Source organism: Panthera onca, chromosome A2 (assembly GCF_046562875.1).
Source record: "Panthera onca isolate mPanOnc1 chromosome A2, mPanOnc1 haplotype 2, whole genome shotgun sequence".
NCBI lineage: Eukaryota > Metazoa > Chordata > Mammalia > Carnivora > Felidae > Panthera > Panthera onca.
In genome coordinates, this window is record NC_138340.1 from 8,956,939 (window position 1) to 9,086,746 (window position 129,808).

The 129,808-nt window shown below is 57.3% G+C and overlaps 15 protein-coding genes and 2 non-coding genes across 49 annotated transcripts in view; 7 read left to right on the plus strand and 10 right to left on the minus strand.

Annotated features, from left to right (window-relative positions):
- Positions 1-16,553: 16,553 nt before the first annotated feature.
- MAN2B1 (mannosidase alpha class 2B member 1) lies at positions 16,554-32,054 on the minus strand. Of its 2 annotated transcripts, none has more exons than XM_060630328.3 (24): positions 31,831-32,054; positions 31,018-31,120; positions 30,666-30,839; positions 30,111-30,304; positions 29,291-29,423; positions 28,886-29,031; positions 27,855-27,971; positions 25,150-25,232; positions 24,931-25,051; positions 24,772-24,850; positions 24,474-24,583; positions 24,087-24,194; positions 23,651-23,767; positions 22,445-22,618; positions 21,246-21,343; positions 21,034-21,151; positions 19,462-19,580; positions 19,270-19,371; positions 19,003-19,090; positions 18,737-18,817; positions 18,100-18,327; positions 17,474-17,626; positions 17,263-17,365; positions 16,554-16,758 (listed from the first exon to the last, which is right to left on the minus strand). In XM_060630328.3, exons 1-24 carry the CDS (start codon positions 31,990-31,992, stop codon positions 16,649-16,651), a joined length of 3,021 nt encoding a protein of 1,006 aa, XP_060486311.2. In that variant the 5' UTR covers positions 31,993-32,054; the 3' UTR covers positions 16,554-16,648. The 2 variants fall into 2 exon arrangements, with proteins under 2 accessions (XP_060486311.2, XP_060486310.2); XM_060630327.3 differs by having other exon boundaries at positions 25,150-25,235.
- An 862-nt stretch (positions 32,055-32,916) lies between these two features.
- Positions 32,917-34,359, minus strand: WDR83OS (WD repeat domain 83 opposite strand). The gene is made up of 4 exons (XM_060630353.2): positions 34,230-34,359; positions 34,009-34,114; positions 33,395-33,492; positions 32,917-33,298 (listed from the first exon to the last, which is right to left on the minus strand). Exons 1-4 carry the CDS (start codon positions 34,277-34,279, stop codon positions 33,232-33,234), a joined length of 321 nt encoding a protein of 106 aa, XP_060486336.1. The 5' UTR covers positions 34,280-34,359; the 3' UTR covers positions 32,917-33,231.
- A 123-nt stretch (positions 34,360-34,482) lies between these two features.
- Positions 34,483-38,408, plus strand: WDR83 (WD repeat domain 83). The gene is made up of 9 exons (XM_060630348.3): positions 34,483-34,767; positions 34,845-34,965; positions 35,048-35,153; positions 35,427-35,475; positions 35,549-35,675; positions 36,598-36,665; positions 36,761-36,869; positions 36,946-37,060; positions 38,097-38,408. The coding sequence occupies exons 1-9, from the start codon at positions 34,665-34,667 to the stop codon at positions 38,244-38,246; spliced, it is 948 nt and encodes a 315-aa protein (XP_060486331.1). The 5' UTR covers positions 34,483-34,664; the 3' UTR covers positions 38,247-38,408.
- DHPS (deoxyhypusine synthase) lies at positions 38,288-42,097 on the minus strand. Of its 4 annotated transcripts, none has more exons than XM_060630344.2 (9): positions 41,891-42,097; positions 41,150-41,314; positions 40,591-40,712; positions 40,413-40,509; positions 40,246-40,332; positions 39,609-39,714; positions 39,426-39,529; positions 38,568-38,693; positions 38,288-38,483 (listed from the first exon to the last, which is right to left on the minus strand). In XM_060630344.2, exons 1-9 carry the CDS (start codon positions 42,095-42,097, stop codon positions 38,388-38,390), a joined length of 1,110 nt encoding a protein of 369 aa, XP_060486327.1. In that variant the 3' UTR covers positions 38,288-38,387. The 4 variants fall into 4 exon arrangements, with proteins under 4 accessions (XP_060486327.1, XP_060486326.1, XP_078299480.1 ...); XM_060630343.2 differs by having other exon boundaries at positions 38,288-38,496; XM_078443354.1 differs by having other exon boundaries at positions 38,568-38,622; positions 39,404-39,529.
- Positions 42,098-42,255: 158 nt separating this feature from the next.
- GNG14 (G protein subunit gamma 14) lies at positions 42,256-45,904 on the plus strand. Of its 3 annotated transcripts, XM_060630354.2 has the most exons (4): positions 42,751-43,343; positions 43,665-43,830; positions 45,551-45,643; positions 45,725-45,904. In XM_060630354.2, exons 2-4 carry the CDS (start codon positions 43,756-43,758, stop codon positions 45,848-45,850), a joined length of 294 nt encoding a protein of 97 aa, XP_060486337.1. In that variant the 5' UTR covers positions 42,751-43,343; positions 43,665-43,755; the 3' UTR covers positions 45,851-45,904. The 3 variants fall into 3 exon arrangements, with proteins under 3 accessions (XP_060486341.1, XP_060486337.1, XP_060486338.1); XM_060630358.3 differs by lacking the exons at positions 42,751-43,343; positions 43,665-43,830 and adding an exon at positions 42,256-42,738; XM_060630355.2 differs by lacking the exon at positions 43,665-43,830.
- Positions 45,905-46,293: 389 nt separating this feature from the next.
- On the minus strand, positions 46,294-52,218 carry FBXW9 (F-box and WD repeat domain containing 9). 5 transcript variants are annotated; one of them, XM_060630340.3, is made up of 10 exons: positions 51,711-52,214; positions 50,414-50,553; positions 50,209-50,337; positions 48,665-48,804; positions 48,487-48,578; positions 47,518-47,666; positions 47,315-47,428; positions 47,094-47,183; positions 46,914-46,979; positions 46,657-46,840 (listed from the first exon to the last, which is right to left on the minus strand). In XM_060630340.3, exons 1-10 carry the CDS (start codon positions 52,117-52,119, stop codon positions 46,766-46,768), a joined length of 1,404 nt encoding a protein of 467 aa, XP_060486323.2. In that variant the 5' UTR covers positions 52,120-52,214; the 3' UTR covers positions 46,657-46,765. The 5 variants fall into 5 exon arrangements, with proteins under 5 accessions (XP_078299476.2, XP_078299477.2, XP_078299478.1 ...); XM_060630341.3 differs by having other exon boundaries at positions 48,665-48,777; positions 51,711-52,212; XM_078443350.2 differs by having other exon boundaries at positions 46,294-46,979; positions 51,711-52,218.
- A 1,413-nt stretch (positions 52,219-53,631) lies between these two features.
- On the minus strand, positions 53,632-69,950 carry TNPO2 (transportin 2). Of its 6 annotated transcripts, none has more exons than XM_060630336.3 (25): positions 69,866-69,950; positions 68,261-68,372; positions 67,568-67,643; positions 67,336-67,485; positions 64,304-64,410; positions 64,084-64,217; positions 63,908-63,989; positions 63,711-63,833; positions 63,494-63,612; positions 62,354-62,414; positions 62,086-62,251; positions 61,728-61,880; positions 60,166-60,391; positions 59,790-59,961; positions 59,253-59,339; positions 59,066-59,173; positions 58,821-58,979; positions 57,932-58,019; positions 57,647-57,745; positions 56,978-57,073; positions 56,608-56,683; positions 56,222-56,321; positions 56,069-56,143; positions 55,836-55,937; positions 53,632-55,726 (listed from the first exon to the last, which is right to left on the minus strand). In XM_060630336.3, the coding sequence occupies exons 2-25, from the start codon at positions 68,357-68,359 to the stop codon at positions 55,646-55,648; spliced, it is 2,739 nt and encodes a 912-aa protein (XP_060486319.1). In that variant the 5' UTR covers positions 68,360-68,372; positions 69,866-69,950; the 3' UTR covers positions 53,632-55,645. The 6 variants fall into 6 exon arrangements, with proteins under 6 accessions (XP_060486319.1, XP_060486317.1, XP_060486316.1 ...); XM_060630334.3 differs by having other exon boundaries at positions 55,810-55,937; XM_060630333.3 differs by having other exon boundaries at positions 55,810-55,937; positions 56,608-56,713.
- On the minus strand, positions 57,816-57,891 carry LOC132679999 (small nucleolar RNA ZL2). The gene has a single exon (XR_009610476.1). It is a non-coding gene; the product is annotated as a small nucleolar RNA ZL2 (small nucleolar RNA).
- LOC132679988 (small nucleolar RNA SNORD41) lies at positions 60,041-60,110 on the minus strand. Its single transcript, XR_009610465.2, has one exon. It is a non-coding gene; the product is annotated as a small nucleolar RNA SNORD41 (small nucleolar RNA).
- Positions 69,951-75,104: 5,154 nt separating the features above from the next.
- TRIR (telomerase RNA component interacting RNase) lies at positions 75,105-78,584 on the minus strand. Its single transcript, XM_060630349.3, has 3 exons — positions 78,162-78,584; positions 75,890-75,967; positions 75,105-75,558 (listed from the first exon to the last, which is right to left on the minus strand). The coding sequence occupies exons 1-3, from the start codon at positions 78,510-78,512 to the stop codon at positions 75,451-75,453; spliced, it is 537 nt and encodes a 178-aa protein (XP_060486332.1). The 5' UTR covers positions 78,513-78,584; the 3' UTR covers positions 75,105-75,450.
- Positions 78,585-79,984: 1,400 nt separating this feature from the next.
- Positions 79,985-86,471, plus strand: GET3 (guided entry of tail-anchored proteins factor 3, ATPase). Its single transcript, XM_060630347.2, has 7 exons — positions 79,985-80,175; positions 81,016-81,163; positions 84,422-84,570; positions 84,658-84,808; positions 85,318-85,425; positions 85,515-85,712; positions 86,121-86,471. Exons 1-7 carry the CDS (start codon positions 80,015-80,017, stop codon positions 86,250-86,252), a joined length of 1,047 nt encoding a protein of 348 aa, XP_060486330.1. The 5' UTR covers positions 79,985-80,014; the 3' UTR covers positions 86,253-86,471.
- Positions 86,472-89,329: 2,858 nt separating this feature from the next.
- On the plus strand, positions 89,330-94,786 carry BEST2 (bestrophin 2). 5 transcript variants are annotated; one of them, XM_078443345.2, is made up of 10 exons: positions 89,330-89,496; positions 90,288-90,535; positions 90,665-90,759; positions 91,489-91,722; positions 91,821-91,975; positions 92,553-92,630; positions 92,806-92,958; positions 93,053-93,133; positions 93,326-93,480; positions 93,961-94,786. In XM_078443345.2, exons 2-10 carry the CDS (start codon positions 90,384-90,386, stop codon positions 94,379-94,381), a joined length of 1,524 nt encoding a protein of 507 aa, XP_078299471.1. In that variant the 5' UTR covers positions 89,330-89,496; positions 90,288-90,383; the 3' UTR covers positions 94,382-94,786. The 5 variants fall into 5 exon arrangements, with proteins under 5 accessions (XP_078299471.1, XP_078299472.1, XP_078299473.1 ...); XM_078443346.2 differs by lacking the exon at positions 89,330-89,496 and adding an exon at positions 89,504-89,621; XM_078443344.2 differs by lacking the exon at positions 89,330-89,496 and adding an exon at positions 89,650-89,975.
- A 1,379-nt stretch (positions 94,787-96,165) lies between these two features.
- HOOK2 (hook microtubule tethering protein 2) lies at positions 96,166-107,352 on the minus strand. Of its 11 annotated transcripts, none has more exons than XM_060630365.3 (22): positions 107,171-107,350; positions 106,554-106,639; positions 106,412-106,484; positions 105,423-105,473; positions 105,184-105,316; positions 104,997-105,064; positions 104,583-104,645; positions 104,182-104,262; positions 103,934-104,094; positions 103,705-103,845; positions 102,278-102,479; positions 101,881-101,991; positions 101,685-101,772; positions 101,274-101,343; positions 100,424-100,585; positions 100,236-100,323; positions 100,002-100,036; positions 97,419-97,501; positions 97,229-97,329; positions 96,889-96,999; positions 96,705-96,776; positions 96,166-96,621 (listed from the first exon to the last, which is right to left on the minus strand). In XM_060630365.3, exons 1-22 carry the CDS (start codon positions 107,213-107,215, stop codon positions 96,472-96,474), a joined length of 2,175 nt encoding a protein of 724 aa, XP_060486348.1. In that variant the 5' UTR covers positions 107,216-107,350; the 3' UTR covers positions 96,166-96,471. The 11 variants fall into 11 exon arrangements, 7 of the variants coding, with proteins under 7 accessions (XP_060486348.1, XP_060486347.1, XP_060486349.1 ...); XM_060630364.3 differs by having other exon boundaries at positions 97,229-97,332; XM_060630366.3 differs by having other exon boundaries at positions 97,229-97,332; positions 100,424-100,561; positions 107,171-107,349.
- A 10,821-nt stretch (positions 107,353-118,173) lies between these two features.
- JUNB (JunB proto-oncogene, AP-1 transcription factor subunit) lies at positions 118,174-120,041 on the plus strand. The gene has a single exon (XM_060630374.3). It carries the CDS (start codon positions 118,479-118,481, stop codon positions 119,520-119,522), a length of 1,044 nt encoding a protein of 347 aa, XP_060486357.1. The 5' UTR covers positions 118,174-118,478; the 3' UTR covers positions 119,523-120,041.
- Positions 120,042-122,187: 2,146 nt separating this feature from the next.
- PRDX2 (peroxiredoxin 2) lies at positions 122,188-125,053 on the minus strand. Its single transcript, XM_060630389.3, has 6 exons — positions 124,923-125,053; positions 124,337-124,448; positions 124,095-124,248; positions 123,351-123,473; positions 123,077-123,207; positions 122,188-122,514 (listed from the first exon to the last, which is right to left on the minus strand). The coding sequence occupies exons 2-6, from the start codon at positions 124,437-124,439 to the stop codon at positions 122,429-122,431; spliced, it is 597 nt and encodes a 198-aa protein (XP_060486372.1). The 5' UTR covers positions 124,440-124,448; positions 124,923-125,053; the 3' UTR covers positions 122,188-122,428.
- A 113-nt stretch (positions 125,054-125,166) lies between these two features.
- On the plus strand, positions 125,167-127,513 carry THSD8 (thrombospondin type 1 domain containing 8). 3 transcript variants are annotated; one of them, XM_060630381.3, is made up of 3 exons: positions 125,167-125,405; positions 126,483-126,688; positions 127,336-127,424. In XM_060630381.3, the coding sequence occupies exons 1-2, from the start codon at positions 125,255-125,257 to the stop codon at positions 126,680-126,682; spliced, it is 351 nt and encodes a 116-aa protein (XP_060486364.1). In that variant the 5' UTR covers positions 125,167-125,254; the 3' UTR covers positions 126,683-126,688; positions 127,336-127,424. The 3 variants fall into 3 exon arrangements, with proteins under 3 accessions (XP_060486364.1, XP_060486363.1, XP_060486362.1); XM_060630380.3 differs by having other exon boundaries at positions 125,169-125,405; positions 127,422-127,513; XM_060630379.3 differs by having other exon boundaries at positions 125,173-125,405; positions 127,354-127,464.
- The window catches only part of RNASEH2A (ribonuclease H2 subunit A), a 5,251-nt gene continuing 2,818 nt past the window's right edge, over positions 127,376-129,808 (plus strand). The window contains exons 1-4 of one of the 2 annotated variants that reach the window (XM_060630378.3): positions 127,376-127,846; positions 128,035-128,106; positions 128,232-128,358; positions 128,451-128,538. In XM_060630378.3, coding sequence (XP_060486361.1) covers positions 127,720-127,846; positions 128,035-128,106; positions 128,232-128,358; positions 128,451-128,538 — 414 coding nt within the window. In that variant the 5' untranslated portion in view covers positions 127,376-127,719. The remainder of the gene's footprint in view (positions 127,847-128,034; positions 128,107-128,231; positions 128,359-128,450; positions 128,539-129,808) is intronic. The other variant, XM_060630377.3, reaches the window with a different exon arrangement.

Genomic DNA, 129,808 nt, shown 5'->3' on the forward strand with positions numbered 1-129,808 from the left:
TGAGGCATACAAAGAAACTTGGAAACCTGGCCCACTAAAATCAAACCCTCAATCTCCAGAAACCAAGCCTAACCAAACACAGGCCTCAGACTTTAGTAGACAAAGAATTTAAAATAATACGCCTAAAGAGCTTAAAAGGAAAATAAAGTCCAAAGAACAATGGATGAAGAAATTGAGACTATCAAAGAGAAATCATTTTTGAAAATCTGGAGCCCAGGGCACCTGGGGGACTCCGTCGGTTGAGCATCCAACTTCACCCCAGTTAGAGTCCCGCATCGGGCTCACTGCTGTCAGCACGCAGCTTGCTTCAGATGCTCTGTCCCCCCTCTCTTTGTCCCCTGCTCACGCTCTCTCAAAAATAAGCCTTGGGGCGCTTGGGTGGCTCAGTCATTTAAGCATCAGACTTCAGCTCAGGTCACGATCTCACAGTTTGTGAGTTCGAGCCCCACCTCGGGCTCGCTGCTATCAGCACAGCTCCCAGAGCCTGCTTCGGATCCTCTGACCCCCCGCCCGCCCCCCCCCCCCCACCTCTGCCACTCCCCTGCTTGTACTCTGTCTCTTAAAAGTAAACATTAAAAAATAAATAAACCTTTAAGAAAAAATAAAATTCTGGAGCTGAAATCTACAAGAACTGAGTTGAAAGAATTCACCAGAGGGGTCAAAAGCAAACTTGAACAAGCAGCAGAAACAATCTGCAAAGTTGAAAACAGGTCGTTTGAAATTCGAGTCTGGGGAGCAAAGAAAAAAAGAATAAAGGAAAGTAAACTAAGCCAAGGAACTTAAGGGATACCATTAAACCAACCAATATGCACAATATGGGAGTCCCAGAAAAGAGTGGAAGAAGAGAAAGGGTCAGAGAATTTGTTTGCAGCAATAATAGTGGAATATCCTCCTTTCTCTGTCTGGTGGTCCCATTATGCATATTTGTGCACTCAGTATTCCACATTTTCCCGCGGCTCTATTCAGTTTTCTTCATTCTCCTCTGCTCTTTAGATTGCATAATCTTTATTCATCTGTAACTTCTCACTGTTGATATTCTTTAATGTGATGTCATCATCATACCCTCCCTTACTCCTTTAAATATGGTTTCCCTTAGATCTTTGAGCATATTTATAATGGGTGCCCCAAAGTCTTTGTTAAATCTATCATCTGTCTAGACCCTCTCACAGGCAGTTTCTGCTGTCCGCCTTTTTTTCTTTCTGTAAGTCCATCCTTTCCGGTTTTTTGCACGTATTCTACGTTTTCAGTTGAAAATTGGACATTCTAGGGGCGCCCGGGTGGCTCAGTCGGTTAAGCGTCCGACTTCGGCTCAGGTCATGATCTCACAGTCCGTGAGTTCGAGCCCCGCGTCGGGCTCTGTGCTGACAGCTCAGAGCCTGGAGTCTGCTTCGGATTCTGTGTCTCCCTCTCCCTCTGACCCTCCCCCGTTCATGCTCTATCTCTGTCTCAAAAATAAACATTTTTAAAAAAATTGGACATTCTAGATTATAGACTTTTCGGAGCTGCTTGTTGTTTGCGTGTTTATGTGGTCGGTGATTAGCTGACATTTTGGTGACATCTGTTTTTTTCCACATATGAGCCTCTGACGTTCCTCTTGTCACAAGAGCTTGTTGCTTCCAGTCACAATGGGATGGCTGGTTTGGGCAGGGATCTCACTGAGTCTTTCCCTGATCACACGTTACGGCAGGCTGGCTGCTTTATTGTTTTTGACACTGAGACATGAATTGCTCCAGAGTCTGATCCAATTTCACTCCTGCCCCCTTGTAGAGGTAGTTTTCGAGGCCAGGGTTTGAGGTTTGCTCTAATCCTAAGAGGGCTTTCCTATCTCGCTCTTCCCCTGGTTCTCTGGTAAACTAGCTGGCCTACTTGTTTCATATATATGTATAGATTTTTAACGTTTTTTAAATTTTTTTAATGTTTATCTTAGAGAGAGGGAGACACAGAATCCGAAGCAGGCTCCAGGCTCTGAGCTGTCAGCACAGAGCCCAACACGGGGCTCGAACTCACGAACCGTGAGATCATGACCTGAGCCAAAGTCAGACATTTAACTAACTGAGCCACCAAGATGCCCCTAATGTTTATTTTTGAAAGAGAGAGAGACAGAGTGGAGGGAGAGACAGGGCAGAGGGAGAGGGAGACACAGAATCTGAAGCAGGCTCCAGGAGCCAAGCCGTGCTCACTCTGAGGTTTTATTGAATGTTTCTTTGTTATACACCCTCATGACACTTTCCCAGAGCCTTAAAAGGATTGGGTTTTTAAAGTGACTCATCATTTATATTTGTTTTGCTGGGGAGAGGATCTCACAGAGCTTAGTCATTGCAGAATATGCTGTCATTGCAGAATAGTATTTTTTTCTTTGGATGCTGTGGTGACTGGGACATTCTTAATTTCAGTTCTGGATTTTTCATTACTAGTAGTTAGCAATACATTTTAACGTTTATTTATTTTTGAGACAGAGAGAGACAGAGCATGAATGGGGGAAGGACAGAGAGAGAGGGAGACACAGAATCGGAACCAGGCTCCAGGCTCTGAGCCATCAGCCCAGAGCCCGACGTGGGGCTTGAACTCACGGACCATGAGATCGTGACCTGAGCCGAAGTCGGACGCTCAACCGACTGAGCCACCCAGGTGCCCTGTTTCGATGGTTATTTTTACAGACAAGATTGTGTCATCTGCAAATAAAGAGTTTTGCTTCTTTCTAACCTTTGTTCCTTTAAGTTCCCTCCTTGCCTTGCATTAGCTTGGTGTTCCAGGACAGTTTTGAATAGAAGTCGTGGGAGAGAGTACTTGTTTTGTTTCCAGTCGGAGGAGGAATGCATTCAGTCTTACACCCCTAAGTACGATGCTACCTGTAGGTTTTTCATGTTTCATCAGATTGACGTTTCCTTCTAACGTTCTGTTTTGTTTTGTTTTTTGAGAGAGAAAGAGAGCGAGCAGGGGAGGGGCAGAGAGAGAGGGAGACACAAAATCCCAGGCAGGCTCCAGGCTCTGGGCTGTCAGCACAGAGCCCCACACGGGGCTCGAACTCACAAACCGCGAGATCCTGACCGGACCCAAAGTCAGACACCTAACCAACTGAGCCACCCAGGTGCCCCTGAAATTTCCTTCTAGATATCATTTGATGAGAAGCTGTAGAGTGAATGCATGTTGGATTTTTCTCATTTTCTTTTCCTCTGGGGATTATTATATACTTTAGTCTTTTAATATCTTACGTTGGTTTTCAGATGTTAAATCCACACTTGCCTTCTTGGAAAAGCTTCACTTAGCTATACTGTATAAACCTTTTATGTATTGCCACATTTCATTTCTCAGTATGTTACGAGATTTTATGTTTGCGAAGGTCATTAATCTAATTGTTTCCCACCCCCCCTTTTTTTCAGTCTACCCAAATCTGCTTGTGTATCAGTGTTTTCCCCCTCCAGCCTTTACTGCGGTATAATTGACAAATAAAATTATAAGATATTTAAAACATACATCGTGGTGATGGGTGGCTCAGCTAGTCGAGCATCCAACTTGATTTCAGATCATGATCTCAGGGGTCATAGAATCGAGCCCGTGTTGGGCTCTATGTTGAAATGTGCAGCCGGCTTAAGAGTCTCTCTCTCTCTCTCTCTCTCTCTCTCTCTCTCTCTCTCTGCCTGTTCCTCTCCCCGACTTGTGCTCATGCGCTCTCTAAATTAACTAATTAATTAATATTCATGGTGATTTGACACAAGTATACAGTGTGAAAGAGTTCCTGCCGTTTTTTTTCTTGTGATATCTTTGTCTAGATTTGATAAAATTATTTCTAATGTAGTTCCTCCTGTTTCATCAGTTTGGTACTGGTATTATTTCTTCTTTAAAGTATGTTCGAACTGGACGCCTGGGTGGCTCAGTGGGTTAAACCTCCCGGCTCAGGTCGTGATCTCACAGTTTGTGAGTTCGAGCCCCGCGTCGGGCTCTGTGCTGACAGCTCAGAGCCTGGAGCCTGTTTCCGATTCTGTCTCCCTCTGCCCCTCCCCCGCTTGTGCGTGTGATCTCTCTCTCTCAAAAATAAATACACGTTTAAAAATTTAAGAAAAAAAAGTATGTTAGAATTCCAGCTGTAAAGCTATCTGGACCACAGCTCTTCTTTGTGTGAAGATGTTTTAACTACTAGTTGAACTTCTTAGCTTAATAGAGTCCTGTTCAGATTTTCAGTGTTTCTTCTTGAGTTGATTTAGTAGGTGTGAATGTTGCTAGGAATTGTCCATTTCAAATAAATTATCCAATCTGTTGTCGTAAAGAGGTTTACATGATTCCTTTATAGCTTTAAATTTTTTTTTAACGTTTATTCATTTTTTGATAGAGCGTGAGTGGGGGAGGGCAGAGAGAGAGGGAGACGCAGAATCTGAAACAGGCTCCAGGCTCTGAGCTGTCAGCACAGAGCCCGACTCGGGGCTCAAACTCAAGGACCGTGAGATCATGACCTGAGCCGAAGTCGGACACTCAACCAGCTGAGCCACCCAGGTGCCCGGATTCCTTTATAGCTTAAAAAAAAAAAAAAAAGTAAAAAAATCTCAGGTATGTTTGTAGATTTGGGTGGGTGAGGGGCAGAGTTTGGGGCTTTTTGTTTTTGTTTTTTTGGAGCATGTATATTTGTTTCCTTGGTTTTCTATTTTTGTAATTTGTGTCTTCTTTATTTCTTGGTTAGTGCTGCTTTGATTTTTACAATTTTCTTTATCCTGTCAGAGAATAAATTTTGGTTTTGTGCATTTTTTTTATTGGTTTTCTCTACTTCATTGATTTCTGTTATTTTCAGTATTACTTTTGATACTCTTTTCCTTAGTTGAAATTTAGATTGTTGATTTTAGGTCTTCCTTCCTTTCTAATGTATTTAAAAGTATGAATTTGACCCTAAAGTTTTTGTGTGCGTTCCATAAATGTTGATATTCTATTTTCATAATCATTTACTTCAAGATGCTTTTTTCAGTATTTTTATTACATCACTGATTAATTCCTTTTTTGTGGTTTGAACCATTTGATTTCTTCTAGGATCCAAAGCAATTTTTTTTAAAGAATTTTTTTTATGTTTATTTATTTTTGAGAGAGAGAGAGAGAGAGAGAACACAAGCAGGGGAGGGGCAGAGAGAGAGGGAGACAGAGAATTTGAAGCAGGCTCCAGGCTCTGAGCTGTCAGCACCGAGCCCGATGCGGGGCTTGAACCCATGAACCGTGGGGTCATGACCTGAACTGAAGTCGCACACAACCGACTGAGCCACCCAGGCACCCCCAAAGCAATTTTTTAAGGTTAAATTCTTTCATTTCCATATAGTTAACATCTTTTCCCATGAAAATGACATTAGTTTAGTAGGAACTTATGTCCTGCTCTCATCAATGCCATGCAGCCAAAGATTACCAGGAACACAGTTACAGTAGAACATAGCTGAGTTACTGATACGTTGTAATGGTGGAGACCATACACCATGAGGAACCGTGATGCATCTCAGTAGAGGCTGGTAGGATGGATGGACTTACTATCTCTGATTTGGGCTTACGTTAGTTGGTTGGCGGAGGGGGAGGGAATTCCAAGAATTGGAACTTTGATTAATGATATCAGAAAGTCAGTGTAAGGGGCGCCTGGGTGGCTCAGTCAGTTAAGCGTCCGACTTCAACTCAGGTCACGATCTCGCGGTCCGTGAGTTCGAGCCCCACGTCGGGCTCTGGGCTGATGGCTCAGAGCCTGGAGCCTGCTTCCGATTCTGTGTCTCCCTCTCTCTCTGCCCCTCCCCCGTTCATGCTCTGTGTCTCTCTGTCTCAAAAATAAATAAACGTTAAAAAAATTTTTTTTTAAAAAAGTCAATGTAATTCTGTGATTGGGTATCTTAAATTTTTTTTTCAACGTTTTTTATTTATTTTTGAGACAGAGAGACACAGAGCATGAACGGGGGAGGGGCAGAGAGAGAGGGAGACACAGAATCGGAAACAGGCTCCAGGCTCCGAGCCATCAGCCCAGAGCCTGACGCGGGGCTCGAACTCATGGACCGTGAGATCGTGACCTGGCTGAAGTCGGACGCTTAACCGACTGCGCCACCCAGGCGCCCCTGTGATTGGGTATCTTAATCAGTAGATATAGAAAGAACAAATGTAATGGGGTTAAAAGAAGCAATAGTCAGGGCGCCTGGGTGGCTCAGTCGGCTGGGTGTCCGACTTTGGCTCAGGTCATGATCCCACGGCTTGTGGGTTTGAGCCCCGCATGGGGCTCTGTGCTGACAGCTCAGAGCCTGGAGCCTCCTTCGGATTCTGCGTCTCCCTCTCTCTCTGCCCCTCCCCTCCTCGCACTCTGTCTCTTCTCTCTCTCTCTCTCAAACATAAAATAAACGTTAAAATTAAAAAAAAAAAAACAATAGTCAATCGTCTGTGTCAGAACAGTGATACATGTGGTCATTGTTGTGGCTGGGGCAGTTTTCTTGTGTAATTCAGTTACAGACATGACAGCGGCCTCGTGTTGGTCTTGTTCCATCACAGAGAGTGAACCTGTGGGATTTGGGTTGTAAGATAGTTTATGCTCAACAGCAGAACAGTATAGCCTTGTCACAGCAGGCCAGCAACTAGCAACACCAAGGCCTCTCAGGCACCATTTCCATCGTTTTGTGGAAACGAGCACCCACAGATTAATACCGTAAAACTTGAGCAAATTCTGTAAAGTAATTCTGTTTCCTGTCTTTTAAAAAAGCAAGGGGTTGCGGTACATTTTAGCAAGCTTCCAGTGGTCACAAAAGCTAGTAAAAGATAAAAGACTGACTTCAGACCCTTGCCAGTTGGCTCAGAGATTGTGGTCTCAACGAAGTTCTAATTTTGAAGCATCTCTCCTGTGCCGGGTGTTGTAAATCAGGTAAACTTTCTGCCAAAGGGCCAGGTCCCAGACCCGTTCATCTGGGCAGTCTCTGATCCCTGTCGAAGCTCCTCGGTTCTGCCATTGTTCCACTCAAGCAGCCCATGACTATTATGTAAACACACAGTTAAACTTGATTTACAAGAGATGTAATTGCTCGGTGCATTGTCTTTCTCTGTGAGTCAGACCCGGGACAAAGAGGGAGCAGCAAACTATTCGAGCAGTGTCAGCAACATGGTGGCTGGGAAGCTCAAGTTCTTGCTCCCCCACAGAAACATTGGCAGGGAGGAAGCAGGAAGTGAACCAGAGTTCCAGCAGAGCTCTGGAAAGTCGAGGTTTACAGCAACCAAATGAATACCTACTCAAGAAAAAGCCACGTTCAAATGGGGGGGAAAGTGTTGTGCCTTTTCACTTACCCCTTCCTGACTCTCTCCCCAGCACATCGGTGGCCTTGGTCTTGAAGCCGTGGCAGCTTGGTTCCCAGCTCCTCCGTTGAACCCAAGGGAGCAGAGAAGACCTTATTTGCAAATTATTGTGGGTCTGTTCTAACCTTTCTGGAGGATCTTGAAGGATTGACACAAGGTACTTGTCTCTTTGTTTCTTTCTTTCTCTCTCTCTCTCTTTCTTTCTTTTTTCTTCCTTCCTTCCTTCCTTCCTTCCTTCCTTTCTCTTTCTTTTCTTTCTTTCTTTCTTTTCTTTCTTTATGTTTATTTATTCTTGAGAGAGAGAGAGAGAGTGCGAACAGGGGAGGGGCAGAGAGAGAGGGAGACACAGAACCTGAAGCAGGCTCCGGGCTCTGAGCTGTCAGCACAGAGCCCGACGCGGGGCTTGCACTCACAAACTGCGAGATGATGACCTGAGCTAAAGTCAGATGCTTAACTGACTGAGCCACCCAGGCACCCCAGTACTTGTCTTTTTCACCTAACTAGAAACTCAGGTGGAACAAGTGAACTGATGGCTTATAAAAGCTACAAGGTGAATACAGACAGACCCGCAGATGCCTGGTGCAAGAGAATGTACCATCTGAGGTCCGAGGAGAAGATGGGGTCAAACTCTTTGGGAAGTTAGGACATTGAAAAGCAGCTCTGTACAGGGGAGTTTGAAAGCCACGTTCATGCCCAGGTGAGGTACATACTCAGAAAAAAAGGCTAAGAAGACATTAAGCTTTTACCTCAGGTTTAGGACAAGTCTAGCCAAGTGTTGAAAGAGTGACAGAGCAGAGCCGGTCTGCAGACTTGGAGGGACTCCTGATATTCAAGGATCTCTGTCCAGGGCACCTGGCTGGCTCAGTCAGTTGAGCCTCTGACTCTTGATTTGAGCTTGGGTCGTGATCTTGCGGTTCCTGAGTTTGAGCTTCATGTCAGGCTCCAGGCTGTCAGTGCCTGGGATTCTCTCTCTCTCTCTCTGCCCCTCCCCTGCTCATGCTCTCTCTCTCTCTCTCAAATTAATAAATAAAACTTAAAAAAAAGAATCTCTGTCACAACATAAGCTAGGGGCACCCAGCTGGCTCAGTCGGTAAAGCGTGCAACTCTTGATCTTGGGGCTGTGGGTTCAAGCCCCACGTTGTGGGGAGAGATTGCTTAATAAATAAAAATTATATGTATATATGAGCATGCTAGACACAAGCTAAAGGAACAGAGACTTCAGTGATCACACAAGGAATAGGGTTTGCCAAAACAGTTTAGAAGAGTCTCAAAACTACTACATCTTTTTACAATTAAAAGAAAAAAACCCTGCGAACTCTAGAGAAGGGAAAGACTCTGATTTCCATAGTTCCCCTATGAAGGTGCTCAAATACCCAACATTTAACAAAAATTCATAGGGCATACAAAAAACCAGAAAAACACAGCCCACTCAGAGAAATTGACAGAAACTGTCCCTGGAGGAACAAATGTCAGACTTAACTAGACAAGGAGATTTTTTTTTGAGAGAGAGGGAGCGTGAGCAGGGGAGGGGCAAAGGGGGAGAGAGAGAATCTTAAGCAGGCTTCACACTCAGCACAGAGCCCGACGCAGAGCTCCGTCCCAAACTCAACCAACTGAGCCACCCAAGGGCCCCAAAGAGATTTAAAAAAAAAATTTTTTAATGTTTATTTATTTTTGAGAGAGAGAGAAAGAGCAGGGGAGGGGCAGAGAGAGAGAGAGAGGAAGACACAGAACCTGAAGCAGGCTCCAGGCTCTAAGCTGCCAGCACAGAGCCCGATGTGGGACTCGAACCCACCAACAGTGAGATCATGACCCGAGGTCTGACCCAGCCGACTGAGCCACCCAGGCATCCCGAAGATTTTTAAAAAATAAAGAACAGAAAAGCAATAGGCCATAGAGAAATAAAGAATAGAAATCAATGACACAAAAGGTGGTTCTTTGAAAAAATAAAAAAAAAATTAGCATTTCGCTCAGTTGGCTAAGAGAAAAAGAAGGTGCAAATTACTACAATAAATAAAAAGTGACATCACCACCAAGTTTACAGATAAAAAGGATTATTAGAGAAAATTGTGAATAGTTGTACACAAACCGGATAACCTAGATGAAATGGACAAGTTCCTAGAAGCACACAATATACCCAAACTGAATCATGAAAAAATGGAAAATCTAAATAGACTTAATAACTAGTACTGAAACTGAATCGTTAGTCAAAAACCTTCCAACAAAGAAAGGGCCAGGACCAGATGGCTTCACTGGTGAATTCAAAGCCAGGCAAAGACAAGAAAAGAAAACTACAGGCCAATATCCCTGATGAATGTTGGTGCAAAAATACTAAAGGAAAATTAGCAAACCAAATTCAGCACATTAAAAGTATTATACACCATGACCAAGTGGGTCATGAGTGCACTTAAACGTGAATGCAAGGATGGCTCAACATCAGAGAATCAGTGTAATATACCACATTAGCAGAATGAAGGGGAAAAAACATGAGCATCTCAATGCAGCAAAGACAGTTAACATGATTTAAAAAAAAAAAAAAAGGGCACGATCTTACATGTGAGAAACCCTAAAGATTCCAGATACAAAAAAATAATCCAGCAAATTTTCAGGATCCAAAGCAAGCAAAACTCAGTTGTGTTTCTGTACACTAACGATGAACGATTCAAAAAGGAAAGTTTAAGAAAATGGGGCGCCTGGGTGGCGCAGTCGGTTAAGCGTCCGACTTCAGCCAGGTCACGATCTCACGGTCCATGAGTTCGAGCCCCGCGTCAGGCTCTGGGCTGATGGCTCAGAGCCTGGAGCCTGTTTCTGATTCTGTGTCTCCCTCTCTCTCTGCCCCTCCCCCGTTCATGCTATGTCTCTCTCTGTCCCAAAAATAAATAAAAAACGTTGAAAAAAAAAATTTAAAAAAAAAGAAAACAATTTCATTTACAAGCATGAAAAAGAATAAAATACAGTAAAACATTGGTTTGAGCACAATTCGTTCTGGAAACACGCTTGTAATCCAAAGCACTTGTACATCAAAGCGAATTTCAAGAACTATTGGCTCACTTGTGATCCTGTGACTTTCGGCATCATGTGTTACTCGTATTGCAAGACACCGCTCGTGCATCAAGTTAAAATATATGAGAAACGTCTGCTCATCTTGCAGAACACTCGTCGAACAAGTTACTCGCCATCCAAGATTTTATCGTACTTAGGAATAAACTTAACCAAGGAGACAAGATTCATACACTAAAAACTACCGATGTTGCCGAAAGAAAGTGAAAAAGATCACAATAAATGGAAAGACATCCTGTGTTCATGGATTGGGAGAGTTAAGGTGTTGACACCCCCCAAGTTAATCTACAGACTGAGTGCAATCCCAGCAGTGTTTTTTGCCGAAATGGGAAAAAAAAAAAAAAAAAAGATCCATTCTAAAATTCACATGGAGGGGCGCCTGGGTGGTTCAGTTGGTTAAGTGTCAGACTCTTGATCTCAGTTCAGATCTTGATCTCAGGGTCATGAGTTCAAGTCCTGCACTGGGCTCCACACTGGGCATGAAGCCTATTTTTAAAAAATAAATAAGATAGAATTCACATGGAATCTCTAGGTACCCCAAATAGACAAAACAATCTTTAAAAAGAAAAAAGTTGGGGGTGTCACACTCCCTGATTTTAAAACGTAAAGCTCCAGTAGTCAATACATTAAGGCACTGGCAAAAGGACAGATATATAGAGGGGGACTTCAAAAAATCTTCTGCAGGCAGGGGCACCTGGACGGTTCAGTCGGTTGAGTGACTGTGACTGTTGATTTTGGCTCTGGTCACCATCTCACATGGTAGGCATAGAGCCCACTTGGGAGTCTCTCTCTTTCTCTCTCTCTGTCTCCCCCTCCCCTGCTCATGTGCATTGCTCTCTCGCTCTCTAATAATAATAATAATAATAATAATAGAAGAAAAACATTCTGCGGGCATATCCAGCAACCAGAGAATTTGGGGGAAGATGCTGAGCTCAGCCATGGTCTCATGTAGGGCCTGGATGCACCCCAAGAACACCAGAGGGAGAGTTAGAAACATTTGTGCAGGCAGCCTTCTACAGCCAACCACCAGTCAGTACCACGTGTGGTCCTGGGGTGCTCTCCCTGGGCCTCCTGCTCTGCCTGGACTGTCTTCCTTCTCATAGAGGAACTAAAAATATCCGGGGAAGGGGCACCTTAACCAGTTGGTTAAGCGTCCAGCTTTAGCTCAGGTCATGATCTCATGGCTCATGAGTTCGAGCCCCATGTCGGGTTCTGGGCTGACAGCTTGGAGCCTGGAGCCTGCTTCAGATTCTGTGTCTCCCTCTCTCTGCTTCTCCCCTACTTACACTCTGTCTCTTTAAAATATAAAATATAGGGGCGCCTGGGTGGCGCAGTCGGTTAAGCGTCCGACTTCAGCCAGGTCACGATCTCGCGGTCCGTGAGTTCGAGCCCCGCGTCAGGCTCTGGGCTGATGGCTCGGAGCCTGGAGCCTGTTTCCGATTCTGTGTCTCCCTCTCTCTCTGCCCCTCCCCCGTTCATGCTCTGTCTCTCTCTGTCCCAAAAATAAAATAAAAAACGTTGAAAAAAAAATTTAAAAAAAAAAATATATATATAAAATATAAAATATAAATATATAATATATATATAATATATATATATATATATAAATATATATGTGTATATATACACATGTGTGTATACATGTATATATATATATAGTGGGACCCCAAGATGGGGGGGTGGCCAAAGGGATTTTCACCAGCCTATCTGCCCTAAGCCAGGCCCAACTTCTGGGAGGGGATTAAGAAAATTACAGGGAGCGCTTCCAATGTTTGGAACCCATTATGGGTTGAATTATGTCACCTAAAGTTCAAATATTGAAGTCCTAACCCCAAGTACCTGAGAACGTGATCTTATTTGGGAATAGGGTCATTGCACGTGTGATTAAGATGAATGGGGTCTTCGGGGTAATTCTTTATGACTAGTGACCTTATAAAAAGGGGACACTTGGACACAGGCTCCCACAAGGAGAAGATCATGAGAAGATGAGTGCATCTACAAACCAGGAAACACCTAAGATGGCCAGCAAACCCCCAGAAGCCAGGGGGAGAGGCAGGGGACACAATCTCCCTCACAGACCTCAGAACGAAACCACCCTGCCCACACTTTGAGCTCTACCTTCTACCCTCCTAAACTGTGAGATACATTTGTTTAAGGGGCCCAGTTTGGAGTGGTACTTTGTTATGGCAGCCCTAGCAAATTAATAGAGAAGCCACCCTGGGTTGCACCCTAGCTCTGGATGAGCTCCGTAGGGTACTTAGAATAACATTTCGAGAGGTGCTCCAAATGTATAGAAGCCGTGTGGGACCACAGTTACGCCCAGAGCACCTTCTCAGGCTTCCCTGGCTAGACGTGGCCCAAGCCCAGGACACAACGGAGATTCAGAGAAATTTCCAGAAAGCCCGTCCGACAGCCATGCCTCATGAAAGATGGGGGCTGTGCCCAGTGAACTCTCCTAGGGTGTCCTTAGCATGTTCACTCACGCTGGAGATTTAGAAAATTTGGAACATACTAAAATGGGCCCCATGTGGGACTGTGGCTGGTTGGGGTCCTCCTCCTAGCCCTCTCCATCCAGCCCAAGCCATTCCCAGCCTCCAAAGAGGGACTAAGAAAACTTTGGGGAGGCATTCTCTGTGACCATAGCCCAGGGTGGTCTGAGGCCTAGCTTTGGATGCCCTCTGCAAGCCTGCCAGGCTGACCAGGAATTGCAAATGTCTCCATGAGCTGAATCAGATCACCAGGGCTAACATGGGACCTGGCGACACGGGCCGATGCTTCCACTGATGGGGACTTAAAACATTAAGGGGGCACCTCCGACAACCAGGCCCTTCAAAGATCCACATTCTTCTCCAGGGAACCCTCATAGTGCATCCCTAACTGGCCCCAACACCGTGCCTCCCCTCCAGGAAGGGGAACTAGAAACGCCTGCAGGAAGTGCACGTGACAGCCAGGACCTATGGCATCACCGTGGCCAGACCCGGATGCCTCCCCCAGTCACCACTGACACGAGACAAGCTGATTCTCCACCATTGGTGTAGAAGGGATCTCTTATCCCCCGTGCAGGATGGACACCTAAGCACCCTGAAAATGTTTCCACCAACTACTGGGCCCAATCTGGGCTGGGGACCGGACCTGGGCCCCCCTCCCTGGGTGGGAGGGCCTCCCTGTCTGGCTGGCTTGTTACCATGGAGAGAAACAAAAAAAGTGTTCAGGAGGTGCATCCAAGGACCCCACACGTGACTGCTCTTCCCTGGGGTAGGGAGTTGACGGTGGCCTTCCTCCCCTCAGGCAACATTTTCAAAAGGGACAGGTAATGACTGGAATCCCACGGAGGACAGCTACCTACCAGTAGCAACCTCCTCGAGCCCCCCTTGAAGCCTCCAAAGGATTCAGCCTTCTGAAGGAGACTTAGAATGCTTTTTGGAAGGCCCACACCCCCAGGGCATCCCTACTCACACCTTTTCCACTTGCCGGAGCCAGTGCCCCACCCCAGCCCGAGGCAGAATTGGAACCGGTTCAGGCAAGTGCTTCAGATTACCAAGTGCCCGCTGGGGGACGGCCACCAGATCCAGTGAGCCCACCCCTGCATCCCTCCGGCCCGGGATGGACCCTGCCACTGCAAGGAGACCTCTAGAGATTTGAGGGAAGTGTCTCAGAACAGGCCCCACCGGGACTGCAGTTGGGCCCGAGCGTCTCCTCTTCCGAAGGCAAAGTTTCAGGATGCACAGCCAGCGACCCTGCTCCACGAGGGGTCCACGCAGGTTGGCTGGCAGCCAGGGGAGGGGAACGCTCCCAAGGGCTTCCTGGCCACGATCCCGGTCTCAGGAGGGAGAATCTAGAAGAATTCTCAGGAGGCACGCCCAACAATCAGGCACCAGGTGAGAATACGGCCCAGCCCAGGACAAACGACTGTCACCCGCAATGTCCCAAAAGGAGTCCCCACGTGCAGAGGGGACCACCGTGTGCCAGCCAGCGCATCCATGCAGTTTCTAGATGCCGCTCTCCTCTATGTGACAATCTCAGGGGGACCCATGCAGCCGGGATGACACTGCTGTCCGCCTCCTGGAACTCCGCCTTGGGTTTGATGGCCGGATCCCATCCCAGGCCCACACCGCTGAGCTCCGAGGACGATATAAAAGCAGCCGCTAGGTGGCGCGGGTCAACCAGCGCGACGGGGATGAACTTGGAACCCGCCCCCCACCCCCACTCCCACCTCCCCGGGTGCCGCTTCGTGTGGGTTCCACCCAAATTGCCTATCTTGGCCCATAGCAGGCGGAGTACCTGGTGGGCCCGGGACACCCTCCCCGCTGGTCCCTAGCCCAGCTGGCTGCTGCCTTTGGAGGGGGAGGTGGAAACATTTTCCAGTGGCATATGTGAATAAGGCCCACGTGTGACCATGGCTGGGCCTCCCTGGATGGCTAGGGCTGCTTGCCTCCCCTAGAGGGAGACCGAGAACAATGAGGGGAAGGAGGAGGGCATCCAGCAACCGGAGTGCAGTCCGGACCTCCACAGAAGGGCATAGAAAGTTTTCAGGAGGCGTTCCCAATGACCGGGACGCAAGAGTGACACCACCTGAGCCCAAGGCATCCTCCAGGAGTCTACCTGTCCAGCCAGGCCAGTTGGGGTCTTCCCTTTGTTATTTTTGGGTTTTGTTTTTGTCCTGAAAGAGAGCGAGAGTAGGGAAGGGGCAAAGGGAGCCAGAATCTTCAGCAGACTCCACACTCTGTGCAGAGCCCACGGCAGGGCTTGATCCCACGACCCCGGGATTGTGACCTGAGCCGAAATCCAGAGTTGCACCCTCAACAGACTGAGCCACCCACGTGTCCCCACGGTCTTCCCTCTAAATGGGGATGTGGATACGTTTTCAGGAGATACCACCAGGCGGGTCCAATACCAGGCCCTGTGCAGAACCACAGCCTGGCCCTGGGCACCCACCCCGAGTCTCTCTGGCCGGTCTCTCTGTGCTTGTCCCTGTCACCAGAGAAGAGCTGGAGAGGTTTACAGCGGTATAGCCAGCAATCGGGCACCATGTGGGACTGAGGGAGGACCCAGGGCAACCTCCACGGATCTCCTTGGCCAGCCAGGACAGCGCCTGCCATTGGAGGGGGATTTGGATACATTTTCAGGAGATCCCATGGCCTACCAGGCCGAGGATGTCATCCGTAGGATGCACTTCCTGGCCAGCCTTTTTCCTGCCACCAGAGGAATACTCACAAGCAAATTTGGTGGGTACCTGCTAAGATGGGACCCTACATAGGACAGCAGATGGCCCTGGGGCACAATCCCCAGACTACCCTGGCTGGCTCTGCTGCCTTTCCCTTCTGGAGGGAAACTTTAAAAAGTTTAAAAAGAGGTGCATCAAGTGACCGGACCCCAGACAGGATGGCCACTTCCTTGGGCCTCTCTCGTCCATCTCTTTATGGGGAGACTTAGAGAAAATTTTGAGGCCCATCCAGCACCCAGGCCCCATCTGGGACCTCATCCAGGCCCACAGTGCCCTCCCTGGGGGTTCCTAGCTACCCAGGCTCATGCCTGCCACCCAAGAGGGACTTAAAAACATTTTCTGGAGGTGCATCCGACTGCAGGTTGGTCTGGGATGCCCTCCTGGCCTCCATGCGCCTTTAAGGGACCTGCACAAGCCTGTCCTTACTGGAGGGAAAGTCCCTCACCTTCAAGTCTCAACCCCCAGTTTCCTCCCGAAGCCTCCTTCCTCGGTAACACACCCCAGAGCACACCAGGGTACGCCGGGCTCTCCGCCTGCTCCTGGGAGCCCTGCAGCTCTAGTCCCCCTGCCCCAGGCCCCTCTTTGGGGCCTGGCTCCAGTTCCACCCCCCTCACCAGGACCTCCTAGATTCCTTGCCCTCAGGGCCTGGCTCCCCCAAAGCCAGGTCTGGAAGCCCCCCCTACCTCCACCCGCCAGGTATGTTCGGTTCTCTGGGCCCATATCCAATGCAGCCCCCCCCCCCCCCCACAGTGGCTCCTAGGGAAAGCTGTGCCACAGCCTGAGTGGACAAAGGAGGGAAGGAGGAGTGGAAGACAGAGTGGTGGATGAGGTGGGGTGTGAATGATGTAGTCTGGAGGCAGGGTTCAGGCCGGTAAGTGACTTTCCTGCAAGGCCTCAGGTCAAGAGTCACATAATGTTTGCTGACTTTTCTAGGTCACAAATTAAATCCCCTCCAAAAAACAGCAACAGAAAACCCCCACTCAATCACACCTTGACCCAAGGCCTGGTAGTGGCATTTTAGTGGCTTTTGTTGGTGGCAGAAGCAGCAGGAGGAGGAGGGGGAGGGTCTGCCTGCTCCCAGCGTGTCTAGCCATGCTCCTCCCACTGGACCGAAGCCAGGAAGGTTCTGATTTCCATGGGCTGCAGCGTGATGGTGGCGGGGTCCAGCCGAGAGGGAGAGGGCAGGGGTGTGGGGCCTGGGGAGGAGCAAGGGAGGAGTAAGGGCCACAGATTTCCTCTGTCTCACCCCCTCCCCCTGCTCCTTCCCTGGGCCTACACATGGCCATACACTCTCAAATCTGTCCCTGGGGCGTTATTCCCAGACCTGTTTTTCAACTGCCCCCCCCCCCCCCGGCCCTGAATACCATCCCCAGATCCCCAAATCTGTCTCCAGTGCCTGGCCATCTCCATCACACCCTCCAGCCCTATTCTAAAGACCATCATGCCAACCCCACGGGTGACAGACACACCTTTCCCTTTCTAGAACTAGATACCCATGGGATTTCCCCATGAACTAGATACCCATGGGATTCCATCTCAAACCCTCAACACCCGCTGCTAGTTTGCTCGGACCCACTTAAGACCCTTAAACTGCTAACCAGGATCGGAACACTAGAGCTCTCTACACCTGGGTCCTGGCCAACATTCCCACACCTCCCCACACGGCTCCCAGCTCCCAGCCCCCCCGAGCAGGCCCGCACCCGTGTTTGGTGTCCACTTGAGCCTGGAGGCGCTGGCCCGGAGCTGGTTGGCCACCAGCGTGGTCTCCTGCAGGTAGGTGATGGTGAAGGCGGAGAAGAGGTCCTGCAGGCAGTGGATACGGGCAGGGCTGAGTAGGGACAGCGCGGGGTTTCGCCTTTCCCTCCTTTCCCTGCCTGGGTCCTGTCTCCTTCCCACCTCCGCCCGCCTCACCGTCAAATCCAAGGTCACGGGGGAGCTCAGGTTGCCAGAGTCCTCCCCTACAGCGAACTGGTGCTCCAAGCGCAACAGCAGCGTTTTCTGGTCCCAGCGGGCCAGCGTGAGCAGGTGTACGGAGGGAGGCAGCTCCCGGCGCAGCCCCGAGAACTGCGGAAAGCGGGGTGGGGCTGAGGCAGTGAGGCTAGGAGGCGGGGCTCTGACGCAAGGGGCGGGGTTTAGTCGGGGAGGGGCGATGACCCCTTAAAAAGAGACCCAGGAACAGGGCGGTGCCGAGCGGGGGGCGGGACCGAGCCGCTGAAAGGGCCGAACTGATCTGGCCGGAGACCCACTGGGATGGGGGGCGGGGCTGAAGGCAGGGCTGGACCAAACGTAGGGGGAGGAGGGCGGGAGCTGGAAGGGGAGAGGGAGGAGGCTGTGCCTGGACCCAGTCCCGGGAGAGGGGACTGAACAGGCTGGTACTGGGCGGGGCCTGCGGGGCAACGGGGCTGAGCTGAGGGGTGGGACTAGCTTATGGCCTCCCCGGGACGAGTTAGGAGCAGGCGGAGTGGGACCCACATAAGGCCGGGAAAACCCACCGCGGCTCACTGGGGTCCCCTACCAGGCGGCCCAGGGCCCCTCACCTGCTTGCGCGGGGCGACTTTCAGATGGTAGGGGGCGCCGCCACCCGGGGCCAGCACCACCTGTGGGGCCAGGACCTCCTTCTCTGCCTGCAACCGGTGCCCGGTGGCCGCGGTCCGGACCTTGTCCAGCAGCACGAGGTGGCGCCCTCGCACCCACCGCCCCAACCCGTCCTCCAGTAACGCCTCCCCTACGCCACGTCCGTCATCCTTCAGGAGCCTTCGGTGCACCTGCAGGGAGTCCACAGGACAGGGTGAGGGGTCCCTCTGGCCAACTGCTGGCCCAGGGCTCGTGGAAATTTCAAGAGAAACCGAAGAGTGGGAAGCATGGACGCAGAGAAAGGTCCGGTAGAGGGTCGCCACGGAAGTGGGGAGTCAACCTAGCAAGGGCCTGGGACAGAGGGAGGTAGGGATCTAACGGGACAGGGCAGGCAAGTCAGGGCCTGGAGGAGGTGGGGGGCTGGGTAGGGAGGGGACAAAAGGGAGGAGTAAACTTGTCACGTAGGAACAGAGGTTTCAGCTTAGTGGGAGCTACGGGGGGGGCGGGGGGGCTACACGTAGCAGAGAACGGGGACGGACACAGGCTTCAAGGTCCAGTAGGCACCAGAGTGGGAACTGGCTCAGGGCTCTGGCCACTCACCATGAGCTCCAGAGAGCCATCCCTCAGGCTGCTGCCCCCCTGGGAGCGGTCGGTCAGCACTGTCAGCTGCATGTTGCCATCCTGGTGGGGGGCGGGAGGGGAGGAGAGTGAGGGGCCCCACAGCCAGGCAGCCATGGCCCCCAGGCAGGCCCCACAGGGGATGGGGGAGACCACCGAGGACAGCTGGGAGATGCTCAGCTTGAGGGGTGACCCCCACTCTGTGGAGGGGTGCTGAGAAGTGGGGAGCAGGATGGGGGGGGGGATACCCTGATGTAAATGCGGCTGTTGACTGGATAGTAGTTTCCCGCCACTGTCTCAGTCTGGTTCAGCTTCCAGGTGGGTCGATAATCCCGCCTGGGGAGGTGGAGGGGTTCGGTCAGGCCTGGGCTCCAGCTCCCCTTCCCCGGTTCATCCATTCCTCACTCCCCCGTCATCCCCTCCCTCCCCCACTCAGAGGATCAGCAGATGCTCCCACGATCCCAGGGCCCTCCACACACCGCAGGCCACCCGTGGCTGCCCCCGGTCACCCCGACCTCCTCTCCAGGATCTCTCGGCCATTGCTGTCTGTGTAAAAGAGTCCTTTCGTCTCCAGCACCGTGTCAAAGCGACTGATGATCTCCTTCCCCCAGCCGTCACTATACCCGAGGGGATGGCGAGATTGTGAGCTCCACCGGCGCCACTCTGCCCTTGCGCCCAGGCCCCCAGTCCCAGCGGGTGCCACTCACCCCACAGGGATTGGTCCCACCGTCCACTCGAGCTCCAGGTGCCGCTGTCCTCGGTACAAGCGAACCACTTGGGAACACCAGGCTGAGAAGTTCTGGTGAACCTCCTGCACCAAGGGTGTCTGCAGGCACGTAGGGGTGGAGGGCAGGTCTAAGTATACACCTGAGCACGGGTGAGCCCTGCAAATATCCACCCCTGCTATAAACCTCACAGAGGCCTACACCCGGGTCAACCCCACCGATAGCATGGGAACCTCCCCCACCTCTCCCACCTGCCTAGGTGTGATGCCCACACTTCCTCCGTCAGATGTGACCGCGTCATTCTTGAGTGTGGCAATAGGATTGTTGCCCACCATTGCCCCATCTTCCCTCCTTAGAACAGGATTCTAGTTTGGCAAGTGGCTACCCGGACTAAAGACATTGTCTTTACATTGTCCAGTCTTCCCTGAGGCTATCGGTAGCTGTGTGACCATGGCTTGCTCCATGGAAAACCATCAACCTGGCGTAAACAACGTTCCTTGCCTCTTTCCCTCTCCCACTGGCTCAAATGCAAGTACGATGGCTGGAGCTTGAGTAGCCATCTTGGGCCAGGAGGTAGAAGCTGAATGTTGAGGAAAGTAGAGCAATGAGACAGAAGAGGTCTGGATGGGGGCGCCTGGGTGGCTCAGTCGGTTGAGCGTCTGACTTCGGCTCAGATCACGATCTCGCAGTCTGTGGGTTCAAGCCCCGTGTCGGGCTCTGTGCTGACAGCTCAGAGCCTGGAGCCTGCTTCGGATTCTGTGTCTCCCTCTCTTTCTCTCTCTCTCTCTCTGCCCCTCCCCTGCTCACACCCTGTCTCTTTCTCAAAAATAAACATTAAAAAAATATTTAAAAAAAAAGAAGAAGAAAAAGAGGTCTGGATGACTGTGAAATCACCCCACCTGCCCTGGATGGCCCAGCCAGACTTTCTGTTAGATGGAAAGAAAGCCGATCCTGTTTTAGGCACGATGAATTTTGGCAACTGTTACTACAGGCGAAACTATATCCTAACACAGCGACCCAGGTATGCGGAAGGTTCACCTCAAGGGGAAGCAGGGCAAATGTGAACCTTGCCATTACCTGCGGCATCCCTGCCCTACGAGGAAACATCAACGAGAGGTCCCACAAGGGTGGGCCCTGTCCCGGCCAGATGCACCCTCAGACATCCACCCCAAGGGAGACTCAGCCAAGCCCTATCCAAGTGTGAACTCTCAAATCCCCACCTCAGATATAATCCTCAGTGAAGCCTTCAAGCAATTCCACCGGGCCCTCCCCATTCCCGGGCCAACTGAATACACCCCACCTCCAGCTTCCAAGGCCAAGTATAATCCCGACACCCACAGCAGATGTGAAAGCCTTTGTTCTTGCTTCTAAGACAGGGCTGTTACTCAACCAGCCATGAATATCCGCCCAGTGGGGAGATCCTCAAGTATTCCCCTCAGGTCTTAGCTGTCTTTGGATATGATGGAGGTGTAAATCCTACACTCGCCCCCCACACCCGCCCAGACTCCACCCCCCTCCCCCCCACACACCCACTCCTCATCCCTGGGCACCGACCTTCACCAGGCGCGTTTGAGCCCAGCGGCTCACCATCAACGGTTTCTCTTGGTTGGGTCTGAAGATGTAGGCACCTGAGACCTGGGTGCTTAGGTTGTTGCCTACACTGGCGTTGTACCTGGACCGGGGCAGGTGAGAGTCAAGGTAGGTGACCCCAGCTTTACTTACACCCCCTCCCTGGCCTAGGGGTACCCCCCCCCCCCCCGCCTCACCAGTAGAAGGCTTGGCGAACAGGTAGCAGGAGGTTCTGGTCCAGGTTCTCCATCTCCACCAAGAGCCCTGTGTCAGGGTCAAACCTAGCCCGGATGTGCTGCAGAGAAAAGGCGGACAGACGTTAATGACCATCATCTCAGCCAAGGGCAGCGTCATCCTTCCTGGGGCTCAGGAGGTACCCTCCCTCCCTCCCTCTATCTCCTCACCTGGCCCTATTAACAAATCCTAACAGATCTACCTTCTACCTTCTCCTTAAGCTGATCACTTCTTAACCATTTCCGTGGCCTTCTGGGACTAATGCCGCTGACCCCTTCCGGGCTCACCTCCCCGTCAGTTCGCCCTGCGGCCGCCAGAGGGCGCCAGTGACACCCTAAGTACCACCCTAAGCCCGGGTCCGCTGGGACCCAGGGCTGACTTGGGCGTTTGACGGAGTAACCACAGTGCCACTACCCAAGAGACTTTTAGGGGCCAACGGAAATGTGTAAATTTTAATTTCTCTTGGAATCAGAAGAAAACTTAAATGTAATAATAAGGAGTATGTTATAACGAAGACTGGTTAATAATATTCACCTTTTATACCCACCTGGTCCTGAAATATAATTTTTAACTTTTTTTTTTTTTTAATGGAAAAAGGGACCCACAAAGGCAAAAGTGCTGGGGCCCCATGACAGTCTTAGTGCAGCCCTGTCCCTCACGTGGCTCCTTGGAAGTAAAAGCCGAAGTCTTCCCCTGGGCCCTCAAGTCCTGCACAGTCTGACCTGTCACCCAACACCCGCCCCTCCAGCCACAGAGGGTTCCTTGAACACTCGCCACCCTCCTGGCTGAGGGCTTTTGCTTCCGCTGCTCCCTGCCTGTCTGGGTCCTTCTCCGTGCCACCCCCCGCCCCTCCACTCCCAGTGGCCACGTGGCTCCCTCCCTCAAGGCTCTGACTTGCCTCATTTAATTTGCAAACCCCTACCACCGTCAGCTCTTTCGTATCTGTCAAGTGTCACACGTGATTACACTGGGTCCGCACAACAGTCCCAGGAAAGGACACTGAGGTTCAAAGGGAAGTGGTCACTCACTGGAGGACACATAACGGGAGACTGGTAACCACACCACGAACTGATGTAGTTCACCCACTGATCCACTCCATGAGGCTCGCCATGATACCTCGAATTTGTCACAGCGACAGGGAAGGGCATCCCGACAGTCTCACCTCATTTTGGATGGCCAAGACACGGGACCAGGGCCGCTGGGATCTGGGCTGGGGTTTGTGGGCGTGGGGGCGCTGGCCAGGCACCTGGCTTACTGAGTAGATGCTGAAGCCCAGGGCAGGCACCGAGGCTGGGAAAAGCAGTTCCTGACCGTCTGAGCTAGGAAGCATCACCACCTCAAGTAAGGGAAGAGGGAAACAGAGTCAAGAGACTGTGAGTAACCTATTGAGCTGTACACAGGCCGGGTCAAACTCCATCAGGAGAAGGAGCCCCAAATGGGAGGAAGAAATTAAAGCGTTGGCCAGGGAGGATGGGGTGTCAGAAATTCTGAGTTAGAGATTGCAGAGAAGATTCATAAAGTGGGGAGAAAGCATTGCTTGGAGGGTGTAGAGACTGTGGGAGAAGGAGAAGTGAGGGAGGAAGTGGAGAAAGAGATCCTTGAAGCAAGGGAAGGAGGGAAAGGCAGATTCTTGGGGGAGGAAGAGATTCGTAGGAAGAGGCGTTCCAGGATGGAGAGAATAAGCGTTCAAAAAAAAACTAAAAAAATAAAATTTGGGGCCCCTGACTAGCTCAGTCCGTAGAGCTTGCGACTCAGTCTCAGGGTTGTAAATTCAAGCCCCACGTTGGATGTAGATTACTTCAAAAAATAAAATCCCGGGGTGCCTTGGGTAGCTCAGTCAACTAAGCATCCAACTCGTGATCTCAGCTCAGGTCTTGATCTCAGGGTCATGAGTTCAAGTCACCCGTTGGGCTCCACACTGGGGCATGGAACCTACTTAAAAAATCCTTTTATGTTAACTAAAATTTAAATACAATTTGAAAAAAAATGTAAATAAAATCTTTAAAAAAAAAAAAAGTCATGAGGAGACGTTAAAAATGGGGAAGACTGCTCAGGAGGCAGGGCAGGGGGATGGGTAGGGAGACAGATGTGGCCAAGGGGAATGATGTTAAGGGGCAGAGGGGGGAGATATTCACAGAAAGAGAAAGTACCAGGCACAAGGTATTGATGGAGGGGAAGATATTCACGAGAACGAGTTACCCAAGAGAGGGAGGTGTCCATGGGAGGAGGTATCCATGAAGGCAGATAATGGGGGGAGGGGGGGAGGGGGGCGGGTAGAAATGCTCAGGGGGAGGTGTCCAAGGTAGGAGGTAACCATGGGGGGGCGGGGATGGTACTCATAGGACGAATATTCATTGAATGGGCTCACATCGCTGGGCACAACTGTGCCATTCGGGTCCCTCACGACGAAACCGTGTTTGCTGACTGGCAGCCGCACCATCCAATCTATTTTCCGTCCCAAGGGGTTATAAATAGTCACTTGGAACTGGTGTGGGAGGGTCAGAACGGGCAAGGGTTACAGCAGGCCTTCTGGAAACCCACCCACCACAGGCGGCAACTCCCTCGGGTGATCCAAGCCCCCAAGGGGTACTTTGGTCTCCGTCCCACCCCAGTTTCACTGCGCCCCACGTGATCACAGGTCGCCCCTCCAACAAAACAACTTCGCAGCCCGCGGGTGCCTCCAGAGACCCTCCGTCTGAGCCCCACCTCCTCCGGGCCCCGCCCCGCTGTCCTCAGGTTCCTGCTCTTTCCACCCGCCAGACCTGGCTCCCGGCCCCGCCCCTCCGGCCCGGAGCCCCGCTCACGTTCTTCGCTGTCTGGCTGAGCGGACAGACGCTGACGTTGAGGTTTCGGCAGTACGTGAAGTCCTCCTTGGAGCCGCTGAGCCGCGCCAGCGCGTTGCTCAGAAGAACCTGTGGGAGGGAGCGTGAGGGTGTGGGTCCGCTCTAGATGCCCACCCAGGTCTCCTCCCCATCCCCTCCCGGGCCCCGCCCACCCCGCCCTAGGCCCCGCCCAGGAGTGCTGCCAGGCCCCGCCCCATTCCTGCCCCCGCCTCTCTTGTCCCAAGCCCCGCCCCTACGAGCCCTTCTAGCCCCGCCCCCCCCACTTTGCCCACCTCTTACAGTCTCCGCCCTTCCGTTCGGTACCGGCCTTTCCCTGTCCCCGCCCCTTCCCAGGCCCAGCCCGCGCACCTCGCAGGGGTCCCAGCCGGCAGCCAGCTGTCGCGCGTAGTCGTCGGCCACGTGCTGCTTGGACGTTCCGCTGACCGCGTCGTGGTGCTGGAGCACGGCCATCGCCTCATCTGCAAGCAGATTGTGAAGCGGGTGGGGTCTCTGCAGGGCTCTCAGTCCCGACCCCAAGGACACGGGACAGGTCACGTGTGTGAGGGCCGCGTCCTTAGGAGCTTTATGAAGGGAATCGAGGGGGTGGCGAGGGTCTGGCGTCCAGCTTCGGACATGCTCCCGTCCCCTCGCCAGCCCCGACACCTACTGAGGGGTGCGCTGTCTCCCGAGCCGTAGGGTCCCACGTTGGCCGCCGGACCCGCCAGCGCCTCCAGCTGGTTGCACACCTGGGGGGCAGAGAGGGCGTGTCGTGGCCCTGGACCTGTCGGGAGCGCTGGGCGCCCGCTTGGGCTCAGCATCCACCCACCTGCAGAAAGTTGTAGCTGAGGCGCTCGTAGCGTTTGAGGGCCGGCCGGCTGGAAAAGTAGCCAGTCCAAAACTGGTGAGGGCCGTCGGCGTAGGGAAAGAAGTCATCCTGTTTCACAGACCTGCAGCGGCAGAGGTGTTGAGGGCAGGGTCAGGACCCAAAGGCCATGCCAACCCCCCCCCCCCCCGCAAGCTCCCCTTCCCCCCCCCCCCCAAATACCAGGTGAGGTTGGCCTTGTTCAGCTCCCAGAGGTAACAGGCGGGAGTGGAGTAGAGAACATTGACGCGGCTCCCGTTGGCCTGCTGCTGGGGGGAGGTGTCCGTGTGTGAGTCCTGGGGAGTCCGCACCTTCCCAGGGGGCCCACAGGTGTGCACCGACATCCTCACACACGTGTGCACGCATTCATGCGTGCGGGGGGGTTCAGATTCTCTTAACACACATTTTGAGGGCAAAACAGTGGCCAAGTGTGAAACTGAATTCTGCCAGAAGCTAAATATTACCAGCACGGAAAGAATTTCACGGATGCAAGAATAAACCTGAAATTTTTACTAAGCTTGTTTTAAAAATTCCAATTGTATTATTATTTTTTTAAATGTTTGTTTATTTTTGAGAAAGAGCGAGAGTGCGTGCATGAGCTTGAGCAGGGGAGGGGCAGAGAGAGAGGGAGACACAGAATCCGAAGCAGGCTCCAGGCTCTGAGCTGTCAGCACAGAGCCCGACGCGGGGCTCGAACTCAAGGACCGTGAGGTCATGACGGGAGCCGAAATCGGAGCCACCCAGGCGCCCCTCCAATTTTATTATTAAAAATGTTTGTGGAAAAACTAAGTGTGACATTATAGGGCGGGAATAATCCCTCAGCACTGTCAGGTTATTGCTAAATGACACCGCTGTTATAATTAAAGGAGGCACACTTTCCGCTGAGGGAGGTGGAGGGAGGCACGAGAAGGTGACCTCCGTGAAAACAAAGATGTCTGTTCTGCTTGTGCTGTGAACCCAGTGCCTGGTATACAGCAGGTGCTCACTAAACACTTGAGTGAATGAAAGGAAGTGAGTGGCACCACATGCCTTTATGTGCGTGCACATGTCTACACCTGCGCCCGTGCGCGCGCACACACACACACACACACACACACACACACACAGTATTCACTCAGCAAACAATCGCTTGATTCTTCAATATGCTCAGGATTTCAGACACAGTCTAAGAAGCAGAGGCCAGCCCCATTCTCATGGAATTCGCAGCCAAGTAGAGGAGAGGCATTGTGAACACAGTTGGTCATGATCAGCCTGGATGTGGCATCACAGGTATTTATGGGAACTGCGTGTACACAGCGGAAAGGACAAGAGCTCCACCTGGAGTTTGGTGAAGCCTTCCTGGAGGAGGAGATTTCGCAGCTTGTGTATTAAAGGAGAAGCGGAAGGTTTTATTTCTACCCCTAATAATAATAATGATAATAATAATAATAAACAACCATAATATTATTTACCCGACACTGTTCTACTAATCTGTGTAAATGAACTCCTTAAAGGGGCCCTCGGGTGGCTGAGTCGGTTGAGTGTCGACTTCAGCGCAGGTCATGATCTCACGGTTTGTGAGTTCGAGCCCCGAGCCCCGCGTTGGGCTCGTTGCTGTCAGCGCAGAGCCCGCTTCAGATCCTCTGTTCCCCAATGTTTGCCTGCCCCTCCCCTGCTTGTGCTCTCTCAAAACAAAACAAAAGACATTAAATAAACTCATTAAACCCTAACAGCCTTCTCAGGTGGGAGCCACCATTGTGCCCACTTTCTAGAGAAGAAAACTAAGGCAGAGTGCTTAGAACCTTTCTCAAGGTCCCTGAACCAAGAAGCAGCGGGCTAAAGATAGGAACTAAGGGACTCTTTCCAACAGAGTGTGGAGTGGGCAGAGAAGCAGTGAGTGGCAGGAGAAAAACCAGTGACAGCCCAGGAACATGATATTTATAGGAGAAAGTGATCAAGGTGTTCAGGTCTCCGCAGGGTCATGGGGAGGACCGAGAAACGTCTGTTGGAAGGCCCCTGGTGATGTTCCCGAGCGGTTTTGGTGAAACAGCAGTGCAGGCAGTGAGCGGAAGGTGAGGACGTGGAGACTGCCAGCAGACAACCCTGGGGATGGAACTGATAGGAAGGGACATTTCTTTCTTTTTTTGTAAACGTTAATTTTATTTATTTTGAGAGAGAGAGAGAGAGAGAGCGAGCAGGGGAGGGGCAGAGAGAGAGAATCCCAAGCAGGCTCCGCGCCATCAGCACAGAGCCTGACTCGGGGCTCCAACTCACGAACCGCGAGATCCTTCACGAACCGTGAAATCAAGAGTCAGACGCTTAAGTGACTGAGCCACCCAGGTGCCTCAGGAGGGGACGTTTCAGATGGGAAAGGCCCAAAGGTGTCTGAGCCCTGATTCCCAGAACCTGTTAGGTTACACAGCCAAAGGAAATTAAGATTGCGAGTGGAGTTAAGGTTGCTGATCAGCGGACCTTAAAATAGCTTATCCTGGAAGATCTGCCAGGCCTCGATGTAATCATGGGTCTTTAAAAATGGAAGAGGGAGGCGGGAGTGAGAGTAAGAAAGAGAAGTGATGATGCTGTGCGGCCGGCTTGCAGGATGGGGAGGCCGTGATCCAAGGAATGGGGCTGGCCTCTGGAAGCTGGACAAGGCAAGGAAACGTTCCCCCAGAGCTTCCAGAAGGCACCCAGCCCTGCTGACATCTTGATCTTAACCCAGTGAGAATTGTGTCAGACTTTCTGAGCTACAAAAGCGGAAGGTAATATATTTCTGCTGTTTTTCAGCCGCTGCATTTGTTGGTAATTTGTTATAATAGCAGTAGAAAACTAAGATAGGACCCATTGCTATGCATATGACCCAAAGGCCAGGGACACAAGCACACTCGTGCGCACGAGATGGGCACAATTACCTGGGCGTTGACCAGCTGGATGAGCCTGTCGAGGTTCCTGAACCACATGTTAGCATTCTCATATTGGAAGTCTGAGCCCATGGTCATTATGGTGTGGTTGGTGCGGAAGTGCTGGCCCTGTGGATGGAATGGAGAATTCTCAGGCCGGAGGGTCCTAAACCACCCCTGTGTTCAGCTGTCTCTTGGTATACACGTGGTCAAGAGTGTGGGTGCACACAGAGGAGGGAAGGAAGTGGGTCGTGTGGGAGTACAGGGACACATGTGAAAACAGCCACAAGCTGTTGAGTAAGTCTCTTGGGCCCAGCACACAAATGAGGGCACTGAGGCACAGTGTCATGCCGTCTCATGGCCCCGGTGAACATTTGGGGTGGCAAAGGTCATCAGCAGTCTTTTTTTTTTTTTTTAATGTTTATTTATTTTTGAGAGAGACAGACAGAATGCGAGTGGGTTAGGGGCAGAGAGAGAGGGACACACAGAATCCGAAGCAGGCTCCAGGCTCTGAGCTGTCAGCACAGAGCCCGACGAGGGGCTGGAACTCCTGAACCGTGAAATCATGACCTGCACGGAAGCCGGACGCTTCACCAACTGAGCCACCCAGGCGCCCCTTGTCAGTCTTCTAATCAGAAATGCACACAGGGGAGCCTGGGTGGCTCAGTCGGTTGAGCATCTGCCTCTTGATTTCGGTTCAGGTCATGATCCCATGGTCAGTGAGATCGAGCCCCATATCCGGCTCCATGCTGACGGCTCAGAGCCTGCTTGGGATTCTCTCTCTCTCTCTCTCTCTCTCTCTCTCTCTGCCTCCCACCCCTGCTCGTGCACACTCCCTCTCTCTCTCTCTCAAAATAAGTAAACAAACTTAAAAAAAAAAAAAAAGGAAATGCATACAAATCTGAAAGGGGAACGTGGTGATAGGGAAGGAAGTGTTCCCTCCCTCCGAGGGTTCCAAGTAGGTGTTAGGGAACGCCCACGCTGTGGAAAGTGCCCGGTGCATTACGAACACCAGCCTCATGGGTCCTGCACAGTAGGGTTACCTGGGCAGTGGCCAACTGCAGGAAGTAATTGACCAGCTCCTTGGCGTTGTACTCAGGGCTGCGCCGGTCCTCCACGATCGGCTTGTCGGCACACAGCGTGTCCCAGCACAGTTTCTCAGGTGGGTTGTAAATATTGGGGAGCACACCTGCATGCCACACCAGGCTCAGGAGGAGGCCCTGCGCCCCAGACCTGCCCTGGGGTCAAAGCCTGCCACGCCCCACCCAGGAGGCGCTTCAGAATTTGCAGGGCCCCGTGCCAAGTGCAAATGCTGGGTCCTTGTTCGTAAATTATTAAGAGCTTCAGGACAATGACAAGAGAGTATAAAAACACACCCAGGGCCCTCTGAGCACGGTCCCAGGTCCCAGGCCCCTGGGGCCAGCCCTGCCCCCACCCCAACTCCTTACTGGTAAAGAGGTCGGCCACTGGGGGCTTCAGGCTGGCGCTAGCCCGCCAAACCTGCTCCATCTCTAACTTCTCTTCCCGCACTCTCTTATCTTGATAATCCAGACGCCCGAAGAAGAAGCCATCAAAGCCCATCTGGTGGTGGGGAGGGATGAGTGGGATCAGAGGGTAGGAGGAGTAGATGCCCAGCCCTCTCATCACCCACCGCCGGACCCCTCCACATGGGAGGGGCGGGTCGGAGCACAGGGAGGAAAAGCAGGTCTGAAACCAGAAGGCCTCCAGCCCATTTTGAAGCTTGGGGAAGGACCAGATCACACCGCGGGAGAGCTTGGAGGGGTAGGTCTAACGCTAGAACAGACCTCCACCTTCCCCAGCTTGGAAAGAGGCCTGGCTCAAGGCTTTCCCCCTTATGCAGCCTGAAGGAATCAGAGCATGGAAAGGGAGCCGGGTCAAGGCAAAGATTATGAAACTGGTGGAAAAGAGGGGCAGGCCTCCACCTGTCACCTGGACTGGGGAGGAGCTGGGATCATAGCAAACGGGGGTGGGGGCTCCAGTGAGGGGTAGGTGTGGGGCCCGGAGTGGAGTCGGCCTGGGCCGAGGCAGAGCAGAGAAGCGGGGTTTTTTTTGGGGGGGGGGGGGGGAGGGTGGGCGTGTAGCAGTAATGGGATTCACAACTCACCCAAGAGGTAGGATCTCAAGGGGCCAAAGGGCCAGGGAACAGGGCCCGGTCCCTGTGAGCTTGCAGGGAAGGGTGGGGCTTGAGTGGCCAAGGGAGAAGTCAGAGCTGGTGAATGGGCAGTTCGTGAGAGGTCAGGAAATCACCTGTGCGAACAGCGAGGCCTGCTCCCGAGAGTGACCGAAGGGATCAATGTGCCAGGCCACACGGGGGCGCCCATCTTTGCCAAAGGTGTCTTCCAGGAAGCGCAGTCCCAGTGTCATCTGGTCTATAATGGCTCCATAGTGCGTGGCTGCCTCATCATTCATCACCCAGCCACCGTTGGCAAACTCCAGGCGCCCTGTGCCCGGAAAGACAAAGACAGTTGGCAGGGCCATGAATGGGGCCAGGGTTGGCAACGCAGGGGATAGGAAGACCTGCCTGTGAACCCAGGCCTGGAGGGAGAAGAGGGGTCACTCCCAGGCCAATGAAGCCAGATATGGAAGAGAGGGCATTCTGCCCGGCAGGCTCCCCTGAGGATCCCTTGGAGGTGGGGCCTTGCGGGATGCATAGGAGTTCTACAAGTAAGGGACATCCCAGGTAGGCGGAGCCACATGCACAGACAGGCTGCACACGGCATGATAAAATCTCAGAAGCTTCGGTGTGTCAGAAACAGAAGCTGAGCTGGGCTTCCTCTTTTCACTTCCTTGGGGCAGGCTCACCCTGGCGCACCAGGTCCCGCACAACTTCCTGTGTTGCATTTGTCTGCTGGTGCCACCAACGGGAGAAGAAGGCAATCTCCACATAGATGAATCGGCGGGTGGGCTCCACCAGCAGAGAAGAGATGACCGAGTCTAGGATGTACTGCACACCTGCGTGCTGGACGTCATTATGGACTGTGGACACAGGGGTCAGGCAGTCAGGGACAAACGAGCCAAGGGGGGGGGATATTCTTCAACACAGGAGCCCAAGCTGGGCATTGTCCCCACCCTAATGTCCAGGACCCAGAAAGGATTGGGAGGGCTCAAAGGGGCCATGGGAGTCCCAGGGGTAAGTCCCCCACGATCTACTCACTGCCATAAAAGTACTGGTCCACCGTCTTGAGCCAGCCCACATCATCATGTGTGTGGGCCACCAGGTGCACATTGAGCATGTCCGGATGTACCATAGGGCATGTCTGCACAGGGACCCCAAATACACACACCCTGTCAATTACCCAAGGTTAAGAGGCAAGCTGGGGTAGGGGTTTGGGGTGGGGGCGCAAGATAAGTCTCGATCTAGAGGTGAGTGCTTCAGAGAAATGGGGCTCGGCCCTTCCAGGGAGGACACACTCAGAGAAGCTCCCACTGGGCACAGTCCCTCAGGGAAGCTCTCATTCACACGGTGGGGAAATGGTAATAGCAGTAGCTAATGTCTATCAAGCATCTGCAAATACCGAGCAGCCACCCTGGGGGGTGGGGGCGATATTATCTCATTTTCAGATGAGACCACTGAGGATCAGAGTGGTTAAGTGACTTGCCCCAAGTCACGAGCCAGGAAGTCAGGGAGCCAGACTGCAACTCGGGACAGGCTGACTCCAGCGTCCCAGCTCCCAAGCAACACCCTCCCCCCCCCCCCCCCCACATACACACAATGTTCAATCACACAGTTGGGTGCGTGCAAAGTCCAGGCGAGCCAACCCACAGAAGCAGGGAGGCAGGTACAGAGAGCCCTAGTCTCAGACTACACAGCCAGACCTTTCAATGACGGAAAGCATGCCCTGAGACCACACTGTCGTATTAGCAAATCATTCACTAGGCACCCACAGAACAAACCCACCCACACCTCCCGATCCTACTCGGGCTTCACTCGAGCTTCTGTACATTTCCGCCCGCGGGCGGCGCTCACCTCATATCCCGCGGCCCGAGCGCCAGGCGCCGCCAGCAGTAACAAGAGGAAGGAGAGAGGCGGGAGCGGTGGCGGGAGCGCGCGGGACCTCGTCCCGGGCCTCGCCGCGCCCCGGCCGCCACCGCCAGCGCGGACCCCCAAAGGCCGCGCGTCGGCCCCCATGGCTCCGCAGCCGCCGCTGCCTCCACCGCCACCGCGGCCGCCTCCGGGGGGGGGTTCCCGGGCCCGGCAAAGACGGGGCAAACGCCCCGCCCCCAGGACCCGACCTGGCCAATGGTTGCTGGCGGGGGCGGAGCTAAAGTGCGGCCGGGGCCTGGCGCCTCCCTGGGCTGAGGCTGTACTTCTGGCTACCCTTGAGGAGCTAGGAGTGTAGGGAGGCGTTGGGCGTGCCCCCCCCCCCCCCCAGGGTGCTGGTTTTGCCAGAAGAGCCTTTAGTGTCTCCCTGCCTCCAAGTGGCCTCGGAGTGCCCCTTTGTCCCCGTGGATGCATCGGTCTCAGATTTTCCCATGGGTGTAATTTCGGCTAGGAGGTGGGAGTGTGTGCCCAGGATCCTAGGGTGTCCCATTGACCTTTAAGGCTGGGGTCTTGGAGGGACCTAGCTTGGCTAGGAGCAGGGGTTGATGGCGGTCCTGTTCTGTCCTACGAGGATTACGGATACGGGAACTGCCCTGAGAGTGCTGAGATTGGGAGGTATCCAGCCTAGTTGTTAAAGAAATACCCACGGTACTCAGGTGGGGAGTGACCAGTGGGGGAGGTCTCAGCCTTTCATGCTTTTCCCAGTCCCTGTCAGTCCATCCAGTTGGCTGATATTACCCAATTCGTCTGATAAGAAAATCAAAGCCCACATTCCTCAGGTCAGCAGAGCCCATGTGCTAAATTGCCAGAGAACAGGGGTCACTTCCCTGTCTCTAGCAGCTGACTTAAGTCACAAGGCTTGTGAAATAAGCAAGTGAACCACCAGAAGGCTCCAGGCTAGAGCCCCACCAAAGGCCTGATTGAGTGGAAGAGCTGGAGCCCACCCACCCCCCCGCCCCCCAACGAGGAAGATCACCCACAATGCACAGAAAAGAGAGGTCACAAAGAACAGCCAGAATGCAAAACTTTATTTAACTGGTTTCAACAACAATAAAAACAAAACGAATGGATACACCTAGAAACATGGACAGCATCTCCCACCACAGCAGGCAGGTTGGGGAAGGCAGGCAGGAGGGGTAGGCCCAGGGTATTCCCCTCTGCCCAGCAGAAGTGGAATCCCAGGGAAAGGGTCAGGTTCCCTCCAGCCAGCTGCGGGCCCTGAGACTACCGCATTCATGGAAGCCCAGGACAGCAGCTGAGGGCAGGAGGCTGGGCAGCCAGGGGCCAGGCCTGGGGGAAGGCAGACAGAGTGGTCCTAGGCTGACATCACCAGGGGGGCGTCATGGGCTGAGGGTTCTGCAGATATGACATCACCACGGCAGAGATGGACAGCCTGGGACAGGAGACAGGTGTCAGTCCAGGAGGGGTAGGCTTGGGTCCCCCACTCCCCGTTAACTCAGCAGTCCTCCTTCTCTAGGCCCAGACTCACATGAAGCTACTCATCATCTGTTTAGTGTCCTCAGAGCTCCGGGAGTTGGCAAAGCTGATGAAGGAACAGTAGACGGCGACCCAAGCGCACCACTTCAGCTAGGGAAAGGTAGGTGGGTGGGTGGGATTTGGTCAATGAAAGGCACACCAATGACCCCCCACCCCCACCCGCGGGGCATTACCAGGCACTGGTTCCAACCGACTGATTCCATCTGAAGCAGCTTGGACCTTGCCCCCAAGAGTCCCTCAGTCCCATTCCTCCTAGCCTACTCCAGGCACCCAGTGTTTGGTCCTACTCTCTCGGCGTGCGTCTCTGACCCCTCCACATACTCTCAGGCCCAAGAAGACTGGCCTCTAACACACCTCATGATGCTAAGAACCCCATCCTTTCGAGTCCCCTCCAAACCGCTTTAAAACCTGGCCCCCAACCTTAGACAGACCTCCCACGTACCCACCCAGACCCCTCGCTTCCCTCACATCCTCGCCTGGCTCAGCCCCGCCCCCCCGGCCAGGCCCCGCCCCCTCAGCGGCAGCCCCGCTGCTTTCCGAATCCGCTGCCCCGACAGGCTTCGCTGTCGGGCGGAGCTACGCCGAAGGAAACTCGGCGCCGCCCACCTTGAGCATGAGGCCGCACATGCTGAAGATCATGCCGAGCAGGTTCATGTAGTCTGGCGTCGGGTCGTCCAAGGCCGGGTTACACTCGCTCGGCGGGGGCTTGTACCTGCGGCAGGGTCAAGGGTCAGAGGCACTCAAGTCCCACCCCCGAGATGGACAAGCGCTTCCCTGGGCCTCGCCCCACAACCCGAGCCCCGTTCCCATGACGTGGGGGTCCTCACCTCAGCACTTTGTTCGGCCTCCGTGGGTCCGACATACTGTTAGTGGACATGGCGGGTCGGAGGTCGAGCCTCTTCCGCTGCGGGAGTTGCAGTTTCCGGCGCGGGAACGGAGGATGGCTTTTAGAGTAGCACCCACAGACTTCGAGCTTCCGTTCCCGGCGGCGGGGGCCAGGACTCCTCCCAGGCAGGGGACAGACAATTAGAAGAGACCAAAAATGTTCCTTGAAAACAAGAAGTGGGGAAAGAAACCTGGAAGCTGGAATCAGGCTCCAGTATTCCCAAAACTATCTTCAAGAAGCCAAACATCTGAACCGGAAGTGAGAGACAGGAAGTAGACCGCGGAAGACCACAAGGTTACACCCAAGCGTGGGTTCCGAGGGCTCGAAATCTTCGGTGCCAACCGATTTAGGGCGGTGGGGAAGGGTCCTGACACAAATGGCTTTCCCTGAGCCCAAACCGCGGGGCCCGGAGCTGCCGCAAAAACGAGTGAAGACGCTGGACTGCGGGCAGGGGGCAGTGCGAGCTGTACGATTTAATGGTGAGCTCCCTCTTCATTCCGTGTCCTCCTGCCTCCTGAGGCCCGCGGCCCTATAATCCCCTCCTGGTGTTCCCCAGTGGATGGCAATTACTGTCTGACGTGCGGCAGCGACAAGACCCTGAAGCTGTGGAACCCGCTGCGGGGGACGCTGCTGCGGACCTACAGTGGCCACGGCTACGAGGTGCTGGACGCGGCCGGGTGAGCTGGGGGCCAGGCCGCGATACGGGTGCCGAGGTCGGGATCCGACGTCAACACTCACCTTCCCTCCTATGCCGTCTAGCTCCTTTGACAACAGCAGTCTCTGCTCCGGCGGCGGGGACAAGGCGGTGGTGCTGTGGGATGTGGCATCAGGGCAGGTCGTTCGCAAATTCCGGGGCCACGCGGGGGTGAGTACGAGCAAGGAGGGGCCTCATTAAGGCGTGGATGACGGAGAGGACCCGCATTATTGTGTAGCTGGTGACAGGGAACCTTTCCACCCCTACCCACTACAGAGCAAGCATCCTTTCCCCATGGCCCAGCATGCAGTTTCCCCAGAACCTTTCACCTCCCCTGTCTCTAGCCTTTGCCCTTGCCTTAACGTGCATTGGAACCCGGAACCCTGCCTTTATCCCAGTCCTCCAAAGTCCAGCCTCCTCTGAGTGGCAATTCCTGTTTCTCAGAAGGTGAACACGGTCCAGTTTAATGAAGAGGCCACGGTCATCCTGTCTGGTGAGTCTGGGGCCTAGGCAGGGTGCTGCCCCTGCAGCCCAAACCTGACCTCACCGTCATGCTGGCCTCACAGGCTCTATCGACTCTAGCATACGCTGCTGGGACTGCCGATCTCGAAGGCCTGAGCCAGTGCAGACGCTGGACGAAGCCAGGGATGGCATATCCAGTGTGAAGGTGTCGGACCATGAGATCCTGGCAGGGTGAGTGGAGCCAGGACCTCCTCACCCCTCCCGGGTGCCACGGGGGATCACCGCTGCCTCTCTGCTTAGATTGTAAATCTCCTCTTCTCCCCTCAGCTTACAGGGCCCTGTACAGTCTGGTCTCTGCTGGTTTTTCAGCTTTTATTCATTCTTGGTCTCATTTCTCTTCATGTGCTAAGGACGCTCTCACCCCAGGACCTTTGCCTTTGCTCTTCCTCTACCTGGACTCCCTTTCTAATTACTCCTAGTGTTTTTTGAGCATCACCTGCATATGATTTAGTCAGTGCACACACAGCAGTGAATGAAATCGGGAAAAATCTCCACCCACATTGGGTTGGTATTCTAGTTGCGGGAGGCGAACAATTAAAATTCCCAAGCCCAAGCCCGGGTGCCCAAGTGTTGCCAAAAACCAGAGGAGTGCCATTCCCCCCTGTGGGGGCAGTTGGGGCTTCCCAGCCTATTGCTGGCCTGTTCCCACACGTCTCCTGGACCACAGACGTTTGTCTCCTTATCCTTCAAGTCCTAGTTTAGATGTCACCTCCTCGGAGAGGTCTTCCTAGATTACTCTCAGTCAGTGGGGCTCTACGATGGCAGAAAGTGCCCCTGGCTGGGTGGCAGCTGTGTCCCAAGGACTAGCCCAGAGAGCATGCTCAGTCGGTATCAGAAACAGGTGGAGTGGGTCCCGATTGGCCCTGGGTGTGTAAGTCTCAAAGCCAGCGCCTCGGAATTACACTCGTGAGTTCACTTTAGTGCATAGTTTCCACGGCTGGCCTTGAGTGTGAGCATGACGGTGAAGGGTACACAGGAAGGGCAAGCCCAGCCTTGCCCCCAGGGTCCTGGCAGGGTCAAGGAGGGTACTGGGACTGGAGCCATGGACCTACTGGCCCCGGGTGATGCTTCAGCTGCATCCATCCTCCTGCAGCTCCGTGGACGGCCGGGTGAGGCGCTACGACCTGAGGATGGGGCAGCTCTTCTCAGACTACGTGGGCAGTGAGTGTGGCCGGGCTGTGGGGCAGGCAGGGAAGGCGGGGGCAGCAAATGGGGCCCTGGTCTCACTCACCCGCACCCCTCCCCACCCCCCCCAGGCCCCATCACTTGTACCTGCTTCAGCCGGGACGGGCAGTGCACCCTGGTGTCCAGCCTGGACTCCACGTTGCGGCTTCTAGACAAGGACACCGGGGAACTGCTGGGCGAGTGAGTCCTCAAGGATGTGGCCCCCAGCCCCGCCCAGCCCCCAGCCCCAGCCCCTTCTGATCCCACTGACCCCTAGGTACACGGGCCATAAGAACCAGGAGTACAAGCTGGACTGCTGCCTGAGTGAGCGTGACACACACGTGGTCAGCTGCTCCGAGGACGGGAAGGTGTACTTCTGGGACCTGGTAGAGGTGAGCTTTCTCACCCCAGCTCTGTACCAGGGTGCCTCCATCACTCCCACACCGGGAAAAGGCAATGCTGTTAGAGCTGGGAGCTGGGAGGAGTGAGTGGCAGGATGAAGCAGGAAAGACATTCCCGGCAAAGGGAACTGTGTGCTTAGGCTTGGAGGTGTGGCCCATGTTGGTCAGGAGATACAAGTACCGTGGGGTCGTGGCAGCAGCTGCAGGGCCAGGTTAACCAAGGTCACAGAAGCCAGGTTAACCAAGGCCACAGAAGCCAAGCTGAGATGGGGCTGTGGTTCAGGAAACCTGAGCTATCTCTGAGCATCCCTGCCGTTCCCAGTCCCCAACCCTGTGAGCCCTGTCCTGATGTGTCTGGTGGGGATGTCAGGCTGGGAACAGACAGTTCTGGCCTCATGGGGTCAGGGCTGAGGCTTGGCCAGGGAAAGTAAGCCCCCTAAGAGGATGGAGGAAACGGAGGGCGGGGGGGGGGGGGGGGGCGGGGGGGAGGGGGTGGCGCCTGGGAACTAAGAACACACCAGTGTTCTGCCTACTTCTCAAGAGTCTGGTAGACAGGAAGTCACCCTGAAGGGAAGGGCACACGCAGGGACATGTTTGAAGTGGGAAGAGAAATCTGGAGCCTGCTCGAGGGACCGTATGTGTTGAGCGAGGACTGTAAGGTGATGAAGGAAGTGAGCACGGAGGCTGCCCAGTGGGCCAGTAGAGTCTGGACGGTGGCAGCGTGGGGAGAGAAGCTGGGAAGAGACACAAGATTGGAGCAAGGTGGTGGCTGTGAATGTGGAGGGCATCCGCGGTCTGGACGTGGTCTAAAGGCAGAGCCAGGAGCACTTAGTGATAAAGGGGTGGGAGGTGTGAGAGAGAGAGACTCCCAAGGTGTCTGGCCCAGCACCTGGAGGGATGGAACGCCAGACGGGTTCATTTTGGGGCAGGTGAGGTTTGCGGTGCCGGGGAAGCGATCCGAGGCAGGTGGCTGGAGGTCAGGGGAGAGACCTGCACCGGTAACTGCCCCCCATCCTTCCCTCCACAGGGTGCCCTGGCACTGGCCCTGCCCGTGGGTCCTGGTGTGGTGCAGTCACTGTCCTACCACCCCCAGGAGCCCTGCCTGCTGACTGCCGTGGGGGGCAGCGTCCACTGCTGGCGGGAAGAGGCTTATGAGGCGGAGGGTGGCACGGGCTGAAGTCGGGGGACCCACCGCCACCAAGGGCACAGACTCCAGGCTCACAGAGACCATTTATTGGAGACCTGCTGCTGACCAAGGAGTGAGGGGAGAACTGCACGCTAATAAATAGAGGGGAGGCTTCGCTGGTGCGGTAGCCATTCAGTCCTCATTCTTCTCGGGCGTGAAGGCGTCCGACTTCTGGGCGAAGGTTTCGGCCACAAGCAGGGGGAAGACCAGGGAGGCATCGGCATAGACCTGCAGAGGGGATCTGGGTGAACTGCGGGGCCTGTGACCGCATTCTGGGAGACTGCGCCCCACCCCCCAGCTGACCACCCTCACCTTGACAGGCTGTGCGTCCACCCGGATCTTGCCCCAGGAGACTGCTTCGTCTGGCCTGGCACCAGAATCCGAGCCGTCGAATTCCTGGGCCGTGTTGATGTAGACAGCATAGTCGGCCCCGTTCCGCTGTGGGGAGGGGCAAGGTGAGCTGGTCAGGCAGTCACTGGAGACAGGCAGGCAGAAAGACACGGACGCAGGGGACTAGCTAGAGGCTGAGGGATGTGTCCTGCATGAAGGAAGCCCTTAGTGGCCCCTTGCTTCAAAGGAAAGGCCCATGTCAATGCGTGGCCAGAGCTGCCCCCAACCCACCTGCTATCTAGCAACTACTCTCCTGCATCTGTTCAGCAGGGACTGCCACCAAATATACAGAAGACTCCCGCCCTGGTCCGGGTCCCATCACTGCTTACCCAGAACCCGCCGTTTGTTCCCCCCACAGAAGCCAGAGGGCGCCTGTGAGGACCCGAGTGGTGGCCCTGGAGGCCTGACTGGTTGTTTACTTCCCGTTCCCCTTTGCCGGCCTCCTAAGTGTTCCTTGACTTAAATCAGGCACCTCAAAGCCTTTGCGCTGCCTGTTTTCTCTGCTCACAGGTTGGATTTCCCAGAGCTTACCTTTTCTGAAGAGCACTCCTTTCTCTTGCCAATTGTCATCCCTCTTTTTTTCCCATAGCAGTTACTGCCACCTGACGTGCATGGCCCTGGTGTGCTGCCCTTCGCCCTGTCTAGAACCTCAGTCCGAGAGGGCAGAGATTATGGCCTGTCTAGTCCACGGTTGTCTCCCTGGCACATGGCACAGGCATGTCTGCATGGCAAGCCCAAGTGCCACTCTCGCTAGGGACCAGGTACTCTAACCCCACTCACCATGAGGTTGGCGTTGGCGATGTGGTGCTTGACCACACCCCCGCCCAGGATGATCATGCCGGTGCGCTTGGCAAAGATGGCCTGTGTGTTGATGAGCCTCAGGTCTGGGAGGAGAGCGCCGTGGTCAGGCTATGGGCCCAGCCAGCCCTCCTCCCCCGCTCCTCCGTGGCCCCAGCACCTCACCCTCAACGATGTCCAGGACCAGGCCTGGCTTCTTGTAGGAATGGAAGAAGATCATGTCGCCCAGGGAGCCATCTGTGAGCGCTGGGCTCAACACGGGGATGTGGTTCTGGGAAACAGGAAGACAGGAGAGCAGCTGGGGCCCAGAGCCCAGGGTGGGCAGGCTGGTCCCCATCCCAGTGGGATCCCCTCCTCTCTGCCTGATTCTGGGCAGAGTGCTTAAGTTCCCTGGGCCTCCGTTTCCTCAACTAAAGTGCTGAGGCGGCACCTCCCTCACAGATGAAGAGGCATACGGGATGAAACCCCAGGCAAACGCTAAGGATCGCGTCTGACAAAGATTGGGAGCTCTCGTTATTCCGGCTGCTGGAGCTCAGCCTCTGAGGAGCGTGGGACCATGTGCCCTGCCCCATGAGGGTTTCGAGGCACGACCCCAACTGATCCCAGGTGGTCTAGGAATAGAGCCAGGATACCAAGACCACACTCTGGCTGTGCAACCTCAGACAAACCACCTAACCTCTGCATCAGGTTCTTCACCTAAAAGTGGAGATGACGAAAACCATTCTGGCTCCCCAGGTGGCTATGAAGATGCAACCAGCTAACACGTGCCCAGGCCTGGTATCTGCCCCACCCAGGCCCTCACCTTCTGGGCCCAGTAATACACGGATTCTGGGTTGTTGATCTCCTTGCCCAGCCGGGCGATCATCTTGGAAGGTGTCCACTTCACACCCTAGGAGGAGACATTGGCTTCAAGCAGCAGTGCCTCCCCTGCCTCCTACCATGCCTGCCCCCAGGTCACTCCTGCCCCACCTCTGTGTTCTGCTCCAGCACCATCTGGTCCAGAATGGGCATCAACCAGTCCTCAAATTTGCAGTAATTGTCATTGGGCACCAGTAGGTTTCCAATCCTGCGAACATGAGGCATGTGGGCATCGGGTCCCAGGACCCTCAGCCCAGCTCCCTTGCCCAGCACCACTCAGGGTCTCCACCTGTTGATCCCGTTCTCGCGTAGCTCCTTCCCCCTGAGACTGAAATCGCCCAGGTACGTGGGTGCCAAGCACTTGATGAAATCTTCCTCCACACCGCCAGCTGTGGTCACTAAGACGTCCACCTGCAGCAAGTCAGTGAGGTTGGCCCAGGAAGGGGCCTGTCCTCATCCCAGGCATGGCTCGTAATTCCCAACTCTCATCCAGTGACCCTTGGGGGAAGCTCTACTACAAAACAAAATTAGATCGTGTCCCTCTGCTTGAAACTGACTCAGTGGGGGGCACCTGGGCGGCTCAGTCAGTTAAGCGTCTGACTCTTGATTTCAGAGCAGGTCATGATCTCACAGTTCATGGGTTCAAGCCTCGCATTGGTCTCCATGCTGACAGTGGTGAACCTGCTTGGGATTCTCTCTCCTCTCTGCCCTTCCCCAGCTCACTCTCTCTCTCAAAATACATAAACTTAAAAAAAAAAAAAAAAAAAATGACCCTGTCTCCCTATGTCATTTAAATGATCGATAATCTTGCCCCTAAGACCAAGGCCACAATCCCACCAGGTCCCCACCATGTTGTGCTGCACGAGGTAACGGATGGTCTCACGGAGGCCTGAACTGATGAGATTGGATGTGTAGCCCAGAAAAATGGTGCAGCCAGTAAGTGGGCGGCGGCTCTGGGTCAAGTCTGCATGATGGTCTTCATCCTGCGACAGCGGCTCTAGTTTCTTCTCTATCTAGATGTAAAGGAGGGGTCAAGTTACCCTCACCCTCTGACCCCAAACTAGCCAGAGGACTCGCCCCCAGGTTCTGCCCACTCAGGGATGGGGGACCACTTCTACCTGGAATACCTGGAACCAGGGAACGAACGCCCCCTGTGCAGGCTCCTCCCCATTCACAGCCCAAATCTCAGGGCACACGCTCAGGTTTTACCCCTCTTTCAAGGAATTGGAGAGCATGACCTTTGCAGGCCCGGCCTCCTTCCCTATCGGAAAAAGCAAATCCGAGCTCAGACCCCGTCCTGACTCAGGCTCCTCCTCAACTGCACCGTCCAGAACTCCACTGGTCACCTATAACCTGCCCCCTATCTGGAATCATTCGGAAAGTAGGACGCGATGAGGGTGCAGGAACGACGTCCTCTTCCCAGCGCAGAAACTCCCGCCCGGAACGGGCCCTGCCTCTCTCCACCTATCGGACCGCCCAACAAAGGACACTCCTCCTTCTCCAGGGAGCCCCCGCCCCCTTCAAGTGCTGCATTGCTGCTACTGGTGACCACGCCCCCTCCATCCAGGAAGTCCCGCCCCAGGCATCACCATGGCGTTGACTTGCTGCACTGCGCGCCCGAAGTTGGTGGCCTGGAAGCCAGTGGTGCCGAAGGCCTCCAGTAGCGCACGGTAGTCTACGCCGCTGTTGAAGTCGTAGCCTCGGACTTGGGCGCTCTCGGACGGCAGCGCCGAGCTGTGCTTCAGCACAGCGGCCAGCGCCGCTGCAGGTGCCTCCCCCTCCGGAGGACCCTCCATGCTCCTGCGGCCGCACTCTCAGATCACAGCCACCCCAGGCCAGGCCTCCAGCGGCCTCGAAACGCGCTAAGCCCCGGCACGCTCTTCTGTAAGACAGCGCAGGAAGTAGGGCTTCGGAGAACCTGCCGAAGGGGACGGGAAGTTGCTTGGTCACATGACTCTCTGTGACTTCCGTAATCCAGGACGCGTCCATCTTTGCGCGTGCGTTCCGTAATACGGAAGCCGCGAGGAGCCGGTGATCCCTTTCGCCCCTTGTTAGCCCGAGATGAAGAGTCCTACTTTTACTGCCGCCTGCTGGACACCCACCGCGTTGCGCGGCGCTCTCCCGTTCGTTTCTGTCCCGTTGGGGGAAAAGGATGGCTTCTTAGACGTCGCCCTTGGACAGGATTCGAGTCATCAGGCGATGTCAGATAGTTTCTGCCTCTGGGCGTCTCTCATCAAACGGTTTAGTGATCCCTGTTCGTGCCTCACAGGTCTCCAGAGACTCCACAAGCTACCTAACTCTCTGATCTTCCCCTGGCAGCAGCGGCTGTCTCTTCTTCCGGGAAGCCTTCCCTGACCTTCCTCAAAGTAAGGGACCTCCTCTGGGATCCAAGGCTGACGTCTCCCTCCAGCAAGGCTGTGAGACCTTCGAAGGCGGGGTCTGTATCTTAACGGGTCCTCAGAGTCCTGGACTGGGTCTGGTCCCCCAGGGGGATTCTTTTAACAAGTCACTCTACAATTTATGAAGTCTGTACTATACGTTGAGCCCTGTGTGTGGCGCGGCAGCTTTATCAGTGAATGAGATGCAGTCCCTGCCCTACTGGAGTCCACAGTTCGGGGAGCTAGAAAGGTAACAACGATAGCGGTAAGTGTTATTGAGGATTCAGAAATGATGTGTCTTTGAATTAGGGATGGATGGAGGGGTAACCGGTGGCCTTATTTGCAGGGACAGGTAGTTAGGGAAGGACACCGAGGAGGTGACATTTGAGCCAAGGCCAGAAGGCCAAGAAAGTCCCCATATGTGAAGATTTGGGGAGGCCGTTCCCCCATCGTCCCCCGTTGGTAAAGAAACCTTTGCCAGTGCAAAGGTCCTGAGGCCAGAGATTAGCCTACTTAATTGGAAGAAGAGACCATCTTTGACAGTCTCCACTTGGATCTCAAACTCACCACCTCAGTCCCTCTCCTCCTAACTCTGATCTCCCTGAAGTCTTCCACACCTCAACAAAGAGCCCTCAACTCAGCAAATGAGCGCTCCACACACCTGGTACGTTCAAAACCGGGGAATTGAACTTGATGTCTCCCCTTCTCTCACACCCACATCCATCCCTCAGCACAGCCACCAAGTGCTACCCACAAAGGAGGTCCCAAATCCAGGTGTTTTGTTTTTTTTTTTAAATAGAATTGACATAGCACATTATATTAGTTTCAGGTGTGCAACTCAATGGGTCTTTGTATGCAGGTGCTTCTCATTCTCAGCCTCCACGCTGGGCTACCTTCCCTCTGATTCATCTTCCAGCTGTGGCCAGAGAGCTCATTAAACAGAAGCCAGACACATCATTCCTTTTTAAATGTTGTTATTGTTTAGAGAGCGACAGCGCGAGAGCGGGGGGCGAGGGGCAGCAGGAGAGAGCGAGAGATCGAATCCCAAACAGGCTCCACGCCCAGCACGGAGCTCGATGCAGGGCTTTGTCCCGCGACCCTGGGACCATGACCTGAACCGAAATCAAGAGTCAAACACTCCACTGACTGAGGTAGCCAGGCGCCCCCACCGTGGTAAAATGTATATAACAAAATCTATTATCATAATCATTTTTAAATGTTTATTTTTGAGAGACAGAGCAGGAGACGGGCAGAGAGAGAGGGGACAGAGGATCCCAAGCAGGCTCCGCACAGACAGCAGAGAGACCTAGCTGAGGTAGGACGCCCAGGCGCCCCTGTTATCATAATCACTGTAAAGCGTACGGTTCCATGGCATTAAGCACATTCACACTGTTGTACAAACATCATCACCATACATTTCCAGACCCTTCTCATCTTTCCAAACTGAAACTCTGCCCCAGGAAACACTAACTCCTCACCCTTCCCCCGGCCCCTGGTTCCCACCATCTGCTTCCTGTCTCTATGGATTTGACTCCTCTAGGGACCTCACATAGACGGGATCGTACGTTATCGGTCATTTTGTGACTGGCTCATTTCACTTAACATAATGTTCTCAAGGTGCATCCGTGTTGTAATGTCGTTTTTTTTTTTTTTGTTTGTTTTTTTTAATTTTTTTTTCAACGTTTTTAATTTATTTTTGGGACAGAGAGAGACAGAGCATGAACGGGGGAGGGGCAGAGAGAGAGGGAGACACAGAATCGGAAACAGGCTCCAGGCTCCGAGCCATCAGCCCAGAGCCCGACGCGGGGCTCGAACTCACGGACCGCGAGATCGTGACCTGGCTGAAGTCGGACGCTTAACCGACTGCGCCACCCAGGCGCCCCTGTAATGTCATTTTTTACCAGATCCCGCTGGATGCCTTGAGAAGGGCGGTGGGGAGCGGGGGCAGTGGGGAAGGGAAGAGCAGGGGAGACCAGAGCAGAGGTAACTGCACAGGTCCGAGCCGGCAGAGGTGGGCGCAGGACCTGGGAGATGCCAACAGGTGTGGAGAGAAGTGACCAGACTGAGAACCTAATTTGAAGTTGATCTGAGGGTTCCTGGGAAAGGATCAGATGTGGGGACACCAGAAAGGGAGGATTAAAGGGGTTCAAGATTTGGGCCAGGGCAGTTGGGTGGATGGTGGTGAACTTGGGGGCAGAAGATCTGGGGCGGGGGGGAGAGGATAATCTGGACCCCAGCTTTGGCCGAGTTAGATGAGAGACCCCCGAGACATCAGTGTGACCGACTGAAGAGCAGGAAGCTCTTTGGGCAGGTCTGAAATCAGGGACGGGGCTGGGATGGGGACAGGTGGAGCCATCAGCATAATCTGTGGGTAAGATCCCGGGGGTGAGTGTAGATGGGGGGGAGAGGCGGGCCCGCACCTGAGCCAGGGTACACTCTATACACGGTGGGGAGCAGAGGCCGGGAACCCCGCCTTCCCCTTAGCCAAGGTGACATGTGACACCAGCGCAGCCACTGGGCCCCCTGGGGCAGGGACCCCCCTCAGCTGAGGCAGCTGCTGCCGCTGACATTTCACTCCACGAGTGTCCAGGCTTCAAAGTCTCTGCAGGGGTGGGGGAGGAGAGGAGGGGGCTGAGAGGCCGGGCTGGCAAGGGAGGGAGCCAGAACCGGGCCGCTGGAGGATTGAGCCGCCGGGAATCCGCCGGAGTCCTCAGCTGAAGTATGTGGTCCTGACGGGGCTTGGGGAACCGCCACCCCCTTCCCACAGTCCCCAGAGGACGCAAGAGGTGTTTGGGAGACTCTCAGGTAGCCCCTAGGGCTCAAGGTCTGGAATCGAGCCCACTCCCTACGACCCTGCTCGCTTTCGTGCAGATGTCCAGCAAGGTGGCCATTGGCAGCGACATCGGGCAGGCCCGCCGGGCCGTGGAGCAGCTGCGGGTGGAGGCGGGCATCGACCGCGTGAAGGTGAGGACCAGGGCGGCATGGGCGTGTCCGGGAGAGGGGGCGGGCGGACAGCCCGGGGCCAGCTGACAGGCTGGCCCGCAGGTGTCCAAGGCGGCCGGCGACCTGCTGCAGTTCTGCGCGGAGCAGGCCAAGAGCGACCCCTTCCTTGTGGGCATCCCGGCTGCCACCAACCCCTTCAAGGAGAAGAAGCCCTGTGCCATCTTGTAACCCACGGCCCCGACCGCCCAGGAGGCCTCAATAAAAAGGAAGTGAATGATCCTCGGGACGTGGCTTGGCCAGGCTTCACGGGGACAGAGGGGGACCATAGACTCGCACCCCCCCCCACCCCCCCCACCCCCGGCACACCCGGCCCAGCCTCCCTCCCCCACCCACCCCAGGGTCACGGCCACAACAAACAGCACACACACCTGGACTCCCGGATGGAAGGGCGTGCACCGCCCCCACCCTGCACCTCTGGGGCAGCACTAGCAGATTCCCCCTCCTACTGCACAAACACACCTAGGGTCGGGGTCCCGCTCTACATGCCGACACACATCACACGCGCCTTCACGTCACACGCGCCCACAGGTGCCGTCGTACAGATGTGCGCACGCTCTCAAGGGCCTCCTCCCTCACACACACCCACATCCGCCAGCACACAGATGTGCGCAGACAGGGTCACCTCCCTAGTGACACCCGGACACACGTGATCACAGAAATGCACTCAAGCGGGCACAGGCGCCCGCAGACGTAAGTAGTGGCTGCCAAGGCTTTCACGACCGTCTCGCAGACCCCCCCCCCCCCGCCCCGAGCAAGCACAGGCAGAGCCCTCGGGTGACACCAGTACATCAAGTTTATTTCTCCTTTGCTCTCCAGGGAGAGCAGGTGTCCAAACCGTAACAAAAACTGGGCCCAAGGGAGGGGAGCAAGCAGTCCCCTGGGTGGGCCTGAACGGCAGCCTCACCTTCCCTGGCGCGGGGCGCAGCCCGGGGACACTGCCTAACCGTGGCCCGGACTCCTCGGGCCCCAGGCCTTTGGGACAGGGCGGAGGCGGCACCGGCGTGGGGGAAGGTCCCCCGAGAACAGAAGCCCTGGCCCAGCCTGCGGGCCGGCAGACCCACATCCACATCCACGTCCGCCTGCTCAGGCCTGCAGCCGCCAGACCTCCAGCGATAGACCCCCAGAGGCAGCTACCACCAGGTTGCCCTCGGCACAAATCTGGGAGGGCGGGGACAGAAGTAGTCAGGGCCGTTCTGGGCAGCTGGGGAGGGTGCACAGGGCAGGGCCTTACCCCGTTTAGCACATTGTTGTGGCTTCGGGTGCAGATGGTCCTCGGTGGATCCGTGGGCACGTGCACCTGGTGAGGGGCGATGGGCAAAGGTCAGGAAGTGCACCTCTGACCGGCGGTGGGGGCGGGGGGGGGGGGTTGAGGGGGGGCAGGGAAGGGAGGGGGCCTGTCTTGGGGCCTCACCCGGATGGTCTTGTCGGTGGACGTGGTGTACAAGGCCCCCAGTGAGTGTTTGATGCCTGTGATCTGAGACCTGTGGCCCACGTCGAAGGACTGCGGAAAAGAGGGACAGGTGACACTCAGGTAAGGGCTCTCCCAACGCCAGCCCGACAACCACCCAGGGGTCGAGAGGTAGGGAGGAGGCCCAGGGACGGTTGGGCAAAGGGGCAAGAGCCCCGGCAGACCCGGACGAGTTGGAAGCAGCCACTGTGGTTGGCGAAGACGTGCAGCAGGCCCTGGTTGTCACCAGCCCAGAGCTGGGGCTCCCGGTAGGACATGCAGAGCAGGTAGGAATCCAGCTGTGGGAGGGACGCGGGACACGGCAGCTCAGGCCAGGCCAGGCCAGGCCGCAGCCCCCCGTCCCTCCAGGCCGCGGGGGAGGGCGCACCTGCAGTCGCTGCAGGACGCTGTTGGCCCGGCGGTCGAACACCACGAGTGTGTGGTCCTCGCTGCCCGAGATGATGTGACGGTCGTCCGCCAGCAGCGCCAGCACCGCGCTGGAGTGCAGCCGCCTGCTCTTCAGCAGCGCCGGGCCCGCTTCGCGAGTGATGCAGGGAGGAGGGAGACGTCAGGGCCCCTCCCCACTCGGCGGCTGAATCCTTGGTCTGCCCCGCCCACCCGCATCCTGCAAGTGGTCCCGTCTTTCTCTTCTCCTGTCCCGTCTGGATCTGGGCCATCCAGGACCCCCAAGTCTCTGCCCTCCCATCTCCCGTCGCAACCCCATCTGCTCGCAGTGCAGAGCAGACCTCGGCAAGTCCCAGCATAAAACGCTTCCTCCTGCCGACTGATTGGAGACGAGTCCCACCATCACCCATCACCCTGCTCTGGCTGTGCCTGGGCCAAGAGCCCCAGCCCTTCAAGTAAAAGAAGAATAAACAGACAACAGAAAAGGCTCATATGCTGGGCAGTGTTTATCCTAGGCTTTTTATGTGAACATTTACTCCACCAAGGCTCTTACTGTCCTCTCCTCCAATTAACCCTAGGGGGCTGGAGTCATTATCCACACTTTACAGATGCGGAGACTGCGGTTCGAGCTTGAGAGCGAGGAAGTGGCGGACCCAGGATTCTCGGGGGCTGTTCCACCTCCCACAGCATCGAGGCTCAGAGGCCCCTCCTCCGGAGCCCTCCCACCCTTCGCCGCAGGCGGAAGGGGGCTTCTGCCCCAACACCCGGCCCCCCCCACCAGTTGCCTTGGTTGCCCCCAGCACAGCCCAGGCCGCTCTTGAGTGGTCAGCCTCTGGTTGTGACTATCGTCCCAGCCAGGCTGTGAGGTTCGAGTGTCTCCTTCCCCGGCATGACCCTGGAGACCCCAGGCGGCCCTGCTCTCCCCACCTAGGCCCCAGGGCCCCTAGCCCACCTCTGGGGTCGTAGACGGTCACCTTCTTGTCATAGGTGCCAGTCACCAGGATGTCAGGCCGGTAGGACAAACACAGCACGGCTGCCTTGCCCCTGGGAACACACGGACCGCAAGGTCGGGGCTGCGACTGCGCGGCACCCGGCCCTGCCCTGCCCCCGCTGCCCAGGACCCCACACACTTTATCTCGCCGAACTGCTGCCCGTCCGCCGCCATGTCCCAGAGCTTCACCGTGCTGTCCCAGGAACCGGAGCACACGCGGTGGTCCAGCGCTGCCAGCGACCACACCCAGCCCTGCGGACCAGACCTGCGATCATCCCCCTCTCAGAGGTAATAAAATTTAGGGTCAGAGGACGGAGACAACTGACCCAGGGACCCAGAACAAGTCAGCTCCAAGTAGAGGTTAGGACTTAGGTCTGTGGGTCTGACTCCAGAGCCCGGGGGGAACACACCCACACAGAATATTCCTAAATCCCTGTGAGACTCAGCAGCAGTGGTGGTTTGAGGCCACCTAACAATGCGATTAAGAACGGGGCCTCCACTAGGGGCGCCTGGGTGGCTCAGGCGGTTAAGTGGCCGACCTCAGCTCAGGTCATGATCTCGTGGTTTGTGGGTTGGAGCCCTACATCGGGCTGCGTGCCGACAGCTCAGAGCCTGGAGCCTGCTTTGGATTCTGTGTCTCCCTCCCTCGCTCTCTGACCCTCCCCCGCTCCTGCTGTCTCTGTCTCTGAAAAACAAGCAAATGTTAAAAAAAAAAAAATGGGGCCTTCACTCCGTGGCCTGGGCAAATGAAGTACCCTCCTTCAGTTTCTTCATTGAGAAGATGGGCACAAAAAACAGCCCCTGTCTCAGGAGCTAACATGCACAAAGCACTGGCTGGTGACTAACTCCCCCCCACCCCCCCGCCAGACTCTCTGAGGACAGTACTGTAATTGTGTCCCATTCTACAAATGAGACTGGAGCACAGAGAGGTTGCATCCCATGCCTAAGGTCACACAGCCAGAAAGTAGCAGAGTGGGGATTTGAACCCAGTAGCCTGGCTCTGAGACCAAGCTCCTGGCCACCTGCCTAGACCACCTCAATGACTGGTGGAGGTGCCCTCCCCAGCCATTTCTCACGAGATGCCAGCCATGCTCAGAGCTTTGTGATCCCCGCCGGCAGCCTCGTAACTGCCACCTGCCGTGCCCTGTGCCTCTCAAGGTCTGACTGACGACCACCGAGCGCCTGCGGTGTGTCCCAGCCTAAGCGAAGCTCTTCGTGTGCGTTCATCCCATTCATTCTCATCCGGACCCCACACAAAGTAGAAACGGAGGCCCAGAGAAGCCCTACGTCTCATCTAATGTCACACTAACAGTAGCAGAGCAAGATTTAAATCTCTGAGGTCCAGTGCCAAAGAAAACTCACGCCCTTAGCCACGGCGCCCTACCCAGGCTTCTCCCCTCCTACCCCTGTCTGGCCTCCTTTTTTTTTTTTTTTTTTTTTTTTAAAGTATTTATCTATTTCTCTCTCTCTCTACCTGAGAGGGAGAGAAAGAGCTCAAGGAGGGGCAGAGACTCCCAAGCAGGCTCTGCGCTGCCAGTGCAGAGCCCAATGAAGCTCAAACTCAGGAACCGTGAGATCATGACTGGAGCCGGAATCCAGAATCGGACGCTCAACCGACTGAGCCCCCCCAGGCAACCTCCCCCCCTTTTAAAAATATTTATTTATGGCCTCCCAGCCCCTCACCTTGTGGGTGCTGTTCTTCTGGGTGCCCAGGGCCTTGACTAGAACTCGGCTGGGCTCCACCCCGAGCTGCCGCAGGTCCCACAGGTTGACGTTGCGATCTCGGGAGCCTGACAGACAAAGCGTCCCGCCCTGGGAAGAGAGTGAGGTGGTGTTGTCGGGGTCACCCTAGCCCACCCCTGCCTGCCCCCCACCGCCCCTGCTTCACCTGGAGCAGCAGCACGGAGTCGATGGAAGCAAAGTGTCCATCGGCCAGGCAGAAGTACTCGGCCCAGCGCCCGTCCTCGGCCCAGCGCGACAGGTGTTGCTCCAGCTCAATGCAGGCCGTCGGCCAGTCAAAGTCCTCCTCTGTGGGGCACCGTGAGCACAGTCCCCAGTGGGCAGGAATCCCGACATCCACACCAGCTCCAAGCCCACCTCTGGCTTCCGGGAAGCCCAACCTTCACCAGACTTGGAAACCGCCCCCCCACCCCCCACCCCCCGTCCCCGCCCCGGGAGCCCTCACCCCACCCAAGGAGGCCCGGGATCTAGCTTTGGGACCACCAGCCCACCAGCCTTCCAAGCGGGTCTAGAACAACTCACCCCAGCTTCCAAAAATTGGGTAACTGGAGACTCAGTGCCGCTTTCCCAGGCCTCAGCACCACCCCCCCCCCGCCCCCAACCCTGAGGATAGTAGCCTCAGGACGTGAAGGTCCTGCCTCAACCCTCAGGCTAAGCCTCGGAACTAGGACTTTTTGCCTCAATGATCTTAACCAGACCCAATGAAGTGTTGTCAAATTAGTTATCTGTAAACTTGGGAGCTCTGTCAAGATGTAGAACTCAAGCCCCAGGTGCAGAGAGTCAGTGGTATAATGGGGCTCCAGCAACTTTGTTTATCAAGCTGTTCAGAAAAGTCCCATCAATTCAAGGTCACCAAAGCTGTCTTATCCCCCAGGGACCAATGACCTCAGGGACAGGACGAATTACCACCAGCCCTTGCCTAAGATCAGGCTAGACCCTGGGCTTGGGGATCTGTGATTGTGGGTATCTAAATTCTAGATTGGGTTCAAGGGTTGCGGGCTCTGGACCTTTAGACCATTCCTCACTCCTACCTAGGTCAAGACTCTAAGAGTGAGGGGCTTTGGATCACCAGTTGCTAGCTCAGCCTCTATACTCAGAGGAGTCTTTGGCTTACCCTGAGCCCCCAAGAGAGTCCAGAAGCTGAGACTTCAAGTCCCTGTGTCAACCACCGGACCCCAAGCCTGAGGATCCTTGGGTCCTGAGTTCAGGGACCCCAACCCCCCAGGATAAATCTCCACAGCCCCGGAACCCCAAGCATCTGGTTCACGGTCCACCCGGAAGGTCAGGGGCTTTGGCACCATCGGTAACTACCTCAGTCAGCCTCCACCCAAGCCGGAACAACCAGGAAGCCTGCTCCAGGGCTCTGCTCACAGCACCCCAGGTATCTAATCCCCTGCCCCAAACCCAATCTGGGCAGCTGACCCCGGCCCCCCAGGCGCGCGCACCTTCCACCACTGGGTAGGGCGCGCGTACGCGGCGCTGCGCGCGTAGTCTCCAGGTGACATGGTCACGCACGAGGTCGCGCAGCGTGTGGCACACGCGCGGCAGGACGTGGAGCACCAGACGCGCGTCTAGGTAGGCGCAGATCTCGAGCAGCAGCTCCGGAGGAAGGCTCAGCAGGCCCGGGACGCCCACGGGCGGACCCTTGGACGCCGCCCGCGGCTCCAGGGAGCCAGGGGACGCGACCGGAGCCGACAGCAAAGGCGCGCGCGGGAGCGCCTGCCCGACTTTCGGCGGACTGAGCACGCGGGCCACGTAAGCCTCGGCCTGCGCGTCGGGGTCGGGCTCCGGCTCCGGGTCCGAGTCATCGTCCCAGGCGCGGGGATCGTCGCGAGGCCCTGGGGGAAGCTCCATGGCGACCGAGTGGGCGCGGCCAGCCCGGCCCTGTCAGCCGACGGCCCCGCGTCCCGTCTCCTAGGCAGCGCGAAGGCACTTCCGGCGCCGCTTAATGATGTTGCAGCGCCGACCGGAAGCGAGTGGCGCGCGCGGAAACCGGCCGGACCGTAGGACCCCACTGTTTTGAGGGCTCCCACGGTGCAGCTCCGTGGGCCCTGGGCTGGAAAATGTAGGTTCCTGCAACCAGCGTTTGTTAAACAGGCATCTGTGGCGGTCCTGATACAGACGGCCAGCCGACTCCGGTTTGACGCGGCTCGGCCAAAGGCATCGCTCACAGGAGACACTGGGCTTAGAAATGCAGTCTCTCTTCTGAGTTCAAAGTCTGGGGCTTTTATAGGGACTTCAACTCCTGTCTCTCCTTCCGGAGCCAGCAAGGTGCAGTTGTACTGCAGAGTCCCCGGTGAAACAAACCTCTGAATTCCCTATAATCGTTATTTCTCTCTTACTTACTGAAAGCCTCTCTTGAGCCAGGCGGTGTTAACCGAGCCACATAAATATCCCAGAGCACTTGCTGTTTTTCTCTGCCTCACTCTTTTTTAAATGTTCATTTATCTTTGAGACAGAGGGAGAAAGAGAGAGTGCAAGCGGGGGAAGGGCAGAGAGGGAGACGCAGAATCGGATGCAGCCTCTGGGCTGTCAGCACAGAGCTCCATGCGGGGCTTGAAATCAGGAGCCTCGAGATCATGACCTGAGCAGAAGTCGGATGCTTAACCGGTTACCACCTCCACAGTAAGGCCTCCCCACAGTACCCTACGGTAACACTGACCATTTTCCCAATGTTCTTTCCCCTCCCCTCTTTTTCTCTATGGGACAGATGACTGTTGCACTGCTTATCTCCTGTGCCCTCGCTAAAAATGTATGTTGAATGGATGCCGGATGCATGTCCGTGTCCGCTTTTCTCCCCCAAGATGATGCACGTGACTTTGGGCCCTATTGAGGTTGCAACAAGATTGTATTCTGAGGCTGTGTCCCCAAGAGCTTAGCAGTTTTTCATTTGCCTCAGTAACGGTCACTCATACTTACTTATTACACCTCCAAGAGGCCCGGTGCCGAGCTTTTTATAAAAACATCTAACCTGCCCCATGACCCGGAGTGGTGGGGTTAGGCGGAGAGGAGTGCTGCAAGGCTTTGCCCCTTAGTTTGGTCTAAGGCGGATGGGGATCTGCAACACTAAAGGCTCCCTTTTACTGAATTCAAGAGACCTGTAATTACATTCTGGAGAACACACTACACGTGTGTGTTAGGACATTTAATCTTAGTCATTCCCTTTCACCTTTCCATTTCACTGGGAAGAAAGGGGAGAGGCTCCAGGTACCAAGAAACGTACGCTGTTAATGCTTACCTACTTCCCTACTCCGCCAATGATTTCCTGAGTCCTGTGCATCCCTACTTCTAAAGCGTCCCAGGCAAGCCCCTCCACGTCTTTACTGCCAAAGCCGAGGATACAGGAGGCTGGACGGAGACCAAGTGTTTCACAAGAAACTGATCTTTACTCAACAAAGTTCTACACAAGTGGAATCTCACGCCACCTCGGCGCCAATCCCCAGCACGGCACAGTAACAAATGGACAGACCCTGGAGCCCGTAGGAGGAGGAGGAGGAGGGGGAGGGGGAAGGAGGGATGTGGAAAACAGAGGAACTGCAGATCGAGGCCAGTCAGGGTCTGCAGCCCTGGGCAGGGAAGAAGGTTGAGAAGCTGAAACTTCGTTGTGCAAAAATCAACCAAAAATAAATTAAAAAATTAAATAGTTTTCTTAAAAAAAAAAAAAAGAAGAAGAAGAAGAAGAAGAAGAAGAAAGAAAACTAGAACCAGGCTCCCTTTCCTGAATGGCTGGAGCCCCCCATCCTGGGTGGAGAAGGGGTTACCAATCCCAGCAGCCAGCCGCTCCACCCACAACCCCCAAGGCCCAGTAGAGGATGCCCCAAAAAACTGGATTACCAGAAAATTCAATGGTACCTAATTTTTTTTTCCTTTTTTTTTTTTTTTTTTTTTAAACAAATGGCTTCCAGAGACCTGTTGGGAGTCTGACAGGGTAAGGAAGCCAGCTGAGTTTATGGAATGTGCACCATGTACCCCTTGGAATCGAGGCAGGGCCCGACCCTGTCTGGGAGAAGACACAAGGCTGTAACGGGGCCGGGTCCAGGGCCCTGCGGGGATGAATGGAACAAGTCCCAGGATGTAGGAATCCAGTCAAAGCCCCACAAAACGACCCCCAGAAAAGCAAAAAGTAAGGGAGGAGAAAAAGGAAAACATTAAGGGGGCTGCAGGGCCCGGTTCAGTTCTGAGGCCAAGTGAGAAGTGACCACACCCCCCCCTCGCCCCTCTAGGAGTGCCGCCCACACTGTGACTGCATCTCCAACCATTCCCAGAAGGTTCCCTAGAATCACTGCCCCTATCTGGTGGGGTCCTGTAGCCCGCTGGGAGCCATGAAGACAGGAAGCCCCAGGGACAGAGAGAGTGGGGTCGGAGGTGTACCACCTTCTCCTCCTCCAAAGCCCTTCATTTGCTTCTTGCTGGCAAAGCCTGAACGTTCATCCTCTGTCCCCACCAATTAAATGCCCTGGCCCCAGCCCTCGTGTTAAAACTCAGGCTGGAACCTGAGAGGAGGGCTCTTAAGAAGCACAGAGAAACAGACTGCCCTTGAAACGCACTTGCTTATGGAGAGACGCAGGGAGTAGAGGTCAGCAGCTCTGGCTGCCCCCAGCCCTCTTCAGGAAAAAGGTCCTGGCCCAGCGTCTTCAAAAGTCACTGGAGCACAGTGGGGGGAGAAAGGGCAACCTCTGGCCAGCCTCGGCCACTCCGGCAGTCCCCACTCTTCCGGCTGGGACACAACAAGGAGGGGGACGCACGGGCTGTGGATGCCACAGAGCCGGCAGGAAGTGTGCGGAGCAGGTCCGAAGCGTGCGCGAGCTGACTCGGGCGGCCTGAAGACAGCCGTCCTCTTCCCCCGCCCCAGGGTCCCGGCGGAGGCCCCCCAACCCACCCAGCCCTCCCCAGTCACCAATTCCGGCAAAACAGCAGAAGCTTCTTAAACTCTAGATGCAGGTTACACGGAAGGCCTTACGGGTTAACTCAGGGGTTCACTAATTCTACTGTCTCCATGCAGTCGGGGAAATGGTGGGGCGGCTGGCCCAGCCCGGCTGGCTGCAGCGCCGCACATGCGTGTGGCCACGTGTGTACATGTGAGTGTACGTGTCTCTACAAGGACCCCCCTCCCCGCCTGCTTTCCCCTCGCCTCATCCTAAGCCGGATTCGGTCGGCCGTGTTGAATCTTCCCTCCCACGAGGCTGGCCCAGGTGGGCTGCCCGAGGTGACCCCGATTGAGCAAAGGGCCCTTGCTGCCAAGAAGTCCCACCCCCCTCCCCTGTTTGTAGGATGAGTGTGGAGACCCCACCCACTCGCCCGCTGGCCGGCAGGCCACACACACCCGTGGCAGGTAGGTGGACGGGGAAGGCGTCTGGATTTGGGTCCCGCTCACTCCTCCCTAACCCCCCTCGACCAGGGCACGGCGACTTCCGGACGCAGCGTGCTCCCCAGCAACCCCTCCAACGACGCAGACAGAAACCTGTGGGGAGAGGCGGGGGTCAGGGCCTGCACCCCTCCGCCCCCCTACAACAGCCACAGCGCCCCCGCGGGCAGCCTCCTCACCTGGCGGTCGCGAGGCTCATCTAGACCCCATAGAAGGCGGCCAGCCTCTCCTTGAGCAGAGGCGGGAACTGCTCAGAAAACTGCTGCCAGTTCTCCTCCCCGACTTGGTCTTTGAAGCCGTGGAGAATCTGCGGGGAGGCCGGGGGGCAGTGGGTGAGGGGCGCCCCAGGCCAGAGCGAGAGGAGCTCGGCCTCCCTCCCCCCGAGGCCCTCCCGGCTGCCGACTCCCAGGGATCCAGCAGGGCCACGCGGGAGCTCACCTTATAAAACATGTCCCGAAGGTCATCCTTCGGGCTCACCCAGGAAGCCACGGCGTCGCAGAAGAAAATAAAGTCCTGAAACACGACAGGTCCCGTGTGAGGGGCCGCCGGGCCCGGCCCCCGCGCCTTCCCTCCAGGCCCAGCTGCCCCAACCTGCACGACGCCCCCGGGGTTGACGCCTATCATCATGCAGATGCCTCGGAAGGCCGAGTCCTTCTCCTCGTTGTCCCTGATGTTCCTGAGGGACGTGCACCTGTGGGGGAGGTGAGCAGCAGGCAGTGAGCCGGCAGGGCTGGGGCAGGATGGGCATCTGTGGTGGGGGGGGGGCAGGGGGCGGGGGGGGTCAGTGGGGAGCGGCAGGTCAGCGGGTGGTGGGGCCGGGGTGCACTGTGTTTCTACGCAGGGTGGCGGGAGCGAGGGTTCGGCGGGCGATGGGCCGGGACGCGTGCACTTAGGGGCGGGCCTGCCACCCCCCCCCCCCCCCCCCCGCCCTGCCGCCCGGCCCACCGTACACAGGCCCCACGCAGGGGGGCACACACCAAGGCCGGATGAACTGCTGCAGCATGGGTGCCACCTCCTGTGGGCACACGTAGCCCAGGCGGCCGATGGTGATGGCTGGAATGGCAGAGGGACTCGTCAGGCGACCTGCAACCCCGAGCGGCCCCGGGACGGTACGTGGCGGGGCCTCTGGCACGAGGCACCAGCCCCGCCCCATGGGCCCCAAGGGAACAGGCCCAACCGGGGTCTCCCCCGAGGCCCACATCTCTCTCGGGGCTCTCCTCAGAACCCCCTTCCACGTCTTCCCAGAAACCTTCCCTGCTTCTTTCCCAAGGTCTCTTCGGCACTACCCTCCCGGCTGGGAACCCCATCCAGGTAAGGGGACGGCAACAGCTCAGGCCTGGTGCCCACCTGTGTTTTCCAGCAGCGTCTTGGGGGTGTTGGGCCGGTTGATGATCTCCACCAGGTTGTTGAGGACCATCTGCACGTAGGGCTGCATCTCTGCCCCTGGGGGACCGGTCAGTCAGAGCCCCGCACAGCCCAGACCACCCATGCTGACCTCAGCTGCATCTACACACTGACCCCCTGCAACCGCTGAGGGAACGGAGAACATTCTCCAGCTGGTCCCCGGCTCAGGACCCGTGGCCAACCAGGGGCAGACCCAAGCCTTCCAAACGCCAGAAGCTTCCTTGGAGTCACAGCTCCAACACCGGGGCGAGACCGCATTACCCAGATTCCCCGTGGGGGTAGGTGGGGAGGGAGAAAGCCGCCAAAGTCTCCCAACCAATCCCAGCGGGCCGACTGCGTGGGGCCGGGAGGTCGCCAAAAGTCCAGTCAGAACAGGCCGCCTGTCCCGCCTCTTTAGGAAGACCAATCACAGGCGGCCTTTCAGCCATTTGGGAGTCTCCCGGCGGAAACCACTCAGAGAGGTCTTCTTGCCAGACCAACTGCGGCAATCCTCAAGGAGCACCGGGGCTCTCTCCCCAGGGGCCTGGCAGGCACGGCCAGGGGTCTGCCCTCAACAGGGAACAGACCGATGTGGGTGACAGCGCGGGGCCCGTCAACTTGCAGCACACTCACCCATCTGCATGCAGATCTCGCCGATGGCCCAGGTGGCATTGTTGCAGACAGAGATGAACTCAGGGTTCAGGTTGGTGCCCAGGATGGGCATGAACTCGGCTGGTGGGGAGAAAGAAGAGTGCTGGGCAGGGGGGCCAGCCAGGGTGAGCTCCCGGGCCTGGCCCGGGCAGACCCCATCAGACAGTACGAATACATCCCGATTTGGTCATTGTCCTCCCAGGGTCGTTTCTCCATCACTTGAGGCCAGGGCTGGGGGTCACGGGGGTGACGAGATGGGCATCATACCGATACAGGGCTTGACGTGGATGAAGCAGGCTTTGGTGAGATCTCCCAGGAGGGCGAAGGAACTCTGCCGGACCTCAGGCATGGAGTCCTGGGGGGTCAGAGCAGGGCTGGCGTGGCAAGATGACCCTCCCCCCAACCAGCAGGGGTCCCAAACTAATCCCTCCCAGCAGGCCAGCTAGAGGAGCAGCCCCGGGAGAACGGCCTGACCCTGCCACTTCCCGTCGTGGAAGCTCAAGGCCCCATCACGGGCACTCGGGGCCCGTGAACTGCAGGGCTTTGCTCACGGTACCGCTATAGGAAGGGGCAGGGGTTAACTGCTGCCCGTCCGGAGACCCTGGGGGTGCGCACATACGTCAAGTGGGAGGGGCTTATGCTTTCCTATTTCCTCTTTCTACCTTTGTTTTTGTTAGGAATCTCTATGCCCAACATGGGGCTGGAACTCACCACCCCGAGATCAAGAGTCACATGCTCCCCGGACTGAGCCAGCCGGGAGCTCCTTGTTTTTCTTTTTTTTTTTTTTTTTAAATTTTTTTTTTCAACGTTTATTTATTTTTGGGACAGAGAGAGACAGAGCATGAACGGGGGAGGGACAGAGAGAGAGGGAGACAGAATCGGAAACAGGCTCCAGGCTCTGAGCCATCAGCCCAGAGCCTGACGCGGGGCTCGAACTCACTGACCGTGAGATCGTGACCTGGCTGAAGTCGGACGCTTAACCGACTGCGCCACCCAGGCGCCCCAGCTCCTTGTTTTTCAACGAGATTTTACTCATGTCTTCTTTGAATCACTTTTTAAAATAAGCACAAGCTTTTTTTTCCTACGGGTCCCTTTCTCCTGTTGTCCGCGGGGCACACCCCGGGCCGCAAGTCAGGCTTGCGAGGGGCCCGCCCACCTGCATGCACTGGAAGAGCAGCGTCATGATGTTGCTGCGGGCCACCAGCTGTTCCACGTGGCCGCCCAGGCCCTCGGCCAGGCCGCTGAGCAGGTCCAGTGCCACGATCATGAAGTCCTTGTCGGGGGCCTCATACTGCTCAGGGTGCTGGGTGTACATCTGGGCACAGATGGGGCAGGCGGGTAAGGGGAGCGGGCCCGGGCTGGGGCAGCCGCAGGGCGGGGCAGGGGTGGTGCGATGCTCACCATGGCCTGGGCCAGGGTCTTCTGCACCAGGGTGACGCAGCGCTGGTAGACTGGCTCGCAGTAGGGCAGGAAGCCGCTCTGCAAGGCGGTGGCCACCGATGACAGGCACTGGTCGGGCGGAAGGCAGGAGAGGTGAACTCAGGAAGGATGGGGCAGGGCTTTGGGAGAGGGCCTGGAGCCCACCCACCTCTAGCAGAGGGAAGAGGTCCTTGTCTTCGTCCTTGAGCTCGTTCCACTTCTGGATCAGCGGAGGCATCAGCTTCTGGATGTATTCCTGAAAAGGAAGCGTGAAGTTGGGGCCCCCCGCACGGGGGTGGCAGCCTGGAACCCGCAGGGCTCTTCGTGACTCAGAGGCACCTATCGCCTGAGTGATGAGGTCTGGGCTCCTTGCTGTGGCTCATGGGGCCCTACAGGGCCTTGCCATCCAGCCAGACCCCCAGGCCCTTCTCGTCCCTAGCCCCGGCCTCCCCTCTCCGCCCCCCTCGGAGCCCAGGTCAGCGCCTCCTGGTTCCCGCAGGCCCCTGAGTTTCCCCAGCACAGCACTTGCCACACTGTCGCATAACCGTTTCCCCCGCTAGACCGGGAGCAGGGCGAGGGCGGGAGCAGGGTCCGTCTGTCTGCCTCTCGAGGTCACGGCCATGTGCGTGCGACACGAGGTTGCCGCCAGGTCACTGGACGCAAAGGGGCGTGAGGATCAAGAGAGGGAGATGCCGTGGGGCCTCACCGGCTGGTTGAGGTGGTGGCCCACAGAGTCAGCCAGGGTGCCGATGGCGTCGTAGAGGATGAGCAGGTTCTTGTGCTGGTACTTGCCGAAGGCGAAGACGAGGGTGTCGAGGATGTAGCTGAGGTAGGGCACCAGCTCTGTGCAGGCCTCCTCCTCCAGGGTGGCGAAGGCACTGGAGTGGGGAAGGGGTTTAGGGGGGCGGCCGCAGGCGGGGCTGGGCCCTGGGTGGGGTTGTGGGGAGGGCATGCACCCGGGATCAGCCAGTACGAATACGTGAGAGATCAGCGTGACGTCAAGGGTCAGGAGTATCATCACTTCCCAGGAGGCAGCCAGTGGGGCAGGGGTGGGGGCCGTGGGGCCAGGGCTTGAGGGTCACCTGCAGGCCGCCTCCTGCACCCTCTTGTTGCCATCCAGGATGCGCTTGAGCAGCTCTGTCATCAGAGGCTTGAGGTGCATGTCAGGTGGCTGACTGACCACCCAGTGGGCATAGCGGCTCAGCGTCCAGCAGGCAATGGAGCGGACCAGGGCCTTCTTGTCCGACAGGCACTGGATGAGGTGCGGGATCAGCTCGGGCAGGTAGGGCACCATGCCCTGCATGCAGCCTGCAAGCAGCAGCACAAGGGCAAGCCTGAGCCCAGCTGGGCCTGGCCACACCTCACCCTCTGCACAGAGCTCAGTGGCACCTGCCATGGGGGAGGGGGACACTGAGGCTGGGAGGTTGAATCACAGACACGATGGCTCCAGTCACAGAAACGGTGAAAGGCAAATCCGCGATGGGAAGCAGCGTCAGGACAAGCCTTTCCCCTCCACTGGCTCTACCCCGTGACAGTCACTCATTAATTCACAGATGGCCGGGCAGCACGGTGACCAAAATGGTCGGGAAGTAATTTTCCTTTTTCAACCTGCACTCTACGCCCAACGTGGGGCTCGAACTCACGAGCCCAAAATCAAGAGCTACACGCTCCACTGAATAAGCCAGCCAGGCACCCCAAGTACTTTTCTTTTGAAACATTTCTGGGGTATTTGTGCTTTTTCTATTTTTCACATTTTCTTAAAAAGAAAAAAAGCCACACATGAATCTCTTGTTCGGAGAACACAGATAACAGCACACCATCTAATGATCCAAGACCCAAGAACTATTTTAACCAGTTATGGGTCAATCCCTCGAGATCCTTTTCCGCTAAAAGCTAGGACGCCTGACATAACCCGTTAATTCACGTTCCCGTGCTAACGTAACGTACGTTGGGCCGGTTATGTGAGGAAATCTTTCTTTAGATAAACTTTAAACACACGGCTCCTGTTGTCGCGTCTGAACTTTTTATGAGAGGCCTGGAGGCTGAGGCGGGCACTGGTGACACCTGTAACTCAAGCTGTACGTCCCACCGGGACGAAGGAGCGCAAAAGGCGCGAAAAGGACAGAGGTCTGCATAAACACCACCGGTGGACTCTTCTGATTCACAGGCCAGCCTGGGAGCTGGCGGCAGGCTAAAGCCCAGCCGCGCCCTGGGTGACCGGGGAAACGGCGTAAATCTCCCCGCACCCCAGTTTCTTCATCTATGCGCCCCACCTCATCGGGCTTGCGCTGAGCCCGGGGGACCGGGCTGCCAGCCGTGGGGCAAGCGTTGCAGGCTGCCTGTCGCTTTTCCGACCGTAACCGTGCCGACAGCCTCGCAGAACCGCTGTCTGTGAGAATTCAAGGGCGGGGGGCGTGCACTGTGGGGTTTGGGGGTTCCATTCAGGCCCACGGGCCGTGGGGAAGACTCACATCCCAGAGCTGTCTGGAGGGCGCAGGGCAGGCCTCAGAGAGAACCTAGGGGTGGCGTCGCCCATGCTGTGCGGCCACACCCCGGACACAGCCCTGCCTGGGCCGCCCCGTCCCGTCCCGCACCAGTGAGGGGCTCAGGGGCCAGGCCCCTACCAGGCCGGCGGGGCACTCACCCTCCGCGATGGCGCCCAGCACCAGGATGCCCGACTCTTTGACCACCCACTCAGGGTGGAAAAGGAGCCCCTTGAGCAGGGGGAGAAGGTGGGGTAGCAGCTCCTCCCGGAAGACGTTGGCCAGGACGTCCAGTGCAGCTGCCGAGCACTTCCCTGGGACGGGAGGGGTGAGGGAGGGGGGCAGAAGCAGGGAGGCTCTTTGGGCGGCTGCCAGCCTCCTGGACCGTATCCCCAGGATCAGAGATCGTGATTAGAGTCGTCACGATCTGCTCTGAGGAGGCCCCTCATCACCTCCCGAGAGGCAGCCCCTGGGCTTCCTGCCCCCGACCCCCCAGGCCCCACAGGCCAGCCCACGCACTCAGATTCCAGTCGGACAAAGCATCGTCGTCATCATCGTCCTCTGCGTCCTCCGAGCCATCAGGCCGCTCGGCCTCATGGGGGAGCGTCACTGTGCGCGACTTATGGAAACGTGGCTTGATGTCCTGCTCGCTGTCGGGGACCGCCTCGTCCTCTTCCACGTCCCCCTGTGGAAGGCCGGACAGATCACTAAGCACCACCAGGGCCCGCAGCCCCAACGCCCCAGCCCTCACCTGCCTGTTCACGCCCGGCGGTCGGCCCAGACTGACCTTGAGCAGAATGATGTCGATTTCTGAGTACTTCATCCCGTTTACCAGGATGGGGATCAACCTGTGGGGAGAGAGGCTGTTCACTGGGATGGGACGCAGGGGTCCCCAGGAGGGCTCACAGCCTGGGCAAAACGGAAGCAACAAGGAGCCAAGGGGCAGTGTATGGAACTTAGGGCTATTATCCCAACCTAGTCAACCATGGTCACTGGGACAGAGCTGACATGACTCCTGGCTCCCCACGAGGGCTCCTGACCCAGACCTGGCCACTCAATGAAGTCCAGACCCCTGAAAACGCCAGAGAGCTTCAAACGGTGGCCGAACCCTAGCATGCTGTAAGGCAAGGACATGAGGCCCTTCCCTGGGACGGGCCAGATTAGAGAAGAAACAGGCAGGGCAGCCAGGCGCCCTCAGCTGGTGCCCACGCACCTCAGGAGAAAATGATTCATGACTCGGGGATAGGCGAGTGATCCAAGTTGGCCAAGGAAGGTGAGCCCTAGGACTTTTGCTGGAGATACTGGTTGAGAGAGAATTTCTTTATTCTGAGGTTCCTAAGCTTGAAGGTAAGCAGAAGACCACAGCACTACCATGAGGGAAGGTCGTGCCTGAGGACAAAGCCAACACAGGAGTAGGTCTGAGACTACACAGACATCTTTGACATCCTTTGAGCACCTGGATCCAGCTATGCCTGCAGCCTCTGCTGATTTTTCATTTCTTTCACCTATAATTTACCGCATTTAAAAAAAATTTTTTTTTTTTTAACATTCATTTTTGAGAGACAGAGAGAGACAGAGCATGAGTCGGGGAGGGGCAGAGAGAGAGGGAGACACAGAATCCGAAGCAGGCTCCAGGCTCTGAACCGACAGCACAGAGCCCGACGCGGGGCTCAAACTCACAGAGCGTGAGATCATGACCTGAGCTGAAGTCGGCCGCTTAACCCACTGAGCCACCCAGGAGCCCCCACGTGTTTAAGTCATTAGAAATTATCTTCTTATCGCCTGCCAACCAGAAACGCACAGGGATCGAAAGTAAGCGGAGACAGAGAACACAGACCGAGACTAACACAGGAGACAACCAGAGGGAAGGCAGAATACAGCGAGGGGTGGGGGCCGAGGTGGGACAGAGGGCAGCGGTGGCACTCACTGGACCAGGTGGGAGGCCAGGACTTCCTTGCAGATGGGCTGCTCGGCCAGCGTCAGCCAGAACTCACAGGCCTCCAGGGCCACGTTCTCATCGTGGTCCTGGGTCCTCTGCAGCATGTACTAGGGCAGGGTGGGAAAAAGGCTAAGGCCTGGCCCAGCCCGGGGCGACTCCCCACCGGCCGCCCACCCCACAGCACGCCCGGGCTAGCCATGCACACCTGGATGATGCTGTGCATGTGGGGGATGAGCCTGTCGATCCGCACTTCCAGCAGCATCACCAGGGCACGGCACACGTTCTTCCGCACCTCGGGGTCGTCGTCCACGGCCAGGGCGAACAGGTGCTGCAGGGAGGGTGGGATCAGCTGCAGCCGGGCCCTCGGCCCTCGCCCTGCTCACCCTCAGCCCGGCAGCCCACCTCGATGAAGGTGTCGATGTTGTCCATCAGCGCCTGGGCCCGGTCCATGATGAACTGGTTCACACAGGCTATGGCATGGGACCTGGCAGGGAGGGGGGCACGTGGGTCGGCCCTGACTCCGCCCCCGCCCAGCCCCTCCGCACACCCCCGCCCCCACCCTGGGAAGCCACACCCACCGGATCTTCGGGCTGCAGTGCTTGAAGAACTGTAAGAACTTGGGGATCATGATGTTGAGGGGCCGGTTGAGGGCATCGCTGTCCAGGAGCTCGGATGAGTCTTCGCAGATCTTCTGCAGGGCTCCGAAGGCCCCCTGGGTGGAGAGGAGCGGGCAGACGGATGTGAACCCCAGCCCGGCTCCCCGGCTCCCGGCCAGGCGGGCCACAGCCGCTCACCTACCTCACAAGTGTTGTAATCCTCCGAGTTGAGCAGGTTGCACAGCTGGGGCAGCAGCTCGGGCCACATCTGCAGCTCGCCCTTGGAAGCGATGGTGGTGATGAGAATGCCTGGGGCAGCCGGGAAAGGACGCCGCCTCAGGCTGGGTGCGGGCCTGCCGCGCACTCGCTCCGCTGGCTCACAGGCTGTCCGCGCGCGGTCCCCCAGAAGCCCTACACGCTCCTTTCGAGATCCTGGGGGCCCTACCGTAAGCCAGCTGTTGCAGGCCCAGGGAAGCAGCACAGAGCTACATACAAAAGCCCTGCCCTTGGGAGCAGACTGCCTAGTGAGAGAGGCTCCGAGGTAAAAATAAATCAGGGGCGCCTGGGTGGCGCAGTCGGTTAAGCCTCCGACTTCAGCCAGGTCACGATCTCGCGGTCCGTGAGTTCGAGCCCCGCGTCAGGCTCTGGGCCGATGGCTCGGAGCCTGGAGCCTGTTTCCGATTCTGTGTCTCCCTCTCTCTCTGCCCCTCCCCCGTTCATGCTCTGTCTCTCTCTGTCCCAAAAATAAATAAAAAACGTTGAAAAATAAAAATAAATCAGCAAAAGAACTGGGAGGCTAGATGCCAAAAGCTAAGGGGGGAAAGAAAGCAGAGAAGATGGCCGGCAAGGGCTGAGAGTGAGGGCAGCAATTTTTTTAACGTTTTTTTTTTTTTTAATTTTTAGAGGGGCGCCTGGGTGGCTCAGTCGGTTAAGCGTCCGACTTCGGCTCAGGTCGTGATCTCGCGGTCCGTGAGTTCGAGCCCCGCGTCGGGCTCTGTGCTGACCGCTCGGAGCCTGGAGCCTGTTTCGGATTCTGTGTCTCCCTCTCTCTCTGCCCCTCCCCCGTTCATGCTCTGTCTCTCTGTGTCTCAAAAATAAATAAACATTAAAAAAAAATCTTTTTTTAATTTTTATAAAGTTTATTTAGTTTTTGAGTAACTCTACACCCAAGGTGGGGCTGGAACTTACGACTCCGAGGTCAAGAGTCGCATGCTCTTCTGACGGACCCAGCCAGGAGCCTCAAGAACAGCAATTTAAAAACGGGTGGCCAGAGCAGGCCTTGCCCAGGTGACGCTTAGCTCTCTGAGCAAAGACCTGAAGGAGATGAGGGGATGCTGTCCAACTCCCTGGGGAAAGGGCATCCCGGGCAGGTGCAAAGGCAGGCTGGGTGTGCTCAAAGACAGGTGAGGAGCCAGAGGGGCTGAGCAGGGGGTGGTGAGGGTGGGGAGCAGGTGGAGGCGAGGGCTGAGAGGTGACAGAGGCAGGTTGTGCAGGACCACGTAGCCTTGGGGAGGCCTCGTACCGCTGATTCGAAACCCAAGTGTGAAGTGCAATACGCGAATGAAGGGCAGGGCCGTGAGACGGTCTGGTGGCTGAGCCGAATACGGCCGAAGGGAACACAGGTGAGGGTGACGTAGACATAGGATTTAAAGCCAGGAGGTGGCAGTGTTTCCCCAGCAGGGTGAAGCTGTCACTGCCATCACTCTAGATGACTCTGGCTCCTGCTTCTGCTGGAAAAGGGGTGACCTGCGGTGGGTAGGCTCTGAGGACTCGGGAGAGCAGTTCCAGCCCTGTCCCTGTCTGTGCGAACTTGGCCACGTGTCCTAACCCCTCTGTGACTCAAAAGGGGGGGGAAAAACCCACTATGGGTCCCTAGGGATGTTGGAAGCTTCAATGCCTTAATTCAAACACTTAGAGCAGAACCTGGCTATCTAGTGAACTCGGGAAGTCCAGATCCTTCTACTGGTCTCACAGTGGGTATCGTCGGGGCTGAGGGTCACTTAACAGAGGACGCAGGCCCCAAGATCAGCACTTCTGGCAGGCCCAGTATCTATTCCAACTTAATACTATTTTTGTGTCTTTGTTGCATGTTTTTAAGGTTACCTGCTCTTTATGGCAAACAAACATCTTTTCATTTAAAAGCTATCTACAACTTTAGGGGGGGCCTGGGTGTCTTAGTCAGCTAAGCATCCGACTTTGGCTCAGGTCATGATCTCACGGTGCACAAGTTCGAGCCCTGAATTCGGGCTTTGTGCTATCAGCACCGAGCCCCCTTGGGATCCTCTGTCCCTCTCTCTCTCTGCCCCTCCCCTGATCATTCTCTCTCTCTCTCTCTAACTAAACAAGTAAACTTAAAAAAAAAGCTAGAGGGGCGCCTGGGTGGCGCAGTCGGTTAAGCGTCCGACTTCAGCCAGGTCACGATCTCGCGGTCCGTGAGTTCGAGCCCCGCGTCAGGCTCTGGGCTGATGGCTCGGAGCCTGGAGCCTGTTTCCGATTCTGTGTCTCCCTCTCTCTCTGCCCCTCCCCCGTTCATGCTCTGTCTCTCTCTGTCTCAAAAATAAATAAACGTTAAAAAAAAAAAAAAAAAAAAAAGCTAGATACAACTTTCTTCTAAAAGCAACGTTAAAAAGCTAACAATTTAAAGAATACCAACATAAATCCATTGGGGGTCAAGTACAGCTCAGTAAAGGTGGGGAAAAAAAAAAAGCAAGCCGGTAACAAAGTGTTGAGTTGGTGTTTATCAGTAGTGAAAAAGCTTGGGGTAAAACAGCTAGAGAATTCTCCGTCGTCCTTCCCTTAACTTGTTCAGGCAGCCCTCTGAGAGCCAGGAAGGCTCCAACACAAAACTAACTCCCGTGTCATCTCATTACTGGGGAGAAATAGCCGGAGACGCCCAACTCCTCAGGACAGGGAGGCCTCGGGTTCTAACGTGCTACACCCTCAGGGCCTAAACACTGAGTGATGGCCTCAAAAGAAAGAATGGCTATTTCGGGGGGAGTGGTTCAGAGCACAGACCTGCACTGGCCACTTCTGAGCTCTGCCACTTACCGGGTAAGTCCCTTAACATCTCTGTGCCTCAGTTTTCTCATCTGTAAGATGGCAATCGTAACGGAACTACCAACCACGGTACTGGAGCCTTCAGTGAACTGATACTCTTAACAGGCTAAAAAGCTCCTTAGCTGAGAGCGAGAACTCAGGGGTCCTCACTGGCCGATTCCCACTACCCGCTCTCACCTATGGTGGCTCGGATGAGTGAGGAGGCATCGCCAATGTTGTTGAGACACTCCTGTTTGATGAAGTCGGCCACGGGTGGCGGAAAGCTCTGGTAATGTGCCTTCACGTTGTTCTTGAGGATGAGACCGCTGAGGGACCGAGTCGGCTCGTCTGGGGAAAGAGGGCCGAGGGTCAGGGGACCACAGGGGAAGAAGCGGGGTCCGGCTGGAGTGGAGGGGCGCTGAGGGCATACCTTCCGACTTGAGTCTGGTCAGGACAAAGATCAGGTAGTTGTTGAAGTCGGGAAACTGGTTCAGTTGTTTGAGTTTCTGCCAGGCTGTTAAGGGACTTGGGAGACAAGGGCCTTCCCCTGGTGGGTCCCCTCACTGTCCTGTGGCTGAAAGTCCCTCTGCCCACTGGGATGAGGTGGCTAGCTCCTGGGACCCCACCTGTCAAGCTCCATGCCAGAATAACACAGCACTTCAGGCACCTGAAACTCATCCAGGTGGGGGGGGAGCATGGCTGAGCCCCTCTGTCTGAAGGAGGCGGCTGCTACTCAGTCCTGCTCGCCACCAGTCCCACGTCGCCTGCTTTTTTAAAAAAAGAAGGGAAGTCATATTTTCAAGTGAAACTTGCTGATGGTTTAAGTATCTTAACCTTTAAGTCAGAGTATTTCAAACCTCGATTGAAAAAAATTAATCCTGACGGTGAAACTGACCAAACGGCCCAGTGCCAGTGAAAGGTGTTCCTCCTCCCCCTCCCCCACAGGGCCACATTTTCTCTGCACGTGGGACCCAAGGGGTCGGATCCCTGCTTCTCTGCCAATTGTAGCTCCTGACAGAACAAGAGTCTGGGGATTAGGGAGAGGGCCCCTTCCTCTGGCCTTCAGGGGCTGCAGATGTCTGCCCAGTTCCCCCTGGGCCCGGAAGGAAGGAAGGAAGGATACATCCTGCACGATGCGCTGCGTGGCTGTGTTTGGCGACTGCGAGTCTTTGAGCAGCTGCAGGACCTGCTGCAGGCCCTGCTCATCTGGCTGCCAGTCCATGGCGCGAGGTGAGCTGCGGGGGTAGGGGCCAGGGTCAGCGCTGGGTCCCAGGGGCCCCGTGTGAGCCCCGGGCTGAGCCGCCGTGGAGGTGGCCGCAGCGGCAGCACGACGGGAGCGCCCTCGGCGGACAGGCGGGGGTCGCCCGATCCACACCAGCCCAAGTGCGGGGTCCCGCCAGCTGCGCCATCCACGTCCGCGCAGTCTCGGGCTAGGGAGCGCAGGCGAGGGGATATGGAAGCGGGCCACGGGAGGCGGTGGCGGGGCCCCGGCGGGGCCTCATCAGGCCCAGCGCGGCGCCTTCGGCCCAGGGCAGCCCATGCTGCCTCCGCCGGCTGCGGGCCCTACGGCTTCCGCCAGCCTCACGGCCGTTAGGCAAGGCCCCAGCCACCTCTCCATCCAGCGGCCCTGCCCCAGACCGCGACAGCGCCCCGGCCCCTGCGGTCTCCCTGGTCCAGGCACGGTCCCCAAAGAACCCTCTTCTTCCGAAATCCAGCCCTCACGCTCCGCCAGATCCCAGCCGCCTCCTCCGCCTTGGTCTGGTCCCTGAGCCTCCCCAGATGCACGGCCTCAAGGTGCTCCAATCGTCCCGATCCCTGCCACCTCCTCTAATCTGTCCCTCCAAACTGAGCCGGATGCCAGACTCTCCTCTTTTTGGCCTAGCCAGACTCCATCCATAGATTCCCCTTCATCGGGCCCGAAGCAATCCCCAGACAGGTCCGAGTTCCCTCTCGGAAAGACAGCCAGCCAAGCCCGCCCACCCCACGAAAGATGACCCCTGGACGGGTCCCCGTCGCTTTCCCCAATCAGGTCTGGCCGAGTCTTTCCCCCCTCCCGCCCCCTGCCCCAGTCAGCATTAACTCCTGCTGACGGATCTCTGCTGTTTCCCCCAATCAAGTTCGGCCAAGCCCCCCACCACCTCGAGCCGGAAACCCACTTCGTCCGATCTCTGCAGCTTCCCCCAGTTAGGCCTGGCCGCCAACACCGCCCGGAGCCTTCCCCCCAACGGATCCTAGCGACGCCTCGAAGTCAGACCCAGCAAAGCCCTCTAGAACGAAGTCTGACGCCCCTCCCTGTCACGGTCCAAGAAGACCCCCCAACTTTTCACTGAGGCCTCCCGCAACCAGACCCAGCCAAAGCTCCACCAAAATAGCCCCCCCACACACACCCGATCCTCGCGATGTTCCCCAATCAGGCCCTAAGCAGTCCCCAGACGCTTCCCCCAGATCCCCTCCAGCCCGACCCCAGCCGCCCCACTGGCCCGATTCTCGAGGCACCAGAGTCTGGCCGGGCTCCGAGGCCCCACCCCCTAAGCCCGGCTCGGTTTCCCCCTCCCCCGCCCCGGCCCGTTCTCGCTGCCTCGAGAATGGGGCCCAAACCAGGTTCTCGGCCTTTCCCAGTCAGGCGCGGTCCCGACGGCCGGGCCGCGCGCGGCGCAGACCCGGACCCCGGCGGGGGTCAACGCAAGCCCGGGCCGAGCCCGTCAAGCTTCGGGTAAGGCCCACTTACCGGGCCCCGGGTGGCAGCAGCGGCGCCTTGCGCTGCGGCTTCTCCTGAGACTCGCGCGGAAGGAGGGAGCCAAAGAGAGGGAATAAAAAAAAAAAAAAAAAAAAAAAGAAAAAAGAAAAAAAAAAACGCGGCCGCGGATGGGCCGCGGCGGCTTCCGTACACCGTTCAAACTGGCCCAGCTGAACCAATGGGGAGAGGCAGTCATAACACGTGGCCTGGCTCCGGGGAGAACCGGTCCCCGCCGAGACCAGGTCACGTGACAGGAGAGTAGGCGGCTCTCCTGGCCTCTCTGGCCGTTAGGTCTTCCCAGCGTCTCGTTTTCTCAGCGTGTCTCACGCCCGCCTGACAGCGGCTCTTTGCTGGGAGCGGAGTTTGGTGGCGCGTGGGGACTTCAGGTGTTTGGTGGACCCGGTAACCTCTCGGCCACAGCTAGTTGCGCCTGTCCCCCCACTCCTCCGGGAATCGAACTGTGTCTTTCTCCTCGCATCCAGAGGATGCTCCTGGGAGGAGCACAGTAAGCGCCCTCGTGGAAAGACCAGAGAAGACTTAGCCTAGGGTGGATTTTAGACCCCAGAGACAAAGGAAGGAAAGCCGGACAAAGGGAGCGGAGCACCTTTGCGTTCCTGAAGAAGCCTCTGCCACATTTTGTGTTATTTGCTTTCCAGTACCGTTTCATACTTTTTATGCGGATCTGAGAAAAACCCACATGAATATGAAATTCTAAATGAAATTAATAAACGCTGAAGCAAAAGGCCTAAGTTGAATAGGGTGAAAGAGCCCAGTAAATTTAGGCAAGGTCAGGGTCATGATGAAAGGCCTCTTCGTAATCCTTTCGCCACCTGAGGACAAAGTAGGGCACCCCTTTTAAGAGCAGAGCAGGATAGTAGGGAGGAGCTGGAGACCCTGGAGCGCCTGTTTCCCTCTTCCTAGCCAGGCCAATAACAAGGTGGGCAACCTCCTGCCGCTTTGAGCCTTGGTTTCCCCACTTGTCAAATGGGTATAAGAACAGTTTGCTGGGTTGGAGATCATCACGTTAAGCATTACCAGGCCTGCCGTAAACTGTCTTTAAAAACGTGGCTTTTACCCGCCCCCCACCCCCCCCACCCCCCCAGACCTCAAGGCCGTCCTTTCACTGTATTCAGCCACACCCTAAACCAATATTTACTGAATTGACTTAATCAACTAGGCCTCTAATCCCAAAGGGCAAGCCAGCACTGCCTCAAGAACTTTTTGGTTTCAGGGCAGGCAGGTCAGTTTTTGCCCCAACCTGGAGGAAGGAGGCACGTTTCTCAGCCCACTTTCCATTAGCAAAGTCAGCCCCCCTCCGTTCATTCATGAAAAACAGGTGCCGAAGACCTCTCCACTGGGGCCTCCCAGGTTTCAGAAGGATCTGATGGCGCCGAACGCCACTCAGTCGGGGAAGACTCCCTACAGGAGCAACCCAGTTTCCCACCTTTGCTGTACCGAAACCCGGCTGGAGAGACACGTGCGGAAACCCGCCGCCTACGCATGCGCAATGGCCTTCCCTCGCTTGCCCCGAGGCCCCAGAACTACAAATCCCGTCTCACCGCGCGCCCGCGTTGCCGCGCTTACGGACTCTGGCTGTGACTCAAGACCCGGGGGTCTGGAACCCACCCACCCCCCCCCCCCCCCGGAGGTGGGCATTGAGCAGAAGGAAGAGTGACATTGAGGGGCTGGGACGGGAAGTTTCGGGAACGGGTGTGGGAGTTTTCTGTTCAGGGTTGGGGATTGCTCCAGATAAGGGTCAGGTGGGGAGAGAGTTGGAGATGGGCGAGAAAATTTAATGCTCACCTTCTTTTAATATGTCAAGTTTCAAAAAGAAAATAATAAGTCAAGTTCCCATTGGTCCCGCGCCAAGCCTTGGGGGAGAGGAGAGTTGGGCAGAATAAGTGACCCACCCTGCTTTTGTGGTCCAAGGTATCGGCCCCTGTGTGATCATGGAAGTCTTTCTTCCTCTCCCCATCTAGTGGATTTGAGTACTGAATCCAGACTTTTTCCCTCCTTTTTTAAGGGAGGCTCCATGCCCAAAGTGGGGCTTAAACTCACAACCCTAAGATCAAGAGTCACACACTACTGAATGAGCCAGTCAGGTGCCCTCATTTCACTATTTCTTAAGACCTACCCTACTGCCTGTCAGGCAATTTCCTAATGTAATTCTCACAACAGCCCTGTACACAGCAAACTTACTTCAACTAGAAATTTACTTCAGCTAGAAACAGTGCAAAAAAGAAACTCAAGGAGCTGGTGCTCCACTGTTAATCTGAAATGGGAGACAAAGGCCTCTCCGTTTACAACAGTGTCTCTGCTTGAGCATCTCTTCGCGCTGCTCCCACGTTTAAAGGTCACCATACGTCCCCCAACCCAAGCCAACTGCTTCACCCAGAGAATAATGACAGCTGTTTCAAACAATGTCAGGGTTAATGTTGACTTCATCAATATTGCCCTTGCTTTAGAACTTGACTCTGGGGCGCCTGGGTGGTGCGGTCTGTTAAGCGACAGATTCTTGATCTCAGCTCAGGTCATGATCTCACAGTTGGTGAGTACCGGGTTCTGGGCTGATGGTGCAAAGCCTGCTTGGGATTCTGTCTCTCCTCTCTGCCCCTCCCCTGCTTGTGCTCGCGCCCACGCTCTCTCTCTCTCTCTCTCTCTCCAAATAAATAAACTGAAAAAAAGAAAAAAGACCTTGACACTGCCGATGCTTCTGTATTTTACCCCTATTTTATAGATGAAAAACTTGAACCACAGAAAGGCTAAGTGACTTACCCAAGATCACACAACCAACAGGCATCAGAATAGTTTGAAGCCACGACCGTGTGACTCACCAAACCCTGAATTTGATTCTCCTTCCCCTTCAGGCTTTCCCCAGGTCACGACTGGTGAATGCAGTGAAGGGGGATGCTGGGACTCCCATCAGCTCCTCCTGCCTCCTGACACTCCAGAAAAGAGGCTGAGCTGCTGCAGGGGCGACCTACTTCTCCCACTTGTGTTTCTTTTTAAAGATCCAGCGGCTGCTGGTGCCTTTGAGGGAGGAGGTAAGGGTGGCGCCATCGGCCTTCTATGTCCCCTCCCCCAACACTACATCCCCGAGGCCGAAGTTACACCTGGGCCAGCTCACCATCCCAAAAAACAGGAGGGAGAGACCTTTGAGCCAATGTGGAAGATAAACCGGACAAGCCTTGCAGCAGGAAGTTAGCAGGAAGCGAGAGGGGCAGGTCTCCTTGTCCGAAGCCCGCTACTGCTCTTCTCTTTGAGGAGCCAGGGGTGCTCTCAGCTGGGTGTCTTTGCACCTACTGTTCCTTTGGCCTTGAACACTTCCGAGGATCTTCACTGCTCTCAGAATTTGGGGCAAATGTTAACCTTCTCGGGGCCATCCCTGACCAACTGAAACTTGCCATCTCTCCCACGCTCATCTCTGCCCCCCTTTCATACACCCCCCCACCCCCATAGAACGTATAACCTTCCGATGTGTGATGTGTTCTGTATTCTATTTTGTTTCTTGTTTCCTCATCTAGAATGTTAGCTCCACTAAAACAAGGAGTCTTGCCTGTCTGGGTGCTCCGTGTCTGGAAGGCCCACCCCATCCCCCACAGGCTGGATCTGTCAGTCTGAGGCCAGGTGGATACCACCTCAGCCTTCGTCCCTCTGCCTACACAGGTCCCAGGCACCAGGTGGCCCTCATGATCTGCCATCACCTTCCAAGTCGTGGTCCTCCTGACGGAAGGGGGATGGGAGCCTGAATCTGGGATGGGGAGGAGTGCCAGCTGCTCGGCATTCCTGCACGGGAAGGCCTGGGAGGTGGGCCCAAGGCTGGGGGGGACCCAGATGTCACTCCAGGTCTAGGAGACTCCAGAAGGGATCATCAGGAGGCACGGGCGTCTTAAAGCGTTTGTGGGTTCACTGGAGAACAGGCAGCCAGGCAGCTTCCAGGAGGGCACAGAAGTACAAGGAGCACTAAAAGGACACGAGGGGAGTCAGGCTTCCTTTAGGACACTCCATCCCCTGACATGTCAACAGTCATGTTCTGCAAGGTGGCATCTGTGCTGCTGATCACATATACGTAAGGGTGGGGTCGACCCAGCCTCCCTGGGAGGGCTGCAGGGAGCTGGCAGGACAGAGCAGCCCCGCCAGAGTCCAGATCCTAGCCCTGCTCACTTCCTCAACCCCCAACCGTCCACCTCTTCCCCTCCCCGGGTCCCGGCCCAGCCTCATCTCTGGGTTCTGCCCCAGGGCCCTCTTCAGTCTGTTCTCCACACAGAAGCCAAAAGGGGCCGGGGCGCCTGGGTGGCTCAGTCAGTTGAGCGGCCGACTTCGGCTCAGGTCATGATCTCGCAGTCCGTGAGTTCGAGCCCCGCGTCGGGCTCTCAGAGCCTGGAGCCTGTTTCAGATTCTGTCTCCCTCTCTCTGACCCTCCCCCGTTCATGCTCTGTCTCTGTCTTAAAAACAAATAAACGTTAAAAAAAAAAAAAAAAAAAAAAACTTAAAAAAAGGGGCCTATTAAATATAACCTGTGGCTCCCAGGCTCATACTGCCCCCCCCTCCCCCAAGGCTTCTTCTAAGCATGAAGTCCCAAATCCTGACCCTAGCACACAAGGCTCTGTATATAATCCACACACCCTCCTCACTTTAGGCTCAGTCATACGGGCCACCTTGAAGCTCCCCACAAAGGCCCCATGTTCTCCCACCTGTTTTCACACTGGCTATTCCCTCCACCTGCTTCCTCACTTCCCTCAGGACTCAGATCAGATGTCAAGGGAAACAGACACCCTCCCCCTAGCCTCCACCCTGTACTTCTTCCCAGTCACCTCCCAAAATGGCTTCCCCCTTTTTGTCTGTGTGTGTTTCCTTCCAGAAGGGCCGGAAGTGTACATGGTCTGTTCCATTCAGTGCTGTGGCCCCAGGTCCCAGAAAACCCTGGGGCACACAGTAGGCACTCATTAAGTGTCTGCTGAATGAACAAACTGACAGATGTGGCCCAGCCAGATAGGGCTAGGATATGATCCTGAACATGAGGAGCAACAGTGGGGGCTCTGTCAGGGGTAGGGGGAAACGGGTCCCGAGGAGAGTCCAGGCCAACAGGAGAGGATGCCCTCCTGTCTTCCCCGTGCTCCCCAACAGTCCCCTCACCAAGCCAGACCCAGGACCTGGTGCAGGACTAGGCCGTGGCGGGGAGGGGAGGCTTAGGGTGGAAAGAACAAAGAAGGCAGACCAAGCACACAGCTCCGGCACTAAGTCAAGTTCTTTACTTCCCAGAAGTGATGGCTAAGGGGGGGGTGGGGTGGGGTGGGGTGGGGTGGGGTGGGATGGGGAGGAAGACAGAAAAAGCCAGAGAGAGCGAGGAGGTAGGAGGAGAGGGGACAGTAAACCACTGTTCTATGAAGTCTCAGGAGGCAAGTGCTCAAGGTAAAAAAGAGTCCTGGAGAATCGTCCGCGGCTGCGGGAAGCATCTCGAATTCCTTCTGTGTAGAAGTCCTTGGGGAGGGGAAAGGCTGCCGCCGCTGCCGCTGCATTAAATAGTTATGTACATCGCAGAGAGTCCCAGGCCGTAGGCAGGCGGGGGAAGGGGGTCATTTCACCAGGGGCCGAGTCTTATCATCATCGCCGCACTGATGGGCTTTGTACTTTTTCACCTCTGCCATGTACTTGGCCCACGCATCACCTTTACTTGTTAATACCTGCGGGTGGGGGGCACACAGGGGTTGCAAGGGGATACCGAGGAGGCCAGGGACAGGGGGTCAGGACTGTCCTGAGACAGCTGACACCCACCTTCCCCCAAGTCACCCTCAAGGTCCTGGGTTTGAGGTAAAGATATGCAGACTCAAGTTATCTGGGGATCCTGTTGAAAGCCCTCCTCCTCGCACCCGCACCCAGCACACCCACCCAAGGCCCCCAGGTGCTAGATAGAGAGGGAAAGGGCTCAGCAGCCAGGCACCGAGGCTGGAAGGGAAAGGCACAGTGAGTGGTGCCCCCCACCCCGCTCCCCCCCCCCGCCCCCAGCCTGCTCACCTCATCCTCCGTCTTCTGCTTCTTGGCTACTATTCCCGTCTTGAGGGCTAGTTTGTTCCCGCCTCTGCGCTTGCCCACCTGGGTGAAGGGACAGAAGACTGCAACGGTTACAGGAGTCGGGCCCGCCCTTGGCGGCGCTGAGGCCCACTACACCTTCCTAGCCCGGCCCGGTGGCCCGTCCCGACGCCGCGCCCAGCTCCGCCAGCCGGCCGACCTGCGCAGCAATCAGAGAGGAGCACACGCGACTCTTAGCGCCTGCCCTGGGCCCATGATGCCCTGGCAGTCCTGGGCCCCTGGGCTGCCCTCCCTGAAAGCGAGAAGAAGCCCCACATCAGTGGGGACAGGCTGTCCTCACTCTCCCTCCGGAAGCTTCCCCCTCCCCTAGCAGGGACCACACAGTCAGCAACAGCTCCCTTTACTGAGCACTCACTGTATGCTAAGCTCTGTGCCAAGTACTTGGGATGTGTCATCCTTCACTTTCACAGCTGCCCTAAGGCGAAGGTTACAACCATCCCCATTTCACAGATAAGGAAACGTCTTTAAGGAGAGGGCCCTACCCTAGGTCCTGCTGGCAGCAAACAACGGCACTGGATTCAGGGTGAGATGGGTCCAAGTCACAGAGCAACATCCTTAACCGCCGAGCGACAGCGTCTCCCCCGCACCTCAACTGGCCCCTTTAAGAGCGCCCCTCCATGAATAAAGGCAAAAGGCAGTGACAACCACTGTTCCTGTCACTTAACAAAGGGGTACTCAGCCTCCACCGACCCTAGGAACCTAGCTCTCAACACTTCCCCTCCAACAGAAGTCTCCCTCTAGAGCTCATCCTGGTCCTCCACCTGATCCCACTGACGGCACTTCCTGTGCCCTCGGGCGGCAAACAGGTTTCACACACATCATCCCCTCTCCACCCCTCAACCAGGCATCAAGTGACCTGTGCTGCTGGGACTAGTCCCATGCACTTTTCACAAACGAACAAACTGAGGCTCGGAGAGGTTAGATCACCTGCCCCAAACGACACTGTTAGATCCAAAACTTGACCTCCAGTCTGTTACTCTCAAGCCAACATTTTTTCCTCCACACCACACAGACCTCATCTCTGAACAAATGAATACCCAGGCTGTGGATTAGCTGCTTGTTTTTCATTCTTCTTTTTGTTGTTGTTGTTATTAAAGAAACTTGTCAGATTTTTTTTTTTTTTTTTTTTTTTTTAAACAGGCTCCATGCCCAAGGTCGGGCTTGAACTCTAGACCCTGAGATCAAGAGTCGCGTGGCCTACCAACTGAGCCAGAGAGGAGCCCCCAGGGACTGGATCTTAATATCAGAAACAAAGCAAGCTCAGAGATGACCATCAATATAGCTGCCATATATTTAGCCTAGAGTTTCTCAACCTCACACTGGTGACATTTTGAGCTGGGATCATTTTTGCTTGGGGTCAGGGGGCTATCCTGTGCATTGTAGGATTTGAGCAGCAGCTCTAGCCCCTACTCACAGATGTCAACAGCACCCCTCCCCCAGTTCTGACAACCCAAAATGTCTCCAGACTGCCAAATTGTGGGGGTGGAGGGTAGGGTGGGGTGGGGTGTTCATTCCCAATTGAGAATCACTGGTGGTTTAACCCTTCCTATAAGACAAACCCGGCACTAACCTCCCGGATGGCCTCACGGAACCCCCACCACGTCAGAAAATGCAACGATACCCGTTTTTGTAAATGGGAAATTTAAGGATAGGCCAGCCCAGATACTCCAGGAAAGCAACGATCGTGTCATGTTCAACACGGCACATCCAGCACCCAGCACAATGCTCAGCATAAGGTAAGGTGCTCAATAAATGGACAGTGGGCGAATGAAACTCAGGGAAATAGAGCAAATTTCCTAAGGTCACACAGTAAGCGTTCTGAGAGTCTCTAATCCACACAGCTCAGATTCCAGATTTGAATTTGCCCCCCCTTCCCCATAGTGGAAGATGGTCCCATTATCCAAGTTCAAGTACCACTCAAATAGGAATCCCGGGATCCTGACTTCCCCCTCCACGGAGCGCTGTTTCGAATGCAATGCCCTGGTGCCCGGCCCCCGCGGGCGGGCTCCGGGGGTCCCCACCCCCGCCCCCCAAACCTCTCGTCGAGAATCCAGCTTCCGGATCCTTAGCGGGCGACCCGAACAGCCCCCTCATCTGGGCTGGAGGGTGGACCCCGATCCCGATCCCCTTTCTCGGGCCCCGAATCCCTCTGCCAAGGCAGGCCCTGGCGCCCGCCCCCACCCCCGCGGCTCCTTACGAAGCTGAGCGTGGGGCCCGGGCCGCCCTTCCTCTTCAGATCCCCAGGGCCCGCGGCGGCGGCGGCGGCAGGCTGGTCGGGTCGCGGCGGGCCCGGGGGCGGCTCCTCCTGCCGCTGCCGCTGCTCCTCCTCCATCTTCCGCTTGAACAGCTCCAGGAAGCTGCCGTCGTTGGCGAACAAGTTCACACCGCCCGACACCGGGCTAGAACCCGCGCCCGACGCTTCCTCGTCCCCGCTCTCGGGCGACGTCCCGGGCCCAGACTCAGCCCATCGGCTCCCGACGCCGCCGCCGCCCGCGGGGCCCGGCGCCTCCCGGCCCGGAGGCTCCGCCCGTCTCCCTCGGGCAGCCATTTTGTCGCCAGGTGCCGCGCAAAGGACTCCGGGAAGGCGGCTCCGGCCAGGCGCTTGGCGCCCGACTTGCCCCGTCCCAGGCAATGCATGCCGGGAAGAGCGGTCTGGCCCTCAAGCATCCGCAGTGGGGGCGGAGTATGTGGGGCGGGGCGAATAAGGGGTAAAACCAGAAGCGACGAGCCCGCCCAGCCACGCGGGTTCTCATAATCCAGCTAGGTGTGGGCAGGCATTACGCATAGTCTCCCGGGGAATGGAGCCATTGTCTGAGACTGGGGCTGTAGCTGGCTCTCCGGAGTGAAGTTCCCGCTTGAAACTGGGGGCACATTAGCTTTCCGGGGCTAAGATCCCCTTCTGGCACCAGGGATAATCTCTCTGAGGGAAGGGACCCCATCAGAGACTGTGTACCCAACTGACACCTCGGAACCGAGGTCCCTATCTCGGTCTAGAGGACATATCTAGCCTGACCCCCGCCCCCGACTAGAAATGGGGTTTTTTTTTGGGTTGTGTATCTGCCTCTGAGATGGAGCTCTCCTTTGGGAATGGGAACACAGCTGGCTCCGTGGAGCTGGGGTCCCCGTCTGACAACAAGGGTGTATTTGGGGGGCTGGAGTACTCAAGTGAAGCCGCGGATATTTCTAGGCTGTAGTCTATCTAGGGTTAAGAGTGTTCACCAAGGGCCTGGGACCCTGCTGTATTCCTGCCCAGGACAGAGGTTCAAACAGGGAATTCGAAGGAGTCTCCCCTCCCAACAGGAAACAGTGCAAGAAGGTTTTCGGGAATAGGGTCCTTTCTGCGACAAAGAGTGCAGTTGCAGGTGTGGTCCCTGCCCTGGACTGCCCAGCACGGCGCACTGGACAAAGATCTGCGGACCCTGCCCACAACTGGAGTTGTCCCTCTAACCTATTTGCAGTCCAGGAACCTGTCTTCAGCCAACTAATCGGTTCGTCTGTGATTGGTTTGCGTCAAGAGCCAGGTGGCTCACAGCCAATTGGATAACAGAGGAGACGAACCTGAGGAGATATCGGGAACCAATTTGGAAAATAGGGAAAATGATCGACAGGGAGTTGAACCTATGGAGTCAGGCCAGGGCGGACCTCAGCTCTAACTTCTTGGAGAGGGCCTGGACTGGGTGTTTGGCTGGTTGCTAAGGAGAGGTTGGCGGCTACAGGGACGAGAAAATGATTGGTGAAAGTGAGAAAAAAACTGTAGCCAATGAAAGGAGAGCTAGGAGACCTGAGGTCCAATCAGTGAAGGGGAGTAGTCTGAAAAGTACCAATATGTCAACTCGGCAGGGGGAGTCTTTGAAGAAACATAGACAAAAGGGCGACAAAGTGAACCCTAGCAGCGGAAGACAATAGAAATATAGCTTCTATTATCTTCTAAAAGTAAGGCCATGAGGAAATTAATCCAGGCTCCTCGACTTGATGGGTATGTGCTAGGAAATTTCCCCTGTAGGTGCTTTTCATGGTGCGCTCCGCTTGATCACGTGAGCCCGTTCCAAGATGGCGGCAGGGGTGGCCGGGTGGGGGGTTGAGGCAGAGGAGTTCGAGGATGCGCCTGATGTGGAGCCGCTGGAGCCCACGCTTAGCAACATCATCGAACAGCGCAGCCTTAAGTGGATCTTCGTCGGGGGCAAGGGTGGCGTTGGCAAGACCACCTGCAGGTAAGGAAACTCCGGCGGGGGGTAGAGAAGACGGGTGGGATGTACCACTGGGCGAAGGGGAGGCTCGGGACTGGCTCTTCCACCCCAAGCGGGCAAGGGGGCTGGGCCGTCGTGTTCCCGATTGTCAAACTCCAGAAGTTACCTGGGGCAAATTGAAGATACTGCCGAATGCAGGCCTGGAACCCCCTGAGTTGGACCCTCCCCGTTGGGGTTCAAGGGCAGAACTGCATTGAACTCAGCGCACGGGAGCCAGGAGACTACTTAGGTGTCTTAATCAGCTGGAATGTACCAGAGTGAACTCAAAGTAGGGGGAGGGGCATCGGGGCGGACTATCCTAGTAGGGTGAACCTTGCCATTCCAAGGCCACGTGGGGGTAGAGGTGGTAGGCGGGAGGGGTCACGTGATTAGACTATCCCCGTCTGCTGGGAGGAGGGGGAGGGTCCCTGGGGCAAATTATCGTGAAGAAGTGGACTGAACCATCCTGAGTTTAGCGGGTAATGCAAGGGACCCCTTAGCTTAGTGTTTAGGGAGGGGGCACGGGGTCAATTTAGGCTAGCTGGACCGTGCCACTCCATACCAACAAAGAAGAAGCAGGCATCAGGCCAGACCGACTCAGACAGCTGAACCTCACTACTGTAGCCACCCAGAAGGGTCAGTGGGTGAAGTTTGAGAGGGTCCCTCCACAGGAATTAAGGCTTGATTCTGCAGCTACCCATATTCCTCTCTCAAGGTCCCTGCTGATCAGGGTCCCCTGCCCCTGGGGCCTATATAACCCTTTGCAGACCTAGGGAGCAGAGGCTGACCACTCACTCCCTGCCTTTTGACCTTTCCCTCGGCCAGCTGCAGCTTAGCGGTCCAGCTATCCAAGGGGAGGGAGAGTGTTCTGATCATCTCCACCGACCCAGCCCACAACATCTCCGATGCATTTGACCAGAAGTTCTCCAAGGTGCCTACCAAGGTCAAAGGCTATGACAACCTCTTCGCCATGGTGAGTGAAGCTGGGCTCAGCTCCCCACTCTGGCAAAGGCCCTTCAGCCCCTCTCTGTGAACACCCACCATCGGCTACCTTGTCCTGCCCATTCTGCATCATGTCTCCAATTTCACCCATTAACATACCCACAGGAGAATGAGTGAGGAATGTTTGCAGAGCAGAAAGGAGGCCGGAGTGACCAGAGTTTAGTGAACAAGGGGAGGGGAAGAAATGTCAGATAGGTCAATCACAGACACGTGGCATAGGATCTTACCAGCCACTGGGAGCAGTTATGTTTGATTCCAAGTTTAAATGGGAAGCTATTTGTTTTAAGCAGGGCAATGTCATGGCCAAATTCATTTTTCTTTTTCTTTTTTTTATAAGTTTTTTTTTTTTTTTTAATGTTTATTCATTTTTGAGAGAGAGAAACAGAGCACGAATGGGGGAGGGGCTGAGAGAGAGAGAGAGACACACACACACACACACACACACACAGAATCCGAAGCAGACTCCAGACTCTGAGCTGTAAGCACAGAGCCAGACGCCGGACCTGAACCCACCAACTGTGAGATCATGACCTGAACCGAAGTCGGTTGCTTAACTGACCGAGCCACCCAGGCGCCCCTCCAGATTCATTCTTCGAAAAGCTTCCTGTGGCTGCCGTGCCGAGAATGGATCGTAAGTTAAGGATGGAAGCAAGGAAACTAACAAGGAGAGCGGGCCAGTGATCAGGCTAGAGATGATGGCAGCCTAGACTCAGGGGCAGAATATTGGGTGAAGTGGTCACCTTTGAAATGTGTTTTGGGAGTAAAGCACTGCAAGTCCTTGGTTCTAATAGATGGGGAAAGAAGTGAATTAAGTACATCTTTTAGTGGCTGCCTGGGCAGCTGGGATGGTGGCGGCCAGGAGAGAAACAGGTTTTGAAGGGACAAGTCAGGAATCCCATTTTGGCTACAGTGAATCCAAGGCATCCGGGACATCCAAGTGGAGACGTCCCAAGGATGGGATTCAAAGCAGTGTGAGTAGAGGAGAATGAGAAAACAAACTGCCCAGAAGCCCGGAAACAAATTGAGGTCATGTCAGCATTTAGGGTCCAGCGGGGGGAACAGTGAGGGAGGCCAGGAAGGAGCCATGGAGGAAGTGGGAGGAAAGCCAGGGATTGTGAGCTCCTGAATCCAGGAGGACAAAGGGACTCGAGGCAGGAAGGAGTTGTGGGCTCTAGCAGGCATATTAAGCTTTAGAGAGACCAGTCTGGGAGTGAGGGCGAGAGCCTGCCCAGAGTGGCTGAGCTGAGGAGGTGGGGACAACGATCAGCCATGATGGGGGCTGAGAAAGGGGGCCATTGCCGGAGGGAGACAGGGTGAGGGGTGTTAAGGAGGCTTTTTTTTTTTTCTTTTTTTTTTGAGGGAGTGCTAGAGCAAGTTTGTTGGCTGATGCAAATGCTCTAACAGGGAGGGAGCAAGGATGCTGGCCAAGGATGGTCCTCAGGCAGGTGGGCGGCTGTGAGCCCCATTCAGCTCACAGACCCAGGACATAGAGGCAAGGCGTGGGGAGCCTGGGGAGAGAGGAGGGTGCTGGCAGCCAGTGGCTTCTTTTTCTTTTGTTTTTTTTTTGTTTTTTTTTCCCCATTTTTTTCATTTTTTGAGAAAGAGACAGAGGGCGAGCAGGGGAGGAGCAGAGAGAGAGGGAGATACAGAATCCGAAGCAGGCTCCAGGCTCCGAGCTGTCAGCACAGAGCCCAATGTGGGGCTTGAACTCACAAACCACGAGATCATGACCTGAGCCGAAGTCGGAAGCTTAACCGACTGAGCCACCCAGATGCTCCAGTGGCTTCTTTTTTCTAATCAGGCAGAGCACTGGTCTCGGCAGAGAGCCAGGGGTGAATGGGACGGACGAGGGTTGAGGAGAAAGAAACTCCTGAGGGTTTGTCTGGCTTGAGTGCCTTTTGGAGATTCGTGCTCAGGAATGGGGAGCAAGGTGGGAGTCATTCGTCAAGTGTGTTTCCGCAATGTTCACCTCCGTGCAGCCATATCAGAGAGCTGGGAATGACCAGAGTGGGGATGTTGCCGGCGACAGAGGGAGAAGGGAATGTTTGCAGAGACACTCTGTGGAGTCGGGCTGGGTGGCTCAGTCGGTTGGGCGTTCGACTCCGGCTCAGGTCATGATCTCACAGTTCATGGGTTCGAGCCCCACGTCGGTCTCCATGCTGACAGCTCGGAGCCCAGAGCCTGCTTCGGATTCTGTGTCTCCCTCTCTCTCTGCCCCTCCCATGCTCGTGCTCTATCTCTCTCTGTCTCTCGATAATGAATAAATGTTAAAAACAAAAAGCAAAAAACTTTTTTTAAACAAATAAAAACAAGAATGCTAGCCGTGAGGGACACTGACAGTGAACAAGCAGGCAGTGGTGTGGGGACAAGGTGGCCTAAAGAGGTTTAAGTAACTGAGGTAGGAGGCGAGGAGGCCCAGGTCAGAGAGTCAGGCGCGGGAGCTTAGAGGTGGCCAGTTAGTAGCAGTCGCTCGGTAATGGTGTGTCTGTAGCAGGTGATGGGTGGACAAGCTCCCTGCATGGAAATGACCTCTGAGGCCAGCGAGTTGGGGGCTTCACCGTGGGCCCTGTGAAGTCACGAAGTGGTGACATGGGAGGAGGGTGGAGAGGGGGGCACCGAATCCAGGGCAGACCGGAGACCCCAGGGACAGTCGTCCCTTCGTGGATCCCACATACGTGTTGAGGCCCTACTGTGTGCCAGACACTTCCAGAAGGTGCTGGGACATGGCAGTAAACAAGACAGAAAACTCCCTGTCTTCGCGGTGCTGACGTTCTGGTTGGGGAGACAGGTGGTAAACGTGACGAGTAAGCCACGTCCGGAAGGGCTGGGTGTGGAGGAGAAATGAAGGCAGGACAGGGGGAGCTGAGGCCTCATTATTGGATGGGATGGTCAGGGAGGGCTCGTGTTCGAGGAACGATCTGGAGGAGGTCGGGGCCCTAGTTGGGGACCAGCCAGCCCAAGGGCCCAGCCGTGGGCTTTGACTTCCCTCTGGGGGGCCAATCACAGTTTGCAGTTTTCCATATGTTGGTGAAATAGTTTGCCCGTTGTGTGACCTCACAAGCCCTGCAGTGCCTGGGGGAGGGCCGTGGCACCTCAGGGGTGTCCCCAGCCGTGACCTGATGAAGGGATGTATCCAGGGCCTCCGTGGGCTCTCTCTGGCCCGGCGCCTGGGTCAAAGGCCTGGCGGCGGTGGCGGCGGCAGCCTGAGTCTTGACCCCTCGGCCTTCAGGAGATCGACCCCAGCCTTGGCGTGGCTGAACTGCCCGACGAGTTCTTCGAGGAGGACAACATGCTAAGCATGGGCAAGAAGATGATGCAGGAGGCCATGAGCGCCTTCCCCGGCATTGACGAGGCCATGAGCTACGCAGAGGTCATGAGGTCAGGCCCTGCCAGCAGGGGCGAGGCAGGGGGAGGGGGAGCTGGGGTAGAAGAGGGCACACGGGCCTGACCCTCATCTCCCCGCAGGCTGGTGAAGGGCATGAACTTCTCGGTGGTGGTGTTCGACACGGCTCCCACAGGCCACACGCTTAGGCTGCTCAACTTCCCCACCATCGTGGAGCGGGGCCTGGGCCGCCTCATGCAGATCAAGAACCAGATCAGCCCCTTCATCTCACAGGCAGGCAGGGCCCCGGGGCGTCCGGGCACCCCCTGTGTCAGAGCGTGCACGGGAGCCGTAACAGAGGCCTTTCCCACCCACGGCCTCTCGGTCCGCATTCCCCAGCGGAAGGGATGGACCTTCGCAGTGGGGTGGGCGGCCTGTCCCCCTGCCCCATAGGAGTCACGTCTTGCCCCACCCACTGAGTGCTCCAGACAGAGTTTGAAAACACGTATTCCAGAGCCCGGCGGCCCAGGCTCAAATGCTCTACACTCTGATGCGACACGGCTGTGTGACCTCAAGCAAGTCAGTTCGCTTCTCTGGGCCTCACCTTCCTTGTCTTGGCCACGGTCCCCCAGAAACAGCAGAGCTGGGTTGACACCCCCCCCCCCCCCACCGTGGTCTGCTCAAGGCCCCTTAATGCTGAGAGGTGTCAGAAATTGTTGTCCCCCTGGTGGTTTCTGAGTCCCCAGCTCAGGTGCCGGAATGTGCCCCAGGTAAGCCGTGAGCCTCCCACGTCTTCCCCACAGATGTGCAACATGCTGGGCTTAGGGGACATGAACGCGGACCAGCTGGCCTCCAAGCTGGAGGAGACGCTGCCCGTCATCCGCTCCGTCAGCGAGCAGTTCAAGGACCCTGTGAGTCCCGGTCCGGGCTGGCGGTGAGAGGCTTGGGATGGGGACAGGGCCCGAACCTGCCCCTCACTGTCCACTCTCACGCCCCGCAGGAGCAGACGACCTTCATCTGCGTGTGCATTGCCGAGTTCCTGTCCCTGTACGAGACGGAGCGACTGATTCAGGAGCTGGCCAAATGCAAGATTGACACCCACAACATCATCGTCAACCAGCTCGTCTTCCCTGACCCCGAGAAGCCCTGCAAGATGTGTGAGGCCCGCCATAAGATTCAGGCCAAGTACCTGGACCAGGTGTGCATGCCCAACTGCCTGCCCAGCCCTCACACCTTTGACCCTGGAAGTTGGGGCCTGGCCCAGCCCAAGCAAGGCACCACCCATCTTCTACTGCGTCCCCTGACCTTTTGCTCCATCCCGTCTTCTGATCCTCTGCCCCAGCCTCCTGCTCTGCACCCTAATTCTGGCTCTCAAGGACTGTAGCTGGCCTGACCTGGGGACCTCTGACCCCGGGGAGGGGGAGGTCCAGCCCAGTGATCTCTGACCTCACTGGGCTCACTCCCACCTATCACCCTGTGAAGCCCCTGCCCCACATTCTCCCCCAATCCTGGGCGGTCCCCAGTCCGACCCCTCCCACTGACCCACATTGTGTCCCTGCCCCACGGCCCTCTGACTGCTGCCATCTGCCCTATGCCTTGGCCACAGATGGAGGATCTGTATGAAGACTTCCACATTGTGAAGCTGCCGCTGCTGCCCCACGAGGTGCGGGGGGCGGACAAGGTCAACACCTTCTCTGCCCTCCTCTTGGAGCCCTACAAGCCCCCCAGTGCCCAGTAGCACTGCTGCCAGCCCCAGTCGCTGCCATTTCACACCCACCCTCCACCCACCCCCGCCCCCGGGGCAGAATTTGCACAAAGTCCCCCATAGTGTAGGGGGAGTCATTTGGGGGGTGGGAGGCGGGGAGGAGGTGTGTTCCCCCTGGTGGGGCTGGGGGGGCTGTAGCTGCCCCCCACCTCTCCCTGCCTCTCGCCCCTCAATAAAATGATCTTAAATCACTGTGGATGTCGATGTAGAGGGGTTGGGGGTCGACAGCTTTACGTACAGTTGCGCAGGTTGTACACTGCACAAAAATGGCACCTCGAGGAACCCCGTCACAACAGAGATCTAACAGAGATGTATGTTTATGATGGCCATTTTGGAAGGAGGGTATCTTCGGCAAGGGGGTGTCCTCTTCTAACGCTATGGATAGCGGTGTCCCTGCTGGGGCTCTAAAACCTGTAATAGAAGAGGAGCATCTGCCTACTTCCTTTGAGGTTCAGAGCGTGGGAACGGGGAGGCCCCTTCGCCAGCCCCAGGCTGGTGGGGAGCGGATTAGGCCGGCACGGGCCCAGCACTGCCTGCTGTTTGGTTTGGGAATTAGTGGGCGCCCTGGGCAGAGGCTAGGCCTGCCAGACTGAGGATTAACAGTCTCCACCCCCCAACTGCTGCTCCCTCTGCCACCGAGGCTGCACAGGATGCAACAGGGGAGCTAATTAGGAGGCGGGATGGCAGAGGACTCAGGCCAGGTGAGCCCCTGAAGTCCCGTGTGTCTGGAGAGCAGCCTCGCTGAGTTATAGGTAACATGCTTCCTGCAGTTTGAGCTCCTTATCCCTAAAACGGAGACATAAAGGGTGGCCGTTCAGGGTCACGGCAGAATTCACCAGACCCTGGGAGGGATCTCAACAACAGCTTGGAAGGCAGTTAGCGGGGTCCCTTACATCCTTTCATGCTCCCTCTGCCACTGCCTGGGCAGCCGATGTCCTCCCCAGTTGACAGACCCAAGACTGGTTGTGATGCTGACCATTTATTTGCAAGTTCCAAGCCAGAGCTGGTTAGAGGGGACAGAGAGGGGGTGCTTGAGGACATGCATGAGTCGGGAAGTGGTGTTTAGACTGTGCACACCCAGACCATGGGTGAGCCAGGGTGTTTGTGTAAGGGAAACCCAGTCACAAGCCTAGACGTGTCCCCCCTACACTATTCCACTGGGTGTGTGCAGGCAGGTGTGGACAGGTTCTGGTGGCCTTTGTCAACAAACACGGTGGTGCAGCCTGTGACAGAGACCCCGGGCTCCAAGTCAAACTGCCTGAGTTCAAATACCAGCCATGCCACGAACGAGCATGTGTCCTCTGAGCCTCAGTTTCCCCATCCGGATGTAGAAATACCAAAAGCAATTTCCTACTCCTGCTTGTAAGGACTCCATGAGACGAAGTAGGTAACGTCTTTGCAACAGCACCAGGCACGTAGCGTAGCCGCCAGGGAGTGTTTGTTATTCTTTGCTGTTACAAGTATTAAGCATGTGAGCTAGCCTGGGCAACCTGCCCCGGATCCAGCGGGGGTCCAGCAGTCAGAAGTGTGTGGAGACACGTGTGAGTTGGGGGTGGGGGGATGAGCACAGGTTGGGGGCTAGCTGTAGTGTGGGTGAGGATGCATCCTAGGAAGTGGGGGCCTCTGGTCAGGAACCAACCGTCAACTTGAAGCCCGTACCCTCCTCAGGCCCCTGAAGCTGGCAACACCACCCCCTCGCCCCCTTTTACAGGCCGTCCGGCAGCTGGATGGCGGAGATTTGGGTCTGAGGGTGACCAGCCCGGGCCAGTTCCTAATTACCTGGGGCAGGGCAGACATCTGCCAGTCTGGGAACACAGTGTCCCGGCTGGCAAGGCTTCAGGGTGGGGCTGCAACGGGCCATCCGCACTCCTAGGGCACATGGTGAATTTGAGGGCCTTCAAGGGTGCCCCTCGGGGTAGGAACCCTTCCACACTGGGCTAGGAGTTTGATGTTGGGGATAAGGGCTATTTGTGTCAGGCTGGGAGTACCCCCTTTGTAGACGTCTGTGAAGGCGGGACATCTGTCTGCGTCTGTGCAACATTCGGGGACAAGGTTTTGCATCCCTAAGCTTGTGTGTTCACGGCAATACTGAGAGTATCTGAGACCTGGGGGGTGTGTATGGGTGTGGATGCTTACACAATACAGCGAGGGAGCACTGGGGAGGGAGTGTCCTATGCATTGATGTGCAAATGCAGATGAATTTCACGGCGGGGGGGGGGGGGTGGGGAGGAGGGGGTTATGGGCCTGACCCCAGCGGGATAGAAGGGTCTGTGGGACTGTTGGGGAGGGGTCTCTGTTGTATGAGTGTGTTTAGGACCCTGTTCTGACCCAGGACTATGTCCCACTATGTTGAGGGCAGGTGTTCCTGTATCTGGCGTGTGAACACGGGTCTGTCTTGGCGCAGGAGAGACCGGGAATAAATGTGTGCTACCTCCTGTGTGTGTGTGATTGTGTGTTTGTGAAGGCATTGTGGGGTGTCTGCTTAGCGGTTGTGTGACCTTGCATGTGTCTTCGTTACATGGCGGGGCGGGGGGGGGTGGGAATCAGGAGGGAATGCAGGGTCCCAGGTCCCCGCCCATGTGCTCCTGAGTGGCTGTTTGGAGTACCATGTGGGTACCCGAGAGCTGACAGCCTGCTGGGTTAGGGCCCATCTGCCTATATTTGAGTGTTGGGGCACGGGTGGAGCTAAGTGTCTTGCGTGACTTTGTAAGTCTGTGTGACAATGTGTACTGACAGCCCTCTGGCTTACCGTGGTCGTGGGAGGCTGTGTTAAACTAAACTTGCGTCTGAGTCTGTGGTGTGTGTTTCTATATGCATCTTTGTGACGGTGTGTGATTACAAGTGACTGTGGGATGACACAGCCTCACTGAGCAGTGAGTGTGTGTCTCTCTCTGGAACTGGGAAGGAGACAGGCCCTGCCCCCTCCCCCAGCTTAGGTCCAAGATCCCTTGGACCTGCCAGTGACTGACTGGGAGAGAGACAGGGAGGAGCAAGGGAGGACAGGGCGGATTGCTCCCCCCTGCCCCAGGTCACAAACTGGCTCGCTTCTCCAAACAAAAGTTCTGAGGCTGCAGCCAAGGGGGGGCGGGCCAGGGAGGGGCTGCCCACGCCCACTCCCCAGCCCCCTCTCCCCAGGGTCTGGCCTCAGCCCCACCTAACGCTGAAGCCTTCCGCCCAGTCTGTCCCTGGCCCCGTTTGTCCCTGCACCCACCACCAGGTGAGAAGGGCGGAGGCCTGGGGGAGCAGAGGACCCTGAGGACAGATGGGTCTCCATTGGCCTCCTCGGGGTGGGGAGTTGAGGGCTCGGAAGGCTGGAGGGGCATGGACAGATGAAAGGTCAAGGTGGGTCCAGAAGAGGGGTGAAGGGGCAGAGCCAGGGCAATTAAGTGGGGGCAATTGAGTGGATAGGCTGGGGGAGCTGTGCAGGGGAGAGACCAGCCTGAAGCAGAGGGCCCAGGGAGACAGGACCTGGGGGCCTGCTGGAGGCTGGAGGCTGGAGGCTGGGGCTTCCAAGGGCTTCAAAAGTGAGTGCGAGTGTGGAAGATGGGCTGAGACCGGGGGCTGTAGAAGCGTGGAGAGGCGGCAGAGGTGGGACCTGAGGGAGGAGGTCCAGGCTGCCGAAGAGCTGGAGTCCTAAGACTCTAGAAACCGAGGTGCCGGAGGCTCGGAGTGGGGAAGGCTGTAGACGGAGCTCAGGTAAGGGATACGGGATCGCACAGAGGGTTGCTGAGGCTGCGCGGTGGACCCAAGGGTCTTGGGGGTGGAGGATGGAGGGAGAGGGCCCCCGAGGAGTAGACGCAAGGCTCTGGGACCCGTGGTCCCGGGAAGAGAGTCTGCGAGAAGGGGCTTGGGGATGACTGAGGGCTAGGGCAGGTCTGAGCAGGCCTGGGAAGAGCCCAGAAACCTGGGCAAGGGACGCAACCCTAGAGGGAGGAGGAGGAGACTGGGGTGCCTGTAAGAGGGGACGCCAAACTGAGCCAGCCGGCACCTCTCTGCCCCTGCCCGCAGCCCCCCGGGCCCCTCCTGGGGCCCCGTTCCTCCGCCCACAGCCTGGGGTCGGGTCCGGCCCCCCCTCTCCTCCCGCGCGACTGGCCTGGCGCCGCAATGACCGTCACGTACACAGCCCGCGTGGCGAACGCGCGCTTCGGCGGCTTCTCGAAGTTGTTGCTGCTGTGGCGAGGGAGCATCTACAAACTTCTGTGGCGCGAGCTGCTCTGTTTCCTCGGGCTCTACATGGCGCTGAGTGCCGCCTATCGGTGAGGTGGTCCTGGGGTGGGGGTGGGGGTGGGTGCCAGCCGGAGGGGACTAGGGAGGGTCCTTGGGTGGTCCCCGGAGGGAGGCTCGCCTGTGACCCCGTGCCCCCCCCCCCCCCCCCGCCCTCGCAGCTTCGTGCTGACTGAAGAGCAGAAGCGCTACTTCGAGAAGCTCGTCATTTACTGTGACCAGTATGCCAGTCTCATCCCGGTCTCCTTCGTGCTGGGTGCGTTCGCTCCTGAGTTCCCCATTCCCCTAATACTGAGAAACCCATTCCCAGGCCTTTGGGAGACCCCCCCCCCTTCCTAGTCCTCTGGGGCCCCCCTCTAACCCTTCAAACCTCCCCATTTCTGCATCTTTCATGCCAGGTGTGGCCCCAATTCCAGAGACCTTGGATGTCACCTGGTCACAGTAAGCCATTAGAGTTCCGTGTCACCCATAGGCTTATCCCTGGTCATCTCAGGGTCTCCCACCTGTGTCTGCATGGGACTACTAGTGGCTCCCTACATGTCCTGGGCCCTAGGGACACCCCCCCCCCCACAGTGACCCCATATGACTCCATCCTCTCAAGTCCAGCCTGGAGGACATTCCTCTGACAAGTCAGTAACTTAACGTGACCCCAGCCTCCCGTTTTCAGGTCCCCAGGCTCCCAACCAAGTGGCTCCCTGTGGCCAGAGTGACGACCTATGTGCCCCTGACAGAGGCATGTGTCCCCACCTCCATACTGAGATCCCAATCCCATGTCCCAGGTGACAATCAAGTGGCCGGGAGGACCCAGCCTGCTCCAGACCCTCTAAACTCAGGGCTAGACCCCCGAGTTCCCAACCCAGGTGGCCCCTCAAGGTCTGGGTGATGAGCCTTCCTGGTGTCTCTGATGCAGACCCCCTCTCATCCCTCTTCCCACGACCCGGCTCGAGTATCCCCACTGAGCCCCCCATTCCCGGCTGTCCCGCAGGTTTCTATGTGACGCTGGTGGTGCACCGCTGGTGGAACCAGTACCTATGCATGCCGCTGCCCGACGCGCTCATGTGCGTGGTGGCAGGCACAGTGCACGGCCGCGACGAGCGAGGCCGCCTCTACCGGCGCACGCTCATGCGCTACGCCGGGCTCTCGGCCGTGCTTATCCTGCGCTCGGTCAGCACCGCGGTCTTCAAGCGCTTCCCCACCATAGACCACGTGGTGGAGGCGGGTGAGGCTCCTGCCTGAAGTGGGGGCGGGGCGGGCCGGGGGCGGGGCCAGGACGGGAGGCGGGGCGAGTAACCCCGGACTTCCCCGCCCCCGCTCCAGGGTTTATGACCCGCGAGGAGCGCAAGAAGTTCGAGAACTTGAACTCGTCCTACAACAAGTACTGGGTGCCCTGCGTCTGGTTCTCCAACCTGGCTGCGCAGGCCCGGCGCGAGGGCCGCATCCGCGACAACAGCGCCCTTAAACTGCTGCTGGAGGTGGGCCCGCCGGGGGGTCACTCACAGAAACTTCCAGGGAAATTGTACCTCCCTGGAATTGTGTCAGATGCCGACCTGCCACGCACCACCCGTGAGGCAGATTCCCAACACCCTTACCAAGCAGCCCCCAGGTGCACACTTATCTCTGGGGGGCCGAATCCTAGGCACATAGTGCCCCCTACCCCAGATGTACCCTCACCACTAAATGTCCCTGGAGGGACGCCTGGGTGGCACAGTGGGTTAATCGTGGACTCGTGATTTCCGCTCAGGTCACGATCTCACAGTTTGTGAGTCTGAGCCCCACGTCCCGCCCTGTGCTGAGAGCGTGGAGCCTGCTTGGCATTCTCTCTCTCCCCCCGCCCCTCCCCTGCTTGCACTCTCGGTCTCTCAAAATAAACTTCAAGAAAGAAAAAAAAGCCTCACAAAAACGCTAAAAATTTAAATGTTCCCCCTGGAGACCTGAAGCCCCCGCCCACATGCCACCAGGTAATCACTCACCTCCATCCCGAGCACCCACACCTGATCCCCAAGTGTGAGCTCACAATTCAGGCCCTCTCATGATTGTATCTGCACCCAGGAGCTGACTGTGTTTCGGGGCAAGTGTGGGATGCTCTTTCACTACGACTGGATCAGCGTACCCCTTGTCTATACCCAGGTAACCCCACCGTGCCTCCGTTTAAATCTGGCATCAGAGGCCCTGACCCACTGGTCTCACGGTGAAACAGGACCAGCTAAGACCCCGTGTCAGTGATGTCCCACCCTAGTCCTGGTCTCTCCAAGCCCTCCTGAGACTGGGAGAACCCTGACCTGGTAACCCGCCCCGCCCCCAGGTGGTGACCATCGCTGTGTACAGCTACTTCCTGGCCTGCCTCATCGGTCGCCAGTTCCTGGACCCGGCTCAGGGCTACCAGGGTCACAACCTGGACCTGTGCGTCCCCATCTTCACCCTGCTACAGTTCTTCTTCTATGCCGGCTGGCTCAAGGTGGGGTGGGGTGGGGTGGCCCTGAGGGAGGGACTCCCAGGGTGGGACAGGCAGGGTTCTCAGGACCCTGCCTAGCTACCCCCTCCCCCTTCAGGTGGCCGAGCAGCTCATCAATCCTTTCGGCGAGGACGACGATGACTTTGAGACCAACTTTCTGATCGACCGCAACTTCCAGGTAAGACTCGGTTGCGTCCATCCCGAGTTCCCAGAGGAACCCTGGCCCCACCCTCGCCAAGATTTACCCCGGCCCGGACCCTGAACCGGCCTTCTTTCTTTGGTCACCACAGTCCTAACGCATCCTGGGGGCGGGGGAGAGGGGTCCACCCGGAGGTGCCCGCGCTTTGCCCCCGCATGTCGGCGCCCACAGGTGTCGATGCTGGCCGTGGACGAGATGTACGACGACCTGGCCATGCTGGAGAAGGATTTGTACTGGGACGCAGCCGAGGCTCGCGCCCCCTATACTGCAGCCACCGCGTTCCTGCTGCAACAGCCCTCCTTCCAGGGCTCCACCTTTGATATCACGTGAGCCAGCTGGACGGGTGGGGGGGCCTCTTGGAGGCGGGGCTTATGGCTCTGCGGGGAGGGGCTGATCGAAGGGGCTCTGGGATGCCAGGACAGGACGAAAGGCTAAGCTTGGAGATTCGTGGCTGAGACCCAAAGTCTGTGAGGACTAGGATGGGGGCAGGAGGCAGGGAATTGGGTCAAGGTCTGGGACCCCGCCACTAATTGGGGGCCGAGCTAAGGGCTAAGGTCTATGAGGACTGGACTGGCGGCCAGAGGCTGGGCCAGAGACGCGGCAGTCACAACTGAGGCTTTAAGACCTAAATTCGACCTTAGCCAAAGCCAGAGGCTAAAACCAGGCGCTCTGGTACAGGGCCGAGGTCTTTTGGGGATAAGTGCGACGAAGGGGTGGGTGGAGGCAGGAAGAGCAGCGTGCCCGCGTCTCAGCTTTGTCAGTGCAGGAGAGGAGCGAGGTGGCAACGCTGACCCACTGTTCGACAGGCTGGCCAAAGAGGACATGCAGTTCCAAAGGCTGGACGGCGTGGACGCGCCGCTGGGCGAGGCACATGGTGACTTTTTGCAGCGCCTCCTGCCGGTAGGTGCGGGCATGGCCGCAGGAGGCCTGCTGGGCCGGCGCCTGTCCTTGCTGCGCCGCAAGAACAGCGGCGTGTCGGAAACGTCCACGGCCGCCAGCTGCGCGTGCGCAGGCGCCCCCGACGGCGCGGCCCCGGAATGCGGTTGCGGGGACCCGCTGCTCGACACCGGCTTGCGGGAGCCGGAGTTGGAGTTCCCCCCTGGCCCGGAACTGCCCATCCCCGGGCCCGCCGAGCCCTTCACCACTGTGCCTATGCCGGCGCCCCGGGGACCGGCTCCACCCTGGCTGCCCAGCCCCATTGGCGAGGAGGAGGAGAGTCTAGCCTGAGATCCGCAGGCACTGGATCCCCAAGGACAGGGACACAAACCCCGACAGGGCACGCAGGCAGCAGTCTGGGTCTACGTAAGCCATATGTGGACTCCACCTATCCGATTTTGACGGGTTCCCGCTTCCTGCACGCCAGACTTCACCTCTGACCCTAGGTTTTGGAATGCCTCGTGTGGGCCAGGCACTGGGCCAGCTTATTTGAACAGTTCATCCTTCCCCCCCCAGTTCTGCTTCCCTCCCTCCCCTGCCTGAGAGGCCTCGATCAGCGTGCCCTGCCTTTATTCTTTCCTTAAAACGGAGATGTGAGTGCCTACCTCATTGAGTTATGGGGATGACATGAAATGATGGCTTTAAAGTGTTGGTGCGTAATAGGTGCTCAATAAAATGTTAGTGGTTTTGGCCAAACATTATTAGCCTGACTTTTCCTGCCAGGTATTAGGCTAAATAAGAGTTGAGAATTCTTCCAGATTCTTTGATCACCCCCTGCCCTCTGAAATGCTCCCATCAATGTCCATGCCTTTACTCATTCATTAATGTGCCAGGCAGTCCTAAGACCACAGCCTTCTCCTTGCCACTCCTGTTTTATGATTCCCCAGGCCACCTCTGCCCCAAGTCCCTGCATTCTCAGATATCCCTTCAGAGCCCAGGTCTTAATTCAATCCTATGCTGATGACCCCTGAATTTAGAACTCCAGTCATGGGGCACCTGGGTGGCTCAATCGGTTGAGTGTCCAGCTTCGGCTTAGGCCAGGATCTCATGGTTCGGGAGTTTGAGCCCGGTATTGGGCTCTGTGCCGTCAGTGTGGAACCCACTTCTGATCCTGTGTTCCCCTCTCCCTCTCTCTGCCCCTTCCCCACTCATGCTCTCTCTTTCAAAAATAAACATTAAAAAAGAGCCCTCTTAAACTCTTTCTCTTACTCCCCCCACCCGTCAACCCAGCAGCAAATCCTATCAGCTCTGCCTTCCAACTGTATCCACAATCCAACCATTTCCCATTCTTCTAGGACCCCCTCCTTAGCCAGAGCCCCCAGTGTCACCCACCTACCCACCTGGACCACTGATCTCTCTGCCCTGGTCTCCCAGCTCTGGCCCTAACCCCCACCCCCCAGTCTGTCTCTTCCACAGCAGCCCGAGAGCCTGTGAACACCTGAGTCACGTAATGTCCCTCCTTCCCTTAGACTCCTCCATGGCTCCCATCTCCCTTAGAATAAAAGCTAAAGTCCTCCCTGCCCTCACATCTTTTCCCTTTCCCTCATTCACTCCACACTGGCCTTCTCACCAAGCAAGGCCCCATCTCAGAGCCTCATGCATGTGCTGTTCCCTCTAGCTGGGTCATTCTTTCCCAGATACCTACATGGCCCCTCTCTCACCTCCTTTAGGTCTCTACTTAAATTATCTCACTTCCTTGGTAAGGCCTCTTCTGTGGGACTTCTACTTAAAACCACCACCTCCCAAATCCACATCTCCATCCCCATCACTTCTGTCTGCTTTATTTTTCTCTGCGGCACTCCTCCCATCAAACTTTCCCTTCATCTATTTTGTTCATTGTCTGTCTCCCTTCATTAGAAATGACAGCTTCATAAGGCAGGGACTTTTGTCCGAAGCCTCCTGAAAAACTACCACACCTGCAGTTACACAGACACAAACATGACTCTCACCTCCCCGTGTGTACTATCCGTCACGCGTGCTTTAGTAAGAACACAAGCCAGGCCTTTCTAAAAGCAATGATTTGAGTCCCTGGCCCATCTTCTCTCCCTCCCCTCAGTGCCCAGAGTCCGGCCAGGGCAGATTGAAAATGTTTATTATTTGTCTTCTCAAATATAAAATCACTCTCTCCCCTGGCATCTCATTAACCCCAGGTTGAAAATCAAGGATAAGAATCACATTGCTAAAAAGAACAGGCCTATCCCTGCCTCCTGCCCTATCCTGCACTCTTGCCCCAGCTGAGGGAACAAAGGGCAGAAGTCATGACCTCCAGACTCTCAAGCAGCTGACTGAGGCCTTCCCGATGCTGGGCCTCATGTGAGGTGAGGGGATCCAGGGGGCGCTGAGCCCTGACTGGCTGGGCAGGGGCAGGATCCTGAGGTCCGTCAGTGTTTGTCAGTGGAACGCATGTTCAGGGATGCTAGACGTCCCAGCGGGCCACGGCGAGTGTTGGTGGCCAGCCGCTGCTGTGCCAGAAATGACTGGGCATGGGCAGGTGCCCGCTCCTCCCCAGCTCGCTGCTGCAGAGCCATGCCCTGGAGGGAGGAAGGGGGCACGGTTGGGGTCGAGTGAGCCCACGGCACACCCTAGTACTCCGGCCGTGGGGACGAGCACTCACCATATTGTACCAGGCACTGATGAGCAGCTTTTCTTCCTGCTCCCGCTGGCTTCGACTCTTCTCAAAGTCCATCTGCCAAACAGGCAAGAGTCAAGGGCCCGGATATGCTGGGGTGGGAGGTTGGGGGGGGGGGGGGGGGCGGGCAGGGTGGGCAGCGACAGCGAGAAGGGATGAGGACACCTACCTCCAGGTGTCGGATGCGGACGTCCCGCTCCCGGAGCTGCGTCCTCAGGGTGTGAAGTTCTGGGGGTGCCCCTCCGGGTGGCCGCTGTTTGGGTTCCAGGGTCTGTATGACCTAGGGGTCGGGGAAGACACAGCCAGGGTGACCTTGGCCTTTCAGGCCCCTGGATGTGTTGGGCCGTGTTCAGGGTGACGGCTCACGGCGGTGGTGCAGGAGTCTGTGATACGATGGGGTGCGGCAAGGGCGGAAGTGGAGGGCACAGGGGTGCACGCTGGCGGGAGGCGCGACTCAGTGGGACGCGGCAGCCTCGGCAGGAGGCCCACGGAGCACCCGGTGTCCTCACCGTGCGCGCTTTGTCCACGTAGCGGCGGTACCGCTCTTCCATGGCCCGCAGGTCCGCGTCCTTCTTCTGCAGGCTGTGCTGCAGCTCCTCGATACGCCGGGCTGCTGGGGGGGGGGGGCAAGGTGACCCCTCAGCTCCCGGCCAGGCTCGGCGCCCCCACCCACCCACGCAGCCGCTGAGGCCCACTCACTGCTGCTGTCAGCGGGGGGCTCCAGCTCCTCGATATACTCTCGCTTCCGCTGCAGCTCCAGATCTGCCTCATGCAGCTTCTGCCTGCGGACGGAGGAAGGCGAGCCGCAGGCTGACCTCCGGGCCCCCTTCCCTTCCTCCCACCGGTGGCCACAGCCTAACCGGCCGGCCAACACGCACCTGCCCGGCTGCAGAGATCCCTCTGTGTGCCCCACGCCCCGAGCACAGAAGCCGCGTGCCCTGGTCCCACCATCTGCTCAGCCGCTGGAGTCACAACCTTCCACACCCCCTAGTCCGGTGGCCCCTGGGCCGGCCCCCCCCCCCCGTGTGTCCACTCCTCTCCGCGCCCCGGCCCGCCTACTGGCACGGGCACCATCACCCCTTGCCGGCCTCTTCTACACTCAATCTCAATTCCTTTCTCCACCCAGCAGCCAGGGATCTTTCTAGCAGGCAAATGTCTTCCGACCAAAAGAAACGCCAGGTAAAAAGCTACAGTTCTGCTGCCTGCCGCAAAAGCCAAAGGATCTGATAACGCCCCCTGCCAGTGAGATGATGATGATGATGATGATGATGATGATTATCATGCACTGGATATGGAACATAGTAGAAAGACCTAATAGAGAAACCTGGGCTATGTCTCAGGTTACCAAGGCACGTGCCCTCTGAGCCACCAATTCCACTTTCGTGATAAATTCGCACACAAGCGAAATGAGGCGTGTGCAAGGTTTTACTCTGCTGCACTGTTGGCAACCGCAGATACCTAGGATGACTTAAACACGAGAGGCCCTTCGCAAAAAAAAGGCTACAGGCCAGCCCTTCTGGATTGGAATTTTACAGGTGAATCAAGCCCTAATGTTTCCATATAGCCATCCTCCGTAAGGAAATAACTTTTTCCGTGCTCCCGGTGGGCGCAGGCTACACTCCATCTTTGGTGGAACTGAGATGGGTCACACAAGTCATTTTCTGGAAGGCCCGATTTCCCCACGGACCCCCAGTTGACAAAGGCAACAAAAACCGATTCATAGGGCGACGTTCCCCAGCCGTCTTCTTAAGGAGGAGAAGCCAAGTGCAGACTAGCAGATAGCCCGTTACCTTTCACGTAACTAAGGAATCAGAATAAAAATGTATATTCATATTCACTTGCATGTGCTTAAAAAATTTTGTAAGGATTGTTGTAATAAACTAATATGAATGGGGGTGGGGTGGAAACTGAGTCAATGGGGGGGACTAAGAGGTATACCCCTTCTCTCTATATTGCTCAGTATATAGATCTCTATATATCTATTTTTAATAAAATTTGTTTTGAGAGACAGAGAGAGAGCGAGCAAGCAGGATAGGGGCAGAGAGAGAGGGAGAGAGAATCCCAAGCAGGCTCTGCACTGTCAGTGCAAAGCTTGATGTGGGGCTCGAACTAATGAACTATGAGGTCGTGGCCTGAGCCAAAGTCAGATGCTTAACCAATTGAGCCACCCAGGCACCCTATATTTTGGTTTTTAAGGTATGAATGTAATAGCTACTTAAGGTAGTTTTTTTTTTAATTTTCCCAAGTTTATTTATTTATTTTGAGAGAGAGAGATGCAGAGAGAGAGGGAGAGAGAAAATCCCAAGCAGGCTCTGTGTTGTCAGTGGAGAGCCCAATGTGGGGCTTCATCTCATCATTGTGAGATCATGACCTGAGCCAAAACCGAGCTGGGTGCTTAACCAACTGGGCCACCCAGGCACCCCAAAATATTTTTTTATTAAAATTTTTTTAAATGTTTATTTAATTTTGAGACAGAGCATGAGCAGGGGAGGAGCAGAGAGAGAGGGAGACACAGAGACACAGAACCTGAAGCAGGCTCCTGTCTCTGAGCTGTCAGCATAGAGCCGGACATGGAGCTCAAACTCATGAACTGTGAGATGATGACCTGAGCCTAAGTTAAGTTGCATGTCTAATCCAATGAGCCACCCAGGCGCCCTACCCCCAAACAGTTTGTAAGTTTACTTTAATTTTTACTAATCTCTGCACTCAATGTAGGGCTCGAACCCATGACCCTGAGATCAGGAGTCACATGCTCTACCAACTGAGCCAGTCAGGAGCCCCCAGTTTAGTTTCTTTTTTTTTTCTTTCTTTCTTTTTTTTTTTATGAAAAAAGGGGGCACCTGGGTGACTCAGTCGGTTGAGCGCCCAACTTCGCTCAGGTCATGATCTCACGGTTCGTGAGTTCGAGCCCCACGTCGGGCTCTGTGCTGACAGCTCAGAGCCTGGAGCCTGCTTCGGATTCTGTGTCTCCCTCTCTCTCTGCCCCTCCCCTGCTCATTCTCTGTCTCTCTCCCTCTCAAAATAAACAAACATTAAAATAAAATGAAATGAAAAAGTAAAAGGCAACTGTCATTTGGTCATGCTACCTTACTGAAATTCCCTCCATGGCTCCCCATTGTTCCCCCAAAACAGTTCTTACTCCTTCCTTTGGCTCATGAGACCCTACTTGATCTGAACCTTCTATGTTTCGGCTTCCTGCTTCTCCTCATAAGACACCCAGTGTCCCCCGCATCTGTGCCCCAGACTCTCCTCCCACCCGAGTGCCCTCCCGCTGGGACTCACAGATGCTCCTCCAGCTTCCTCTTCAGTAGGGTGGACTGGGGGGAGAGAACAGGCACTGGGTGAATGGGGGGTCCAGACGTCCCAACTCCATCTTGGAGTGAGGGTAGAGGGTGCCACCCTGGGCCCACGGTACTTACGATGGACTGCAGGGGGCATCGAGCAGCAGGGAGGAGAGAGAGGAGGGTTACTGGGGGGCACGAGGGAGGGCCAGGCAGGGAGGAGGTGGGCACTCACATCCTCCGTCTTGCCCCCCTGCTCTTGCAAGGCCTTCTGTAAGTCCTCCACCTGGGCCCGCAGCTCCAACAGCTGCTGCTGGTTCAGCCTGCAGGAGTGGCGGGGCCGCTCAGTGCCTGCGCCCGCCCTCCGCCCCGCACCCCACGCCCCCTCCACGCGGACCCCCCCCCCCCCACACGGGTCCTCACCGCAGCTGCGTCTCCAGCCCGTGGCGCGCGCGGTTGGCCTCCTCCAGGTGGCGCTGCAGCTCCTCCTGCCGCTCCCGGTAGGCCGCCTCCTGCTGGCACAGCTGCTTGTTCTCCAGCTGAAGCCGCAGGAGCGTCTCCCTGCCGACCGGGGAGTGAGCAGGGCTGGAGACAGGTCAGCCCGCAGGCCCGCCGGGGCTCTGGCGGGGAGACTGGGCGGACAGGGCTAGCAGAGGGACAGAGCCCCGGGGAAGAGCCCCGTTAGATCCTAGGGAAGGGTCGGAGTACTGGGGGCCCGGCCTAGGCGTGGGTGGGCAGAGCGCTGGGGAACCAAAATGGGAGGGGTTTTGGGCTGGGCCTGGGGGTGGAGCCAGGCGAGGGCGGGGCTACAGGAGCAGGTTAGAACCTTCCTAAAAGCAAGACTGCGGGAAAGCAAGACGCAGAAAGGGGAAGAAACTGGGGTGGGGGAGTTCATCGGGGCAGGACAGAGGGCACTGCACCTAACAGGGTCTACACTGAGGACAGGGCTATGCCCTGGGGGCAGAGTCCGACGGTGAGCAGGGCTGAGGGTAGGATTTTTTGTTCGGTGGGTGGAGCCAGATGGGTTGGACCTAATTTGCGCACTGAGGATGGATCCCCGAGAGGCAAGCTGGGGCTGGAGGGCTTGCCTCTAGGCAATAGGGCTAGAGCTCCGGCCAAATAAGGGCAGAATTAGGAGTGAGTGGGCCTAGGAGCCAGGGGAGGACTTGGGAACCCAACACAGCAGGCCAGGCTAGTAGTAGGTGCCTGCACTGGGGGCGGAGCTGAGGGTGAGCTCTGGGTGCAGCTAGACCTCGGAGCGACCCCAGGATACCTCAGCTCCGCAGGTAGGATCTCTGCTGCCAAGTTTTCCACAGCTGGTGAGGTGGGATCCAGCGAAGGGTCTGGAGAGTGTGGGAAATGTCTTCAGGTTGCTGCACAGCTCCTGCCCCCATCCCTAGGGTTCACTTTCCAAGAGTCATCTTTGAGGACTCAAGTTCGACCAAAAGACTGGGTTAACATAAGCCTCACCCCTCAACCTGACAGCGGGCGGTGATGCTTGCCCCGAGTTTGCCCTGATCCCCGGGGACGGCCCCTGCCATTTCTTTCCGTTCTAGCCTGTCTCCGAGGTGGCCTAGATCTGTCCCCGGCCTGGACAAGGCCTGGGACGCCTTTTCTGTCTGCCCTAACGGCACCTTAGGCTACCCGTGCCCCAGGACCTTAGGATGACAGGCCTCCAACTCACCGGCCTGGGTCAGCCCCCGAGGCTGCAGCTGGGCGCAGCGCAGTTCCTCATTGGCCTCCCGCAGGGAGTCCCGCTCTGCCAGCAGCCGCTGGAGGGACGGGGTGCAAGACGCCACTTGAGGCAGGGTTGGCTTCCTGGGGATTGGGCTATGCTAAGATGGACAGGGTGGGGCTTGGACGCGGGACTTCGGCCTCACCTCCTTCTCCTTTGTCACCAACTCATACTTTTCCTCCAGGTTTCGACACTCGAATAGCCACTTCTCGGCCTTCATGGCCTCCTCCTGTCGCTGGCCCTGAAGTTCCTGAACCTGAACACCGAGGAGGGGTGAGAAAGCGGGGTTTGGAGGAGGGGCAGGGACTGAATACAAGGTGAAGGCATCGGGCCCCGCGGGACCGGACCCAGAGAACTTGGAGGGGCGGGGCTTACAAGCCTAGGGAGGAGCTGGCCTGCCCGAAGGGCGGTACCTACATATAAACGAGGCGGGAGGCTAGGGGCTCGGCAGCACGCTGAGGACCCGCCAAAGCGAAAGGGGTGAGGGGTCCAGCGGCCTAGAGCACCACGCCCTCCGGGCTCTGCCCTGATCCCTGCCGCACCTGTCGTCGCTGTGCCTCGAGCTGGGCACGCAGTGAGCCGGCCCGGCGTAGCTCGTCCTCCAGCTGCCGTGTGCGCTCGGCATGGCCCGCGTTCCGCTCCTCCAGCTGCCGCACCTGCCGCCTCAGCTCCCGCAGCTCACCCAGGCGGCGCCGGCAGCTGCTCAGCGTGGCCTCCAGCTGCCCGGCACGCTCAGAGGACTGCCTGGGGGAGGAGGCAAGTCGGGAGAGGAGGCCTGGGTCTGCGGTCAGGGTTCAGCTTGGATCTGAGGACCCCCCCCCCCCCCACCCCCCCCGGGTAGGGGAAGGTGTCATGTCACCTGGGGATGTGGGGGTTCAAGGTGGTGGACCATGAGGGTCAGGAGCCAGCCAGGGCCTGGTGGGTTTTTTTTTTTGGGGGGGGGGGGGGAGGGGTCTTTAGGGGGCGCAGAGGGAGCCCTAAGTATCAATTGTTAGCCCAGGGTCATAATCAGGGTTCCTCGGGGGCGGGAGTGAATAGAATGACTGAGGCGTTACAGGGGGAATGATGGGGCCCAGAGGCTCTGAGGAGCCCTCAAGGACACTTTGAGGTTACGAGGTGGCTATGGGATCAAATGAAGGCACGGTGAGGTCCTTCAGGGCAGAGCACTGTGTGGTCCTTTAAGATGCAGCAGGGATTCTCTAGGCACTCTAACATTACAGGGGTGCTGGGGGTCACAGGAGAGCCTTTAGAGGTTACAGAAGACACAGTGAAGTCGAGGGAGTGGGTGTTGGGGGGACCCACCAAGTGCTTTGGGATTGCAGGCGTGCTGTGGAGCCACGAGAAGGAAATGTCCTCTCATGAGGGGCACAGATGGGTGAAGAAGGGGGTGGCAAAGTTATCCCATTGGGGGTCCTGGAGGGCACAACGGGATCCTGGGGCGTGATGGCCCCTGGCCAGCACTGGAGCAGGGGCGGGGGGCTGGTAGCTGGGGTCGTGGGGACGCTACAATGTCTGGGGAATATAACGCGGGCTCAAAAGGGCACACTATGAGGTCCTGGGGGGCACCATAGAAGCAGGGATCTTGGTGGCACCCAGAGGACATGGTGGAAGCTGGGCCTGGGGGTGGAGCCAGGCAAGGGCGGGGCTACAGGTTAGAACATTCCTAAAAGCAAGACTGCGGGAAAGCAAGATGCAGAAAGGGCAAGAACTGGGGTGGGGGAGTTCATCCTTTATGAATGTTCCAACCTGCTCCTGCGGCCTTGCCCTTGCCTGGTTTCCCCCCCCCCCCCCCCCACCCCCCCCCCCCCCAGGCCCAGCTCAAAACTCCACCCACTGCACCATCACTGTGGAGTCCAAGGGACACTGGGAGGGTTCACCGGGCATTTGGGGGGTTTTGAGGTACTATGGCATCAGAGGGACGCTGCGGCAACGACAGTAGGCGGTGGGGACCCAGGGACCCACCACTCACCGCAGCTCGTCCATCTCATCCTTGAGGGCCTGCGCCTCCTGGGCCAGACTGGTCAGTGCCTGGTTCCGCTGCTGCAGCTCAGAGACCTCCCGCTCCAGCTCGGCACAGTGCAGACGCTCATCTTCCCTGCCGTTCTCCAGCCTGGAGGGGTAGGGAAGGAGGGGGCACTCGAGGCGGCTGGGCCCACGCCCATCCCCTGGCCTGGGGCCCAAACCCCGGCTCGCCGCACCTGAAGTTCTCCTCCTGCAGCTGCTCCAGCTGGGACTGCAGCAGCAACAGCTTCTTAGCAGTGAGGCCAGTGGCACCCTCACCCTCTGGCCGGCCCGCCCGTTCCCGAAGCACCGCGTTCTCCTGTGCCAGGCTCTGCTTCTCCTCGGACAGGAGCACCAGCTGCCAGCAGGAGGCGCAGATGAGCTGGAGTCTGGAAGGGAAGGAGGCAAGCAACCCGCGCTCCCTCTCCGCCAACCTCAACCTCACCTGCCGCTCCAGGTCCAGACAGTGCTGCCGCAGCTCATCCCCCTCATCGGCCTCCTCACTCAGGAAGTAGTACCTTCGGGACTGGGGAGGGACGGGGGGGGGGGGGGGGAATGGGGAGGGGCAAGGAAGTCAGGAGTCCACGGGAGGAGACTGGGGGAAGGGAGGCTGGCGTCTCTAGTGGCAGAAAGGAGTCAAGAAACTCTCAAGATCCAAGGGAGGGCTCGGACCCCAGGGGACTCAAGGAAAGGTGATGTGGGGACACTGGTGACCTGGCGAGGGAACAGGCTAGGACCCTGAGGGATTGAGGTGGTTTACACACGTAAGGACGGGTTCCTCCTCCTTAGGCAGCCCTGAGAATCAGTGATGGATTTGGGCCTTTAACAAGGTCCCCCGCCTCTTACCTGGTTATCAAAATTCCCATATGTTTCTGGTGACAGGGAGTCGGGGGTGTCTTTGGTCATCAGCTGGAGCAAGGTGGGAGGACAGTGAGATGAGCTGGGCCCTCTGAGTGTGGCCTTGAAAGCTTCTACAATCCAGCCTACGGACCTCTCAATCCTCCTGCGCCCAAAGCCAGTTCTCCCCAATAACCCCAATCTAGAGGCTGCCCTCCCGCAGTGTATCCAGCAGGGAGGCTGGGTCCTTTGAGGGTGCTAAATGGTGACTTCGAGCTGGCAGACACCTGAGACAGGGGCATCTGGCCAACTGAGTTCCAGGAAGAGCCCAGAACTTACCAGGGCAGAGCCCATGCCCAGTCGCCTCTGCCCTGATGTCTCCTCCCCTGAAGCTCCTTGCCACATTGGGCACCCCCCACTTACCTCCTGGATGGCTTCCATCACCACATGCTGAACTGATTCCTCTAGCGTCATGATTCTCTGGATGTGCTCTGGGGATCAAGGTGGGGAAGACTGAAACGTGGGGGTACGGGATGAGGAGGATTTTCTCAGGTTTTCCCCTGGGGATCCTCTAACCACCCCCCCCACCCCCCCCACCCCCGCCCCATACCCTGCTTTTTCTCGCAGCTGATGGCACAGCCAAGCACCAGCTGAAGCAGCTTGCCAAGCTCTTCTGGGTCAGAGAACTCGCCAATGAGGCTCACGTCTGGAAGGTGCTGCTCCAAAACAGGATGCCCCAGGACCTGAGGACAGGGAGGTAGGGGTGCGAATAGGGGGCATTGGGACTCACCGACACCCATCTCCTCCCAACCCAACCCCAGCTCCTAAATTCTGTTTATGGTTACTCACATCCTGGGAGTACTCCAATAGGCTCTGTAAGATTGTCTTCAGATTGCTAACCTAGGGAGGTGCAAGGAGTTGTGTCCAGGGTCCCAGAGCCCCCCAGAAGGAGCCGAGCAGCCCCCACTCTGAATCTGTCTGCCCCAGCCTTTTTTTCTCTGCCTCACTTCCCAATTCCTGGTCATTTCATCCCTGTTTGGTACCGTCCTCTGTCCTCCCTCCTAGGGGCGACCTGTCTAGTTGCCTGCCTTTCTTGTTCACATGTCCCCAGAATCCAGTCACGTCTCACCACCTGCCCTGCCACCTTCTGGCCCTAGCCATTTTCATCTCTCACTTGGATTATTGCACCAACCGGGTCTCCATTTCCACTCTCGCTGCCTACTCTGCATTCCTCTCCAAGCAGCCAGGGGGAGCTTTGTTAAATCCCAAGCCAGGTTGTCTTTCCTCTCTGCTAAAATCCTTCCTTGACTTTGCGTAGCACTTAAAATAGAATCCATCTCCCTGCCCCAGCCTGCCCCGCTCCTGATGACCTCATCCACCATTTCTGCCCCCTTGTTTTCTATTCTGACCTCCCTGCCTTTCCTCGATACACCAGGCTTCTTCCCAACCTTGCACTGGCTGTTCCCAGTGCCTGGAACCCTGTTCCTCCAAATTTCACATGGAGATCAGCCCATCGGGGACAACCACCCACCCAGTTGCCCTCTCTCACGGCCCAGCTTTTATTGTCTTCATAGAACTTATTGCCACTGGAAGTTTATGTTCGTGTGTGCAGGTTTTTGTCTGTGTCATTCCTTGCGGCACACCCAGGCCTGCTCCTTAGGAGCATGAAAGAAGAGAGTTGGCTGGTCACCAGACATCTGTCTCTCTTCCTGGCCAAGTTGTCTGTGCATCACCCAGGACGTGTGTCTGGCTGACCCATCACCCAGGACATGTCTAGCTCAGCCTTCCCTGATGATCTCTTCACCAGTCTGTCCCCCAGTCATGAGTCCACCTGTCACCTTCAGCCTCCAGTTGGGACCCGGGTCCTCTGAGATGCCCTGGAGCCACGTCTCATTGAACCAGGAAGGATCTCTGGGGGCGAGAAGGTGGGATGAGCTGCTGGGGGACCCTTTCGGGACCCTCCCCCTCAGCCCCACTCACATCTGGTTCAGCACATAGGCTATGGCGAGGCCACTGCTCAGGTCCTGGGGGCTGGTACAGGGGGACGGGACATGAAACGTCTGCAACTGGGGAGGAAGAGGAAAGGGCAATGGGCAGTTAGGGCCTGGGAAAAATCGAACCACTCCTCTCTCGCTGACTTTCCCGGTCAGCGGGAACCTCACACGGTTGTCGGTTGTCGGTTGTCGGGGACTGCTCTGTGGCTTTGGCAAACCAGCTCCGCGGAGGAGTGGCCACAGCTCACCTGGGACTTGAGGGGGCGTGGCCTCACTTCACTTCTGGTCAACAAACCCCGCGCCACCGGGCCAGGGCAGAACCACGAGTCACCTGGTCCCCACACGCCCCACATGACCAGGCCAGCTCACCTGTGCCCTCACCCACGTGACCCAGCCGCGAAGGGGCGGGGCCTCACCTGTTCTTTCCATGCAGACCTGCCACGTGACAGGGGCGGGTGCTCAGGCTAGAGTCCAACCGCCCTGCAGGCCGAAGGCCCTTTCCTCCTCCCAGCCCCAGAACAGAAGGGTAGAACGAACCAAGGCCAGGGCTCCCAGGCGAGAAGAGCGGGCGCATACCTGGCCCTGGCCCCGCCCCCGACCTACCCAGGTGAGCAGAGACCCGCATAGCTCGGCCTTGTCCACGCTCATGGCTCCCGATCGGATTCGACCTCGGCCGCGGAGCCCCGCCACCGCAGCCGCCTTCTGATCCGCCACCAGCGAGCACCCGCAGCCCCGACCTCCCGCTCGGCCTAGAGCGCCGCCCCGCCCCGCCCCCTAGGCGCAGGCCCCGCCCTAGACACGTGGTCTCCACCCGGCGCCCGATCATACCTCCAGTTCCGCCATCTTGGATCCGGGCAGCACTTGGGCGCCCGCCCTGCCGCTAGGGGTCAGTCTGGGCCAAGCTTGCACATCCCTAGCGCAGACCCGCTACCCCTCCTCCTTGGCTCTTTTTGGCTGGGGGAGGGTAGCGGGAGACCTCAGGATAATTCCTCATCTTGTGAGGCGGAGCTATCCCACCCTGTTATACGGGCTTTTTCACGTCCTCTCTCTTCAGCTGGAAGAAATTCTGGCCCCTAACCACCTTATGACCGGAGCCTTTATTTGCGCGGGGAAGGGGCAGGCCGTAACACATTCTACGAATTTCGAGGAGAGCTCCTAAAGGGGTCTTCCCAAGTCACCACTTGGGAGTCTTGCCTCAGGGGTAAACGGGACACGAGCGTGATCCTAGGTCGAGGGCAGGATGAATCAGCTGGACTCAGGTCTTGGGTGAGGTACAGACACCCTTGCCCAGTCTGGATCCATTTCCACAGAGCTTCTCCTGCACCACCCTCCCCAGCCCCGAACCCCCTTAGGTCCTCCGGCTTCAGATCGCAGGACCTGGCCTCCCTGGTGCCCCAGGCCCACCAGGGGGCGCGCAGACTGCAGGAACGCAGCCTGCGGGGAAGCAACGTGCCTTTTCTGAGACCCCGCCTTGGCGGTGGAGGGGGCTCAAAGGAAAGCAATAACAATAGTATTTAATAAAATCGCAGTCACCATTTATTGAGTGTCTACAGTGTGCAGCCGCTGCGCTAAGCGATTTAAATATATAGGCGGCTGAAATCTCCCCACGACTCTAGGTGGCAAGAGCTGTTTCAATTCCTGGTCGCAGGAGTTAACAGAGGTTCTAAGTGGCTTGGGGGGTGGGGGGGGCGGGTAGTCCTGGCCCGCAGCCTTTGGCGCCAGAGTACCCCCGGCAGCTCCTCTCCCACGAGGCGGGCAAGGTAATGACCAGTAATTAGAGGTTATTAGCTGTACCTGGAGGGAGGGGCGGGCTCTGCTTTGGGGGTGGGTCTAGGTCTGAGGGGAGGGGCGCTGCTCTCTCCAGCCCAGAGTTTGGCACCCGCGACCCTGTCCTGGAGCGGGTTGATCAGGATGACAGGAGCCGCCACGCCGCGTCACAGCAGCCCAGTCACTGTACCATCAGATACCCAGTTACAGCCCACTCAGAAGCGCGGCCGCACGCACGCGAGGGCCTCCCGGGCCCGTCTACACCCCCATATCTCCTTCCCGCGTTGTTTTCGGCCTCCAACCCCTGGGAGCGGGGTGAGAGGGAGGAGGGAAGGGGACAAGGGCCGGCAGTGCCGGCTTCCGGACTGGGCTGCCTTCCGGCGGGCGTGGGAACAACTGCCGCTGGCTCCCCCTTCCCGCACCCACCGGAGGAAAGGGTGCTGCCAGTAGGGGGAAATGGGGCCACGCTGCTCCCAGGTAAAAGTGGACGATGGCCGGGAACTACGTCTATTACAAGGATGGGGTGCTAGGAATATTTGTGCGAGGGCCCGGTTGCCCAACGTTGGGAGACATGCTGTGACCGCCAGATATTTGGTGTGGGGTACCCAGTATTTGCAAAAGCCGCAGGGATCTTGATGTGTAAGAAAAATGTGGGAAACCAGATATTTGGGGCATGGACTGGAATTGTCCTAATGTGATTATGGGCTTTCTAGATGTTCAATGACCTGAGTCCCCAGATTTTAGGAAAGGTCTGGGTGCCTCAATTTGGGAGAGGATCCATTAACTCTCCATGTGGGGCGGAAGGGATTCTTACGTTTGTGGGGAAAGGAAGCTCCCATGTTGGCAGGGAAGAGCAGCAATCTCTATTACGGGATGTAAGGAATCCCACTGTTGGGGGGATCCGGGTACCTTCAATTCAATGAAAGGGGTCACGAGCCCTCGTTTCGGGACAGGAAACCTATTTTGGCGGAAAGATGCGAGCCTCCATTTTTGGTGGAGGGAGCCCCCAAATTTGGGGGATGGTCCAGAGGCCTCCATTAGTAGGGACGGAGAGTGTGGGTGGGGGCCGGCAGCCCCCAGCTGGCTTGGAGACCCCACCCCCTCCTGCCTGTTTCCAGGAACAGCTGGGCCCAGCCTGGGTTGTACTGCTGGGAAGCCGGTGACTCAGCCCCTCCCTGCGGCCACAGCTGGACCCCGGCCCGTCCCCTCCAGCTTTCACATCTGGGCAGAGACCCACAGTCATGAGGGCTAGGACGGGGACCCTGGGTGCACACAATTGGGAGAATGATGCCCTTTCCCCAGGGCCGACCACAGCTGCTGGGGGGACACCATGCTCCATACGAGGAGGGACTCTGGCAGGCCTTTTGCACTAAAGACTGACATTTGGCCGGGAACTCCCATCCTGTCCTCCTCCTGTGTGTGTGTGTGTGTGTGTGTGTGTGTGTGTGTGTGTGTGTGTGTCTGAGCCCATGTGAAGTGTGCTCATATTTATGTAGGTGTGAGATGGTGGGTCTGTGATTGTGGGTCTGCATCCACTTGTGTCTTGGGGCTCTAGGAATTTATGCAACAGACTACCTAGGATTTGATGGGAGTGGGGAAGCTGATGGGGACTGGGGCACAACGCTTCTCTATATGCGACCTTGCTTTGTGTCTATATTCCTGTGTCATTTTTTTTTTTTGTATGAGAAGTGAATGTGTGACAATCAGTCCTTCAGTGTGGCTTTAGATTGTGTTTCTGTGTGACCATGTCCTTTCTCTCCATCACGTGGCTTTCTGTGACAGCATGACCCTGGCATGTATATCCTTGATTTTTCCACACCCCCCTGACAATCTGAGTGTCCCTGTGTGTGGCCTTGTGGGTTTGTCTGACTCTGACTTGTGTGCCCTATTTGTGATGACCGTGAGACAGCATGGCTGTTGTTTCTGTCCCCACCGTGTGTCTCTGTGCCCCTACAATCTCTGTGATAAGGCATAGCCGTGTTGCAACTGGAGTCCTGATGTCCAAGACTTTGTATCTGTGGCTTACTTTGTCTTGATGGTGATGGTATGACCTTATGAGTATACCTATATATGCCACCTCTGTATGGAGATGGCCTTGTCTGTCTCCGTAAACAAAGAATGACAGGTGACCCTGTCCGCGTCTGCTGCAGGGTTTGGCTATAGTACTGAACGCTTGTGCTATTGTAGGGCAGGTGTATCCTGTGTCCGTGTGACACTGTGGGTCATCAGAGAGTTTGTGACCTTGTGTGTGTGTGTGGGGGGGGTGTCAAAGTCACACGGGACACCACGTCCAGCGGAGGCGGAGATGTGCGCAGTGGGCATCTGACGCCCCACTTCCCACTGCTCTATGCCTGGAAGGGCCCCTCCCGGCACTGCGGGGGCGCGTGCGTCGTGCGTGACGTGAGACACGACGGGGATCGCTGCATGCGTGGAGCCCGACGCGGTCGTGCGTGCGAGCGCGGGGCGGGGGATGGGCTAGCTGCGTGCGCGTGTGCGTGGGCGGCCACGGGGGTTGGCCACGCGGGGCATAGCCCCGCCCCCCCTGGGGCTTTGGGCGCGGGTGAAACCCGGGAGGGGGCCGCCGTTAACCCCTTCCTGGCGGACCTGAAACTGGTGGCCCCTCGACAGAGCGCGCGGGGGCTTCCCCGGCGCACCGGGGCCGTCCCTGCCGAGAGAGGAACTCCCCCCATTGGAGCTGGGAGGACCACCCCCCAGTTACCATGGGAACCGGAGCTTCCCGCGCGGCCTGGCGCTTGCTTCCTCCCCCCGCCCCCCAGCCTCCCCCCCACCTCCTGCTCTTTCTGCAGCTCCGTAGTCCTTCGGCAATGCGCTTCCCGCCCCTGGTCTCTGGGGAAGGGGGCTGGGGTCAGCGAGGCTGGAGCATGCGTGACTCAGGCCAGCGCGGGGTCCCTTGGCCGCAACCGACCTTGCTCCCCCATCCCCGCCCACGTGACTCACCCTTCGCGGCTTTCCCCGAGTGTGAGTCAGGCCCCTGGGGAGGGGGCTCCGGGCTCTGAGACCCCCTCCAGGCCGTGGGGGCTGAGAACCAAGTTCTAGGGGGCCCTGGGCTGGGCGGCGGGGGGTGGGGGCAGATGGTGTTTTCTTAGCCAGACCTCGCCAAGGTCGCTAGAGGTGCCTCCCCCCACCCCCCAAGCCTCCGGGAACCCAGCTCCCACCCCTCCCCTCCCCCCAGCCCACAGGAAGTTTTGGCAGAGCCCATCGTGGCGACGAAACGGTTAAAGCCGTTTTCTTATTCATTTCAAACAGGGGCCCCTTTTGACTCAGAGCTAGCCGGGCGCCCCCTTGAGCCAGGCCTCACGGGCCCTGGGTTTACACTCCACCCTACATGTACCATTTTTAGAGAAGGGAAGGAAGGCGGTTGATGAGCTGGCTGAGGGGGGCGGGGGGGGGGGGGTCTTGAGTAGCATTCAGAACTGGGTTCAAATGCTGCCTCTGTGGTCATTACTGCCTCGGTCTCAGTTTCCCCATCTGAAAATGGGGGATAATTATACCTGGCCCATTGTGTTGTTGTGGGAATTAGGTGAATAACAGAGGGGACGCTTTGCATCCTGAGCTGGGCAAAGGAGTAGGAGGAGGCCTGGCAGGCAGAGGAGGGCTCAGGTTCCTCCTGTCTCTCAGGCCTGGATGTCAAGGTGCCCAGCAGAAGCCAGTCCTTGCGGGGCGGGCTGTGCCCCACCCAGGCGCGCTGAGGCCACGGGGTTCATCCCGTCCACCCCCTGCCCCAGGCGGGCACCCAGGAAGTGAGAGGCGGGGCAGGAATGAGGCGGAACCTGTTGGGCCCGTTGCCTCCCCACCTCCCACCCTCATTCCGGGGCCCTGACAGGCCACCCCCCCACCCCACGCTGCAGCCCCACCCCCGCTGCCCTGGACGCCTGGGTCCTGACCCAAGGGTGGCCAGAGGGAGGGGATGTCGGCGGAGACAGCGTCTGGGGAACATCCTGTGGACTGCTGGCTGGACAGACTGGAGGGTCAGCCCCTCCCCGGGCAGGGCAGAAATCATCGGCTGGGGGCAGAGTAAACATGGCCCAGGGAGGCCAGACTTGGGGGAGGGGGTGGCACAGGGACTACACACACACAGTCACCCCGAAAGAGACCAGTCCAGACACACAAACCCTTGTCACCTTGGCCACAGAGAGACTGCCACGCAGGGACACGCTGACAGGGTCAGACGCACATCTGGGCAAGCCGACCCAGTGACAGCTATCACGCCCAGGGCAGTGACAGTGCGGACTCAGGAGCAAGACCGAAATGCTGCCCAACCCGCGAAGACACTGGCAGGTCAGAAGCCTGCAGGCAGGGCCCGCGTGACGGATAAATCAAGTGGGCACACAGGCAAGATGGACACACTGACCATGACACGCACAGAAAGACACTGACTTTCCCAGCGAGAAGCACACACCCCGGTAGACAGAGTGCCACGCTCACATTCACCCCAAGACTGACACGATAGGCCAGCGAGACAGGAGAGAGACCTAGAAGAACTGGGTGTCGGACGCAGGCAGGCAACACGCATCTCCATAGACTCAGAAAGAAGACACAGTCGCTTTCAGCACAGGTACCTCTACTGCCGCACAGGAGATGTTTAGACACACACACACACACACACACACACACACACATGCCACCGTCGGATCCTGACACAAGAAAAAGAGACACGCGCACACACGCACACGACCAAGACTGCCAGCTCAGAAAGGGACTCCGAGGCAAGAGACACAAACCTCAGCCTATGGAGAGGACACAGATACGCCATCACCCAGAGCCCCAGCCACCCACACACACTGCCCACACCCTCCAAGGCTCCAAAGGACACTAAGACACAGCCTTGCAGATTCCCAGTACCTCAGCAGTAACACACACAAGTCCGACCCACCTACAGACTAGACAGAGGCAAGCAGACAAACGGACATATTTACAGACATGGTCTGGCCAGACAGTCACGCCCAACACAGAGAGGCACGGACAAGCCACAGTCGGACATTCGTAAACACACTGGCACAGGGACATTCTGACAGGACCTGTTGGCTAGCGCGCGCGTGCACACACACACACACACACACACACACACACACCAGATGTGAACAGGTCGGCCCTGTGAACTCCAAAACAACAACATGGGTCGGCCACACGCAACCTGTTTCATGCATGCACACTCACCCACCTCCCCGTCCCCTAAATCGGACAGTCCCTACACACCCCTGCAGGGCTGGGCCAACACACAGACGCATGCACTGAGGAGGCAGGCCTCACACACACTCTCACACGCCCTGACAGGCCAGCGACGTGCAGACCCACGGCCAAACAGAAACACACACGCTCCCGGACCGTGCTGAGGTGCTGTGGGTGGGTCTCTGTGCTTTCCAGCCTGTTTCTGCGCCGCGCCCCCCCCCCCTCCGCATCCTGGTGCTTCCTCTCTCCAAACATCGCCCCCCCCCCCCACTTCCCTCCCTCCCTGCTGTTTGTCACTTCCCCTAGGAGGCCCAGCTCATCAGGCCCAGTCCTTGGTGGGGTGTGGGCCTATATTTTCACCACATCCCCTGTAGAGGGGGGCACCCAGGATGTCTGCCGTGTTCAGGCCCCCCAAGACCTTTCCAGCAGTTGGGGGGACAGAAGTAGCTTTGTGGGAAACTCCCCTCATGCCCAGCTGAGTCAGCCTGAGGAGCCAGACTCTCCTTCCTGCTTCCAAGAAAACCCAGAAGCTTCCTCTCCAGGAGAGGGGGTGAGGGACCCCCAAACCGCAGAGGTGGGGGAGGGAGGTGGCTGGCAGGCCAGGGGTTCCTGGAGGAGGGCCTCCGTGATCCTCAGCCTCTTCCTGCCCAGCTGTCTGTCCACACCCAGGGGCAGGGACGCGGGAGGCTGGGTGCTATGACTTGTGGGTTCTCGCCCTGGCCTGCCCACTGGCTGACTCACGGGCAGCCCCCGGCCCAGTTTCCTGGTGAGGGCTCCGGCTGGTCAGTGGGGCTGGGGCAAGGGGGTCACCAGGCTATTTATAAGAAGGAGAAGTCCCTCAAGGCCAAAAGCCCCAGAGAGACCTGTGGGTGGGGGTGGGTGAACTTCCTCCTTATTCCGCTCCCCAGGCCCCAGGCCCCAGGGCGTTGGAGAAGTCTGGGCACAGACTCCTCAGCCAGATGCTGATCTGAAGCCCAGGGGCTGGGCAGGACCCAGCTGCCAGTTTGGGCACCCAGGCTGGGTGGGGGAGGGGGCTATCCTTACACCCTCCTCACAGCCGGCCTTGGCGCCAGTGGGGCGGCGTGAGGGGGTGGTGCCCAGGCCACAAGGGTGAGACTGGCAGGGGCCTGGAACCGGCTGTACCAGCTCGGCTGGGCCCCCGCCCTCCTTTGCTGGCCCAATCCCCACCCCCTGCTCAAACACCCATGCCGAGTACATGGAGGAACCCGACCCCACTCCATGCTAGCCTGTCCCCACCCCCACCCCTCAGCCCTGTGCCCAACTCCCATTTCTCCCCAGATTAAAGGAGACCCTTCATGAAATGGCCTGCAGAGCCGGACACACAGTTGGCACAGCATAAACACCTCTCTGGTTGTGAAAATCCGCAGGATAGTGGCTAATACTGTGGAGCCGGACAGCTCAGGTTCTATTCTGACTCCAGCCCTTGTAGCTATGGGGCTATCAGGCAAGTTCCTTACCTCCCTGTCTCAGTTTTCTTGTCTGTTAAATGGGAACACAAACAGCATGCGCTTCGCTGGGTTGCTGGAAGCGGGCAATGAGTGCCTGGCCCATGTTAAGTGTCAGCTATTAAAATAATAATTATTATTCCACAGTCTGTCTGCCTATCTTAAGTGTCTCTGAGTCTCACTGTTAGTCTGCATGACGCTAACCCTGCCCCCGGTTTGTCTCTCTGGGCATCTCTCTCCCTGCCCTGACCCCCCCCCCGCCCCGCCCCCATACATCCACTTGTCCTTGCTCCAATCTTTGTCCTCCGTCTGGTCTCGACCCTCTCTGGGCCAGCCTCACCTCTCTCCAGGACTCCCCTGGCATGGGCAACCTCAGCACTGGCCAGCGCTGATTCACTCTGGCCTCCTGGCCTCTGGGACCTGCAGGCTGGCTTCCCAAGATGCTGCCCTCAGGCCAGACCTGCCCAGCCCCCCAACGCTGCCTGCTGCGCCCCCGCAGGGCCCGGCCAGATGTCAGCTGCAGTTATTAGCATGGGCGGGAGACACAGGCCTGGCAGCAAGCCCGCCAGACTCAGCGGCCAGCCGCTGGAATCTCCCTTGAGCCCGGGGTGGGGTTAGGGGAGCAGTTCGAGCAAGAGGAGGAGGGGAGGGGGCACTCAGGGGTCACAAGGACCCTCCAAAGATGGGGATACCCCTAGCTTCTCATGGGACCTTCCTTTCTAACTCCACTGCTGTGCTGGACTTCCCCCTGCCCCCACATAGCTCAGTTTCTTTTTTGCCTCTTTCATTTTCCTTCTCTCCCTCATAGTTGGCGTGCTGTCTGCCTGCCTTACAAAGGCAGGCTAGCCCCCGTCCCTCAGCCTGTCTCTACCCTAACGAAGCTTCTATCTTTCCAGAACATAGAGGCCTCTCTCTCTCAGAGAGGGAGAGAGAGACTGAGTTTCTCACCTGTTGTTCCTATTGGCACACATTCTAACTGCTCGGAAGTCCCACCTTAAGTCTAACTAGGAGCCTCACCATCTAAACCTCCCATACAGTACCGGGAGAGGGGCACTGGGTTCCCGCAGATCCCCTCCCTTTGGATTTTCTGGTCTCCTCGGACTGGATGGAGATGAAGGAGACACCCTGGGGAGGGAAGGGACAACCCCAACTTCAGGTATTCCGAATGGTTGACGGACCCCCAGACTAACATAGGAGTAGGGCGCCTAGCCCACTGGAGGGAAGAGGCATCCCGGCCCCTAGGGATGTGGGGGGAGGGGCTTGGGCCTCTCGGCGGAAAGGAAGGGTACCCCACCCGAGGAAGGAGGCAGTCGTGCCAGCCCGCCCAGGCGCCGGGGGCGCCTCGAGACATTGGCCCGCCCCTCCGCGCCCTGTCGGGCCGGGGGCGAAGTCCGACCCAGGCCCGCGGGCAGGCGGGGACCTGCCGGGCTGGGCCGGGCCGGGCCCGGCAGGACGCAGCCCCAGAGCGGCTGGGTGGGGCCCAGCGAGGCGGCCGTGGGGGCCTCGGGGGCGGCGGCGGGGCTGGTCGGGACTAGCCGTCCGGGGGCCCCGGCGCGCCCTGGGACCTGGCAGATACCCGGGCTCCCGGGTCCTGGCTCGGGGCCCCGGGCCAGCGCTGGTCCCACCCCTTCCTGTGTCCTTATATGGGGCGTCGGGGAGAGACTCCTGGGCCGTCCCGCCCCCAGTCCTGCCCGCGGACTCCGGCCTGTTGCCATGGCGACCAGGCCCCGCGCCCCGGTGTGTCCCCCGCCATCGGGCTAATGGAATCGTCCCCGGACTGCCTGCCTCCGTGATCGTCTGCGGGCACCGCGGGCTGAACCATTGCCGGGAGAGGGGTACAGTGACTGGAGGCCAAGGCGGCTGGGCGAGTTCTGCGCACCCTGGCCTCGGCCGGGGTCGCACGTCCAGGTTCCTCTTCGGAGGCGCAGAACCCGACCGGACCCTGGGCGGGGCTCACGGTCCTGTAGGAATCGAGTGACGGAGGCAGGGCCGGGCTCCTTCCCCCGGGGGCTGTTGCCACACTTCCTGCCGCGGCGCTCTTTCCCCAGCCTGTTTCTAAGGAAGGAGTGGGGTTGGGCGACCGCGCCCCGGCCGTCGGGGTAGGTTCAGGCACTAGGAGCCGACGCAGGGTCGGTCGAGCCCAGGGTCACTGGGGGAGGGCTTTGAGACGGGAACAAAGTATACAGGCGCCTAGAAGTCACCCACAAGAAGGGGTGCCAATCATGGAAGATCCAGTAATCCAAGTCCTCAGAACCCTCAAAAACCCCTCCTCTCGTGTCTCAACGGGAGACCCTGTGTCATTGTCATCTCAGCTCTGAAGGTGTGTCCCTAACCTTTTAACTCTTCTTCATAAAGGCTTTGCAGATGACCCCAATGACCCCCAGCCCCTGATAGTGTCCCCATCTTCTCACCCCCGTATTTTCCCTGACTCAGCGTACCCCGGAAACCTCACCTTCTACATATCTAGATGCCCCCTCCCATCCCCAATTTCTTCCCCTTATGGAGGCCCTCAGTATCTCCCATGGACTTCAGGACCCCTACTAGTTTCTTACATAATGGAACCTCTAGCCCCTCCCATTACCCTTTTGATTCCCCACCCCCACTTTTCCTGGGTTCAGTCCTTCCAGTAGAACGTCAAATCCTTCAAACCCTCTGTACTCAAGACCCCCACACAATTCCTGAATCAGGCATTTCCTTACCTTTCCCTCATTTACCCTGCTAACCCTCCCATCTCACCTTTGTGGGGTCTCCCGGGTGTATTATCAGCCTTCCAACCCCCCCCCCCCTCGGATACTGCGAGTCCCTCGGGCCTTTTTTCATGTGTGCCCTGGAGCCCTCCCCCCTTCTCCCCCCCCCCCCCCCCCCCCGCCCATACACACACTTGCTCTGTATCAGTTCCTGGTATCCAGGGGAATCATCGCCTTCCCTGGAGTCCCTCCCTGTGTGCCTCGGACCAGCACCCCTTTCTTCACGCACTCCGGGGTCCCTTGAGCCCCTCCCCCCTGCAGCCGCGGCGAGCCACCCAGCCCGTGGCCGCTGTTTACAAGGACACGCGCTTCCTGACAGTGACGCGAGCCGCCTCCTCCCCTTCCCCACGCTGGAGGAGGGGGGCGCGGGGGCCCGGCTCGCGCGACGGCCAATCGGAGCGCACTTCCGTGGCTGACAATCGAGGTATAAAGGCGTGTGGCTCAGGCTGAGCTGCCGGGACCTTGAGCGCCGCCAGGCTAGCGTCGGAGTCAGCAGGGAGCGGGGAGCAGGGGGAAGCGACACCAGGAAAGCGAGCGCGCCAGACAGGGGCAGAGGGGCTCGAGAAGCCGCGCAGAGCTTCCGCGCACAGCCGCCGGCTGGCTTCTCCCAGCCGGTGCCAGCTCCTGGGAACGCGCATCCAGATACCCAGTCCAGCCACCGTCGCGGACAGAGCGCCGTTCGCTGCAGCGAGGCCCGGGGCGGCCCCGCAGGGACCCCCCCAGACCGCCTGGGCCGCCCGGATGTGCACTAAAATGGAACAGCCCTTCTACCACGACGACTCATACGCAGCAGCGGGATACGGCCGGGCTCCGGGCGGCCTTTCTCTACACGACTACAAACTCCTGAAACCCAGCCTGGCGCTCAACCTGGCCGACCCTTACCGAAGTCTCAAAGCGCCCGGGGCGCGGGGCCCAGGACCAGAGGGCAGCGGTGGCAGCAGCTACTTTTCCGGCCAAGGTTCGGACACAGGCGCATCGCTCAAGCTTGCCTCATCAGAGCTGGAGCGCCTGATCGTCCCCAACAGCAACGGTGTGATCACGACGACGCCCACGCCCCCGGGACAGTACTTTTACCCCCGCGGGGGAGGCAGCGGCGGAGGTGCGGGGGGCGCCGGGGGCGGTGTCACCGAGGAGCAGGAGGGCTTCGCTGACGGCTTTGTCAAAGCCCTGGACGACCTGCACAAGATGAACCACGTGACGCCCCCCAACGTGTCCCTGGGCGCCAGCTCGGGGCCCCCGGCTGGGCCCGGGGGCGTCTACGCCGGCCCGGAGCCTCCTCCCGTCTACACCAACCTCAGCAGCTATTCCCCAGCCTCTGCGCCCTCTGGAGGCGCCGGGGCCGCCGTCGGGACTGGGAGCTCGTACCCGACGGCCACCATCAGCTACCTCCCACACGCACCGCCCTTCGCTGGCGGCCACCCGGCGCAACTGGGTCTGGGCCGCGGCGCTTCCACCTTCAAGGAGGAACCGCAGACCGTGCCTGAGGCGCGCAGCCGTGACGCCACGCCACCGGTGTCCCCCATCAATATGGAAGACCAGGAGCGCATCAAAGTGGAGCGCAAGCGGCTGCGGAACCGGCTGGCGGCCACCAAGTGCCGGAAGCGGAAGCTGGAGCGCATCGCGCGCCTGGAGGACAAGGTGAAGACACTCAAGGCCGAGAACGCGGGGCTGTCGAGCACTGCTGGGCTCCTTCGGGAACAAGTGGCCCAGCTTAAACAGAAGGTCATGACCCATGTCAGCAACGGCTGCCAGCTGCTGCTCGGGGTCAAGGGACACGCCTTCTGAGCGCCCCCCCCCCCCCCCGTACGGACATCCCCCCAGTCTGGACGACTGGGCGCACGCCTCCCACGGGGCGAGGGGGCAGGCGGTGGGCATCGGCCCCCGGGGCACCGCAAACCACACTGGACTCCTGCCCGCCCGCTCTGCGCCCAGTCCTTCCACCTCGACGTTTACAAGCCCCCTTCCACCTTTTTTTGTATGTTTTTTTTTTTTTTTTTTTTTTTTTCTGCTGGAAACAGACTCGATTCATATTGAATATAATATATTTGTGTATTTAACAGGGAGGGGAGGAGGGGGCGATCGCGGCGGAGCTGGCCCCGCCGCCCGGTACTCAAGCCCGCGGGGACACTGGGGAAGGGACCCCCGCCCCCTGTCCTCCCCCCTCTGCACTGTACTGTGGATAAGAAACACGCACTTGGTCGCTAAAGAGTTTATTTTAAGACGTGTTTGTGTGTGTGTGTGTTTGTTGTTCAGACTTTTTATTGAATCTATTTAAGTAAAAAAAAAAAAATGGTTCTTTATTAATTTCTGTTGTCTTTTTTTTCCAAGCTGGGCGGGCGGAGGGAGGAGAATACTGGGCTGCCCCCACCCCACTCCTGTTTGTGCCTCCTGTATCTGTGTCCTCGCCAGCTCTACCCGAGCATCTTGTATCCCTATTCCGGGCGTCCAACCCTTCTCTTGTCGCCTGATCTCTGGGGTTGGAAGGTCCAGGGCGGGGACGCTGTCCAGCCGCCCATCACCTGGGGGCAGGAGGCCTGGGGCGAGACGCGCAGTGCGCGGGCGCAGCCCCGCCCAGCTGCGCGCGCTGGGGCTTTCCCCGCTGACGCAGCGGAAGCGCTGCCCCTACATGGGCCGATTCTGTACAGTGACGCGACAGCGGTCTCCGGGCAGATTCCGGGAATCCCCTCCCCCGCTCTGCCGGGCAGGGCTGCGGCGCCGGGAAGGGGGCCGGGATTTTCCCAGGCAGGCGGCTGTTCGGGCCCGGAAAGCCCCAGGCCTGGGTCCAGAGCGTCCGCGGTGGGAGGGCCACGCTCCTGGTCCCGGAGCCAACCCAGAGCCCGCCCCCTGGGGTTGGCGTCCGGGCCTCGCCGCGCCCACGCCCGCTCCATCTGAACTGACCCGGGCGGGGGGTTGTTGCAGTCTTCGCGTTGTTGCCGCCGCGGTACCCACCCCCCCCCCCACCCCCGCCAGGAAGGGCGGCACCCGCCTGCCAATTTCCCCTCCCGGGTGCCAGGCTGGGAGCGGGGCGACTGCCAGGTCTGGTCCTGCCGGGGCGGCTGCTTGGGCCGCCGGGCGCCGCCCGCGGGACGCCCTCCCCCGCAGTTGGGACGGATGGGAAGGTGGCTGGTGCGCCGGGAGCAGGAGGGTCTAGCCGGCTTCGGAGCCGGAAGCCCCCAGAGCGGCAGAGAAAAACAGGCTGAGAAACCTCAGGGGTGAGGTAGGCAGAACAGATAATTCATTAATTCACTTATAAAATACTGAACAACGTAGCCCTGGAGACACCGCCTGGATCATGGCAGACAGACAGTAAACAAGCAAATATGATTCGGAGATGGTAAGTGCTAGCAAGAGGAAAAAAAAAAAAAAAAAAAAAACCAGGTCAAAGAGGTAGTGACGGGGCAGGGGAGGTGAGCTGCTTTGAAGAATGGATTGGAAACATGGACCTTGAATGATGCAGCTTTTCAGATCTGCATCCAGGCTCGGCGAAAACAGCATCCTGGGCAAGAGGGAAAAGCACATGCAAAATTCCTGTGGCCAGAACAAGATCAGCTTATTAAAAACAAACAAACAAACAAAAAAAAGCAGCAAGAAGCCAGTGTGCCTGGATTGGAGTGAACCAGAAATAGGGAGATGAGGTTGGGGAAGACCACGGAGGGCCTTGGGGAGGGAGTGTAGATAAAATTACAAGACCCAGATGAACGACCTTGGAGGATTATTAGGCTGAATAGTACTATTAATCATAAGTCTGTGGATTAAATGAGCCTGCACAACCACTTGCCTGAACATGCACAGCATCAAACTGCACTCCCTGGGAACACTGCTCCTAACACCTGCCTCCTAGCCTCAGCCTCACCCACCTCAGGGGCAGGTCGGCGGCCCTTCCAACCCAGAGTGGGGCAGACCTTGCAGCAGAGACTGTGCATGTAGCTCAAGCTTCCACTCTCGGTTCTGCTCTTAGGACTGGGTCCCCACCTTCTTCCAGTCCCAAGGACCTGTCCAAAGAACCATTAACTGGGCCCCGAGCTTCACAAACTGTATCCCTTGTAATGTGCACAGTGATGTGCCTTCGTTGTCTTTATTCTCATCTCACTGTTGAAGAGGCCCCCGGGGAAAAAATATCACAGCTCTTCAATGGCATTTGAGTCCCGGCTGGCAGATGGCAAAGTGTGGGTGCTACCCTGCTCGGCCAGGCTTCAGGAGGTAGGGCATCCTGGGACTTGCTCCCTGCAAGAGACAAGCAGCCCACCCAACCCCCTACCCCACTCCCTACCCACTGCTCCCCCTTGAAAACCACCCTCAGGCCATGGAGAAAGAGGAAGCAGTGAGCATGATGTAAGGCTCCCACCTTGTGGTGGAGATCAGTAACTACAGCGTCAGTTTCCCAGGTCAGGGAGAAGGGGAGGAGGTAGGGAGCAAGGACACCAAGACAGACCACACCGATGCAGACTAATGTCTGTCCTAATACTTTATTGGTCACTTCTAGGCATGTGCCCCGCTAGGTGGGCTCCAGGAAGGGACTCAGCATTCACCAGCTCCCAGCTGGGAGAATGAGAAGGCCTTGGCCAAGCCCTCCAGTCTCAGGGACTACGAAGTTTAAAGGGGCAGGTCTGGCCTTTCCTGGGTCAACATGGGTATCCAGGTAGGGGCGTAGGTGGGGGCCAACAACTCAAGCTTTCCACCTCTCTGCCAGTCTAGTTGTGTTTGGAGAAGTATTCCTTGCTGTCGTCCACGTTGGGTTTAATCGTGTCGCTGCCTGGCTTCCAGCCAGCGGGACAGACTGTGGGAAGACACAGGGAGGCACATGTGAGACTAGAGCCATACCTTTAAGATAGGGGCAGTATGAGGGGATGAACAGAGGCAAAGCAAGAGCCTGAGTGGCAAAAGAAAAAGCCCAGAGCTAAGTGGTACAGGCCCAAGAGCATGTCGAGACAAGGCCTCCAAGTCCAGCTACAGGATGTTCGGGCTGATATTTTTATTTCTTTTTGACCCCTTTAATGCTGCTTTCTCCCTCAGCTGTAGACCCACTGGATTTTGAGGGCCTGTGATCAGGCCATGTCCTCCACGTGAGAAGATACTCTGGGCCAACTATTCTTTAAACTCCGCCTTGGCACACACATCTTTTCAAATACCTTCTGTAGATCGGTTGCTTCCCAACCCCTCGCCTTCCTATTGGGGTATCTCCCGCTCCAGACTACGAACTTCCGGCCGACAAGACCCTGAGCTGACTCTGGGGCCCTCACGTCCGTCCCACACAAGTGACAGAGCAGGCAGTAAATGCCTGCATGAGGGCTGAGTACGGACCCACGTCTGAACCCAGGTGGATGTGTGTGTCTGCTCACCTTCGCCATGCTCATCCGTGTACTGGAAGGCCTGGACCAGCCTCAGAGCTTCGTCCACCGAACGCCCCACAGGCAAATCATTGACAGTGATCTGGCGAAGGACACCCTTGCCATCGATGATAAAGAGGCCCCTGAAGATACCAGGGTTCATGGTGAAGAGCTGAAAGCTCCCATTGCCGGGGCCGGGGAGGGACTATCAGCTCCTTCCTGGCCACAGAGCTGGGGGTAGTCCCCTCACCCTGAGGACTGGGGCTCCCTGAGGGCCAAACACTACCTGTAGGCAATGCCCTCATCTTCCTTCAGGACGCCATAATCTTCAGACAAACTTCTGGTTACATCAGCCAGCAGGGGGATGTTCAGGGGACCCAAGCCCCCTTCCTTCCTGGGAGTGTTGATCCTAGGGGTAGAGGAGACAGGGCTGGCACCTCAAGATGGCCTGGCACAGCAGGGTCGTCCCCCTGTGTGTCTGAGTGTGATAAAGGCTGGAGAGGCGGTGCTGGAACCGAGCGATAAGGGGCTTTAGAGCAAGGCTCTAGGATCCCCACCCACCCCACCCTCAAGAGGAGGCAGGGGCTGGCTCCCACATCTGGGAAGACTAAGCCAAGGCTCCAGCAAAATGTGTTCACATGTGCGGATGATCCCCGCCCCCCCCCCCCCATCTTGGGGCAGAAGGCCTGCCTTAGAGTCCCCATCCTCGCTCTAGCTCTCCGTGCTGGGCCGCAGCCCTTCCCTCTCTAGAACTGGAGTTTCCACCTGTTTGAAATAACTACTGGAAGGGAGGCTGTATTGTCCTAATTGAGATAAAGCATCTCCACCTCTCTGGGCCAAGCAACTAGGTTTCAAATGCTAATTACTGCCATCGTCATTAAGGACTTGGGCGTCATCAATTCTATTATTTTCAAGGTGGGGAAAGGGAGGGACAGGTGTTGAGTAACAGCCACTAGAACACACAGCTGGGATCCTATGGAGGATGGAGACTTAAGATGCATCCTCCCTCCCTGCTGGTGCCCGCTCATACCAAGCCAGGTGGGTGAACTGAGAGTCGACAGAGACCCCCAGCACCTCACAGCCCAGCTTGCGGAAGTCCTCAGCACGCTCGCTGAAAGCGATGATCTCCGTGGGGCAGACAAAGGTGAAGTCCAGCGGGTAGAAAAAGAGGACCAAGTACTTCCCTGGGGGAGGGAGAGGAGATAGCCAAGGCATTAGGCCTCTAAGGTCTGGGCCCCACCCCGACCTGGGCCCACTCTCGGCCGCCCTCACCTGTGTAATCGGAAAGCTTCACCTCCTTGAAGGCGCCATCCACCACGGCGGTGGCGTGGAAGTCCGGGGCGGGCTTTCCGACGTGCGCTTTGCCAGAGGTCATGACTGAAAGCTGAGACCCCCCCCCCCCCCAGTCCGGTCAGTGCGCCCGGGGAGACCCTTTGTCCTCCCTTCCCAAGGTCACGCTGCGCGCTGGGCCCAGTTACTGAGTCCGAGAGGCAGAGGCCGCAGCACTGCCCCCACACCCTCCCCGGTGCCGGGTCTGCGCGGCCTTGAGACTGCGGGAGACCCGCCCCCCTGACCAGCACTAGCGGCCGGGCCGCAGCCGCCGGGCCCCCTCCATTAGCGTGTCGGCCCTGAGCGCCCTAGCGCAAGCCCACCGCTCCAGGAGGAGACCCGCGAGAAGGTGGCGGGGAGCTCGGCGACGCGGCCTGTACTGCAAGGCCGAGGCCTCGGTTTCCCCTGCAAGGACAAAGGCAGGCACTACGGCGGGCGGAAAACAAAGGCTGCAGAGCTGAGGCCTGGGCCCAGCCGGAGCTGCTCCAAGGGGGCTCCCCAGAGCCCCGTGCCCTCCAGGGGTCCATACCTGCGTGGGTACGAGCGGGACGCACGGACCGCAGACGCGCGAACACGCGTTCTCAGTACCTAGTGCACTCGGCCTCTGTGCCTTTTATGCGCGGCCCGAACCATGACGCACAGGGCGGGGGAGTGGTGGGCGGACGAGTGCAGCGGTCGGGTCCACTGCAACCGCAGGGGAGGGGGAGAGAAGACGGCCGGGTCCACGCGCCTGCAGGCAGCGGGACGAGTCTCAGAGCCTCCGGCCCCGACCACTGCCACCGCCGGCGGGGGTAGTGCGGGCACCAAACAGCCCGCGAGGAGCTCCTCCTTGGAGCGCGCCCGGGTCGGTTGGAGTCCGGCATGGCCGGGAGCCCGGCGGACTTACTGCTGCCGCCTCTGATGCTCCTGCTGCTGGCGACCCCTGCCCAATTCTCCCCCGAGTACCATTATTTCGGCGAGCAGGACGAAGGCGACACCTGGGAGCAGCTGCGGCAGCAGCATCAGGAGAAAGGTAACCGCAGAAGCCCCTTTGTCCCACTTCGCCAGCTGGCTGCAAACAGATCCCCCTCCAGGGACTTCAAATCTCTCCCCATCTGCGCACTGGCGCGGCCCTCTTGGGCAGGTTACTTTTCTCTGAGGCTCAGTTTTTCGTATCTGTAGACTGAAATAGAGAGTGACTTAAAAGCAGCTTATAGAGGGAGAGGGGACGTGAGTAGGCAATAAATACCGAAGCAGACACATCCATAAACTCACGGATAAATGCTGGGAAGAGTGGAGATAGGGAAAGAAGGGAACCGGTAAACTTCTGAAGTCAGAGAAGGCCTCACCGAAGAAGATAGATAGCCAATGCATCAGGAATCCAGCAAAAGCCAAAACATGCAACGATTTAGGGGGAAGAGTGTGCCAGGGAGTGGGAACAGCAGGTGCCAAGACCAAGAGGCTGGACGGGGGGGGGGGGGGGGGGGGGGGATGAAGTGTTAGGAGTGTCTGTGAGGTGCTGAGTTGGGATAAGACCTGTTACCTAGGGGCACAGGGAGGAGTCAGTAAAAGGACCTTGTAAAAGAGCCTCCGATAAGCACAAAGAAGGTTGGAGCAGCTTTAAAAGTGGTCATAATAATGGTTTTTGTAGTACAAGCTAGCACATTGCCGCAGGCTGTCAGTTCCTTCATTATGCCAATTATGTCATTTGATTTACCACCTGGCAGGCCTCCTGGTCAGGGCTTGCTGAACAGGCCCAGTATCACCTCCGTGAAGACCAGAGGGAGTCAGCTTCAGATGGTGGGCACCAATGGTGTATCACACTCCCAGCTGGGCAGGCTGGCATAAGCGGGAAGTGTCAGTTTGCAGTCCCTCGGGGCTAGGTGACCAGGTGTATGAGCTCAAAGAGTGACTTGCTTTCTAAAGGTCTCAGTTTACCCACCCGGGAACAATGGGGGAAGAGAAACTGAAATAGTCTATGGTGGGGTGCCTGGCACAGAGGCAGAGCCCAGCAAACAGAAGATGTCATTTGTTAGTGTCTTTATCCTCCTCCCTTCCTAGAGGAAGGCGAGGGGGGTAGGTTCCTCCCTACCTGGCCCTCCATCCCTAGAAGTGTTGGACTCAATCCTTGGCCCGTGGGGAAAGTGGCGCTGTTTCTGTGACCTGGGCAAGCAAGAGCGCAGCCGCGAGGTGGTGGGCACAGCGCCGGGCCCGGTGTTCATGGACCGCGAAAATCTGGTGCAAGTGCGGCCCTGCAGACAACGTGACTGTATGTCCTGCAAACCGACCGATTGCGACTGGAGGCCCTGAACCCGGGTGAGAGACTGGCGCAGAGGAGGCGGGGTCAGGACTGGCTGTCTAGTCCGGGATTGAGAGTTCCCAGGGTGGGCGGGGAGAGAGGAAGGGCGGGGTGGTGGGGTGGGAATGAGGGGGGGGGGGGGCCTAGGGCTGAGAATTGAGGATGGCGGGAGAGGGAAGAGCTGAGTCAGGAACCCTGGGCCCCACTGATAGCCGGGGAGAAAGAAAGAAAGATAGATGGTGAGGGGCAGGGAGGGGGAATCGGAGATGGAGGAACTGTGACCCTGAGGAAGGGGTATGAGCCTGTTGCAGGTCAGGGACCTCCAGGCCGAGAACATGAGCCCCGCTGAGATTAGAGAATTGGGGGACATGAACCTTGATTTGGGGGGAATGGCCTTGCCTGGTAGGCACAGACTCTGAGCAGAAGTCTGTTGAGATCTGGGATCACAGTTGGGGGGGAGGGGGGGCTTAGCCCCAATTAGAGGGTAGGAAGCAGGGGGTGGGCGGAGAGGGTCGGGGTGAAGTACGGAGAGAGAGAGGGAGTTGGGGGACCTCAAATCTGGAGGCCTGAGCTCAGTGTAAGTGGGAATACCTAGTCCAAAAGGCTTAGACTGTGCAAGACAGGGACCCAGTGATGTGGACACTGTTTTATTCTGGCTGTATAGTGGTATTTGACCTTCTAGGTCCTGACTGGGTGGAATCCTCCGAGACCCGCATCAATTTCCCCTTTATTTCTCCATCCAACTACCAGCCCCGACGGGCGGGGCTTCAGAGATTCAGGGGCGGAGCTTGGAAAGCGACCCCGCCCACCCCGTTCCCCAAACGAAGAGTTCGGCGGTCGGCCTTGGGAACTACAATTCCCAAGAGGCCACACGGCAGGAGCTTCGGCGGCCCCTGCGCAAACGTTAACGGCGGCAGGCGCACCGGGGGCGTGTCCTGCGCACCGATTGGTCGGGAGCGAGAGCCGCTTCCGGACCCGCGGAAATCGCGCGCCGAGACCTGGGCCCGCAGATTTCATTGTTGAGGCTTGTAGCGGCGGCAGAGGCAGCATGGATCTCAGCGAGCTGGACAGAGACAGTACGGGCCGCTGTCGCCTGAACTCGCCTGTGCCTGCGGTGTGCCGCAAGGAGCCCTGCATCCTGGGTGTCGATGAAGCGGGACGGGGCCCGGTGCTGGGTGCGCCCCCAGGGCCGGGCAGGGGGAGGGGTGTGATAAGGGGAATGCTAGTTGCAATGAAACGGGAGCCGGGATTGGACCCTACCCAGGGAGGCGGGTAATAGTGGTGATGGCACCGGGAAAAGCGGTGATGATGGAATAGGGATAACGGTTTTCACGGCTCACTGGTCGGACACCCGTTTCCCCAGGCCCCATGGTCTACGCCATCTGTTATTGCCCCCTGTCTCGTCTGGCAGATCTGGAAGCCCTGAAAGTGGCAGGTGAGCCCGAGGTGTGAGTCTGGGGAGGGGGTTCATGGGCATGTGGAGGGGCGGGTGCAAACTGGAGGAGAGAGCAGGAACTGGGGGAACCAGTCACTTCCCTTCTCTCCCAATCCTCCTCCCAGACTCAAAGACCCTATCGGAGAGCGAGCGAGACAGGCTCTTTGTGAAAATGCAGGAGGACGGGGACTTTGTGGGCTGGGCATTGGACGTGCTGTCTCCAAACCTCATCTCTACCAGCATGCTTGGGCGGTGAGGGGCATCCGGGAGGGGCCAGGGTGGGCTGGAAGGGATTGGTAGCTGGATTGAGGTTGAGGTTGACTGGGCTCTGTCTCCCACTGCAGGGTCAAGTACAACCTGAATTCCCTCTCCCATGATACAGCCACTGGGCTGGTACAGTTTGCATTGGACCAGGGTGTGAAAGTTGCCCAGGTGAGCTGTTGGGTTGCCCACATTTGAATACCTCAGAATAAAATGGGGGTATACAAGTGTAGTGGATGATTCAGGGTCAGACATATCTGGATGACCTCAGGACTATTTGTTGCTGCCTTTGACTTCCTACTACTTTTCCTGCCCTACGAGTGTCCTCACCCAGGACCATGGAGAAGCCCCCAGCCCCACCCCCATTTAATTTATCTCTTTATTCTGAAGGCTGGGAGTCCAGAGCAAATCTGTATCTGTCCACCTGCCTACAGCCTCAGTCCTAGCCCAGGGCCCCTCCTTTCCTGGATTCCTGCCCCGTCCTCCTCCCACTTTGAGGCCTATCCTTTACAATCTGCTCCTAGTGCAGCAAATAGTCCTCTTTTGAAATGTAAATCTCAACATTTAATTTTTTGATCCCGGTAGAAATTAAACCTGGGAAGCTCAGTGTCAAGAGGAAGAGAATGAGATTAAGTTACCAGAGGGAAATCTAAGTTGGCGTTGTATCCAATACTCTGAGGCAAAAAAACAAAACAAAAACAGGCTGTTTTGAGATAATAACAAGGGCAAATACACTTGAGATAGGGAATGTGACAAGGGAGACCTTGCTGCAGAGGTGGCTGAGGTCCAGGGCTGGCATGAGGAGCTGACAGTGCAGTACTGGAACAGATAGACAAGGGCCCTGCATTCCGCGGTTCATGGCCAAGTCAGGGGACACAGATGGTCAGCTGGTAAGCAAATGATAAAGGTGATTTCTGAGAATAGCAGCTCTGGAGATCACTGACCCCATCTCTCCACTCCAGCCATGAGGCCTCCCTGCTGCTGTCTAGCATACTCAGCGTGGTCCCACCTCAGGGCCTTTGCACCAGCTGTTCCTTCTGCCTAGAATCCTCTTTCTGGAATTTCCACCTGGTCATTCCCTTATCTCCTTCAGGCCTTTATTTAAATGTCACCGCCTCAGAGTGACCTTCCCCAAATCTCTTCTACCACTGTTTAAAATGATAACCCGTTCCCAGGCTCCTGGCTAGCTCAGTCAGTAGAGCACGTGACTCTTGATCTCTGGGTTGTGAATTGAAGCCCCGCTTTGGACATAGAGCTTACTTGAAAAAAAAAAGACAATAACAGGGGCACCTGGGTGGCTCAGCCGGTTAAGTGTCCAACTCTGGCTCACGTCATGATCTCACGGTTCTTGAGTTCCAGCCCCTCATCGAGCTCTGTGCTGACAGCTGAGGGCCTGGAGCCTGCTTGGGATTCTGTGTCTCCCTCTCTGCCCCTCCCCTGC

Bases quoted from the DNA above. Each gene is read 5' to 3' on its own strand.
- MAN2B1 (XM_060630327.3), bottom strand. From the start codon at position 31,992: ATGGGGGCCGACGCGCGGCCTTTGGGGGTCCGCGCTGGCGGTGGCGGC. The intron at 29,424-30,110 runs GTGATTTCCTGA...CCCCACCACCAG, and splicing joins AGGCCTCGCTGTTCGCACAG to ATGGGCTTTGATGGCTTCTT. The intron at 19,372-19,461 runs GTGAGTGGCACC...CCTCGGGTATAG, and splicing joins GTGGGACCAATCCCTGTGGG to TGACGGCTGGGGGAAGGAGA.
- WDR83OS (XM_060630353.2), bottom strand. From the start codon at position 34,279: ATGTCCACTAACAGTATGTCGGACCCACGGAGGCCGAACAAAGTGCTG. The intron at 33,493-34,008 runs GTGGGCGGCGCC...ACCTTTCCCTAG, and splicing joins TGTGCGGCCTCATGCTCAAG to CTGAAGTGGTGCGCTTGGGT. The intron at 33,299-33,394 runs GTGAGTCTGGGC...CTCCTGTCCCAG, and splicing joins CAGATGATGAGTAGCTTCAT to GCTGTCCATCTCTGCCGTGG.
- WDR83 (XM_060630348.3), top strand. From the start codon at position 34,665: ATGGCTTTCCCTGAGCCCAAACCGCGGGGCCCGGAGCTGCCGCAAAAA. The intron at 34,966-35,047 runs GTGAGCTGGGGG...TATGCCGTCTAG, and splicing joins GAGGTGCTGGACGCGGCCGG to CTCCTTTGACAACAGCAGTC. The intron at 36,870-36,945 runs GTGAGTCCTCAA...ACTGACCCCTAG, and splicing joins ACCGGGGAACTGCTGGGCGA to GTACACGGGCCATAAGAACC.
- DHPS (XM_060630343.2), bottom strand. From the start codon at position 42,097: ATGGAGGGTCCTCCGGAGGGGGAGGCACCTGCAGCGGCGCTGGCCGCT. The intron at 40,713-41,149 runs GTGGGGACCTGG...GACTTGCTGCAG, and splicing joins ACCTCGTGCAGCACAACATG to GTGGACGTCTTAGTGACCAC. The intron at 40,333-40,412 runs GTGGGGCAGGAG...GTCTCCTCCTAG, and splicing joins TGCTGGAGCAGAACACAGAG to GGTGTGAAGTGGACACCTTC.
- GNG14 (XM_060630354.2), top strand. From the start codon at position 43,756: ATGCAGGGCTTTGTCCCGCGACCCTGGGACCATGACCTGAACCGAAAT. The intron at 43,831-45,550 runs GTAGCCAGGCGC...GCTTTCGTGCAG, and splicing joins CAAACACTCCACTGACTGAG to ATGTCCAGCAAGGTGGCCAT. The intron at 45,644-45,724 runs GTGAGGACCAGG...GCTGGCCCGCAG, and splicing joins CGGGCATCGACCGCGTGAAG to GTGTCCAAGGCGGCCGGCGA.
- FBXW9 (XM_078443350.2), bottom strand. From the start codon at position 52,119: ATGGAGCTTCCCCCAGGGCCTCGCGACGATCCCCGCGCCTGGGACGAT. The intron at 48,579-48,664 runs GTGTGTGGGGTC...GTGTGTTCCCAG, and splicing joins CAGCAGTTCGGCGAGATAAA to GGGCAAGGCAGCCGTGCTGT. The intron at 47,184-47,314 runs GTCTGCCGGGGC...TCTTTTCCGCAG, and splicing joins GCTGCTTCCAACTCGTCCGG to TCCTTCGACGTGGGCCACAG.
- TNPO2 (XM_060630336.3), bottom strand. From the start codon at position 68,359: ATGGACTGGCAGCCAGATGAGCAGGGCCTGCAGCAGGTCCTGCAGCTG. The intron at 67,644-68,260 runs GTATCCTTCCTT...ACAGCCTGGCAG, and splicing joins CGCAGCGCATCGTGCAGGAT to AAACTCAAACAACTGAACCA. The intron at 64,218-64,303 runs GTAGGTGAGCGG...CTCTCCACCCAG, and splicing joins AGGATTACAACACTTGTGAG to GGGGCCTTCGGAGCCCTGCA.
- TRIR (XM_060630349.3), bottom strand. From the start codon at position 78,512: ATGGCTGCCCGAGGGAGACGGGCGGAGCCTCCGGGCCGGGAGGCGCCG. The intron at 75,968-78,161 runs GTAAGGAGCCGC...CCCTTCACCCAG, and splicing joins CGGGCCCCACGCTCAGCTTC to GTGGGCAAGCGCAGAGGCGG. The intron at 75,559-75,889 runs GTGAGCAGGCTG...CCCCACCCGCAG, and splicing joins AGCAGAAGACGGAGGATGAG to GTATTAACAAGTAAAGGTGA.
- GET3 (XM_060630347.2), top strand. From the start codon at position 80,015: ATGGCGGCAGGGGTGGCCGGGTGGGGGGTTGAGGCAGAGGAGTTCGAG. The intron at 80,176-81,015 runs GTAAGGAAACTC...TCCCTCGGCCAG, and splicing joins GTTGGCAAGACCACCTGCAG to CTGCAGCTTAGCGGTCCAGC. The intron at 85,426-85,514 runs GTGAGTCCCGGT...CACGCCCCGCAG, and splicing joins GCGAGCAGTTCAAGGACCCT to GAGCAGACGACCTTCATCTG.
- BEST2 (XM_078443345.2), top strand. From the start codon at position 90,384: ATGACCGTCACGTACACAGCCCGCGTGGCGAACGCGCGCTTCGGCGGC. The intron at 92,959-93,052 runs GTGGGGTGGGGT...CTCCCCCTTCAG, and splicing joins TCTATGCCGGCTGGCTCAAG to GTGGCCGAGCAGCTCATCAA. The intron at 93,134-93,325 runs GTAAGACTCGGT...CGGCGCCCACAG, and splicing joins TGATCGACCGCAACTTCCAG to GTGTCGATGCTGGCCGTGGA.
- HOOK2 (XM_060630364.3), bottom strand. From the start codon at position 107,215: ATGAGCGTGGACAAGGCCGAGCTATGCGGGTCTCTGCTCACCTGG. The intron at 101,992-102,277 runs GTGCGGCAGGGA...CTCGGTGTTCAG, and splicing joins TCGAGGCACAGCGACGACAG to GTTCAGGAACTTCAGGGCCA. The intron at 101,773-101,880 runs GTGAGGCCGAAG...CCGTCCCTCCAG, and splicing joins TGGTGACAAAGGAGAAGGAG to CGGCTGCTGGCAGAGCGGGA.
- JUNB (XM_060630374.3), top strand. From the start codon at position 118,479: ATGTGCACTAAAATGGAACAGCCCTTCTACCACGACGACTCATACGCA.
- PRDX2 (XM_060630389.3), bottom strand. From the start codon at position 124,439: ATGACCTCTGGCAAAGCGCACGTCGGAAAGCCCGCCCCGGACTTCCAC. The intron at 124,249-124,336 runs GTGAGGGCGGCC...TCCCTCCCCCAG, and splicing joins GAAGCTTTCCGATTACACAG to GGAAGTACTTGGTCCTCTTT. The intron at 123,474-124,094 runs GTATGAGCGGGC...CTCTACCCCTAG, and splicing joins CAGTTCACCCACCTGGCTTG to GATCAACACTCCCAGGAAGG.
- THSD8 (XM_060630381.3), top strand. From the start codon at position 125,255: ATGGCCGGGAGCCCGGCGGACTTACTGCTGCCGCCTCTGATGCTCCTG. The intron at 125,406-126,482 runs GTAACCGCAGAA...CTCCATCCCTAG, and splicing joins GCAGCAGCATCAGGAGAAAG to AAGTGTTGGACTCAATCCTT.